This window comes from Ascaphus truei, chromosome 5 (assembly GCF_040206685.1).
Source record: "Ascaphus truei isolate aAscTru1 chromosome 5, aAscTru1.hap1, whole genome shotgun sequence".
Classification (NCBI taxonomy): domain Eukaryota; kingdom Metazoa; phylum Chordata; class Amphibia; order Anura; family Ascaphidae; genus Ascaphus; species Ascaphus truei.
The window spans coordinates 71,615,272-71,759,450 of NC_134487.1; the positions used below are offsets into that span (position 1 = coordinate 71,615,272).

The 144,179-nt window shown below is 43.1% G+C and overlaps 1 long non-coding RNA gene across 4 annotated transcripts; it reads right to left on the bottom strand.

The window, feature by feature from the left end:
- Positions 1 to 42,213: 42,213 nt before the first annotated feature.
- Positions 42,214 to 118,788, bottom strand: LOC142495069 (uncharacterized). 4 transcript variants are annotated; one of them, XR_012801656.1, is made up of 5 exons: positions 117,941 to 118,788; positions 114,752 to 114,861; positions 75,840 to 75,984; positions 43,881 to 44,118; positions 42,214 to 43,774 (listed from the first exon to the last, which is right to left on the bottom strand). It is a non-coding gene; the product is annotated as an uncharacterized LOC142495069 (long non-coding RNA). The 4 variants fall into 4 exon arrangements; XR_012801655.1 differs by lacking the exons at positions 42,214 to 43,774; positions 43,881 to 44,118 and adding exons at positions 52,271 to 52,369; positions 61,831 to 61,962 and having other exon boundaries at positions 117,941 to 118,781; XR_012801657.1 differs by lacking the exons at positions 42,214 to 43,774; positions 43,881 to 44,118 and adding an exon at positions 52,271 to 52,393 and having other exon boundaries at positions 117,941 to 118,775.
- Positions 118,789 to 144,179: the final 25,391 nt, after the last annotated feature.

Sequence of the window (144,179 nt, forward strand, 5' to 3'; positions counted from 1 at the left end):
GGCTGGTCTTAATGGCTAGCAGGTTTGAGACTAGACTAGGTAATCACCACTGTCATTAAGGTTATGGTGGGTAAAAAAAGTGACAAAAACCCTCCACAGTAAAGCATAAAGCAACTGTAAATATTACTGTATGTTCATTTGCATGTCTTAGACAGGTCTGCAACCCTGTCTTTCCCCATTGTCACCCAGCATACAGCGCTTCCACTGCAGCAAGGGATATATATATATATATATATGTAGCCCCGGTAAGATTTTGGGCTATATATCTTTCTCCTACTGGTGTAAGTTCTGCTAAGGGCAGGCCGCCAGTAGTTATCATGGGTTTCCCCCCGCTTCAAGCCCTGCCTTGATTGATGGAGGTAGGCCCCCTGACTCTGTGTGGAAGGCATGAGACACAGGGGAGGGGCCTGCTGACATCATGAGGGGTGGGGCTGACTAAACTTAGTGATGCCTGTTCCTGTAAGAGACAAGCAGTTCTGTCCTGGGTGCCGAAGTGTTGGAGTGACTGACCAAAGAGTCATGCTTAGAGTGATACCTGTGCTAGGAGGAGAAGCTAAGGCCCAGCCTGTTTAGAGCTGATAGCACTATAGTGAGGTGGACCAATGCCCCTCACCCTGCTCAGGGGGTGAGGGGGGAATCTAGCCTCACCCAGAGGGTATACCCTTGGGGTGGGTGTCGCACCGTTACTGCTAAGAGGATGAAGGCACATACCCCAGAAGCCTGTCTCTGTTGTCCCCTATACCATCGCGGGAGACTCAGGCCCTCCTGTTCCTCACAGGTACACACCACCATAGTACACATAGCCAGCCCTCACTACACCCTAGGGGTCCAGTCTGCGATCGGGAGGGAGGGGAACATGGGTTACATTTGGAGGCGACCTGCTGAGAACCAGAACAGGACAGGCTTTCAGCGAAGCAGAGCTGGAAGAGCTAAGTGCACCTTCCATGCAAGTGCTGTAGAGAGTAGGGCATATATGCATACCAGGGGTAGTCAAGGGAGCGTGGACTCTCGCACAGTACGCCCTGGGTGCCCTAAGAGGGTGATGTAAGATGGGTGTGTGGCTATAGCTGACCTAGTCCCTAGAGGCAGATAGTGTGAGGCAACTGGGGGGGTTAGCTTGTTAACTAGTCCAGGGACCGTGGCCCAGGGCCCGCACTATGAGTGGCCAAAAGTAGGAGACGCCCGTACTTAGGGAGATGCTCGGTACACTAGCCAGCACCCACATAAAACAAACCACAGAGTACTTGCAGGAACCGTCAGCGAGTGCGGTGCACAGAGAAAGAGTTCTGCCTAGCCTGGAGTATGCCACATCATATCAGTGGGCAAAGTATTCAGAGAGTATGCAGAGAGCATTCAGTGAACAGTGTGAGAACAGTCAGTGTCTAGGAATGAGTTCTGCACTAGACACTGAGAATAGTGAACTCATACATTTGGAGGGCTAATTAAAGATGGCGGCCGTCACTACATGTGCTCCGCTGAGCCAGAAAGAGTTAGAAATGGCGACAGCAGCGCCATCCATGGCCCAGCAGCTAGCAGCCGTCCCAAAATGGCAACTCCCGCCAATCCTGGATCGCGCACGTGAAGCGTGCAAAGAGACTGTTAGAGAAATGTGGCGGGAGATGTGCAGGGATTTGGCGCCAAACCCAGATCCCCTGCAAAAGGAGCGGAGCGGTGCGAAAGCCGAAAGCCCACCCACCTGTGCTGTGACTGGCCGACAGACAAGGCCACGTCACACTGAGCGAAGGAGTGCCCCTCCCCTTGTTTCCACCAGAGGGAGGGTGCACAAGGAGAGCCAATCAGAAGCGTCCACTCCAGAGAACGGAGGGACAGCAAGTGAAAGCGAGGAACTTAACTTTTGTCTGACATTCACAAAGAGAGGAGCTGAAACATTGAACTGTTCAACCCCTGCGTGCAATATGTCAGAACTAAACATGACCACCTTCCAGTTCCCAGGAGGCTTCCTGGTAGTGGAGCTCGACGGCTGAGAGTACCTCCGGTGCCTGTGCATACGCTGCAGGACACCCGGACCGGCCCCAAACACGAAGGCACGATGCCCTCAATGTGGCACATTCTACCTGTGGCCTACTGAGCCATGACCTATGATCAAGACCCCTCGGGGTGCCTCTCCGGGAACTCTAACGGAGGTGGCGGAGGCGGCAGACGAGGCTGCCCTAGTTCCCTGCATCACCGCTGAGGTGGGAACCAAGGCCCAGCCAACTACAGAGCCAAGCGATGTTCCGGCGGAGAAGAGCGCGACCATAGTGGAGGTACCGGAGCGGGCCCGTTTCGAACCACTACCCACTGGCGGTGCCGCAAAAGACCCAGGTGACTCCCTAGCGGAGGATCCGAGCAAGTCATCTTCGGAGGAAGAAGATGGCATTTCAACGGTGGCGATGCGCCTACCGGTGAACCACCCCAGCTGTAAGAAAGATGGCGGTCCACTTACCGGAGAGAGGGAGAAGACGAGTCCGGACACCCACCGACGGCGAGCGCTGGTGTGGCCTGAGGCCCGTAGAAGTCCCACGGCCGTAGTGACTCCCAGTGCGGCGGAGACGGGATCCGAGACGGCTCCGGAGGAACCAGAGATCATCAGCCGGCAGCGGAGTGGTAAGGAGACACCCCCACCCCCTTACTCCCACCAGGCGAAGAAGGAACTTGCAGAGAGCGAGAGAGAAAGGCTTGCGGCCTACCTGCCCGTCCGCGGACCGGATGATCCACCATCGCCCCTTCCGGTCCTCGACGCACTTCCGGTGCGAGACCACGGAGCGGATGGAGATTCCGCGGGCTCCCACGATGATGACACTTCCGGTTACGGCTGGCACGGAGGCCCGGCGGCCATATTTGTGGCCCGAGGAGCAGCCATGGCAGCTGCACTTGCCACCCTTGACCGCCACGGCGTTCACTGAGGAGCACGAAGCACGCCGGAGAGGGCAAGCAGGAAGGTGCCTATCGGTCGTGGCATTACCCGCTTGCTGGACATTGACACGGACATTGCCGATGCCCCAGTCCCAACCCCTAGCACCCTTGCCCTGGCCACTGCCCCTGCCCCATCACGCGTCATGACACCGGGACCTAGCGGGGATTAATTAAGCAAGAACCCCAAATATTCCAAGGATTGGAGGGATTGGGAATTGAGTGACGAGGGATCTGATGGGGAGGTACCCTATGACAATGTGATTCGTGTGTCTAATCCTATATCATTTTCTCCTGTGTCTAGAGGGAGGGCCCGAGGGTCCCACACTACTGCGGAGGCAGGGCCTATAAGTAAAGTGGTCCTCAAAATGAACCCCACCATCTACACCGATACAAGAGGTAGACGCAGAGGCTCGCACTCTACTGAGGCAGTCACGTCCGGTGTGTCATCACAAACAGAGTCAGAGACAGGTACTTCCAGTGCAGTGTCAGAGTACGAGCACCGTGACAAGTGGTCGGCACCCCTGTTTACAGGCTACCACAAGGGGATGGACCGTAGGAGGTTCCTGGTGATCAGGAACAACATAGTCGACCATTGGTGGGCCGTAGGCGCCTTTACTCCCCAGGAGGTGGCAGATGAGTTAGAGCACTGATACCAGGAGATAGAGCAGAATAACATCCTTCCCAAAGGGGCTGCTATATTGTACGATGATATTGCCCCAGCGGAACCTGAGTTTTGGGTACTGCCAAGCAGGGCAGGTAACTGGAAACTTACAAAATTGAGCCAAGCAGACAGGGCCATAGTGGCTAGGTATAGGCAATCGCACGGCTATGATTTCCCTTATGTGCCTGAGCCGATAATGAGTGAAATAGAGGAGCACAGAGATAGCTGGCTCAGGGAGGCAGTGATGGAGTACTTGCGAACGAGGTTCAGGAAGGCAGGCTATCACAATGAGGACAAGATAAGTGATGTAGTTCGGGCCTGGAGTGTGGGAAAATGTATATACATGCACAGTGTGGTGCATCGGACAGAATCTGGGTCGGTACAGCCATACTATATAACCGTGACAGATCATAATGGGCGGGAAGTACGAAAGCCTGACCCAAGACACTATTATTAGTTGGTTCTCCCTGTTGGGAGTAACTGTGTGCTGTTGTTTTACGCCATCTGGTGGATGGTCTGATGCATAATCCTAACATGCAATGTGTTTGTTTCTCAGATGTTCACCTGCAGGATGGTGCTGCTAAAGTTAGGTCCAAGTGGGGACCATTGGATTCCACCTGAGGGAGAGTGTAGCCCCGGTAAGATTATGAGCTATATATCTTTCTCCTACTGGTGTAAGTCCTGCTAAGGGCAGGCCGCCAGTAGTTATCATGGGTTTCCCCCCGCTTCAAGCCCTGCCTTGATTGAAGGAGGTAGGCCCCCTGACTCTGTGTGGAAGGCATGAGACACAGGGGAGGGGCCTGCTGACATCATGAGGGGTGGGGCTGACTAAACTTAGTGTTGCCTGTTCCTGTAAGAGACAAGAAGTTCTGTCCTGGGTGCAGAAGTGTTGGAGTGACTCACCAGAGAGTCATGCTTAGAGTGATACCTGTGCTAGGAGAAGCTAAGGCCCAGCCTGTTTAGAGCTGATAGCACTATAGTGGGGTGGACCAATGCCCCTCACCCTGCTCAGGGGTGAGGGGGAATCTAGCCCCACCCAGAGGGTATACCCTTGGGGTGGGTGTCGGGAGTAGTGGAGCTCCATACAACCCATCCTGCAGGGATACAGCCTGACGGAGAAGGAGAGGAGGACAAGATCCTGTACACTGTACCCGAGTGCTGCTGTGTATGAACAGCTGCTGCTATTGCTGCTGTAGAAAAAAGGACATTGATGCTTTTACTAAAGACTTGTGTGTGAGACTGAAATCTCTAGCCTTGAAGCAAAGGGCTCTCTGGAAGGATTTCACCCTACATCCTAAGGGCTTACCAGTGATGGAGGCGCTGCACCATTACTGCTAAGAAGATGAAGGCATATACCCCAGAAGCCTGTCCCAGTTGTCCCCTATACCATCGCAGGAAACTCAGGCCCTCCTGTTCCTCACAGGTACGCACCACCATAGTACACGTAGCCAGCCCTCACTACACCCTAGGGGCCCAGTCTGCGACCGGGGGAGGAACATGGGTTACATATATATATATATATATATATATATATGTAACCCATGTTCCTCCCCCGGTCGCAGACTGGGCCCCTAGGGTGTAGTGAGGGCTGGCTACGTGTACTATGGTGGTGCGTACCTGTGAGGAACAGGAGGGCCTGTTATATATATATATAATGGCTCTATATATAGCCTATTTTTATATATATAATATACTTTCTAAAGCCTAATCAAGTACCTCACAAAAGATAGCGCTTAGGTATCAATGCTGTCTTGAGTCAAAGTACTAGGATAGAATAGGCTACCACTGTTGCACACACAATTACTCAGAATTACATATATGTTTTATCAGTGTGTACTTAGTAGCAATGTATATCCCCAGTATGTACTTTATAGATATATTTAGAAACTTTGCATAATAGTATCCCTTTGTAAGTATATATTTACTCCAATAGAAGGATACATTCTGAGGGTATTTGAGATGTCTAAGTAGAATAAACAATTGGTATTATACCGAAAGACACACATTTATGTGATAAGTCTCTAAAAGCTGCAGTTCAGTCAATATCCTGCATGTGTGGTTTTTTTAATAAATCAGTTCTGTAGTAAGAAAAAATACTTTTTGCATTTTCTGTTTTTAAAAAAACAACTTTGAAAGACCAATTTTCTTGTATTCTATTTTAACAACCATTTACTAAGGCACTGCCCCTTCATGTCCTGTCACAAGCCCTGGCACACCCCTTTGTCAGCCCTGCCCTCCCTCTAGCACAGGCCTGCACAACTCGTAAAGCGAGAAGGGCCGAACTGCTCCAAGGAAAAAAAATTGGGCCGCACGGGTAAAATCATCATCATCATCATCATCATCATCATCATCTCTCCTCCAGCACCTCTCATCATCATCATCCTCATATCTCCCCCAGAACCCCTCACTATCAACCTTTGCGATACTCCCCATCTATCTCTCATACCCCGATCTCTCCCCCTCACCCACACACATAATACTCCCTCTCCACATCAAACACACAATACCCCCCTGCACACCACACACATCCCATCCCCCCTGCACCTCACATCCTTCTCCCCCCTGCAACTCACATCATTCTCCCAACCCTGCACCTCACATCACTCTCCCCCCCTGCACCTCACATCACTCTCCCCCCCTGCACCTCACATCACTCTCCCCCCCTGCACCTCACATCACTCTCCCCCCTGCACCTCACATCACTCTCCCCCCTTGCACCTCCAATCATCCCCCCTGCACCTCCAATCACCCCCCTGCACCTCCAACCACCCTCCCCTGCACCTCCAATGACCCCCCCTGCACCTCCAATGACCCCCCCTGCACCTCCAATGACCCCCCTTCCCCTCCAGTGACCCCCCTGCACCTCCAATTACCCCCCCCCAGACCTCCAATGACCCCCCCTGCACCTCCAATCACCCCCCCTGCACCTCCAATCACCTCCTATCACCCCCTGCACCTCCAATCACCCCCCTGCACCTCCAATCACCCCCCCTGCACCTCCAATCACCCCCTGAACCTCCAATCACCCCCCCTGCAACTCCAATCACCCCTGCACCTCACCCCCTGCACCTCACATCACCCCTCCTGCACCTCACCTCCCCTGTACCTCACCTCCCCCTGCACATCACCCCCCTGCACCTCACCTCAATGCACCTCACATCACCCCCGGGACCGCGGGGAATCGCCGCCATTTTTTTTTTAAAGTTTTTTTTTTTAAATCTCATTGCGGGCTGCACAGAGAGGCCGGGCGGGCCGCATGCAGCCCGCGGGCCATATGTTGTGCAGGCCTGCTCTAGCACATGTCAGTGCAGGAGTGCTCATGAATATTCATGAGCTTCCACTGAGTGACAGAAGCAGAAGAAAAACATATCTCTTCTCTATTGATGTCACCAAATTTCGTCGATCAATACATGGAGAACGAATTGACTGGCAGCTATACAGTTCTTTAGGTAATTAGAGATTGCCCACATGAAACTATTGAAGTAAAAAAATAAAAAGACTGAACTGCAGCTTTAAGGATATACGGTAAATCTAGTCTACTTTACTCCAATAGGGATTTTTAAACAATATACACTGTAAATAAATTGCACAGTCACAAATGAATTGATGTAATAAAGTTTTATTGTTTTTTATTTTTAATCTGGGTAGCTGATCAATTGATAGTCATTTGTGGAGCAAGAAATTCTGTTGGGACAATTTGTCCAAATTTATACAATACATGGTAACACAGAGTGCAATCTAGTGGAGGATTCTTTGTTTGGATCTTCTTTGATCATATCTTGTAATTATTGTGTTTATCCTCATGCACCATGTTACTTACCTAGAACAAAGAAAATAGAAAGATTACAAGGATGAGCGATTTAAAATGTTTTTTTTTTCTAATAACTAATATGTACTAACCACCAATACACAACCCACCTTCTTGTTACTCCCTTAACCGATGTTGGGCATCAGGATCTGTCCATTGAACCTCCTGCGGACTCTGTTGTCGATACCCCTGGGCTTACGCCAGTTACGCTTAATCTTGACATAGCGATCTGACTGGTGGCGGATGAACTTCTTTGTCCGCTTCTTGACGATCCTGAGGGCAGCCATGGTACCGGTAAAAATGTCTGCTGTCTGCCCTTGTGCCCCCCACATAAAAACATTTGTATTTTTTTGTGCACGGGATTGATGCCAGAGGCTGGCGGGTGTCCCTGGGTGGTCCCCGCGAGTGTCCGTGGGCCTCCAGGTGGTCCCTGCGGATGTTTGGGGGCCCCACAGGGGTCCCTGGGTGGTCCCCACAGGCCCCTGGGGGTCCTCGGTGGTCCTCGTGGGTCCCCGCTGGCTTGCGGTACCAATTCTGTTGCAAAAACAAAATGTGGAATACATTGCAATAAATACACCCCCACCCCCTCAACACATACTACATATATGGATAATAGCTCATTTGATCATTACAAAATCAAACATTAGCCAGTCAGCATATCTGGATAATAGTCATTTTTACCATTACTGTACTGTAGGTGTTAGGGGGAGATGTATTTATTGCAATGTTTTCCACTTTTTCTTTTCAACAGGAATGGTACTGCAGGCCAGTGGGGACCCACGAAGACAACCAGAGACCTGCAGGGACCATCTGGGGACCCCTGTGGGGCCCCCAGGACCACCTGGAGGCCCAAAGACACTCACGGGGACCACCAAGGGACCCCTGACGGCCTCTGGCATCAATCCTGTGCAGAAAAAAATAAAAATGTTTTTATGTGGAGGCACAGGGGGTGGGTTGTGTATTGGTGGGTAGTACATATTGTAATGTTTATTGGGGGCAGAGGGGGTGAGTGAAGGACCATGTAACCCCTTCACTCACCCCCTCTGCCCTCAATAAACCTGCTATTGTGCCTTAACCCCTTCATTGCCTTAGCAGCTATCCGCTAAGTTAAAGAAGCTGCTTTAATGTAATTTTTATTAATAGCGTGTGTGAGCAGGGGGTCTCCTGAGCTGAAGCGCTTTGATTTCTGCCTCAGGGAGCCCTGCTTCCCGAGTTACATGCCCTGGTATGGGGCATCGGGTGCCGGTATCACTGCCATTTTTAAATCATCTGCTTCACGTGACCGGGGGATTTAAATGAAAGAGATACCGGCACCCTATACCAGGGCCTGTAACTTGGGAAGAAGGTGGTCCCTGTTGCTGAAATCAATGCGGTTCATCTCAGCAGTCCCCCTGCTACCACACCCTACTAATAAAAATGACATTAAACCAGATTCATTACCATAGCAGATAGCCACTACGGTAACAAATTTGTTCAATTTTTTATTTGGGTTTAAATACTAGTGTATTGTAGCAGGGGGTCTCCGGAGCAGAACCGCATTGATTTGATGTACCGGACACCCTGATTCATGAGATACAGGCCCCGTTATGGGGTGCCGGTATCTCCTATGCATTTAAATGTCCCGCGTCACGTGACTGTGGGAATAAAATGCATAGGAGATACCGGCACCCCATAACGGGGCCTATATCTCGGCCAGCAGGGGATCCCCTGACCTCAAATCAACGAGGTTCTGCTCCGAAGACCCCTACAACAATACACTTGTATTACATTTTATATTAAAAACTTTTGATCTTTGATTTGCGCAAGGAGAAGTGTCTCTCTCTGTGCAGCAAAAAGAAATCGCTGGGTAAGCCCTTTTCAGAGGGGCGATCAGCACGTTGCCGGCTACTTGCCAGTTTTGTAAATGTTGATATCACAGGTATTCAGGGCTTTCTGCATACCGTGATAGTAATGCTGTCAAAACTGGCGATTTTAAAAAGTCCGGCGATTTTTTTTTTTTTGCGCTTAGTGTATAGGCCTCTTAGTGCCATTAGCCAAAATGGAAACATTGCTCTATGCCAACCGCAAGGTCATTACTAAAAAAGTTAAAAGCAGGTGTCCCATTACCAAACCTTGAGATACTTCACTTACAACTTTAGCCCAACCTGAAAAGGTTCCATTTATGACAACTCTCTGCTGTCTATCCTTCAACCAGTTTTTAATCCAGGTGCAAATATTATTACTGAGACCAATTTATTTTATTTTGTACACTAACCTATTGTGTGGAACCGTATCAAAAGCCTTTGTAAAATCTACATAGACCACATAAATTACATGCATTACCCTGGTCTAAATTCCTACTTACTGTCAGGAATCCACTCCTGGCTTTTCTCGTAGCCTTGCAGGATGCTGTTGTTCTCACTAATTCCCTCTTAGCCCAAACCGCTGCTGTTGATTGCAATCACTGCAACATAGCCTTGTACTCAGTCATTGGAGCAGTGCCCTCACACCCTCTTCCGGGGACTGGGCCACTGGCCTTTATATACTGCATTCCCACAATCCCTCTCTGCCGAGCATAATCCTTCTTGGATGTTATCTGTGTTTCGCCACAAGCCTTCTGGCTTGTTATCTCTCATAACTAATCTCTGTTGTTTATTCGTTGTACTCGTTCCTGTTTCCTCGTAAACGTGGAAATGGATTGGTAGTAGACTGCAACGTCCAAAAAAGCACCTTCAGCTCACCAGATAGGAAGTATTAAAAACATTTATTGAACTACATAAAAATGAAAAAAGGACAGACAAAGTACATAAACATACAACCTCCTACGCGTTTCAGGCTCTAAGAGCCCTTTCTCAAGGGGGATAGTGGGGACTGTGAGTTAATCTCCTTAATATAGCCCCTCCTGTGCACTTGACACGCAGCTGTAATGGATAATCATCAATGATAATTACATTGGTTAAAAAGTTTAGCACCACATACACCTAATACAAAGCATCATTAGAATAAAGAGATCTTGATAAAATATCAAAAGATACATGCAAAACATTTCATATTAGTTATAATAATTAATTAACTATAGAGATTCTATAAAAAACCTCAACAGAAAAAAATATGAAAAAGGGACAAAAAGGACCCTATCAGTTGGGAAAGTAACATACATGTATCATGAATTCAGTATATACTTCATTACGGTGAAAAGGCAGCAAATACAAAGAGGAACTATGCACAGTTAAAAAAAAGTAATAAGAGAATAACTAGAGGCATTTATATCCTGTATGAATGTTAGGCAACACATGACATCAATATACAGTGATCTATTTGTCAAACATTGTGTCCTCTAAACAGATAACATGAACTCACTGAACTCTTCATAGCATAGTTCTCCTTCTACAAATGATCAGGGATTACAGGAAGCTAAAAAATACACACATTAGCTCAATATATAATCTGAATAGGTCAATTGTTTCAAAGAAAATATTTCAGATCCCACTCCGTGTTTAACCCTTTAGGGATCAGTGTGTCCAGTGTAAAAATCCAGTGGGCCTCTCTGCGGTAGAGTATATTAACTCTATCACCGCCTCTATAATGTACAGGAACCTGCTCAATAGCAATGCATTTAAAATTTGTTGAGGGACCCATCCTGGCACACACTGAAATGTTTGGACACAAGGTGTATCTGATCTTTTTGAAGGATAAGTCGCATGTGTTCAAGTATCCTTAACTTAAACATACGTGTCGTGAGACCTATATATTTCCTTTGACACCCACAGATCAGCATGTAAATCACATATTCTGTCCTACAGTTTACAAACAGAGAGATGTTGTAAGATCTAGTGTTATCTATGTTGGTAAACACTTTAGACTTTAAAACATATTTGCAAATTTTGCATCTCCCACAATCCCTCTCTGCCGAGCATAATCCTTCTTGGATGTTATCTGTGTTTTGCCACAAGCCTCCTGGCTTGTTATCTCTCATAACTAATCTCTGTTGTTTATTGTTCCAGTTCGTTGTACTCGTTCCTGTTTCCTCATAGCCTGCAGCTACTTCGCTGAGGCCTGTGTTCCTCTCTTCTCAGAGAGCCTGGACCCTGCAACCTGCGAGCCTGGACCCTGCAACCTGCTGCATACTCCTCTTGCAGAGGTTGCTGTTTTGACCCCGTGGCCTGCTGCTCTTTCTCCCTTCGCAGAGGCCAGCTTAAACTTCCACGCTGAAGCACCCCAGAGACCTGCTGTGTGCTATCTCCCTGGAGCCCGCAACCTGCTGCTTCTACCCTTAGCAGAGGTTGCTGTTTGGACTCTGTGGCATGCTGCTCTTTCTCCCTTTGCAGAGGCCAGCTTGAATTCCTGCGCTGAAGCATTGGTTTTCCAGTGCTGCTTGGCGGTGTGCCTTCTCCGGTTAGCCTTCTCTCTGCTGAACTCTGGTCAGCCTTCTCCTCGCTGAGACCGGTACCATGGGCCGTGGACGCCACTCACGCAGACCCCGCTCCCGACCTGCAACTTCTATGCTGAAGCAGGAGGACCTGCTTGATTTCCTGTTGCCGATTCCTTACTGCGACTACCCAGATGTCTTCTATCCCGACCCTGGTTCGGCCATCGACTGTTCTGTCTTCTTCTACCCGGACTTTGGCTCGTCCAACGACTACGCTGACCTCTCCAGTCCTGAATCCGGCCTGTTTGATTATGAACTTCACACTTTGGACCAGTCTGTGCGGTCTAAGGTCGGTGATTTCATAACCCAACCTCAGCCCCGCGGTCCGGCCCCGGTTTGTGGTGAGCACAGGCGTAACACTTACCTCCTCAAAGACAAAAAGAAAGAGATACCGGCGCCTAATAAGTCCAATTAGGTGTTAGTCCTGGAAATCCAGGTGGAACAGTTCAAGTCCCAATGATGACAGCTTGTGCAATCTTGTAATCAAGGGGTGACCAGATATAACTTCCTCCGTATAGTGTGGAACATGGAATGAAAAGAACACATCATTTAGTGCAACACAGCTAACAAAAAATCACAGACATAGACTCACAAACCAGCACAGACAAGACACACAAACGCAAAGCTGAAAATAAAAATTGTTTAATATAACTATAAAATAATAAAATGTGGGACGATGGGACACTGAATGAGCCAGTCCGGTGGAGTAAAACTGGAACGCTACTCACAGGACGGCTCTAGAACACAAGCAATGAGCGCCGAATAGGCGGATGTAATCTGTCCTCCCTGGGCTGAGAAGTTGAAATGACCGCAACGTTCCTCCATACACCGTGCTCCTGGGGGTTAGTCACCCACAGTGTGTCCCACCACTTCCTCACACATCATAATCAAAATCCTAAGGGGTTAATGTGTCAGGCCATTGAGACCATTCAAGCCAGTACAAGAGGTGGGAATAGGCTGTAGAGATGCAGTATGCGTGAGGCATACTGGATCTATGAATTACAGACACTCTCTCTGAGAGGTCTTAATATTGACTTTGAGTTAGGAGCTTTTTTATAATATTATGACGTAATTGTGTCGAAGTAGATGCAAACATTTGTTCCGATACCATTATTTTTATATCATCTGTTTTATGGTTGTTTTATGTTGTCGTGTGTAGATAATTGTTGTATATTGTTTTTTGTTTATGCAAAGCTGTTCAAATGTCAGTGTTCTGTAAATCATGTGTCAAGTAGGTATCACTTTAAGAAATGTCTTAATTGATTGGCCAATCAGATCAGTTTTATACGGATATATACCAGGGCACCACTGACATGACTCATATTCCCTGAGGAAGTGTGCGCAAGGGCACAAAACGCGTAGGGTTCTTTCATTATTGTTGGACGATTTGACGTGAAGAGAGCTGAGTGTTGATCCCCTGGAGCAGAATCAAGAAGAATCTCCGCTCGAAAATCCCACCGAGAGTCCCGCCTACCTGTGACGGAGTATCCGGTATCCGGTGACGTCACTTCCGGTCTCGAGGAGCACAGTGTATGGAGGAACGTTGCGGTCATTTCAACTTCTCAGCCCAGGGAGGACAGATTACATCCGCCTATTCGGCGCTCATTGCTTGTGTTCTAGAGCCGACCTGTGAGTAGCGTTCCAGTTTTATTCTGTGATTTTTTGTTAGCTGTGTTGCACTAAATTCTGTGTTCTTTTCATTCCATGTTCCACAGTATACGGAGGAAGTTACATCTGGTCACCCCTTGATTACAAGATTGCACAAGCTGTCATCATTGGAACTTGAACTATTCCATCTGGATATACAGGACTAACACCTCATTGGATTTATTAGGCGCCGATATCTCTTTCTTTTTGTCTCTGTTTAATCTCTGATTGTACGATCAGTGTTCCACCAGGCTGCCTCAGACCCCATAGGGGTTGCTCTTATTTAGAGTTTATCAATTATCACCACATCATTAGCGCTATTCTACATCACCCTTATTTCTCTACTTACCTCCTCAAAGAAACTATTAAGGTTAGTTTGGCACGACCTATCCTTCATAAATCCATGCTGACTATTTTGTTAAACCCTTTGGCCAAAGCATTTGTAAGCTTGCATGCCACATCAAGGCTTCCCTGTAATGCAGGTACCTACACTATATATATATGTATGTATGTGTTTATATGTGTGTGTGTGTGTGTGTGTGTGTATGTGTGTATGTGTAATAATTGTCCCACGGACTGGTTAAAAAAGTGTGAAAGCCCTGAAGGGGTTAAATAAAGCATGAGCTTATGTGAGTAGTGCAATAAAAATCTGGCTAAAGCCAGTATCATAGTTACCTTTACTATGGAGGCAAACTGGGTGCACAAATTCCCTGGTGTGAATATAATAAAACTTACACATATATCTCTCTGTCAGCCTTATACATTCACCTACCATTCAATGGAGGGTGATGTCCAGACTGACACTGGGAGTATTATACCTGCACTAATTGGAAATTTGGTAGGGGCCAAGTAACTGCTACGTAAAGCAGATGAGCCAATAAACCTACCTCTATGACGTTTCAGAGGTACTATATTTAAAATGCCCTTTGGGAGTATGCAGCAAGGAAAAGGATTGCCTAATATTTGTGAGAAACTGTACATAATACCGCGCTCCTCCCTATAGACGTTTGCTGCAGGTAAAAAGATAGGCCTTACATATAGAAAAACAAAAAGAACGATTCCTGCGCTCCTACCAATTAGGCTAAAATAAAATAATAATTTCATGAAAAAGGTTATTTTGTTAAACCCTTAGGCCAAAGCATTTGTAAGCCTGCATGCCACGTCAAGGCATACCCGTAATATATATATATATATATATATATATATATATATATATATATATCAGGGGCTATGTTGACTGACACTCACTGTACTGCATGCTAAATGTGTACTGCATGTGACATGCTGACAAGGACTAGGTTGAGTGACACTCACTGTACTGCTTGCTGAATGTGTACTGCATGCAGGGCCGCCAACAGAAATTGTGGGGCCCAATACAAACATTTTAAGCAGGGCCCCCTCCATGTTGGCGGTATTGCGAGCCGCCCTCTTCCCCCCCCCCATTTCACACCTCACGAGTCCCTTCTCTTTCCACCCCCTCTTCCCATGTATTTCTCTCCATTCGATCTCACCCCCTCTCACCCTGATATATATATATAACAGAAAATGAACAAAAGGTGCAAATCAATGAACCAATAAATAATTAATATTAAAACTATAGAACGGAAGATGTCCAAGATGGTAACAAAGTTCCAAGTCCTTGAATCCTAAAGAGAATGAAGAGAAGCCACAATGGGGGTGTTATATGTATTAAATTTTTTTTATATCTATTGGGTAGATGGGTTTTTCTATGCATTTGGGAGGTGGAGGAGATTATATATATTTGGGGGGTGGGGATTTTGTTTGTATGTATTTGGGGGTGGGAAGTTTTTTGCATTGGGGGTGGGAAGTTTTTTGGTAGATATCTTGTGGGGGGAATTGTGTGAAGGGGTGAGTGAGCGTGGGGTAATTGACGGAGGGAGAGAGAGGGTGAGTGAGGAAAAGAGGGAGTAAGAGTGAGACGCAGGGGAGAGAAATACATGCGTGGCGTGAGAGTGAGAGGGGGTGAGACGGAAGGGAGAGAAATACATGGGAAGAGGGGGTGGAAAGAGAAGGGACTCGTGAGGTGTGAAATGGGGGGGGGGGAGAGGGCGGCTCGCAATACCGCCGACAAGGAGGGGGCCCTGCTTAAAATGTTTGTATTGGGCCCCACAATTTCTGTTGGCGGCCCTGCATGCAGTACACATTCAGCATGCAGTACAGTGAGTGTCACTCAACCTAGTCCTTGTCAGCATGTCACATGCAGTACACATTTAGCATGCAGTACAGTAAGTGTCAGTCAACATAGCCCCTGTCAACATGTAACATGCAGTACAGTGAGTGTCACTTAACCTAGTCCTTGTCAGCATGTAACATGCAGTACACACTCAACCAAGTCTTGTTTCGGAGGCTAATCCTACAGTATGGGTCGGTTGCAGGATTGTTGTTAATATTGCGCGTGCGTGCGAGGTATGCTGGGTTACAAACCTTACATTCAGATCTCTTAAGGAACAGGGGAGGGAGTTTGCCTGGCTGGCGATGGGGGTTTGTGGATGTCATTTAATTGTGTATACTGTATGCAGAGTAGTCAGAATAGGCACAAAGGGAGGAGAGACAGCGGAGGTTACAGTATGCACAGCGTGATCCATTAACACCCACTCGCAGTACAGTTATGTGAGGATAAATAAGCAGGAAACATTTTGTTATTAAGGTACTTGAAAAACTGTAGGGTTGATCTTACTTTCTATTGCAATCCTTTTTTCATTTTCAATGTTTGTTGATCTGATTGTTCATTTGCAAAGTTATATTTCTTATAATTCTGATATGATGCTCCCATCTGACTTTAACAATATAAATGCCTGCCTCTTCCTTTCCATTTCCTTCCCACCCTGTTTATTAAGCCACATTGGTTTAGACTTGTTTCGTTTATATTAATTACCCAAGGATGTATAGTGATAAGTGTACTTATCGAATAGTGTTTTAAAGACTGCTCATTTTTCTTCCATATTTTTCCTACAAAAATGTAATTCCAATCTATTCCTGTTAAATGATTCCTCAGTTTATTAAATTCTACCTTTCTAAAATGTTAAGTTTTTGTTGAACCCGTATAATATGTTTTTTGATCATTTATTTCAAATGAGACCATGTTATGTTCCCTGGCTGTAAATATTTGTTATTACTTCTTCATTGTTTGATGTTACCAATCTCCTGGTTGGTTCCTCAATAAATTGGGTCATGTAATTGTCTTTTAGTACCCCCATTTGTTGTAATGCTAATCTCATTGCTCCAGTCTATGAGGCCTATTCTAGTAGCTCTGAATTGTGACAAATCGCTTCTAAAGTACACTTTAGATGTGAACTTGCATGTTTTGATATTCTGTAAGCCCTTTTCACATGTCCAAACCATGCAAAAATGGCTTTTAAGAAGTGTTTTCATTCTGGCAGTGCAAATCCGGGCGGAATTACCAAAATTGCATTTTTTGCAAAATCACTGTGTTCTAGTAGCTCCGAAAAGTACGAAAGGCTAAATCGCTTCTAAACAACTCACATTTTTATCTCACAACCTCAAAGCAGGGTTTTTTTTTTTTTTTTTTTCCCGTAGCCCGGGTGGTGAAAAAGTGATTCCACCTCAAAAACCGTGCTAATGGTCCAGTGAGACCAGGTGCTCAAAACTTGTGACAAAGTCCTCTCCGGAGAGTAGGCCAGTCCGTGCCATAAGCAGTCCTCTCCAGCCGAAGCCTTGGAGTCCTGCTGTTACATTGACGTCGTCATCCGAGGAATCCGACGTCCATCCTGTTCCCTCCTAGTGCAGCTGACGCCGCAGGAGGGTCCAAGTCTTTAGGGTGTTCGGCTGACGCCTACTAACCCACCGCAATCTTCCCCCGAAGGGATGGCGACTACTAGCCAGCACTCAGTCTTTGCTCTCCGGAGAGAGGGGTGACGATAACCCAACAAACGAAACATCAAAAATCCATAGTGCAAGTGCTCCTGTGCGATGCAGTGCAGGAAGTGCTCTGACAGACGACACAAAAAAGTGTGCACGAGTGCACGCCCGGCCCTTTGCAAGGCCAGGCGGGTGAAAAACAATAGTTGGCTTGTCCCCTCAGCGGAAGGCAATAAGGGGGGCCAAGTGCGGGAAAAATAGGGGACGGTGCAAAATTATCTGTGCTGATCAAGTGCTCGTAAGTGGAGGCCGGACGCCCAAAACGACCAACCACAGTGCAGCAAGTGATACTCCACCAGGTTTTCCACGCCTGGTGGTGCAAGATTAAAAATGCCCGGGCTACTTTGCATCCGCCCTCTCAGCCCATGACCAGAGGACCAAGTGATGCAACTAGTGCCATCCTTCACAGGACAGACCCTACACTTGATCTTAGCCAAAAGGCCAAAGCAGGTGAGATAGTTATTGTGAGTTCTCTCCAAAGCAGGAAATAGGACTCTTGGGGGGGGGGGGGGAGAAGGAGGAAAAGTAGTTTGTCCCCTCAAACATCCCTCCTAATAAAATAGGGAGAGATGCCTGTGCTGAAAAAGGAACATGCCTGAGGTAACCTGGCAGATATGTTAATGTCTATACAAAGTATATTTAAATTAGTTACATATCTTAAAATATATCCTAAACACTAATCAGTCTAAAGCCCCTTGTGATAAACAACAAACTGTTTTTAAACACTGACAAGACTGTAACAATTGTATTTGGGACCAAGACTAAATTTTTAAAGCTTCCAGCGACTGAGCTCCTGATTAGAACCAACGCTAACACCACCCTAACTCCTGTTACTAGTTTTAAATACCTGGGCATATGGTTTGACTCCCACTTAACATTCAGGATGCACATTGATATCCTGACAACCAAGACCTATGCCAAACTAGGGGTACTTTACAGGAACAAATCCTCCCTAAGTCTCCTGGTCAGAAAATGTATCGCACAGCAGATGCTAATGCCAATTATTGACTATGGAGACATAGCACAGCACCTCAAACCCACCTTGGCAAACTTGACACCCTCTACAATTCAATTTGTCGTTTTGTTCTCCAATGCAACTATAACACACATCACTGCGAAATGCTCAAAGAACTAGATTGGTCATCACTCGAGTCTAGGCGCAAAGTTCACCTTTCCTGTCTTGCCTTCAAATTCTCTATGGGCAAGCTACCCAGCTACCTGAACAAGCTCCTCACCCCTACCACATGCAGCACCTATCACCTGAGATCAGACTCCAAAAGACTGTTCATGGTCCCAAGGCTCAACAAAGTATCCGGACGCTCCTCCTTCTCTTACCGTGCACCCCAAAACTGGAAAAACCTACCAGAGACTCTTACATCCACCACCAGTTTAAGTTCTTTCAAATCTAAGGCTGTCACACATTTTAATCTGGTCTGTAACTGTTTCATACGCCCATAATATATAGTATCTTTACTGTGCACGCAATGTCTTTTATATAATGTATACCCTGCTCATTTATGTAACTGTATTTGTAAACATGTATTATTTGTCTTAACTCTGTGCCCAGGACATACTTGAAAACGAGAGGTAACTCTCAATGTATTACTTCCTGGTAAAATATTTTATAAATAAATAAAGGAGGTACCAGTATCAGACCTCAGTTTTAGCACCCACAACGCTGCCATGCAGGGAAGCAGTTCAGGCATTGTACTAGCCCAGATGCTGGAAAATACTGCTGTCACAGCATAGTTTTGAGCTCCATTACTCACACCTGTAGCCCCCTAGCTTCGTTTAAAACAGAAAAACATGTGAAATCTTATGGTTTTTTTTTAAACAATTCTGTAGTATTAGATAATAGTGACGTTTTATTTTATACAGCTGTTAATGCCATTTTATCAGTTTTAAAGCTGCAGTTCAAGCAATACCCTACATGTGTTTTTTTTTTAATATAAATAAATCAGTTCTGTACTATGAGAAAATATTTGTAGCATTTAAAAAATGTACTGTATAATGTGCCTGCCTGGTCACATGTTCTTCCACACAGAACTTTGCATCTTGGGTAATCTTCTTCAACCCTAACAGTGATATAAAGAACCCCCGGGCCGAATCTTCAGCGATCGATTACAGGAGAACGTGTCGACCGGCAACTTAGCTAATCACTTGTCAGTGTGTAGATTGTATTAATGCACATATTGAATGGAAAAAAATATATATATATATTTAAAAAAAACGTAAATTTGAAATGCAGCTTTAAAGCATCCTTTCATTTCTATTGCAGGTTTTAACCCACCTCCCAACCAATGTAAGATCTTTGCAACAATTTCCTGTTTGTAATAATTGTTGCTAATATTCCCAGCAGTTTGAGCTGTAAACTTTAACAAATATATAATGTTACCTTAGTAACATAAGGATACATTGTAGCTGCTGAGTTAGGCCGCGTCCATAGTCAGTGCGACAGCATGCGCAATGCAAAAGGTCGTAAGTCAATGAAGGCCACATGGCGCGCGTGCACGAGAGAGATGGCACGGGACAAATGCGAGACAATGTTTTTTTATTTTGTTGCGTGATGGCCGGGTCACATGCACGGTTCTGCCAATAAGGGCGAACCACTCATGTGACGTCATGTCCCCACCTCCGGCACGCCTCCTCATCGCGCAATCCTACCGGCCACGAATCACTTCTCATACCGGCGCACGCATCGCCATGTGCTCCGTCGCACGCGCCTATACTATATCCTAGGCCTTACACTGACTGAAGGATTGATATAAACTGAAAAGGTGGCCATTAAGTTAGTACACTATTTCCACTTTCTGGTTGTCAGCTCAATGTTCCCTGTGCATAAAAATGAGCAGACCTGAGACATTTGCATCTCTCCCTAATTTATTTGGAAGGAGGTTTGAAGAAACATATAGACATCTGGAAATACTATTAGGTTAGGAACTTTCCCTTCTCCCACCACCCTCGGGTCATCTTGCCTCTAAAGCAAGTACAAATCAAATGATTTGTCACTTTCTATAAAAGTGATTTAGAAAATACAATTTGCAATAGAGAATACCATTTCTTCACACATTTCATTCTGCTTTTTGTGTACATGACACAACGTGCAATTTGGCAATAACAAATTCGGAGCAACTAGAATAAATCCCTATGTCCGCATAATTAAAAAAAAAAATTTGACCTGGTTTTGATGCCTTCTCCACTTGCTAAAGTATTTGGGCTTTCTCAATCTCACAGATATTTGGTGGTTTATAGCATATACTGTACTGTACATACAAACATTTGATTTGTACTTTTACCTCCACTGCTAATTTCCTATTCACAAGGTCTCTACATTTTCATAAATTCCTTCATAAACATCTTTCTCTTAAATACAGTAGGCTTTAAATCAGTACAAACTAGACTCCAATATATTTTTTTCATGCATTTTAATGAATGGATGCTACTGTAACTTGGTTGTTAAATATTAGTTACATTGGTAAAATACTGTACATAGTTTTGAAAATGTGTACATATAAATCTTGTACATTATTTTAAAAAAATAGTCACATTTCTTACAATTTTTTTCAGTTAATAAGGGACAAGAAGGGTGTACGATTTTGGTTGTTTTATGTGTGTATGAAACTCTAGTCAGTTCTGGCAAAACTTTAGAAATTATATTCTTTTGTCATGTAAAAACAGAAATGATAAACATTCAAAGTGAGATTGTTCTCATTTTAAAACCCAGTTAGTGCATATGCTTTATTGCATTTTTATTTTGTGTCACAGGAAGCATGTTTCTTAAGGTTTGAAAAAGACTGTATATAATTTATTACTTCGTTAGCAGTTGAATAGGACTCTTTTGTTGAATATGTCAATAGACTTTAACAATAGAAAACTAACAAAGGAACTATCATTTGTTTGTCACTAAAGAAATGTTTTTAGATTTTTTTAAAATTAATTAATAGAATAAGCAGTTTGAAACTTTACTGAGAAAATTATACTGGTATATTTATAAAAGAATGCTATAACAATTAGTGGAAACAAGGATTTCCCCCCCCATATATTTATGTGATACTGGTAGTTTCCTATATAGTCTAATTACAGTACCTCCAAAAAGTTTTGCCCATTTAAAAAAAAATCACAAAACAATTAGTATAAAAAAAATTCAGTTATAAATTTGTAAATATGCAAAACCATCAAAATTCAGTCAATTATACATATCAGACTGTCCATAAAGCAGCTACTGTAGTACTGGCTACTACAATATACAGTTTTTAGTCTCTATTCTCTAGGATCTAACCAGTTTAGCTCCATATCACTTGAACTGTTGTGGTTGTATTGTATTATATGTCTTTATTTATATAGCGCCATAAATATACATAGCGCTTCACAGTATTAATACATGTTGTAATCATATAAATAACAAATAATATAAATAACAGGTCATGGGAATAAGTGCGTGAGACATAAGAGTAACATTAAGGAAGAGGAGTACCTGCTCCGAGGAGCTTACAATCTAATTGGTAGGTAGAAGGTATAGAGACAGTAGGAGGGAGTTCTGGTAAGTGCGTCTGCAGGGGGCCAAGCTTTATGTATCACGTGTCCAGGATTATCCACAGTGCTATTCATATGCTTCTTTAAGCAAGTGTGTCTTAAGGTGGGACTTAAAGGTGGATAGAGAGGGTGCTAGTCGGGTATTGAGGGGAAGGGCATTCCAGAGGTGCGGGGCAGTCAGTGAGAAAGGTTTAAGGCGGGAGAGGGCTTTAGATACAAAGGGAGTAGAAAGAAGACATCCTTGAGAAGACCGCAAGAGTCGGGATGGTGCATAGCGAGAAATTAGGGCTGAGATGTAATGAGGGGCAGAGGAGTGTAAAGCTTTAAAAGTGAGGAGGAGAATTAAGTGTGAGATGCGGGATTTGATCGGAAGCCAGGAGAGGGATTTCAGCAGGGGAGACACGGAGACAGATTTTGGAAAGAGTAGAGTGATTCTGGCAGCAGCGTTTAATATAGATTGTAGGGGAACAGGTGAGAGGCAGGGAGGCCGGACAGCAGGAGGTTGCAGTAATCGAGACGGGAGAGAATGAGAGCCTGAGTCAGAGTTTTAGCAGATGAGTAACAGAGGAAAGGGCGTATCTTTGTGATATTGCGGAGGAAAAAGCGACACGTTTTAGAAACGTTTTGAATGTGAGAGAGGAATCGAGTGTGACCCCTAGGCAGCGTGCTTGGGCTGCTGGGTGAATGATCGTATTTCCAACAGTAATGTGGAAGGAGGTAGTAGGGCCAGGTTTGGGAGGAAGTATAAGGAGCTCTGTTTTTGCCATGTTAAGTTTCAGTCGACCGATGGCCATCCAGGATGATATTCCAGACAAACATTCAGAAACTTTGGTCTGTATAGCAGGTGTAAGGTCAGAGGTTGAAAGGTAAATTTGTGTGTCGTCAGCATAGAGGTGATATTTAAACCCAAAAGATGTGATTAGGTCACCTAGAGAGAGTGTGTAAAGAGAGAAGAGAATGGGTCCCAGGACAGAGCCCTGGGGTACCCCCACAAAGAGATCGATAGAGGAGGAGGTGTTAGCAAAAGAGACACTGAAAGTACGATGGAAGAGGTAAGAGGAGATCCAGGAACCCAGGTCAATTCTCTAGGGAAAGAGATATGGAGACTTCAGACTAAACATTTTATTTTACTGTTGACATGAAGCTTGGTTGGCATCACTAACGTTCAAAGTACTATAGCATGCTGGGAGATTCTCACTTGGCACTTGTGTGCTGGTTTTGAGTTTGCAATTTAGAGAAATGTGAATTTCATTGGGGGGGGAATCATAAAATCATGTTATTTGGAGCTGTTTTTTTGCTATTTACGTAAGAATATATGTAAATTACTATCTATTTAACAAAATAATAATTAAAATAATATGGTTGATGAAAACTAAGGGGGATATTGTAGTAGCTGAAAGTTCATTTTTGTAAAACCATACAGGTGTCTCTTTATATGTTATTTGGAGGGAGGTTTGGGCTCTCTCTCTCATCTGAGGATGCTTTGAACACTACGAGTGCCACTACAGTACCTCTCATTGCTTGCTTGCTTGCTTATTGTTGCAACAGCCAATGTCAGATAATAAAAAATAAAAAAAAGATGCACATGTTGTGGTCTTTGCAGTAATGTTCTTTAGGAAGCGTTAGAGCATAGGAGGGATGTCTATTAACATCCAATAAACAAACTATAATGTAATAGAAAATGTTTTCCAAAACGACAAATTACTATGGTTGGACCTTTTTCGGTAGTAATCCCTTAGCTGCAACCAACTCCTTCTCCCCGCTTCCCCCCACTACAAACACAGAAGTGGTCAACATGTTCAGTGCCAATGACGTACTTGGTCTACGTCCTGAGAGCCTCTGCTATGCTCCTGACTGAGTAATCTCCATCATCTCCATAGAAGTGTTTGTATTCAGTTGGCCTCCTTGTTTGATATGACTGGACAATTTCAACTTGCGTTGGAAAACTTGAAGGTGTTTAAATGATCTTCTGGTGCTGGGTATCTACACACAATTTGCAATGAGATTCAGTCGAATGGAACATGGGCAGTTTACTGGTGCAATATTACTAGATTTTGCAAAGGCTTTTGATAATGTTAACCACACTTCTACTACTCTGGTATTAGACCTCACTTATTGATCAGGTAAATCCCAATATGTAGGTATGTATGTCTTTATTTATATAGTGCCGTTAATGTACATAGCGCTTAACAGTAGTAATACACGTGGCAATCGTATAAATAACAGATTATGGGAATAAGTGCTTCAGACATAAAAATAAAATTTCAGAAGAGGAGTCCCTGCTCTGAAGGGCTTACAATATAATTGGTAGGTAGGAAGAACATACAGAGACAGTAAAAGGGCATTCTGGTAATTGTGTCAGTTGGGGGCCAAGCTTTATGTATCATGTGTATAGTATTAGACATGGTGCTACTCATATGCTTCTTTAATCAAGTGTGTCTTAAGGTGGGTCTTAAAGGTGGATAGAGAGGGTGCTAGTCGAGTATTAGGGGCATTCCAGAGGTCTGGGGTAGTCGTGAGAAAGATTTAAGGCGGGAGAAGGATTTAGATACAAAGGGGGTAGAGAGAAGACATCCTTGAGCAGAACGCAAGAGTTGGGATGGTGCATAGCGAGAAATTATGACTGAGATGTAAGGAGGGGCAGATGAGTGTAAAGCTTTAAAAGTGAGGAGAATTGAGTGCGAGTTGTGGGATTTGATAGGAAGCCAGGAGAGTGATTTAAGCAGAGGAGACCTTGAGACAGCTTTAGGAAAGAGTAGAGCAAATTCTGGCAGCAGCATTTAGGATAGATTGTAGGGAGACAGGTGAGAAGCAGGAAGACCGGACAGCAGGAGATTACAGTAATCAAGAAAGGAGAGAATGAGGGCCTGAGTCAGAGTTTTAGCAGTCGAGTAACAGAGGAAATGGCGTATCTTTGTAATATTGCATAGGAAAAAATGACAGGTTTTACCCACGTTTTGAATGTGAGAGAGGAGTCGAGTGTGACCCCTAGGCAGCATGCTTGGGCTACTGGGTGAATGATAGTACTTCCAACAGTAATGTGGAAGGAGGTAGTAGGGCCAGGTTTGGGAGTAAGTATGAGGAGCTCTGTTTTTGCCATGTTAAGTTTAAGTCAGTGGAGGACCATCCAGGATATCGCAGAAACATAAAATCTCTCCAACAGGAGACAAGAACGGAGCACAGCTGTAAAGAAGCAGCTTTACGGCTTTGCTCCGTCCTTGTCTCCTGTTGGAGAGATTTCCTGTACTTCATTGCCGGATAGTACGCCGGGCGGCTGCAGCGCTTTTGGATGACATCACCGCCGGTCATGTGACCGCCCTCCGCGACGGTGCAGTTGCGGGAGGGTTGGCGGTGCAACGCGGATCATTTGGAGGATCGAGACACAGTCTACAGAACAGTGAGTTGTACCGGAGCAATACATTTGATGCCCAAAGTTGGGCCAGTTGCAGAGAAAGAGTACATATATCCTTGATACTGTGTCGTCATTTACCTCGTGATAGCTATTACATATACGCAGCGGCCGCTATGCCATTTTCTGATGCACCTGACGGGTTAAACTTGCTTACCTGATATCGCAGAAAGACATTCAGAAACTTTGATGTGTACAGCAGGTGTAATAAATGTGTGCGTCGTCAGCATAGAGGTGATATTTAAACCCAAGAGATGTGATTAGGTTATCTAGAGAAAGTGTGCACAGAGAAAAGAGAAGGCAGGAGGGAGACAGTTCGATATTTAGAAAGACAGGTATGGTCAAGCTTGCTGTTTTTGAGTAATGGTATAACTGTTGCATGTTTGAAGGAGGAGGGAAAGGTACCAGAGTAGAGGGAGGAGTTAAAAATGTGTGTGCGCGTAAGGATTATAGTAGGAGCAAGAGGTTTTAGGAGATGGGAGGGAATGGGGTCAAGAGGTAGAGGGAGAAAAGGAGATCAGCAGTGACACATACTCCCCTGAGACAGCGGAAAAAGAGTCAAGGAAGGCAGGAGGAGAGTTAGGAAGTGGTGTAGGATGGGAGGAGGAAACAGAGGGGATGTTTTGACGTATGGATTCCACCTTTTCCTTAAAACAGTCAGCAAAGTCCTGAGGTGAGATGGAGGAAGAAGAAGAGGCAGCTGAGGGTAGTTCGAGTAGAGAGTCAAAAACAGAGAAGAGTCGGAGTGGGTAAGACTTGTGCGTGTTGATTAGTGAAGAAAAGTAGGTTTGTTTACACAGAGAGGGCAAAGTTGAAACAGGATAGCATACATTTGTAGTGAAGAAAGTCTGAGAAAGTGTGAGATTTCCTCCAGAGGCATTCAGAGGAACGAGTGGAGGAATGCAGCATGCACGTGTGGGAGTTTATCCAGGGTCCTGATTTTGAAGGGCAAGGACAGCAGAGAGAAAGCGGGGCATGTAGATCAAGAGAGGATAAGGCAGAGTTATAGTTCCTGATCAGGTTGTCAGGGTCTGGAGCAGAACTGAGAGAGAGGGAGGAGCATAAAGTGGAATTAAAGGCAGGTAGGTTAATAGAGTGCAGAAACGAGGGGTGGATGGAGATGGAGAAGGGAAGAAGCGAGAGAGAGAAAATGAGATGAGGTGATGGTCACAGAGAGGAAAGGGGGAAAAGAAGAAATCAGAGAGAGAAAAGTTTTTAGTGAAAACCAGGTCTAGGTAGTGGCCATCCTTGTGGGTGCTGGCTGCAGTCCACTGTTGAAGGCCTATAAAGAAGGTCTTCTTTGTAGTGGGGAGCACAGAATCATCACATATAAAAAAGAAAAAAAGAGTACATTGTGCAATATTGCAAGGAAAATTAAGTTATAATCGAGACTTAGAATCTTGAGGTGCCACAACTCACATGGCCACAATTCAAAATAGGCATTGGTGTATAATCAGGAATGACTGCAATGGGGTAACAGACCTATCTGACCGATCACGCAAGCCTCGCCTCTCCCAGAATAGAAGATGACACACGTGTAGATAGTAAGATTTAGTTTATAGTAACAAAAAATGTAAAAATGTGAACACACACATAAAAAAATTGTTAAGATCAGCATGAGGGAAAAAGAGCTCCTGGCCCGGACGCCGCAGCATCTCTGGAAATATAGTAACAGTTGTGCGATGCCGGTCCTGAAGCCGTCTCTCACTCGTTCTCGAAATCGCATCCACCAGGTTTCGTGATGAAGCATCCAGAGGCTGACTCCTCTCTCACTGCTCTGTGCTGCAAACGAATCAAGGCTCTACGCATTTCGCTTCCACTTCGTCAGGAGCCATGTGAAGTATTTCTAACAATTTAAATAGCTTATGCCACTGATTTAGGCAATCACTTAGAACTAATCAGAAACTGATAAACACCTGGTATTTAATCGGCAGAGACAATCACATTAATCAATAATAAAGTGGAGCAAGCAAAATGATTAACAGCTTCTCCAAATTATACACATACATCATGAGGTTTACTGCAATGGTCAAAGATGGACACATAGGCTGCCAAATTGTACTAAAAGACAGTAGAATAAAGGGATGCAAGGCTAGTCTATCTGTACAATTGGCATAGTAGACATATATTAGTGATAAAGGAATGCAAGAATACTGTATGCAAAGTCTCAAATAGTATATGCTTGGTGTAACCACCTAATGTACAAGCAAGAAACGGGAGTTCAAAATGAATTAAAAAACACCCACCCATAAAAAAGGATAAGAAGGGGCTGGAGTAGGGACGTCACAGGTGCGGCAAAATGCAGTAATTGGCCAAAATAACAGCCATAACAGAGACAAAATCAAAAAGTATGGCATCGTGACTACAATATAAATAAACATCATAATAATAGCAGGTTTTCAACTCGGCATATCTGAATGCAGCATTATGGTAAAAGAACATAGTGATGTACTAACATGAGAAATATGTAATATCACACAGCAAAACATCTATCTACATAACAATAGAAAGGATTATGCATCTAAATTAATAATAAAACATATACAATGTAATAGTAAACATCTAAACTGATGTATGGTGGAACTGTGGAAGACAGAAAGGCAAAATCAGGGTAAGTATTAAGTAAGTATTAAGATACAAAATAAAACACTGATAAATGTCCCAGGGATGCAGCCAAGGACACATCAGAACTAGAACAGGTGAGGTGGGACTGATACTAAGTGATAAAATCACCAATGTCGGTGTCTATATCAATTTTTAGGCCCTCTGGAATCAGTGTTTTCAAACTGAATAGCCAGTACGTTTCTCTTTGGGCAAGTCTAAGAAGTCTATCCCAACCTCTCCAATTGCAATCGATATAGCCTTAAATGAATGGCCTGTAGCATCCCCATTGTGGACTGTATGAAAGTGTTTAGAAACACTGTGCGTAAGAACGCGCTTCTTGATGTCCCATATGTGCTCCAGTATGCGGACACACACAGGTCTGGTTGTACGTCTTACATGCTGTAGCCCACAGGGACACACCAATAGATAAACCACAAAGGTAATTTTGCAGTTCAGATATTGCCTCACTAAATTTGCCACTCGTGATGTGAGATGTGAAATTGCACCTATCAGTAGAACCAGAAGTGCAAGCCTTACACATCACACATTTAAAGAAACCTTTCGGTTTCTGTAACCAATTGTCACTGACGTCTGTTTTGGATGTTTTGAATACAATAGGTGCTAGTTTGTTTTTTTAAATTGGATGCTTTCTTAAAAATTACCCATGGGCGATCAGGGATAATTACTCCTAAAATGGGGTCTCTTTTTAAAATATGCCAGTGTTTGGCAATGGTGTTCCTGATCCTTGAAGCGTCCCTGTTATATTGGGTGATAAACGTAGCATAAAAATCAGTGGAATAAAAAACAATAGGTAGCGCTAACAGTAAAATGAATCCTAACAGAACCTGTGCTCTAAATATAATAAATAATTAAAACAGAAAAGGGGTGTAGCAGCCTAGATACACTTCTGACCCCTGGTCAGACAAGAGTAATGGTACTAAATGGGTATCAATGGCGCTCAACATATAACCAAATGTATAAAAAATGAATGAGTAATTAAATATACAACCAGATGGGATGAAGAGATGATCTCAGCCGGCGTGATTCAAATATGAAAAAAGAAAAAGAAATACATAGTGTAATACTTTTAGGACATACATCAAACAAACAGACAAACAACAAATAGCAATGTTGCTGAACCACACACTGAACTAAAATAATAAATTTAATACATATATAAAATACAGTGCATTATAGCACAAATGGACAAAGTATAGGACCCGTTCGATATCCAGCTGAATTGCCCGCTTACCGGAGCCAAGATGTAATTTCGCAGTGGATACTTAAAGAGAGTATCCTCTCTCACAGCTGCAGGCACAGCTCCCACCTCAACCGGTCGATTCCCGGTGTTTGCCACGTGTATAGATGTAGTATTGGAGGCACACGTTCGTCCACGCTGTAGCAGGGGCAGGGAATCACTGTCTGTGAGTTGAGCATGCGCAGTGGTGCCCGACTCAGTGTGGATGGTGTCTCCAAATCCCCTGCTTCTCGCGGTCGCGTACACTCCCAAGGCGGCAAATTCAAAAGTTATAAGTAAATGAAAACATATACACAAATGTGTTTCTATTTGTGTATATGTTTTCATTTACTTATAACTTTTTGTGTTTATGAGGTTACTATGTATCTGCTAACCAATAGGTTTTAGCATTTTCCGTGATGTTGCTGACACATGCAGCAGTATTGAATTTGTACTACTGCGCATGACCGGGACTCTATTATGGCACATGTACCTTTAAATTCATCCCATAAATAAACGGACACACAGGGACTTCTTTATTCAATTTACCCCTGAGGAAGGAGGCAGCAGCATCCGAAACGCGTTGGGTGGTCCCCAATATCCCTGCGTTGCCAGCAGCTGCCGTTACCTATTGCCAGCCCTGCCGTGTGGCTCTGTGACTAAAAAGCACTTTTGAATTTGCCGCCTTGGGAGTGTACGCGACCGCGAGAAGCAGGGGATTTGGAGACACCATCCACACTGAGTCGGGCACCACTGCGCATGCTCAACTCACAGACAGTGATTCCCTGCCCCTGCTACAGCGTGGACGAACGTGTGCCTCCAATACTACATCTATACACGTGGCAAACACCGGGAATCGACCGGTTGAGGTGGGAGCTGTGCCTGCAGCTGTGAGAGAGGATACTCTCTTTAAGTATCCACTGCGAAATTACATCTTGGCTCCGGTAAGCGGGCAATTCAGCTGGATATCGAACGGGTCCTATACTTTGTCCATTTGTGCTATAATGCACTGTATTTTATATATGTATTAAATTTATTATTTTAGTTCAGTGTGTGGTTCAGCAACATTGCTATTTGTTGTTTGTCTGTTTGTTTGATGTATGTCCTAAAAGTATTACACTATGTATTTCTTTTTCTTTTTTCATATTTGAATCACGCCGGCTGAGATCATCTCTTCATCCCATCTGGTTGTATATTTAATTACTCATTCATTTTTTATACATTTGGTTATATGTTGAGCGCCATTGATACCCATTTAGTACCATAAAAATCAGTGGGAGATGATTTTTGTTTGCGGACTAAGATTTCCTCCCTTTTCAATAAATTGGTTGTTTCAATGGCTCGATCTATAAAATCAAAGTAATAGGGGCCTATGCTAGCAGCCTTCATAAAAAAATCGCTCGGCCATTTAAATCGCCATTTTTTTTAGGGTTGCTATCACGGTATCACATGAAAACAAGAGGGTTGTGATGCTCTCAATTGTAACCAGTCCTGTATTGAACATCCAATATTGTTTAAATCCACAATGGGTTAATCTGTATAACGATAGAGTGCCCCCAATAAAGTTGATTCACAACTGGTGGGACAGACGTGGAGTCAGCCAGACCCTCACTAGATTACAGTGTTTCAAACCCAACCAGTGTTATAGAAATGAGTGGTCAATGACCATGGTAAGCAGGAATAAATGAAAGGCACTATGGCTCTTTACCTGTACTACCAGGGGGGCACTCGTGTCGTTGGCGGCGTGCGATCCATCCTTTGAAGATCCAGAAGAGTAGAGAGCGTTGATAGCGCACTGCTAGAGAGTCCTGAGAGTATAAATCAGGAACAAGAAACAGCCAGGCCACTCCAAAAGTGAAAAAATATTGTCAGGTTTATTGCATGCTGGAAATACACACAGGAAACGGACAGGTAAACGCACCTACGCGTTTCGTACTAAGTGTACTTTATCAAGGTGACCATAGTGCTTTAATACCGCTGTTTTATACTTACCCAGACTGATTCCAAACCAATAGCAAGCCGCGTCACCTTCCCGCGTCTCGCAGAGTACAGGTGGCTAATCCAGTCGCCTGTATGTGCGAAATCTCGCGAGAATGGTGCGCGCGCATCTACAGAGTGGGCAGCATGGGCAAAGTATGACCAGACATAGCAGTACTTTCGACTTCAGTCCACCGGGTGACGTCACAGCCGTGCGCCATATGAAATGGACCATTTCAGCTATGGCGTTTCCCTCCCCGGGTCTTCCCGTGGTTGTGGATCCTCGTCTCCTGGCTCCCAACCGTTATGCAGGGGATCCCCACGAGTGCAGAGGGTTTCTTAATCAGTGCGAGATGCAATCTGAATTATCTCCTTCATGCTTCCCCACTGCTCTTTCAAAGGTGGCCTATATTATGTCTCTCTTGAACGGAAAGGGCCTACCCTGGGCATCCCCCATCTGGGAGTGGGAGCCTGCCATGACCCATAACTATTCTCGCTTTCTTCGAGAATTCAGGCAAGTATTCGATACGCCTGGTCGTCAAATTACGGCAGATTCTTCTCTCTTCCATATTTCCCAGGGTAATCGTCGTGTCGCCGAGTATGCTTTGGACTTCCGGACCATCGCAACAGAGACCTAATGGAATGATGGCTCACTATCAGCAGCCTTTTGGCAGGGTCTGTCGGATGCCATCAAGGACCAGCTGGCTACTATGGAGAGACCCACCAGATTGGAGGATCTCATTGCGGTCTGCATCCGCGTGGACCAGTGGCTACGAGGAGACTTGAACGCGCTCTTCCTCGTACCTACTCCTCCCGGTCTTCCAGCCGCAGTCTCGTCCATTACGTTCCCCAACTCATGGATGAGCCCGAACCGATGCAGCTCGGAGGTCATCGGCTATCCGTGTCTGAGAGACAGCGCCGATGAGAAGGTGGACTGTGCCATTACTGCGGTCATCTGCTGGTAAGCGGTTCTCTGCGACCGGGAAACACCAGGACCCAATAAGGTATGAGAGGGTCTCGTTGGGTGTAATCTCTTCTCCTCTTTCTTCTTCTAGAGTACTTCCCAATCGTATAATGCTGCCTATTTCTCTGGCCTGGAATAACTCCCTGATCCCCGCTTCTGCATTTATAGATTCTGGGTCTCAGGGGAACTTTATTGATCAGAGTTTTGCCTATAGGAATGGGATTCCCTTTCGATCTAAGGCTGTTCCAGTTGATCTGGAGGCCATAGACGGGCGTCCACTCCAACCAGCCTTTATTTCCCTGGAGACTTGTTCTCTATCCCTCTCCACGGAGGACGGTCACCAAGAGAAGATTATCTTGGACGTGATCCACACTCCATCGGTAGATGTAATTCTGGGACTCCCCTGGATGCAACTTCATAACCCACAATTAGATTGGGTTGGTAAGGAGCCCATACGATGGAGCCTCCAGTGCCTTAAGACCTGTCTTCCCCCCAAACGGATATTAGCCAGAGTGGAATTACCCACAGAGTATAAAACTTCCCTTCCAAAGGTCTACTGGGACCTGGCGGACGTTTTTGATAAGGTACGTTCTGAGGTGTTACCCCCCCCCCCCCCCCCCCATAGAGACTTTGACTGTCCTATTGAGCTCCTTCCCGGTGCTACCTTGCCCAAGAGCCGTTCTTACCCCCTATCCATACCCGAGACCAAGGCCATGACCGAGTATATCCAGGATAATTTGAGGAAGGGTTTCAGTCGCAATTCTTCATCTCCAGCTGGAGCTGGATTTTTTTTGTTAAGAAAAAGGATGGTTCCTTGCACCCCTGTATGGACTACAGAGGTCTTAACAAAATTACGATCAAGAACCGTTACCCTCTGCCACTTATTTCCGAACTTTTCGATCGTTTACAGGGGGCAACAATTTACAGGGGGCAACAATTTTTTCCAAACTTGATCTCCGCGGAGCCTATAACCATGTCCGCATCCGTCAGGGAGACGAATGGAAGACCGCCTTTAACACCCAGGATGGGCATTATGAATATCTAGTCATGCCTTTTGGCCTGTGCAATGCCCCGGCAGTCTTCCAGGAGTTTGTCAACGAGATCTTCCGTGATCTCCTCGACAGCTTCGTTATCGTATACCTTGACGATATCCTTATTTTTTCCAAATCCCTCTCTGACCACATTCAACATACCAAATCTCTATGCTAAGCTAGAGAAATGTTCTTTTCATCTTTCTTCCATTCCCTTTCTTGGATATATCATTTCTAGCACTGGCTTCTCTATGGACCCAGTCAAACTCAAGGCTGTCTTAGAATGGCCACAACCCACTTCCCTGAAAGGCATACAGCGATTCTTGGGATTTGCGAATTACTATCGTAAATTCATCAAGAATTTTTCTTCTACCATGGCCCCCATTACTGCCCTCACCAAAAAGGGAGCTAACACAGCAGTCTGGTCTCCTGTAGCTCTCCAAGCTTTCGACTCCCTCAAAAAATCTTTTGCTTCTGCTCCTATTTTGCATCACCCCGATCCCGGGCTTCCCTTTACCCTAGAGGTAGACACATCCGACGTCGGTGCTGGCGCCATTCTCTCTCAGAGACAGTCCCCACAGGCCAAACTTCATCCCTGTGGGTTCTTTTCAAAAAAAAATTCTTCGGCAGAACGGAACTATGACGTCGGAAACAGAGAGCTCCTGGCTATTAAACTCGCCCTTCAGGAATGGAGACATCTCCTGGAGGGAACAGAGACCCCCATTTAGATCTTTACTGATCATAAAAACTTACTTTACATTGAGAGTGCACGTCGCCTTGGGGCCCGTCAGGCTCGATGGTCTCTTTTTTCCCCGAGATTATCTCATATCTTACATTCCTGGCTCAAAGAATCAAAAGGCAGACGCACTTTCACGTCAATTCTTGTTTGAGGACAATTCCGAGGTAATCTCCGAAACAATCTTACCCTCCAAATATATTGTTTCGGCCAACTCTTGATATCCTGGATCAGGTCATGGCTGCACAGTCTAATCTACCGAGGGGCCTTAAGGTGCCGTTCGGCCGTCTGTATGCAGCTCCACGCTTCCTTAAGAAGATTCTTGAGTGGGGTCATTCTTCTAGGTCAGCCGGTCATCCAGGCATTAGCAGGACTTCCGACCTCATTGGTCGTACCTTTTGGTGGACAACCATGTTGCAGGACATTTCAGAATACGTAAAAACTTGTCCAATTTGCGGCCAGGTTAAGACTGCTCGTAAAAAAACATATGGCCTTCTACAACCCCTCCCTATACCAGAACGCCCATGGAGTCATCTGTCCATGGACTTTGTGGTGGAACTTCCAACCTCTAAAGGGATGAACACCATTTTGGTTATCGTGGATCGTTTTTCCAAACAGGCCCATTTCATTCCTCTCAAAGGCCTACCCAATTCCCCTACCCTGGCAGACATCTTTGTGAAAGAAATATTCCGCATTCATGGAGTTCCTCTTTCCATCGTATCTGATCGAGGTACACAGGATGGATATCACCCTCCATTTTTCGTCCGGGTATCATCCCCAAACTAATGGGCAAACCGAGAGAACGAACCAGACTCTAGAGCAATACCTCTGATGCTTCATTGCAGACAGCCAAGACAATTGGGTAGATGTACTTCTGTGGGCAGAGTTCTCCCATAACTCTTTAAAGAACAGCTCCACGTTGAAATCCCCTTTTTTCATTCATTATGGTTTTCACCCTGGTCAGCTGCCCATCACCTCAGTTCCTTCCGGGGTTCCAGCGACCGATGACCGAATCAGGGATATTCAGGAATCCTGGAAAAGGATCCAAGAGGCTTTGAGAAACGCAAACATAGACAAAAGACACAGGCAGATCGTCACCGTCACCAGTCTTCAAACCAGGGGATAAGGTCTGGCTCTCCTCCAAGAACATTACACTGAAGACTCCAAGCCACAAGCTGGCTCCCAGGTTCTTGGGTCCCTTCTCAGTAATAGAACGGATCAATCCTGTGGCATATCGTCTGGAACTTCCTCCATCCATGAGGATACCCTCTGTGTTCCACGTGTCACTGCTGAAACCTGTGTCCCAGAGTCCACGGTTCCATAGGACACCGACTGACACTAAATCAGTCATAGTTCAGGGGCAGGAAGAGTTCGAAGTTCAGTCTATTCTGGATTCCAGGAGGACGAGGGGTTCGGTACAATACCTGGTTCACTGGAAGGGCTTTGGTCCAGAGGAAAGATCTTGGGTACCCTACCATCAAATACATGCCCCCAGACTGTTGAGACTCTTTCACTCCAAATTTCCCCAAAAGCCATATTGGAGTCGTCCTGAGGCCGCTCCTCAAGGGGCGGTACTGTAAGGTCCGGGGGAACACCTCTCTCTAAAGGGGTTCCTCCCGCGACTTTGCTTACCCCCACTCCAGCTCTGCCTCCTCACCGCCGCGGGCGAGATCTTCCTGTTCCTCCACTTCCCGCGGCGGCTACTGATCTTGCGCATGCGCGCGCACGGCCAAGGACCTTTATGTCCTCCCTCAGGAGGAGTTCCCGCCCCCAGCTGAGGTCGCGCGCGCCTCTCCCACGCAGCGCACACGCCTGATGCGCATGCACCACTCACAAGCTGCACATCTAGCACAGCTGTGGTAAGTTTCTCCCTACCAATCCCTATCTTTCCTGGGGCCGCTCCCTCGTTACTCCCTCTCTCCCTATTGGTCCTTCCTCCTACTTATACCTTGCTCAGCCATTCATTCTTTGGCTGAGCATAGCTTTGTATGACCTGTGTTAACCACGGTCGTGCCTGCCTCAGTTCCTGTCTCTTTGTCTCCTTAGTGATCCCTTGCGTACCGATCCGGCCTGGCTGTGGACTCACTCTGGTCTTCTACCCTTGGTTTGTATCCTGACCTCCTGGACTCCCCAACCCCTTTACCTCGGTTTGTGGATTCCGACCTACCTCCCGGCTCTGGACCCCAGGCTCTCGGTACCACCTATCTTCTGGAACCTCCCTTCTCGTCTGGCGAGTATCTTACTTTATCTTACACTCCCAGACGCCTATTTTCCACTTTCCAGGCGTGTCCCCGTAGCTGTGGATGCAGTTTGTTACCCATCTCACTTCAGTTTCTGGGTCCCTCCTTGTCCGTGGTGAGCACAGCGTAACACATCCATACGAACACCCATATTCTCCATGGCTGCCAAAAGATGCTCCATCTTGGCCTCCATTCGGTCCCTGTATGGCTCTGTAGAGTTGTCAGTGATGTTGACACCACTGAAAGCATTCAGCATGCGGGCGAACGAGCTGGATCTGGGGCAAGGAGTGCTGGGTGCTGGAGCAGGTGAGCTGGGTTATCCAATCTAGCATCGGCGTTGATGGGTGCTGGAGCAGGTGAGCTGGGGTTTTCCAGATGAGCATCGGCATTGATGGGTGCTGGAGCAGGTAAGCTGGGGTTTTCCGGATGAGCATCGGCATTGATGGGTGCTGTAGCAGGTAAGCTGGGGTTTTCCGGATGAGCATCGGGGCACTTACCTGTATGGAGCCCGTCCAAACAGGTTTTGTGAATTTGATTTTGGCCCTTTTCTTCTTCACCTAATAAAGGACCAGGGTTCTTTGCCTTTGGAGTCTTCGGAACATTTTCTTTATTCTCCATTGGCTTTCGCTTGGAAACAGCTTCAGCCTTTCGCTTTCTCGTGGTCGGCACGGCAGAAGAAAACATGTTCCTGCGTCTGTAGAATCGGGGTAGATCCATGGAAGCAGATGGAAGAATGTACAATGCAGTATCTGGTCAAGAGCAAATTCAGATAGAGATCAGCATGTGGGAGGCTATGCAATTTGTGTCCCCTTTTATGCACTGAGCTCCCATTTTAATTTTTTGTCAGGCATGGACACGAGCTTCAGGTGTTAAAAGTGGGCGTACAGTGCCTAACCTATTGAGCAAGGTCCATCTCATTGTATAAATACACCATTATGTATGCATAATGCATGATTCAATGCACATTCGAATACACATCGAATATACATTCCTCTGTGCTTGATTTATTTTCTAAAGCAGTGATGCCGAGGAAATTTGTTTCAAAGGATCTCAGCATGAGAATACAGAACATGTACAAGAAAGGACACAGAATTTTACAGATCCAACGCTGGTTACATAATTCGGGCCTCATTTTAGCAAAAAGCACTTTCAGTTATCATGCCCATGGTAATGCAAAAGGTGTAAAGCGGAGTCCCACAGTCACAACAGAGTAAGTATTTTTGTTTTCATTACTGTAAGTAATTACTGTATTAATTGTATTAGCTTATTTGTAGAAGAAAATATAAAATGTATTTTTGAGCTCTAGGTGCTTATAAAAGAATGTACTGTAGTGTACTGTATTACTCTAAAAATGTCTTGACTATCAAAATGCATTGATCTGTTTACTTTTTTCCTTGCAATTATTGTAGAATACTGTATACAGTACTGTACAGTATGTCATGTATTTGTGATGACTTAATTTTGGGACTACTCTAACAAATTGTTATTTTTTCCTTTACACTGTAGGACAACAAAGCGTCTGGTGGACGAAATCAGCGAGGCAAATGATGAGCAATGTGCAGCAAGAGTCAAGACTGTTCTAGAGAACACTCATAATATCTCAGCATCTGAGACCAGCATCAGGCAGATGAGATGCCAATTGCGATGAAAATATGGACATGTAAGGTAAATGTCTTGCTGTAACAAAGTACAGTACTGTACATTGCATATAGTACTAAAAGGACAGTATACAGTAGCAATAACCCCACGAATAATTTATAGTACAGTATAGTCAAGTAGTTCAGTATATTGCAATAGTACTGTATGGAGAGTGCTGTGCCATAACAGTAGTTACAGTAGGACAGTACAGGTACATTTTTGTACAGTACAGTTACGTAAGGCAGTGCTTGTGCCGGTGCTGGCGCTGTTGCCGGCGCTGGCACATTGCTGGATTGGGATAGACGAATCTTATATGGATTAAACCCGACCTTTCTCCTTTTGAAGTTGCCATGATCAAACATACTGTAAAAATTGGGGATCACACACCAATAGATACAGAGGAGGATATAGCAGAACAGTATTGCCTATCAGAGTAGAATAGTGCAGTACCAGTAAGACTAAACACTGTCAGCACTGGCTCACAATTACGTCATTGGATCTATAACAATAAATGGTTTACAGATCTACCTTTTATGTTTATTTCTATTATTTGATACATCAATAAAGTTTTACAATTTTAACAGCTATCCATTTCTGCATCACCAGACCTATATATAATATAACTAGATAGGTCTGTTGTGCACCATTAACAGGGTCTTTTCTACATGGGAAGTATTTTTCACACCAATACCCTCCTATATCTCTGGGAGTAGGGGCAATGCGAAAAAAAACAATGATCGTTAGTTAAGGTTTGTCTTACCAAATGCTTCCACCCATGAACGTCAGGTGAAAATTTGTAAAAAAAAAAAAAAAACATAGTTTGAAATGAAATATTCATATATTTCTGATAAAGTCACCATCTTATCAGTTGCAGCATTAATTGCAGAACATATTAAAAATGCATAACTACAGTCCGTTTTTTTTATACGTGTACAGTGTACACATAGTGTCCGGTTCAGTCAGCAATTGGGCAAGGATAATAATGTAGAAAAAAGCATACAGCATTGATTTTTAGAGGTTTTTATTATGAAACGCCTAAATTTGATAACGTCTTCAGCATCTTCAAGGACCAAGGTTGATTCACAATGGACCACTGTGGTACTGTAGACTTGTTTTAATCTGGTTTTTAAACACCTGCAAATTGACACAGTAGCACATTACAATTCATTCATTTCTGCCACCTGGCGGATACATGAAGAATTGCACCACCCAAATAAATCAGAATCCAGGTAATTCAAAGAAATCAACAGCGGTAAATACAGGTGTGACTGGTATGATTGGTGGCATTCACGGCAGTGTTCAAAGTAGAATAACGCGTGAATCTCGCGTGGAATACACCAGAGTTCACGAAAACGGCTCCGTTAAATGTTTGGATAATGGCCGCTGTATCTGTATGTAACAGATACAGACCAGATTAAAATGTGAGACAGCTTTAGTTTTGAAAGAACTTAGACTGGTGGTGGCTGTGAATGTATCCGGAAGATTTTTCCAGTTGTGAACTGCACGGTAAGACAAGGAGGCATGACTGCATGCTTTGTTGAACCTTGGGACCATGAACAGTCTTTTGGAGTCAGATCTCACATGATAAGTGCTGCATGTGGTAGGGGTGAGGAGCTTGTTCAGATAGACAGGTAGATTGCCCAAAAATTATTATTTGAAGGCAAAACAGGAAAGATTAACTTTGCGACTATACTCAAGTGATGACCAATCTAGTTCTTTGAGCATTTCGCAGTGATGTGTGTTGTAGTTGCATTGGAGGACAAAACTCGTGGAATTGTAGAGGGTATCAAGTTTCCTAAGGTGGGTTTGGGGTTTGGGGTGCCGTCCCCATTGTCTAAAATTGGCATTAGCATCTGCTTTGCGATACGCTTTCTGACAAGCCGACTTAGCGAGGATTTGTTCCTATAAAGTACACCTGGTTTGGCATTGGTTTTGGATGTTAGGGTATCAATGTGCAACCCAAATATTAAATGGGAGTCAAACCATATGCCCCAAGTATTTAAAACTAGTAACAGGGGCTAGGATAGTATTAGTGTTGTTTCTTATCTGGAGCTAATTCATTGAAAGCTTTAAAAATGTAGCCTTGATCCCAAAAAAACATTGTTACAGTCTTGTCAGTGTTTAAAAACTGTTTGTTTTGGGAAATACAATTTCCAAGTCTCAAAGTCAGATTGAAGTACAGTATGTGTTCAAGGTCGGAGAGGCTAGGGTAGTGTGCATATAAGATTGTGTCATCTGCATACATGTGTATTGAGGCTCCCTTACAAGCTGTAGGAAGATTATTGATGAACACTGAGAAGAGACTTGCGGGACACCGCAGGTGATATCCAAGGGGTTGGAGTTAGTGTCTGAGATAGACACTTGTTGGGACCTACATGATAGGTAGGAATGAAACCATTTTAAAGCATGCTTCCCTATTCCAGAGCACTGGAGTTTGTTTAGCAAGATAACATGATCAACAGTTTCAAGAAGGACATATAAGGGTATATAAGATGGGCACATGCAAAAAGATGGACTGTGAAGATTTATCTTAAAATAAGGGATCTAAATTAAGATATGATCCTAACTGAAGTTTATTACATTTATGCATCTCCTCTAAGGATCCCAAGTCTTATGAAATTTTGAGCAAGAGTCATTAAATAACGCTGTCATTTTTTCAATTTGCATAATGTTCCATATTTTAGCTTTGATTTGAGGCAAAGAGGGAACAGATTGTCTGTTCTAGGAAGCTGCAATTAGTATCCTTGTGGATATATATATATATATATATATATATATGCAAATATATATATATATAAAAACACAGAAAAAACAGGCGCACTCATAGCGTAAAATTGTATAACAATAAATTTATGGAGTAAGGGATAAAAATGCACAATCACAAACAAAGCTGAAAAAAATGCGTTTTTGAGTACAACTCAGCCCGTTCAGACGCAGGAACCAAGGAGGAGGACTTCGGTGTGATGTCCGTGGTGTGTCTTGCCACAATAGCCCCTCTAGGTCCTGGCAGGGACCGAAAGCCACGAGGGACGCCGCCTTCCCCTCTCTCCGGTGCTACACAGAGCATACACTGAATAGAGTCTCGCATGAACTCGATGATGTCAGCGAGGTTTCAGCCTGGGAGAGTTCAGTGTAAACAGGAACTCAAATGTCTGAATAGCTGGTAGCAAAATGCTAGCAAAGCAGCAGGAGTGCAATAATGTAGAGGAGTGCAAATAAAATATATAAACTGGACAGTAGGCTCCACAGCAATCTCTACGCGTTTCGTCTCAAGCGAGACTTCATCCTCCTCCTGATGAAGTCTCGCTTGAGACGAAATGCGTAGAGATTGCTGTGGAGCCTACTGTCCAGTTTATATATTTTATTTGCACTCATCTACATTATTGCACTCCTGCTGCTTTGCTAGCATTTTGCTACCAGCCATTCAGACATTTGAGTTCCTGTTTACACTGTGAACTCTCCCAGGCTGAAACCTCGCTGACATCATCGAGTTCACGCGAGACTCTATTCAGTGTATGCTCTGTGTAGCACCGGAGAGAGGGGAAGGCGGCGTCCCTCGTGGCTTTCGGTCCCTGCCAGGACCTAGAGGGGCTATTGTGGCAAGACACACCGCGGACATCACACCGAAGTCCTCCTCCTTGGGTTCCTGCGTCTGAACGGGCTGAGTTGTACTCAAAAACGCATTTTTTTCAGCTTTGTTTGTGAGTGTGCATTTTTATCCCTTCCTCCATAAATTTATTGTTATACAATTTTACGCTATGAGTGCGCCTGTTTTTTCTGTGTTTTTGTAGATATCCTAAGGAAGTGGTGTTCCCTTCATTCGGGCTGCAGAGACTCTTTTGGATAGCAATTGGAACATTTTGGGATTTGTATATATTTTACATATATTTATCTGGACATTTTCTTTTTTGATATTTTATTATGTATTTTATTGGTTCATTATTTTAATTTTTTTTACTACATCCACTGTGCTTAGCATAGGTTTTTTACTTTTATTTGTAATAACATTTTCCATTTCACTTTTATTTATATTTTTACTCTATAGAGATTTTATATAGTGATAGGTTGGCGCTAATATATTTCTTTTTTTGTTGTGATATATATATATATATATATATATATATATATATACAGTGTTCGACAAACCTATACATTTGCTCACCCCGGCCGAGAGGATTTAACCCCCGGGCGAGTAAATATTAGCCCAAGCAGCACACGTTTGGTACTAGGTGGCGAGTAGATTTTTTTGTGTGGTGAGTAGATTTTTTGGTGATTTGTCAACCACTATATATATATATATATATATATATAATAGTTACCAGTCTACGAACCAGTAAAGGAGACAGCATACAGCAGGGAGTAATCCAAAAAGCAATTGTATTGAAATTAAACAGTTACACGAAAGCCAACGTTTCGTCCCACAGGGAGACCTTCCTCAGGGCCGTGCAAACACCAAATGTGAGTGACCCACATAAATACCCCCACCCAGAGTGCACCACAAGCATAATATATATATTATATATATATATACACACACATATTTGAGTGATCAATTTATTTTCATACTCCTTCAGGGGGCTTACTCTATGCAGATCAAGGAACCAATGGCGTGGTAGTATTCAGAATATTGTTAATTACATTTTGTTTATTGGTCCACAGTGCAGACATTTTGCAACAGCTCCACCACATGTGGATAGTTACCTCTTTGGCTTCAACCTCTTGGAATGAGAGGAGATAGTCAAACAAACATTTTAGAAAGTTTGATAGGTGTTAGTAGCTTATATGTATAGCTTGGGTTCCCCGTTGGTCCCTCTTACCTCCAATAGGCTGCAGTTGTCAGGGAGGCTGCAGAGAGGAGTGTGGGCAGTGTAGGGAGCGCTTCAGTGCTCTGGAGGCTCCGCGGCGCACCCGGCTAGCGGGGGCAGCCCTGTTGGGGTTGGCACATGCGCTATGAAGAGTCGCGCATTCGCAGAGATGCCCCAAAGTGCGGCGGTCATTACGGAGGCACGCGCATGCGCAGTAGAAACAGAGGGAGCGGCGGCCATTACAGTTTAGCTTTGCAAAGGAACTACAATCCCCAGCAGCCCCAGGGGCTGCTAGTCAGATGGTGCACAACAGCCTATAGGGCTGCGGATATCCCCTGCTACCAAAGAGATATATTTGGCGCGCTGGGACCACGTGCTCAGTCGTGAGGGGGAGAACATAGCAGGTAGTGTCCAGGGAGCTGTGCTTCCCTGGACTAGGCCTAGTTTTCCCCCCTTAAGCCCCGAGTCTCCAATAAGCTTGTGGGTGCTACAGGGAAAGGCCCATCAGATAGGACATTAACCCTGTAGTTGTATAGTGTCAGGGACACAGCAAGATGCCACACAGTATTAGCAGCCGGTGCTCTGGGACCAGACCACCGCCGCGAGATACAGTGACTACCTTCATGGTGGGACACTCCAGCGGGAGTCCACCCCATGCAGAGATGGACGCTGTCGCAGATGACGACTACGTGGGATCTGACTGATCCCTTCTACAGCCGGTGGTACCCGAGTGCTGGGGAACCCGCCAGGTATTACATTTATCAAGTGCACCAACGGTTAACACACGGTCTGTGGGTTATGGATCCTGTGGACACCGGGTGGTTAGGTGCCCAGGGCACCTCAATACTTTGGGGGAAACCTCACTAGGGTGTGGACACGGTGGTATGGTGTGGGTACGGCCGTGCGAGACTTGTAATAGTACTGTGGTTACAAGGTACATGTTCAGTAAACTGATATATATATATATATATATATATCAAAAACAACACAAAAATTATGTAGCGCTTAGGAGGATATATAGTGACACTAATAGCAATAAATAATAAAATTATAATAACATATTAGAAAAAAATAATACTTTACCACAATTTCAAACTAATTAAATCTACAAACCATAACGTGATAGTGATATGGAAAATGTCCAAAATAAATGTTCCACTCAGAAAAAAGAATAAATCCAGAAAGATGACAGTCCCAGCTAAAGATCCAGGGAGCGTCTTTACAGCTTTGAAGAGAGTGGTATAGCCAACCACTTTGGATCTATGGACAAAAAACAAACAAAAGCGCAAGCTCCATAGTACGTAACTATTTAAAAATAAGGGTACATTTATTTAAAAATTCAGCAACCCATAAGAAATGCACTTACAGGATTTCAAACAGAACCATTCTTGGGAGAGAAATCTCTAATGTGGTCATCTGCGAGGGTAAGGGGAGTCCCAGGTTGGCAGAGTAGATAAACACAGCCTGCAGCCACCGCAAGCTCCTGTCACGAGTTGGCGGCAAAATAGAGGGGCTTTCAATGCCTTCACGTCCTCTGCACCTGCATAAGATGGTTGCCAGCCCTCAAAAGTGCAGCCAACTGAAGCGCAGGGACGTCCAGACCACTGTGTACACAGACCCAAACGCGATGACGTCATCGTCATATATATATATGCAATAAATACACACGCAGTATATATATATATATATATATATATATAAATAACGGGTATTCCTTCTACCCCAAGCAGATATAGTGTGTGTGGGTGGAAACCTATGTGTTACCAGGTGTGGTGCATATACCTGTAGGTTCACAAGAGGTCTGAGCCTCCGCTTGTTGGGAATCTGGGGTGTCTTTCAGCTCGATCTGGTTTGCAGCGCCTCCACCTGTGTAGGGTTCTAGGAATGTAGAAGGTTGCCTACACAGGACCACATATACAATAAGTACATACACGGAGATGTAAATAACCAGTTATATATATATATATATATATATATATATACAGGAATAATCACACACTTTACCTGCTTATCACACTTTTCAGTAATGACTACTGTGTACTTGTAATAATACTCCCCCTAGGGGGTAACTCCACACTATGTACCGTAGTACCAAATGTCATTCACTCCACTTGGAGTGTACCTTGCACCCACCACCGTGTATCCTCACACCGTGTCCACAGTTAACCCCTTTGTCCCGTGGTTAGCGCTGCCACTATGTGAGAATATATATGATTTGTTGGTGCACTTATACAGGTACCTGCCGAGTGCTCCTGCACTCGTGCCTGCAAGCAACTTCAAAAAGGATCTGTCGCTTGGTGATCCTGTCTGTAATCCGGTGCTTCCTTGCACGAGGGTCCGCCAGGGGCGATCCCACCCTGGAGATAGTCTTTGTCTCTTTGGGTGTTGGCTTGAGCCCAAGCCTCTTCTCGGGGAGCGCAGCATCCGCTGTGTCCCTATCTAACACTGGTACTAATGTGACAGGGTCCCTAACCTAGGGCCTGTCACTGTAGCACCACAAGCTGTGAGGGGCTCAGGACCTAACTGGGGCCTAGGGGGCTGCTGGCCTAATGTAGTGGGTCACAGACCCCTGCACTCACCTCCTTCCCCTAGCTCTTCCTGGTCCTGACTAACGTGGGCTCCTTCAGCGCGCGAAATGTATCAAAATCTCCTCAGCAGGGAGATTCTAAGCCCTATTGGCTCCCTGGCGTCACGTGGGGTCCCCTAAGGCTCATGGGACTCGTAGTTCCGTCCAAGAGCCTTCCCTGGTAGGCTAGGGTTTTGCGGGCTGCCACTGCGCATGCACAAACTCATTCAAGATGGTGGCGCCATGCACGGGAGCGGGAATCTCCGGGATGCCGAAGCGCTCCCTGCATGGCCCCCACCCTCCAGAAATGCCGGCGGGTCTATCGAGGGACAGAGGGGACCTGGCTACATATACATATATACTTACTTACTTACCTGCATACATACATACATACATACATACATATATATATACTGCAGAAAAAAAACCTCTAGGGAGGAAAGTGGAGCACTGCGCAGGGACAAAATGCAGGAACCGGCACACCAATAGTAAAAACTGGTTTATTGAGCGACTAGGTGAGACACCAACAACATAGCAACCACCCACTCTGACGCATTTCGGGCTAAGACCTTTGTCAAAGAGTATTACCCCCATGATAAAACACACAACGTAAATACACATCTTACCTAATTGATCGGATCCATAACCGGAAGTGACGTATGCGGAAGAGACCGGGAGTCTCATGAGATTAACCAGTGATTAACGAGATGTGAGTATTTATTGCATTGGGTCCTGTGAAGGGGTTATCCGGCACTGCCAGGATCCCTCACAGGTGGAGGCGCTGTCACTGAAACAAATCAGGTGCACCCCAGGCTCCCTACAGCGGAGGATCAGGCCTCCTGTGAGCCATCAGGTAAAGCATTGCATGTAGTCACCTTAGACACTGGGGAAAGAGGGCTACATATGGATTGTCTTTTAACACTTTACAAATTGAGCACTCATAAATAGCTTCAACAATGTCATTCCACTCCTCCAGGTCTTAGAAATCCTCAAGATCCATTGTGTTATAAACTTAAATGTATTGCTCAAACTGGAGATATATAAGATTTGTAAAATATGGAGATTATACCCTTCTGGTTTGGGTAGCATTGATACAGTTAAAAAAAAATTAGGGGAAGTATCTGTTTTCAGGGAGAGAACAACATTCCTTAACTATAAATAACAATACATTTCACAAATTGGTATACCTTTTCCCCTAGCTAGATCATTAAAAGATTGTACTTTGTAAAAATATAAAAGATCTCTAGCACTAATGATATTCTTCGAATACTAGATTTTAAAGTCCTGTTGGAACAGACCCGAGCCAAAATCAGGGTTTCTGTAGAGAGGTCTTAACACACTTTTTTTTTAAACCCTTTGAGTGTCCCAAGACGTTGGGGCAATGTTATATTAATTGGTATTCTGGTGGCCTTATGACATTTCCCAAACTTCATGGGTATTTTTCCTGTTTCTAGTAGAGATTGCAATTAAAAAGCAAGAAGAGGACTACCTGTTCTGCTTCCGATGTCAGGGTGGATTGGGATAATGTGATTGATACAATAGCAATCACATGATTCCAGAGCCTGAAAGTCACACAAAGGGTTAACTACAGTATAAACCATGGAAACTATAGCCATCAACATGTCTAATAATGTACCAGATAACAATACAATTTACTTAAAGTGTTTTATCTTTCCCTGCTACTTAAAAAATTATGGTACACTTTGTGGCTTGGTTACATAAAGTAAAAATTCTTTAGACCTAACAGTTGTAATTTATAGTTTACCAAAGAAAATGGACACTTTTGCATTAATGTGGATAATTAAACTGTACGAGCTTCCCAGTCGGAAATATAATGCAGCCTTTTATCAAAAGCAGCCATTCTATCAGTTTGACAGTTAACAGCATATGATCTAGTAAACAAATACTTTCACACACTACAAAAGTGCTGTTAAGGGCCAAAACTGTCAACACAAATTCCATTCTTGCAACAGAAAAAAAAAATACAAACTGTTGATCACCTCTAGTTGCCTTAACCAGAATGGAAGTTGTCATGGAAACATATGCCAAGTTCACAGTGATGAAACACAAACAGTTCCAGTTTAATTGCTATTAGGTTTAGAATGCCACAGTTTATTTATACTCAAAACACATTATAATAAAGTGAAGTACAAAGTAAATGCAAGTAACTCCAGCAGAACAAAACACGGGTTGTAAGAATATACACACACTCCACCAAACACACTATAGATTTTTTTTTTTATTCAGACTGAAGAAAACAAGTCATGATCAAAAAGACTCCATATTCAAGTTTTCTCCTCCGACATGTTTTTCTGGGGTTTTTTTTTAAAGCTAAGAGGTTTTTTTTAAAATACATTTTCTAATTTTAGAACACACTGTATCTGATAACAGTTACAGTACTCATAATAATAATGGGTAACAACAATTAGACATGGAAGTAGCATCTAACAGTGGTGTGAATCATAGGCTTTAGTCGCAATTTTCTATTTAACATGAAAAACCATGCCGAACCAGCCATAACACCCCATAATATTAATAAATCTTAATAAAGACAAATAAATACTTTATGGTGGAAAAGTCCAACACATTTATTAGGTATATAACCAATTAAATACAAACCTTAAGTAACATATGTTAAAAAAAAAACACGCTTGGTCAACCATAAAGTTAATTGACTTTTATAACTGTATGTATGTATATATGTATGTCTTTATTTATATAGTGCCATTAATGTACACATATAACAAATAATACAAATAACAAATAACACATAATTGGAAGAAGTGAGAGTGGCTCAGTGAGTAAAAACACTGACTGGCACTGAGAGTTTGAAGCAGGGGAACCAGGTTCAATTCCCGGTGTCGGCTCCTTGTGACCAAACACATAGATTGTAACCTCCACGGGGTAGGGACCTGTGCCTGCAATATGTCTCTGTAAAGCGCTACGTAAAACTAGCTACGCTATACAAGAACATGCATTAAAAAAAAAGGGCTTCAGACATAAAAGTGACATTTAGGAAAAGGAGTCCCTGCTCCGAAGAGCTTACCAGCTAATTGGTAGGTAGGAAGAACGTACATAGACAGTAGGAGGGTGTCCTGGTAAGTGCATCTGCAAGGGACCAAGGTTATGTATGAGGTGTAAATTATCAGCCATGGAGCTACTCATATGCTTCGTTAAGCAGGTGTATTTTAAGGTTTGTCTCAAAGGTGGATATTGAGGGGAAGGGCATTACAGAGGTGTGTGGCAGTCAGTGAGAAAGGCTTTGGATGCAAAAGGGGAAGAGAGAAGACATCCTTGAGCAGAACGCAAGAGTTGGGATGTATAGCGAGAAATTAGGGCTGAGATGTAAGATGTAGCAGAAGAGTGTAAAGCTTTAAAAGTGAGGAGGAGAGTTGAGTGTGTGTGATACAGTATTTGATAGGAAGGCAGGAGATAGATTTTGGAAAGAGTACAGTGATTCTGGCAGCAGCATTTAGGACAGATTATAGGGAAGACAGGTGACCGGCGGAAGGCCTCCATAGTTACGTACCAATAGTAACTGCCTCAAGTCACATCCAAGCTCCTGCACTAACACCTAAAGACCCCAACCACGGGGCAACAAAATTTCAACCATATTTCAACATACCACTGGCAGGCATGCTGTGACGACAACCACAACGTGTTTTGTTCCTATTGTTTTTTTTCTATTACATTTTCCTCATATCTTATACACATAATAAAATAGCTTATACAACAGCAAAAGATTATCGATAATGATAAAAATTAGAAAAAAGAAAAGGCAAATTAAAAAATGGGAGGGTTGGTGAAAGTCCGGTACCACAAAAACCTGAGGGATGCCAAGTCCCACCGAGGTAATCTGGCTTATAAAACCCTTCTTTAACAGAAACCTGCAAAAAAAAAAAACCAAATAAGAACCTCAGCCCTTTGCTCCTAACACTATGGGAAGCGATTGCTTCTACCAGCCAACAAGAAACACCAATCAAATCGCTCCAAGTGGACCGAAGGCCTACCGAAGGAGGGGAATGACCCATAGATCAAGACGCCCTTCTGACAAATTGGGCTCAGAGCTACCAAACCCACCTCTTCTCATGCATGCAAACTAAGAAATGAACTCAGTGATATGTGATGTTGGCAGCATAGGGCTAAACACCAGAATCACTGTAGGGCTTAAGATGTGTAAATGTGTATACAAAAAAAACACATACTGTAAACAGCACTAAATTTGCTTAAGACCTTCCGTTTCCAATACCGCCTAATTGAAAAATGGTTAACCAACTATAATGTTTAGAAGTTAATTTGTTCCTCACCAATAGGAAGTAGGCAACATTACACTATTCTTATGGCACAAAAGTTAATAGGAAATACTTACCATAATAATAAATAATAATAATAATAAAAAGGAGTGGTTGACCAAAGGAAGCACAACAGGGTTTAATAGTTTAGTATTACCGCCTTTTTTTGTTCAATGTGTTTGTTTATTCATTATATTACAGTTCAGCTACAAGAAAAATGATACTTTTCTAAAAAAAATGCCAATATCTGCAATATGAAGAGGAGGTTTCCACTGACCAGTATAGCGACTCCCCTCTTTTTCTCCATGGACGATGAGTAATACATTTGTGGAAACCTCCTGTCCATGTAGATGGGTGTGGAGTTTTTACTGAAATGGGTCTCTTGCAAGAGGTGGATGTCCCCCATCCTTCTGTATTCCATGAAAGCCACTTTACGTTTTTTGGGACTATTTAGACCCTTCACATTGTGTGAAATAATTTTATATGACATGTATCTGTATGTGGTTTATGTATATTACATTAGTGTGATAATAAAGAGTTAACTTACTTTTGTGCTGTCTTTATTTCCATATCGCCATGTTGCATGCACTCTATTGTTTTGCACTGCCTTTTTCGAACCACCTGTGCTGTTAGGCTAACCGAGTAAAAGGAAGATAGAATCCATCGTGTTTTGGATTAACCCATTGTGGACTTATACATTTGGATACTCAATTTACAGGACTGGTCACAATTTTAGAGCATCACATCTACCTTGTTCCCTGTAACCGAGTAAAAGGAAGGGAATGAGGATGGAAGGGGACCAAAAAAGGTGGACAGCAGAATAAGGGGGAGACCCGGACTCTATTATCTGCCAGATCTCTTTAACCGGCCCACATGGAATTAAGAAAAAACAAGAGAGGGTGTGGCTTCCTGCTGTGGGAGGGAATATGCTTGAGCTACTGGCTGTAAGGCAGCCGTTGCCCTAGGAATTTTGAACTCTGCCATTTTAACTTTCCTGTCTTCACTATTCTTCTGTGGCGAATTAGACTATGTACTGTAGCTAGCTTATGCCTTTGGCTTTCTAACTTCCTAAACCGTTACATCTTATACTTCATACATCAATTTTTTTTTTTAAAGTAAACAAGTATCTCTAGATAATCTGTAAACTGTGTTGAACTAATTACCAACTCTTTCTATACCACTCGTTGAGTGGGTGTCTCTCCCGACGAACTCTCAGGTCTTACTGTCCATATTTGTAGTATTCTCATTTTCCGGGCACCCGAGTCAGAGAGATCTGCCTTAGCTCAACCCCGCCTAAAGGTAAAGTTTTTATTTTGAATGTCTCTTTCCTGGGGGCTATTATTATCACCTCTGGTGAAATATGGATGTCATGCGCCGTTTCAATGCTTCGCCACCTTGTTCCAGGACTTCTGTATGGTTGGGGTTCGTTGTTCTCTAAGCGGGATGCCCTTCGCGTCTGCAGGCCCAACTTCTCCAGGAACCTCTCTGTTAGGACCAATATGTCAGGCCAGAATCTGCACTCATGTTAAGCTTCCATTTTGTATGGTCATAACTAGTTAAGATTCTGTAGTCAGCCTTTTGCTGAAATATAATTCCTAAATGCACTCAGTTTCTGCTTAATTGCATTTCCTTTCTTCCTGGTCAGGATATTACTACGATACTTTTGTGTTGTCAATTTCCTGATGTTTTAGTTAGAATATAATAGAATGGTTCTAACCAAGAAGCAAAATAGTGTAATATAGTTGCTAAAGATTCAAGGTCTCTTTTGATAACAGACAATGAATAAGCTATGTATTCAGACATTGCTTGTATTGGAAAGACACGTCCCAAGAATCACGCCACTAATATGTCCTGCCCCTAAATCACGCCTCTAATCAAAGCTACGCCCAAGACACACCTAGGATACGCCTATGTCACGCCTATGTTACGCCTCTAACCAATATCTTCTTTTTTTTGTATAAAAGTCATTACTCTATGAGTTAAAATTGAGACAAAGGATTTGAAACCTGGCTTGCGTTACGTTTCATTTCGTTCGTCTACCAGGCCTGAAAAGTTCATCAAAAATCGAAGATAACAGTGGCAGGGCGTGAAAGCTTCTCCGGGGAAGTCTGCTGCAAATGGTGCAGATTGTGTATCCAGTCACAAGGCTTCAGTTTTTCTTGGCAGAGGAAAGGCTCCTCTCAGTTCTGAAGCATAGGCGAGGAAATTAGGTCTTCCTTCACTCTCTCACTCTGCCAGTGTTCTGGCCTGGTGCTGCTGTCCATTATGCTGTACGATCTGGCTGAAGGGGAAGCCCCATTTGTATTTTATATTTTTCCGTCTCAATTTCTCTAACTGGCTTTATTTCCCTTCTGCGCGCCAGCGTTGTTGGTGAGAGATCTGGGAAAATCATTAGGGTAATCTCTTCAAAAGCTAGTGTTTTCATCCTTCTCATCGCTCACAGCAGATCTTCCTTTACTTTAAAATAATGGTGCTTTAGGATCCCATCCCTTGGGTTCTCCCCTGCTCTTGGTCTTGGACATAGTACTCTGTGTGCTCTGTCCAGATGCAAAATTTCTTGTTCTGTATTTGTTCTTAGGAAGAGGAACATTCTATGTAGATATGAGTCCAAATCCTCCACCCCCTCTGGAATACCTCACATTGTTCTTTCTGGATCTATTGTCTAGGTCGTCTTCTTTTTGTTTTAACTACCCAATGAGGTCTTTTGCCGCTTGCAGTTCTCATTGCATGGCAATCTGTACCTCTACTATGGAATCTTCTTTAGTCTCTAGGGAGTCTGCACGTTCTCCTAGTGCCTTACTTCCCTGTTAACTTCCTCAGTACTTCTTTCAGCTGTCTGGATGAGTGTTTTAATGTTCAGGTACATTTCCTGTATTTCTGCAGATCTCGTGGGTTATACCTCTGTTGTTGCCTGGGCCTGCTCCATTTCCTGGTCTTGCAGAGCACTGCCATTTTCTCCTTCTCCCTGCTCTCCCCGCTTCTTAAAGAAGTCCACCGCTGAGAATATGGAACAGAAGCTCACTGTTAAGAAACAAAGGGAATAACATAGAAACAACCAATGGATCTCTAACTACACAATCCAAATACTAATTAAATACCCTAACTGTGGATCTTAATGCTGCTAGAAAATATTTTGTACAATGTGTACCATCTATAGTGTGATGTTCCCTTTGTAAAGTAAAGATGAGAATGTTTAAAAAAAATACAATGAAAAAGATTGGGGGACAAAAAAAAAAAAAGAAGTCCGCAGTTTCGGTTATCGCGTGATGCGTTTTGCTTTTTGGGGGCATGTAGATGGTTGTTGCTTGTTCCGTTTGTTGTTGGTTAGCTTTTTCACTGCAATTAGTGCTGTGACGGTTTTTTTTCTTTCTTATTTATTTGGCATTCATGCCGCGGAGCCGCTCTCTTACACGGCTGCTAAAATTTGCATCACGCATGCGCACCCCACATGTACACTTTTCACTCGAGCTTTTCTTAGTAAAGATATGTAAACGTCGCTGGTATCTCTCTCCCCTATCCCCCCACTCCCCATCTAAAGAAGCGGACACAGAATACAGGTAAGTGGCCCTGAGAGAGGGAGGAGGGAGACTCGGAGGGAGACTCAGTCTCTCTCTCTCTCTGACACACACACTCTCTGACACTCTCTCACTGACACTGACACACACACACTCTCTCTCTCTCTCTCTCTCTCTCTCTCACATACACACTCTCTGACACAAACTCTGACTCTTCCTTTCTCCCCCATTTCATCCTCTCTTCCCCCACCATCGCAATACACACACATATAATCCCCCCACAAGACACACCCAATACTCCCCTCCCCCACAATACACACAAGCACTGCCCCCTTCCATTGCAATACAAATAATCCCCCTCCCCACAATACCCCTCCCTCTCCCACAAAACCACCTCTCCCACAATAGCCCCAGAAAACCTTCTCCTCCACAATACCTCCATGTCCCAGCTCTCCTCACTGGTTCGAGCACAGTGTCTGTCTGCCGATCGGCCGGTGGGCATGGCAACATATTGTGGGCCACATGCAGCCCCCAGACTGCGTGTTTGGCAGCCCTGCTGTAGAACATATTTATCAAAATAGAATTAGGTGACCTAAAACCTACACCTATAACAGAATCTATCAGTATGACTATATAATTCATTACCTTTACAGAGTAAACTTCTAGGAAAAGGTAATTGGCCATAAATGTATGAACCGTTCGTTTTCCGCTGTCAGCTTCAGCACCTTGTGCTGCGTCTCCATATTGTGGCTCTTGGCCTTGTCCCGTCTCTTCCGCAACGCAATGTTGTTGCGCTCCCTCTGTACCTTGTACTTGTCGTTCTGCTTATCCAGCAAGTTCTTCCCCTGCTTCTTCCTCCCACCACCACCACCTCCTCCCCCCAACTGGTGAGGGGTGCCGGACAGGCTGGACGATGACTAGGCAGCGGACAAGTTCCTGCTGCTGCCCATCGACTGGTAACCCAGGTAACAGCGCATGGCGGCTGGCTGCATCCCTCCCCCAACCTCCTTCCCGGCCTCCCTTGTAAGTGACACCCTCCTCCAGCAACTCGAACACCGGCTCCACCAGATGCGCATACCCAAGCAGCCCTTCCCACTGTGGCGGCTCCAGCTTCCTGCCTGGCCTGTGCTCCAGCAGTGCCCGCTTGCACCCTCATTTTTTTCAAATACATCGATTCTAAGATTCCTCCCGATTTTAGACGTGTTAAAATTTGAAAAAAAGGTGTGTCTTAGAATCGAGGAAATACGGTAGTTGCACCTTTAGATCAAAAAACAATTAAGCCTGTTAACCCTGTCAAGGCAAACTCCATTTTAGCAAGTACCTATACTAAATGAATATTTCTTATTTTCTTGTGAACTAAACACTTAATTAATTTAACCTGTTTCACATATTTCACAAGATAATGAATTATACTGTATAGTGATACTGATAAATTCAGTTATAGGGGTAGGTCTGAGCTCATCTAATTCTGTTCTACTAAATAATTTTTGGGGGGAGGTGTTTGGCCCCTCATTTTAGGTTTAGACTATAATTCATTACCTTGTGAACTAAGCATCCCAAGAGCAGTACAAACGACACAGGGTTATCCCTTAAGGTTGGAGGAAAGAAAATTTCACCAGCAACAAAGGAAAAGGTTTTTTTTTCCAGTAAGGGCAGTTAAAATGTGAAATTCATTATCCATGGAGACTGTGATGGCAGATAAAATAGATATCTGCAAAAAAAGGAAAGGTAGATACAGTAATATACCAAATAAGTAAACATAAGAAGGATGTTGAAGCCTTTGCTGTGTGTATTATATAGTATACTAGCTGAGAGCCCCGGCGTTGCCCGGGATGTTTGTGGTGTGGGGGTGGCATTTGGGTGGGAGTGGTCCACGCAGCCCATGGCGGTGTGCGGTGGTACTGCTGCTGTGGCTGTACTGATGGTGATTGTATCGGTGTGCTGATTTGGGAGGGTTTGTTGCTGATGTGGGTAGGCCGATGGGGGAGGAGAAGGTGCCAATGTGTGGGTGCTGATGGTGTTGATGGGGGCTGGGAATGGTGGGGAGCCGAGAATGCCAGTGTGCTGGGGTGGCATGGGATACCGGTGTGCTGATGTGGTGGTGCTGGGGATAGTGTGTGTGTGTGTGTGTGTATACACACGTGTGTGTGTGTGTATACATGTTTGTATACATGTTTGTGTGTGTATATACATGTTTGTGTGTATACATTGTATGTGTGTGTGTGTGTGCATACATGTGTGTGTATGTCTACGTTTGTGTGTGTACATTTGTGTGTGTATACATGTGTGTGTATACATGTGTGTGTATACATGTTTGTGTGTGTATACATGTGTGTGTGTATACACGTGTGTGTGTGTACATTTGTGTGTGTGTATACATGTGTGTGTATACATGTGTGTGTGTATACATGTGTGTGTGTATACATGTGTGTGTGTAGACATGTGTGTGTGTATACATGTGTGTGTGTATACATGATGTGTATGTATACGTGTGTGTGTGTGTGTGTGTATATGTGTGTGTGTGTATGTGTACATGTGTGTGTGTATGACTCCATGTGTGTGTGTACGTGTACATGTGTGTGAGTATATGTGTACGTGTGTGTGCACGGGTCTGCGTGTACGTGTGTGTCTACGTGCGTGTGTGTCTACGTGCGTGTGTCTACGTGCGTGTGTGTGTGTGTCTACGTGCGTGTGTGTGTCTACGTGTGTTTGTGTCTACGTGTGTGTGTGTGTCTACGTGTGTGTGTGTCTACGTGTGTGTGTGTGTCTACGTGTGTCTGCGTGTGTACGTGTGTCTGCGTGTGTACGTGTGTCTGCGTGTGTACGTGTGTCTGCGTGTGTACGTGTGTCTGCGTGTCTACGTGTGTCTGCGTGTTTACGTGTCTACGTGTGTGTGCGTGTCTACGTGTGCCTGCGTGTCTACGTGTATACGTGTGTCTGCGTGTCTACGTGTGTCAACGTGTGCCTGTGTGTATACGTGTGTCTACGTGTGTCTGTATACGTGTGTGTATACGTGTGTGTGTCTACGTGTGTGTCTACATGTGTGTGTGTACGTGTGTATACGTGTGTGTGTGTGTATATACGTGTGTGTGTATACGTGTGTCTGTGTGTATACGTGTGTCTGTGTGTATACGTGTGTCTGTGTGTATACATGTGTCTGTGTGTATACATGTGTCTGTGTGTATACGTGTGTCTGTATAGGTGTCTGTATAGGTGTGTGTGTCTACGTGTGTGTGTGTGTCTACGTGTGTGTGTGTGTGTCTGTGTACGTGTGTGTGTGTGTGCCTACATGTGTGTGTACATCTGTGTGTCTACATGTGTGTGTGTGTGTACATGTGTGTGTGTGTGTGTGTGTGCCTACATGTGTGTGTGTGTGTGTGTGCCTACATGTGTGTGTGTGTGTGTGCCTACATGTGTGTGTGTGTGTGTGTGTGTGTGTGTGTCTACATGTGTGTGTGTGTGTGTGTACGTGTACGTGTGTCTCTGTGTATGTGTATGTATGTATATATATATATATATATATATATATATATATTTATTTATGTATAGAGATATATATAGTGTGTGTGTGTGTGTGTGTCTTATGTATAGAGATATATATAGTGTGTGTGTGTGTGTGTGTGTGTGTGTGTGTACGGAGGGATCAGGCTGGAGATGAAGGAATGTGTGTGGGGGGGGGGGGGGAGCTGCTTACCTTGCAGTCGGCAGCATCTCCCTCGTGCAGGCCGGGAGACGGACCCTGCAGTCATCTGGTACGGAGGGGCGGGGATCGGACGGGAGCCGGACAGAGGGCATGTGGAGGGGGGGGAAGCTGCAGGGAGAGTAGCACGGGGCATGTGGAGGGGGGAGAGCAGCACGGGGCATGTGGAGGGGGGGAGAGCAGTATGGGGCATGTGGAGGGGGGGTGAGCAGCACGGGGCATGTGGAGGGGGGGTGAGCAGCACGGGGCATGTGGAGGGGGGGTGAGCAGCACGGGGCATGCGGAGTGGGAGTGAGCATCACGGGGCATGTGGAGGGGGGAGGGGGAGTGAGCAGCACGGGGCATGTGGAGGGGGAGTGAGCAGCACGGGGCATGTGGAGGGGGAGGGGGAGTGAGCAGCACGGGGCATGTGGAGGGGGAGTGAGCAGCACGGGGCATGTGGAGGGGGGAGGGGGAGTGAGCAGCACGGGGCATGTGGAGGGGGAGTGAGCAGCACGGGGCATGTGGAGGGGGGAGGGGGAGTGAGCAGCACGGGGCATGTGGAGGGGGGAGGGGGAGTGAGCAGCACGGGGCATGTGGAGAGGGAGTGAGCAGCACTGGGCATGTGGAGGGGGGAGGGGGAGTGAGCAGCACGGGGCATGTGGAGGGGGAGTGAGCAGCACGGGGCATGTGGAGGGGGGAGGGGGAGTGAGCAGCACGGGGCATGTGGAGGGGGGAGGGGGGTGAGCAGCACGGGGCATGTGGAGGGGGAGTGAGCAGCACGGGGCATGTGTGGGGTCCCTCCTGCAAGGCTGGCGGGAGCCCCCCCGCTGGGCTCCGCCGCGAGGTGAGGCGGTGCCGAGGAGCATTGCAGGCGGCGCCGGGTAGGCTGGGCTTTGCTGTGAGGGGGGGTGGGAGAGGTGAGGCGGTGCCGAGGAGCGTGCGGCGAGGCCCGTGGGTATGCTGCCTCACCCATCCGGCCGCTCCCACGTGGATGTGAGGCGGGAGGCAGCGTGTTGTGGCCGCTCCCCCGCTGTGTCCCGGGCGCTCGCTCCGCTCCCCCGCTATGTCCCGGGCGCTCGCTCCGCTCCCCCGCTGACTGTAGCGGCGCTTGGGTGTGAGCTTGGGGGGGGGGGGTTGTGAGCTTGGGGGGGTGAGGTGTGTGTGTGTGTGTGACACTGTGTGTGTGTGTGTGTTTTTTGGACCTTTGGCCCGTCACTCCGCCTCAGGCCAATGAGAGGTGTGGGGGGCGGGCCAAGGGGGTGGTGTGAGTGTGTGAGGTCAATGAGAGGTGTGCAGGGGCGGGCGGCCCAAGGGACCAATGAGATTGCCGCTAGGGACACAGGCCATGCAGACAAACATACAGTGCTTTCACAAATATATAGTAGATGCAAGTGATCCAATGCAGGTAAAAAACATATTTGAATGCTGTTTTCTGTCTACCCCTAATCAAATTAAGTGTTGCCACCTAGGCAGGGAACACCCTGTGTAGAAAACCATTTGTTTGAATGTGCCTCAGATGTGCTAATTAAGCAGACAGAACCACACTGTTAGGTGAATTTTTAGGCCTATATAAACCCAGTCAGAACAGCTAGTCTGCTTGCAGCCCATATCCAAGTGGCCCATTATAAGTGGCATGACTACTGAACAACTGAAGTTTAAAAGGAAGTTCAAAAGAAGTGAAGAAGAAGTGAACACCCCAACTGGCCCTGATTCCTGCATTTGAACTACGCTGGAAAGGAGGATATCATCAATACCACACTGCATCATTACTGCTGTGATGCTGCCTTTACCATTTATATTTGCAGTGACTTCACTTCTTCTCAAATTATGCACTTCTTTTTACCAGCCTCAGTATGTCTCTAACTCCATTCATATATCTCCATCTCTCCTTCCTTCACCACTTCTCTGTTCACATGAACTCCTTTCTTACCTGCGTCCTCTCACACCACACAGCTATATCCCCTGCACTAAAACACACCCCTACAAATCATCCTCACACATCATCTTTCTTTCCATGCTTCTCCTTCTTGCTTCTGGGGATATCTCTCCCAATCCTGGTCCCTGTCTTATTCCTACATGCGCTCGTCCTCGCCTGCCAACTGCAAACTCTACTCCTTCTGGTGTCAACCCCTCCAACCTCACACCCATCCCCTGCCACCCTCCCTCCTCTCTCCCTTTCTCCTGTGCCCTTTGGAATGCTCGCTCCCTCTCTAACAAGTTCCTCTCTGTGCATGACTTCTTTCTCTCTCACTCCCTGCTTCTCTTTGCTATAACTGAGACCTGGCTCACTCAGTCTGACTCTGCTCTGGAAGCTGCCCTCTCCTACGGTGGCCTTTCCTTCTCACACACTCCGCGCACTGATGGCAGGGGTGGAGGCGTGGGGCTCCTGCTCTCCTCTCTCTGTCGTTACCGAACCCTTTCTATTCCTCCATCTCTTGCTTTTCCCTCCTTTGAGGCTCACACTGTCCAGATTTTCTCTCCTCTCCCTGTTCATGTGGCGGTCATCTATCGCCCGCTTACCTCTACTCATCCCCCTTCTGCCTTTCTCTCTCACTTTGAATCCTGGCTCTCTTTCTTCCTCTCCTCAGACTCCCCTGTTCTTCTCCTTGGGGACTTCAATTGCCACATTGATAACCCCTCTATCCCTTGGGCTTCCCGCTTTCTTTCTCTAACCTCTTCTTTTGGCCTTCAACAGTGGACTGCAGCCAGCACCAACAAGGATGGCCACTACTTAGACCTGGTTTTCACTAAGAACTTCTCTCTCTCCGATTTCTTCATTTCCCATTTTCCTCTCTCTGACCATCATCTCATCTCATTCTCTCTATCTCGCTTCTCCCATTCTCCACCTCCATCTACACCCCGGTTCTGCAGAAACCTGCGCTCTATTCACTTACCTGACTTTGAGTCCACTTTACGCTCCTCCCTCTCCTCTCTCAGCTCTGCTACAGACCCCGACAACCTGGTCAGGAACTACAACTCTGTCTTGTCCTCCTCTCTTGATCTACATGCCCCACTTTCTCTCTGCCGCACTCGCCCTTCTAACCCTAGACCCTGGCTAAATTCCCACACACGCATGCTGCGTTCCTCCACTCGTTCCTCTGAACGCCTCTGGAGGAAGTCTCACACTCTCGCAGACTTCCTTCACTACAAATTTATGCTATCCTGTTTCAACTCTGCCCTCTCGCAAGCTAAACAAGCCTACTTTTCTGCACTAATCAACATGCACAAGTCTAACCCACGCCGACTATTCTCTGTCTTTGATACTCTACTCAAACCACCCTCAGCTGCCTCTCCTTCCTCCATCTCCGCTCAGGACTTTGCTGACTATTTTAAGGAAAATGTGGAATCCATACGTCAGAACATCCCCTCTGTTTATTCTTCCCATCCTACACCTCTTCCTAACTCTCCTCCTGCCTTCCTTGACTCTTTTTCCACTGTCTCAGAGGAGGATGTGTCGCTGTTGATCGCCACTTCTCCCTCTACCATTTGCCCTCTTGATCCCATTCCCTCACATCTCCTAAAACCTCTTGCTCCTACTATAATCCCTACGCTCACACACATTTTTAACTCCTCCCTCTGCTCTGGAACCTTTCCATCCTCCTTCAAACATGCAACAGTCATACCATTACTCAAAAACAGCAAGCTTGACCCTACCTGTCTTTCTAACTATCGACCTGTCTCCCTCCTGCCTTTTGCCTCAAAACTCCTTGAACGTCTTGTATTCTCTTGCTTGCTCCATTTTCTCAACACCTATTCTCTCCTAGACCCTCTACAATCTGGCTTCCGCACTGCTCACTCCACAGAAACAGCCCTCACTAAAATAACTGACGACCTCCATGCTGCCAAAGACAGAGGTCATTACACTCTGCTCAAATTACTCGACCTCTCTGCAGCATTTGACACCGTGGACCACCCTCTTCTCCTTTACATTCTCCATACTCTTGGTATTCGGAACAAAGCTCTATCCTGGATCTCATCCTACCTCTCCCATCGTACTTTCAGTGTCTCTTCTGCTAACACCTCCTCCTCCTCTATTGATCTCTCTGTGGGCGTACCCCAGGGCTCTGTCTTGGGACCTCTTCTCTTTTCTCTGTACACACTCTCTCTAGGTGACCTAATAACATCTTTTGGGTTTTAATATCACCTCTATGCTGACGACACACAAATATACTTTTCAACACCTGACCTTACACCTGCTATACAGACCAAAGTTTCTGAATGTCTCTCTGCTATATCATCCTGGATGGCCCTCCGTCGCCTTAAACTCAACATGGCTAAAACAGAGCTCCTCATACTTCCTCCCAAACCTGGCCCTACTACCTCCTTCCACATTACTGTTGGAACTACGATCATCCACCCAGTAGCCCAAGCACGCTGCCTAGGGGTCACACTCGACTCCTCTATCACATTCGCCCCTCACATTCAAAACATTTCTAAAACTTGTCGCTTTTTCCTCTGCAATATAACAAAGATACGCCCTTTCCTCAGTTGCTCGACTGCTAAAATTCTGACTCAGGCCTTCATTCTCTCCCGTCTTGATTACTGTAACCTCCTGCTGTCCGGCCTTCCTGCCTCTCACCTGTCTCCCCTACAATCTATCCTAAATGCTGCTGCCAGAATCACTCTACTCTTTCCTAGATCTGTCTCAGCATCTCCCCTCCTGAAATCCCTCTCCTGGCTTCCAATCAAATCTCGCATCTCACACTCCATTCTTCTCCTCACTTTTAAAGCTTTACACTCTTCTGCCACTCCTTACATCTCAGCCCTAATTTCTCGCTATGCACCACCCCGACTCTTGCGTTCTGCTCAAGGATGTCTTCTTTCTACCCCCTTTTTATCTAAAGCCCTCTCCCGCCTTAAACCTTTTTCACTGACTGCCCCACACCTCTGGAATGCCCTTCCCCTCAGTACCCGACTAGCAGCCTCTCTATCCACCTTTAAGACCCACCTTAAGACACACTTGCTTAAAGAAGCATACGAATAGCACTGTGAACATTCTGAACACATGATACATAAGGCTTGGCCCCCTGCAGACGCACTTACCAGAACTCCCTCCTACTGTCTCTGTACGTTCTCCCTACCTACCAATTAGATTGTAAGCTCCTCGGGGCAGGGACTCCTCTTCCTTAATGTTATGTTTGTCTAAAGCACTTATTCCCATGATCTGTTATTTATATTATCTGTTATTTATTCGATTACCACATGTATTACTACTGTGAAGCGCTATGTACATTAATGGCGCTATATAAATAAAGACATACAATACAATACAATGTTGATCCAGGGAGAAATCTAATTGCCATTACAGGAGCCAGGAAGGAATGTATGTTTTCCAATATTAGACATCATAGGATGATATTTTACTGGGGTTTTCTGTTTGCCTTCATCTGGATCTATAAATACATATATAGAATAAGTATCTGTTGTCTAAATTTAACATAGGATGAACTCGATGGACATATGTGTTTTTTCAACCTCAACTACTATGTAACTATGCAACTGTGTAATAACTGTATGTTTGAAATATTAAGAAAGGGCAAAATATCAATAAAATAATTAAGCTAAAGCATTTAAATCAGTGGAACACATGTTTTTCTTATATTTTTTGCCATGTTCAATTTTCTGCATGTCATTGCTTTCCATCTGTCACTTCTTGTGATGTCATTTATCACTCTACCAGTTACAGGGACCATTTGGCACCAGCAGGAGGGAGTATTTGAACGCAGTGTGATTTTAATATGAAGTTTTCTTTCCAGATTAGATTGAATTACTTGAGTAATGATATATCACTAGTGTCAGAGGCATTTATGCTGGTATATACAGTAGTCACATTGTATCCTTCTATTATCTACAAAAAGTTGAATGTTATGTTCAATTACATTGGTGTTTGTCTGCAACTTTTGCACAACTATTGTCCTTAATGTCACTAGGAATTGTTTGCTGTTCTTCACAATATTAATCCTCCAAGTTATTTTTTAACAAGATCACGATACAATTCTTACAACTTTGCATTTTGCTAAAGGGAACTGCAGTATATATATATATATAAATGAACAACAAAAAGAAATATCAAATACGAATAAATTAAAGTAAAAATATACTTGCCTGAACAGCCATATTACAGAAATTAAAGTTTTTAACAACAGTTTTAGAATGTAATAGAAACTGTCAGTGTTATGGGTTTTTCTAATAATCATTTAACATACAAGATGTTTGTAAAAGAAAAATGTGCACTGTAAGAGTAAACTTGTCAGCCTCTTAAACGTTTTTTCCCCCAAGTACAACACCCAACAACCCACTGAGAATTAAGGCTGAAAGATAAACCAATATTTCTGTCTTTGGACATAAATAGGCTAATACAAGATGAACCCTGCTACTGCTAAATACTGGATATGTATATAGAGTAAGGTGCTGTGGGTAATAAGGTAGGTAGGACAGCAAAGAGGCAAGAACCCAGCTAAAGCACTCAATACTTTAATAGTGATGTGACAATATTAAAATAAAATCGTTAATGTTATACTGATTAAAATAATGAGGTTTAAAATCCAAAAAAAAGCACACACATATACAGTATTAAACCTAAATTGAGTGCATACGACACTCCGGGTTCTGAAAGGATATGAACAGATGAGGAGATTAGATCAAGTGTTCAAAAATGGGGAACTGGTATGCAGTATTCCCTAGGTATGAGTTCTTAGGTAAGAGCAGAGATGAGGAGGTGATGGAGGACTGGAGTTCACCACACCTGAAGTAGAGTTGGAAGCCAATAATGCTACTGCCATGTCTAAGTTGACATTGTTGACAACATTGCCAGCACAAATTTCAAATACGGTTTTAATAAATTATACTTTATTTTAAAATGTCACCAATCACTAAAACGTATCAGTTCATATATACAGTATAATTCATTTTTTCCATCGGCACCTTTCACCAAAATCCCTAGAGATGTGCAAGTTTTAGCACGCCTATGCAAAATTCACCCTTTCTAGTTTGGCAAAAAACTTTGCTTGGATTCAAAAGTTTGCCTAATGTTAAAAAGTTAATTGGCATTGCATGTTCGATTAAGTTTGATTCGTTTTGCAAGTCGCTCAAGCTTAAAATAGAAGCAAAAAAGGAGTGGGAGGTCCGCTCGACCTAGAGAGTAAATAGATAGCAGATAGGTACACTAGGAAAAAAGCATATTAGCTGTTATCACCCTTGGTGATAATATATTATTCACCAGCCACCATACGCTACTCAGCCAACCCATGATTGATTTGACTCTAAGGCCTCGGTCCCGCTGCGCTCGTTGGCGCGGGCGGCAATGTAGCGAGTTCCCCACCAGCAGGGGAATCCTCGCGAGCTGATCCCGGTCCCCACTGGCTGCACAGCTGACTACACGCTGTCGCGCGTCAGCCGCTGGAGACACCACAGAATGGTGTTTCCTAGCTTCGACGCGTGACGTGTGTGGCTGTGAGCCAATGGGGAGGGGAGGCTTCGGGAGGAGGAGAGGCTTCGGGGAGCGGGGAGGAGTGTGGAGTGAAAGCAGGTGAGTGCCTTTCTCTGTGTGTGTGCCTGTCTGTGTGTGTGTGTCTGAGTGCGTGCGTGCCTGTCTGTGTGTGTATGTGTGTGCCCGAGTGCGTGAGTGCCTGCCTCTGTCTGTGTGTGTACCTGTCTGTATGTGTGTCTGAGTGCGTGCGTGCCTGTCTGTGTGTGTATGTGTGTGCCCGAGTGCGTGAGTGCCTGCCTCTGTCTGTGTGTGTGTGTGTGTGTATGAATGAGTGCCTGCGTGTGTGTGTTTAAACTTACTTTCCAGCTCCAGCCCGAGTCCGTGGAGGGAGGGGGGGGGGAGAGTAGCGGGTCCCTCCGCTCAAGCCACGCCCCCCCTCCCTGTCAAACCGCCCACCACCCGCCCACCTCCCGCTCCGGCTCCCTACAGACCGCATATCGCGGTCTGTGTATCTCAGCGCACCGCCTGTCAGCAGTGCGGGTGCGCTGACTCTGGGAGCGGGGCCTTAGCCTAAGGCTGAGTCCATAGAGACTTCAGCCATGCGGAGGCGTGTGGAGGCTGAGGGAAAGCAAGTGCTTTCCCTGGCCTTAGTCCGCGCGCTGTCTGGGGACGGACCAGTGATGTCACGGAGATGGTTCGTCCTCATTGGGCAAACCGCTCACGTGACCGGCCCTCCGCTCCCATCAGCGCGCAAACTAAAAATGTATTGTCTGCTATGCCTCCGCAAGCATGCGGATGCGTGTGCGAGCCCCTGCTAAAGCCGCTCTCATTGCGGCTGAAGGGGCTCACTGACAAGCGTCAGCGCGCCTCAGCGGATAAGCGATGACCATGGACTCAGCCTTAATATACTGAAATTTGAGCGGTATGAGTGCACGCTACTCTCATATTCCCATCCTAGGGGAGCATCTGCTGACAGGATCACTCTCTTTTCCATTAAAATAGAAGCCAAGTAACTTTTTGAAATGTTTTTTTTTGCCACGTTAACAAAAACACAAACATTGAAATTTAAACAAATTGGGCTGTTTCACCACAAAAGTTCTAGCAAATTTTTGCCTGCTGTTGTGAAGTTTTGGAAAGTTTGCGCAATTTGAGGAAAAGCCAATCTAGAAAGATTTGCATATCTCTAAAAAGCACACAATTTACATCCTTAAATTTGCAGTTCCAATTATTCTGTCCCAATTGTTTAAAATTGCCCTTACTGTCATTCTCTACTCCTTATTCATATGATTTGTGATGCAATCAGTAGTTTTCAATATTGGAGAAAAATTGAAATACAAATATTTTTGTAACTACCTAAAAATTGCTTTATTACTTAGCTCTGTTTACTTCAGTTTTGGAATTCCATTAAATCTCTACACAATCCAAATGCTATTAACAAGAGGTAGAAATGATCCTACATTTCTGAGGTTTTTAACTTTATTGCAATACTATGATATGATGGCAATTTACTTTTCAAAAGCTTTAAAAAATATTATTAGTTATCTTACTAAAAAGAGTATGCCTGCAACTAAAATATTAATATATTTCATCAATATTTGTTACTAGACTAGCAAAGCTACCATGTATCCTAACTCAACATAACATGAGAAATACTCATTCCTGCAATATTTCTTCAATATATGTGATATGATTTCTGAATATTGGGATACCTAATTACAGAGGTACACTATATTTATATTTCATAATGAGACATATAAATCCTTTCCCCCAATTGAGTCCTGAATTCAATTTAAAGTTTCATGAATTTATATTCCCATGTTTTTCTTTCTCTCTGAGTTTTGAAATTCTCCCTTTCTACAGTAATTGTAACTTTCATGTTCTTGATATTATGATTGGGGCTGCAAAAGTGTTCCCCCAGTGCATCTGCGTTTGTTTGTTTTTTAAATCATTAATGGTGTGGCAATGCATGATCATTATTTTTGTTACTGATTGTACTGTTTCACTTACATAAAATCCACCATTAGGACATTGTGTGCATGTTATCTGGTATACAACATTGGATGAGGCACAAATAAAGAAATATAGAATGTCCTACACGTGTGTGGTATAGGTATCCTGTCTGTGGGTAGAATATGTGCCCAGGTCACATCTTTTGTGTTGATAGGGGAATGTGCCATGATTCATGGGCTTTGATAAGGAGCTCCTTATGATAAGTTGTCTGAGGTTTGATTGTCTGTAGGCCAGTAGGAGTGGTTCTGGAAAGATTTCTTTCAATCTGTTATCTGTATGGAGCAGGTAATTATTATCTGTTGCTTACTATGTTAACTCGGCTCCAAGATCTTTCTGATTCCATCATAAATCATAATATAAACAATGCTTTGTGCTGTAAAAGGTTCAATCACATGTAGCCAGCCACAAAACAAGCCCATAAGGTAATGAAGGGGTTAACCCTTCCCGCTACCACCGTTAGGCCTAAATATCCATCCTTGTGGCTTCTACCCATTTCAACCAATCCCTCTACCCCCAATAAAGAAAAATAAACACAACAAACCTACTACCCACTTCCTCTACGCCTAACAACCCCCCCCCCCCCACCACCACCAATACCAATACGTACAGTGATGGGCAAAATTACTATTATCCAGATATGTATAATAGCTCATTTGCCAATTCTAAAGCAAACGTAAGCCATCAAACATAAATAAAGTAAATAAAATGTTCTACTTACCCCTGCCATCACGAAGGGCATCCTCATAAGCATACACTAGGTCCATGTCCTCCATTGGCAGCAATCCTACAATAAAAAATACAATCTAATGGCCCCACACCCCTTAAATCACCTTAGCGTTAATAACCGCTATAGTAATTAAGGGGTTAACTCCTGTGCTCTGCTACCCACCCTGGAGGCATAATCACCCAGCCTGGCCCCACTATACCCACCCTCTATCCACTGATTAGCACAGTGGTACATCATGCCACTATAATATGGGCATAATAAGCCACTATAGCAGTCAATGGGTCAACCTAATAAAATTCATTAAGGCCAAAAATACACAATAATAAAAGAAATACACAAGCACCTAAACACCCCAACAATAAAAAAAACTAAAAAGCCGAAAGTACACATTAATAACATTAATCTAGCATTAAAACAGCAAAATAATTAAAATTATGTTATTCCAAAACATAAGAATACAATTAAACAAACACCTATCCAACAAATCAATTAAAGACATAAAACCACTCGCCAACACATCAATTAAAGAAATCATACAGCTAACCACCAAAACAATTAAATACATAAAACCCCTAACCAATCCTAAAATGTACTAAAAACAAGCCATCCAAATACCAAACAATTTAGTGAAAATAATAAACAGAAATAGAAAAAATAAAAATCAATTGTAAACAAGCATTTGCCAAAAAATGCATTGCCTGTTACTGTATTTCTCTGTACCCCACAGATGAATACATTAGCAGTCAATGGGCAATAAAAAAAACTTTAAAAGAAATAAATACAATAAAAGACCTGAAAAAAAACAAAACATTTACATCCATCCAATATTTATCTTACCTTTAGAAGACTTCACCCTCCGAATCCCAGCGTTTCAGGAAGCTCTCGACCCGCGACGTCATGAACTGCAATCCTACTCCATCCTCCTTGAAGATCATCATCAGGTACGAAGATCTTCTTTCTTCCATCTTCTTTCTCCTTCTATTTTCTTCTGTCATTCTTTTCTTCTATGTTCTTTTCTTTCAATCCAAACCCCATGGTAAATCCAAAACGGATGTTGACTTGTCTACATATTCAGCTAAAATGAGACAGAACAGGCTTAGATAGGGCCTGTGACGTCACATTTTAGGGTCAGATGGTACAGCTCAAATACGATTGTACGCTGTATAAGGCGGAGTCCCTGCTGGCGCTGAGCACGCTCATGCATAGAGCATGAGCGCCGGGTATCCTGCAACTTGCGGACGCGCGCGCGGGGGGGGGGACGCAATTGCGGGCTATCTGAGCAAGCAGGAAAGTATAAAAAATGTATTTACAAAAGCACCGAGCGTGTGTGCCTGTTCGCGCATCGCGTGAGCCGGAACACACACACACACACATATATATTTGAAACAAATTTCAGCTTGAACTCAATGTACTAAAAAACGTCAACAGGTGCCAGTCTCTAATAATAATAGAACAACATTACCATTCTCACGTCCGGTAAAGGAAGACTGCACTCAGATCAGTATAGGCAAAAAAGTCTGTATTAGGCAACAATACAAAATGAACCTTCTTGAGAAAAGATCCACTCGGAACCGAAACGTCGGATTGGGCGGCCTGTTCATTTTGTATTGATGCCCAATACAGACTTTTTTTGCCTATACTGATCTGAGTGCAGTCTTCCTTTACCGGACGTGAGAATGGTAATGATAGATAGATATACACACACACACACATATATATATATATATATACATACATATATATACACACACACAAGTTACTACACCAAGTGCCGCCCGCTCAGCGCCAGTGGGGACTCAGCGTTATGTGACCATCTTTTTTTTTTTCTTTTTTAAGGATGTGACGTCATTTCCAAGGGAGGTACGTCACATCCTTAAAACCCCATGGCTCATATCATATGGTATTACAGTAAACGTGATTGAAAACAATCCCATTGGTTCATGTACCATCTGATATGTACACAGGATGGATGGAGTTGGATTGCAGTGGATAATTCCGTGGGTCGAGAGCTTCCTGAAACGCCAGGATTTGGAGGGTGAAGATAAATATTGAATGTATGTAAATGTCTTTTTTCAGATATATATATATATATATATATATATATATATAGAGAGAGAGAGATAGAGAGAGAGAGAGAGAGAGAGAGAGAGAGAGAGAGAGAGAGAGAGAGAGAGAACGAGGCAGCACCGTCCTAGAACACATCAGTTGTTCGATAGCCCATCCGGTTCACCTCCAGCAGTTTTTGGACGATTGGAAACAGTGTCTCTTTGCTTGAATGCGATTTGGAGTTTTCAGCCTCAGATCAGCTCCATGCGCTCTCCGGCCGTAAAGCGCACACTGCGTGATGACGTAGTGTCGTGGTAGCGTGCTCTGATGCGTTTCGTCACGACAGTGACTTTTTCAAAGGGGAACACCTTTTTTTATATTTATAGTTTTTAGATTGTTAGATTGTTAATTTTATTATAATTTTTTATTTTACACAATATTTGTATTATTCTAAATCACCTTGTTTCATGAGTGGCGCTACTGAAATCTCTCTCTCTCTCTCTCTCTCTCTCTCTCTCTCTCTCTCTACATATACACATATATAAAACATTATATATATATATATATATATATATTGTTTTTGAAAGTCCATTGACTGCTAATGTATTAATCTGTGCCCTTTGGTACAGATAAATACAGTGACAGGCAATGCATTTTTTTTGGCAAATGCTTGTTTACAATTGATTGTTATTTTTTCAACTTTTGTTTATTGTTTTCACTTAATTGTTTGGTATTTAGATGGCTTGTTTATAGTACATTTTAGGATTGGCTAGCGGTTTTATTTCTTGATTTATTTTGTTGGTTAGGTTTTCTTTAATTGTATTCTATTATTTTGGTATAACAATTCTTATTCTTTTGCGGTTTTGGTGTTAGAATAATTTTATTTATGTGTAGTTGAGGCTTTTTAGTTCATTTATTCTTGTGGTGTTTAGGTGCTTGTTTATTTTTTATTGTTGTGCTTGATTGTTTTAATAGGTTGGCCATTGACTGCTATAGTGGCTTATGCCCATATTATATGGGTATAAGGTAGCACTGTGCTAATGAATTGGTAGAATGGGAGGGTACTTGTACCCGGGTGGGTGGTTAGGCCTCCTGGGTAGGTAGCGGTTGTGGGTGGGTAGCGGGTGAAGGTGGGTTAACCCCTTAATTACTATAGCGGTTATTAATTGCTAAGGTGATTAAGGGGTTAGGGTCAAATAGAAAAAACAATACAGACCGGCGCCTTAGAGTCCAAATAGTGGGATAAATAAAAGTCCAATGGATGGCTCAAGATATCCAATAGATGACAATCAAGTCCAGTGGACAGCAGGTTCCTCAGCAGCAAACAATGAATGATATGCAGGGGAGACAAAAGAACAAGATCATAGTGTACCAAAATATGGTTAGAACATGTAACACGTAGACAAACAGGCACATACAACAATAAACATGTAGGCTGACTAATATCAATTAATTTTAATGAACACAATAAAATTCAGCAACTGATGGCGAGCAGATTCAGGATCCGGTTGTGCAAAATCGGAATCCTACTTACAGCCAGTCCTCAGGATATGCGCAGATATAGGGACGAAACGCGTTGGGCCTTTGAGTATCATTCATCAGCTTTTACTGACAGAAGAGCAGATCGCTATAGCAGTCCCTGGAATAGCAGCATATTTGGATCAACATTGACAGCGAGACCCGGCGAGGTTGGGAGATTCGGAGCGGTGTCCTGCCCCCTGTGACGTACATCCGGGCTGTGACGCAGTTCCGGCCGCGAGCGGAGGGCGCCTCGTGGAGCGGAAGGCAAGTCTGCCTACACTTGCTGAGGAGTCACCTGCGGGGAATCATATACAGGCACGCATCCAGTATCACCCACCGCCGGATCATCTTTAATCCCTATATCTGTGCATATCCTGAGGACTGGCTGTAAGTAGGATTCCGATTTTGCACAACCGGATCCTGAATCTGCTCGCCATCAGTTGCTGAATTTTATTGTGTTCATTAAAATTAATTGATATTAGTCAGCCTACATGTTTATTGTTGTATGTGCCTGTTTGTCTACGTGTTACATGTTCTAACCATATTTTGGTACACTATGATCTTGTTCTTTTGTCTCCCCTGCATATCATTCATTGTTTGCTGCTGAGGAACCTGCTGTCCACTGGACTTGATTGTCATCTATTGGATATCTTGAGCCATCCATTGGACTTTTATTTATCCCACTATTTGGACTCTAAGGCGCCGGTCTGTATTGTTTTTTCTTGTGTTTCACTAACTGTGTTTGGGTTAGTTATTCCTGGCAGCCTTGCCGATTTAATTATATTTACATACTATATATCACACTGTATTACTATTTATTGTGTTCACATATTTTTAGCGCTATATACACCAATCTCTCTTTTAGTTAGGGTCAAATAGATTGTATTTTTTCTTGCACTCTTGCTGCCAACGGAGGGAGGACATGGACTTGGAGTATGGTGACAGGGGTAAGTAGAATGTTTTATTTACTTTATTTCTGCTGGCTGGCTAATGTGTGCTTAATAATGGGCAAATGAGCTATTATCCATATCTGGATAATAGTAATTTTGCCCATTACTGTATGTGTAGGGGTGTGGGGTTGTTGGGGGTAGAGGAGGTGGGTAAGTAGGTTTGTTGTGTTTATTTTTGTTTACTGGGGGTAGAGGGATTGGGTGAAGGGGATGGTAGCCCCAAGGGTGGTTGTTTAGGCTTTCCGGGGGGGGGGTAGCGGGACTGGTTAACCCCTTCATTACCATAGCGGTTCCCCCCGCTATAGTATTGAAGGGGTTAACTCCTCCTTAAACCTTCCCGGCAGGCCTAATCACCCACCCTGGGGCTAGTGCCCCCTTCATCCACCCCCTTTGCCCCCAATAAACAGGCTATTGCAGTTGAACCTCTTCATTGCCTTAGCTACTAGCTGCTAAAGTAATGAAGCTGTTTTAATAAAATTTTTAATACAAGTGCACGTGAGCAGGGGGTCTCCGGAGCAGAACCACGCTGATTTCATGTCCCCATTTTCCGAGATACAGGCCCCGTTATGGGGTGCCGATATCTCCTATGCATTTAAATCCCATGTACATGTGATGCAAGACATTTCAATGAAGAAATACCGGCACCTCATAGAAACTGGATGGTTTTCTGGGAAACTTTTGTTTGCAATGTTTGTGATTTTTCCATTGTTCTTTAAAGTGACTGTTTTTTTTTGTGGTGGTTCCAGTAGTCTGTAAGTGAGTGGGTGTCTGATAAGAAAAAAAAATGGTAATAATGTATGTATATATTTTTTTATATATCAAAAATTAATAGACAATACCATTCTGTGGCTAACTAAATGCTTTTATTTGTGCAAGCTTTCAAGATACACTGATCTCTGCTTCCGGCGATTTTACAATGAATAAAGCAAGCAAAGGGTTTACTTAAAAACAGTGTCTCTTGGAATGTTATCTGTGCTTGTCCCTCCCGTGTGTAGATGTGATTTATGGCTAGTGTATGTGTGTGTGTGTGTGTGTGTGTGTGTGTGTGTGTGTGTATGTAAATATAAATGAATGAAGAGCCCACAGTGTATGGAGCGCTTTACAAAAAGGTGTGTTTGGAGTGGGAGTGTATATCAATGGTGTGGGTAGGTGTGGAAATGTGAGAGTGTTGCATTACTAAAAGTGTGTGTAGATACTATGTGGTCCCTATTGATATATAGAGATGGAATAACATGGAGTAATTGTATGTGTAAGAGACAGCTGTGTGTGCATACATATAGCACAGTATGTATAGACATGGCCTTTACCACTAATGGAAAAGGAGTGCACTTGTGTCAGCAACGACTCATAAAACTTCTGTCTCTGTTTAGACCACCGCTAAGTGTCCCGAACCGAGTGTATCTCGACAGCTTTCACAAATAAAAGCATTTTGTTAGCCACAGAACGGTATCGTCTATTCATTTTTGATTATTGAAGCTCAGCTAACACGGTACTGATACCTCTACATACATACATACATACATATATATAAACACGTTGTGCTGTATTATTATATAGTACTGTATTATAATCTAATATCACGATACAGCCATGCAAGCGTTCAATTGTATGAGCCATATTGCAACCAATGGGTTAATGTTCTTTTTCAAAAGAACACATTTTCTGTTAAGAGTTACCAGATCCTGGTTATGGCTGCATGCCTTTTATTAGGGCAATACAATAATAAAAAACATTATAAGAGAGCCATGCTTACATGGAGCTTACCTATGACATTTGGCAGAATGATTTTACCTGACAGAGACAGGCTTCAAAGAAACCTCTACATTCCTGAAAACTTTTCTGTTCTGCAGACCCACAAGATGACAGAAAAGATGCACCATTCCCTAACATTAAAGAGTCACATTCTGGGTGATAATTCATATCTGGTGCAAACCCAAATAAAATAAATAAATATGTTATGGGCAGGAGTACTCTTGTGGAATGATATCAAATGTGTGAGGGTCTCTGTGTTGCAAATGTCACAATTAGAAGTGGGGCTATTAAAAGAGAAGTCTATGCCTGCAGCAAGATCATCTGAACGCAATTATGTGGGTAACAATATTATAGTGCTTGCAGGGAGAGTTATGGGATATTTTATACTCTCAGATTCATTTAGGTTTAAAATCACCTCTCTCTCTCTCCCAGCCTTAAAACATCAAGGAAAGATTGATGAGTAGGCAATAATACACACCCACAAAAGGTTGGCCCTTTTATCTGTATCGTGGACATAGCTGTTTTGGAGAAAAAAGCCCTACTGCTACTATAGTATTTTTATGCACATAGGACATTGGAATTCTGCTAACACATTATGCATTTCAAATGGTTATGCTGTTCTTAAAAAAGTGGAAATTCTCATATGCATACATTTGCATTTATCAAAGCACTTTCTTACTCCCTCATCACTTTGTCCTATCTTCACTGTAATTTAGCAAGTACAAATCTCCTATATATGAAGAGAAGAGAGCAGCACTCCACAGGACTAATGAAAAATTACAACATTTATTGAAGACAGATTGCCTTCACTAAATGTTGTAATTTGTCATTAGTCCTCTGGAGTGCTGCTCTCCTCTTGATATATATCGGAGATTTGTACTTACAACTATTCATGCCGGTTGGCGTTGGGCGTGCATCCGAGGCATTTTTTACAAGAAAGTGTCCAGAAAGTGCACGTTTTATCTACCGTCATCTACTACATTTCACTATATTTTAGCCATCTAATTCCAATGTTGAATACAGTGAAGCTATTTTAGTGATAAAGCGCACTTCCTTTGGACTTTATTGAATCTGATCCTACAGCATATCGTGATTTTTAATCTTTTGCTATACCCATCCATGCAAACTCCACTCTGCACAAGCATGCCTCCTCTTCACTGCACACATTTCAAGTGCTGTTCCTTCTGCAATCATGCTCTTTTGCCGCATTCTGAAATGACTTGCCAATCTCTATGCACTAAGACTTTCCCTATCTTCAGAACTCAACTAAAAACTCAACCTCTAAAGAAAGCCTGTAATAAGAAATGCCTCCATTTAACATCTCCCAAGTCTATATTCATATACTGCAATCTCTCCATCTTTTTTTTTATTGACAATTATTAACTCATCCTACAGCGGCAGTCTGTCTTTAATTGCATGCACTTATACTGTTACAATAGTATATAAAGGTGCACATGGTGTATCTGTTTGTCTTAAACTACACTACTTAGAATGTAAGACCTTTGGGGCAGACTACCTATCACATTGTTTCCATTTAGCTCACCCTTGCATTGACCATGTACAGTCTTGTTCAGTTAATATGTATCTCATTTTGTACTGCACTAAGTACATGTTCGGTGTTATTAGAAGGTAACATTATGTTTTCTTCTATAAGTGTTCAAAAATGTATAAAACACTCTTTGAAACATCACTTTCCTGAAAATATTATTAATTTGCAATATGAAGTGCCTTTTGAATTATGGATTGTGTTGGTTTGGCCACTAAACATCTAACAATTTCTTTGTCTATATATTGTGGGATATTTATCAAGTGTTGCAAACTGGTGCATTATGGCACAACCTGGGTGACTGTGTCAATTTATCAAGTGGCATTTCTCCATTTATTTCCACTTGCACCATGAACATTCTGGGAAGTGGCTACAGGAGCAGTCAGGGGAAGTGACAGTTAAAAATTAGTAGATTAATCAAAAGTTTCGACTATAACTGGTGCAGATTTCCTCTTTTTGCATCACATAAATCTACCAAGATTAGGTGGCGTTAGCCTTTGCTCCAGAGATATACACTAAATGTACGAAGCAAGATTCATATATATGTTGTTGGCACTAATTGATGTATAGCTGCAGCGGCCGTTATTCTAGAACTTCGCCCGGTGTACAGCTCAGAATACCCATGTAATGGCGCGTGATGTTTTCCAACCGTACCGCCATTGACTCGGGTTTCTATCGGGTGCAGAAAATTGCATTTTAGTGTTGTCTGCAATACCGTTTAGAAACTTAAGTGTGTAATCGCGAGCTGTTGTCTTAAAAATCCAATAGCGATTTTTATTACGAAACGCCTAAAATTGATAACTTCTTCAGGGTAATCAAGTACCAAGGTCAATTCATAATGGACCACTGTGGTAGACATGGTTTTTATACACCTGCAAGTCGACACAGTAGCACAAGCACTGTACACATTACAATTCATGAATTTCTGCCACCTGGCAGATACGCAAAGAATTGCACCCAATTAAATCCGAAACCATTAAATTAAACAGACCGACCGTGGGTGCTGGGTGGCATGAATCCGGCATGAACGCGGGAATGCAAAATGAACACTGCGTGAAATACAGCAGATCCAACGACAATGGCGCTGTGATTTTTTAGAATAACTGCCGCAACAGCTGTAGATGCAAATATTTGCTCTGTGTTTTGGAGCACATGGCAACTATTGTGTATTTTAGTACTGTGCATCTAAAATAGACCAACAAACCATTATCTTAACATTGATGCATATGTTTAGTATAGAAATTGGAATGTTTAAGGTAAGTTTAACATTTAATACTTGTAATGCTTACTTGCGTTTATAAATCACTGAAAGTGCATAAGTATTCACAAGTTTTCATGGCACAACCTCCAAATCTCTGAATCTTTGGAGATGCTGTCGGCAATGTAAAGATTTAACATTTCCAATCCAATTATCCTCTTATTCACTTGAATCAACTAGACATAAAAATAGGAAAGAAAAGAAGGCATCATAAGAAAATGCAATAATGGGCATCAGGAATACCTTTATAGAACATAAAAATCTATCGGATGGATTTATATTTTCTGCCACTGCATTGCATACGGTTCATTGCAGGCAGTTCATTGCTCAATAGTTGGGGTGATTATGACTTCCTATCACACAGCGCTGTGGGTGATTCTGCCATACACGTTACCCGTATGCATGTGTTTGTTTGTGAGTGTGTGTGAGAAAAGGGTTAACAATAACTCTGCCCCCAAAACTGTGTTACTACACCCCAATTACAATGCCACCACCAGGATTAATTTGAGAGTTTAATCCTCCAGAATTATAATAATAAATAATATACAAATTAAACAAAAACCTTGTAGATTCGGGAGTTTCCATTGCCCATTATTGGCTGAACCGCTTCACATGACGCTGATGTCACGCGGCGGCCACACACCAACACAAAATTCACTGAATTTAGCGATTTTGGTCGCTATGTCGCTGCGCACCCGCAACAGACTTCATGCTTTTGTTATGGCGCTGTGTGCCGTCAAGTCATGTCGACGCTACTATAAGCGCAGACTAAAGCCCACACAGCACACCGACAGAGACACACACAGCAAACTGACAGACACCGAATCACAAATAGCACACCGACAAAGCAAACTTTAACTGACAAATTTACACAAACACACAGCATACTGACACACTGACAGACTGAAAAACGCACAACAAACTGACACAAACACACAGCAAATTGACACACAAATACACACATCACACCTTCCCACAGCAGCGCATAGCTACTACTCCCCCTGAAGTTATGGAGAACAGGGGCGGGCTGAGCTCTGCAGCTCTCTGCCTCAGTTCCACCCCCAGCCTCTGCTGCCTGCTCTCTGCAATCCTACCAACCCTCCCTCCTCGCAGCTCACAGCTCACGATCCAGCTTTGATGTTGTGCTATGAGCACAAGTCACTGCCAGGACTGCCAGTAAGTTGCTGTTAAGGGGACTGGAGGAGGAAGGGGGCCACGACTTCTGTGGTCGTCAGCTAAACTGCTGGGCCAAATATCCCGGCTCTCCCCCCTGTCGGCAGGCCCCCCAAGAGCACGCCCTGATCCACACCCATACTGTGCATCATTAACCAGATCTGACTGTTGAGTTTGCGATACAAGCTGTTATAGTAACAATCTCTTTCATCTGTGAGAAAAAAACCAGGTGTCTGACAAGTCTGGTTTGATGTGGCATATCCCCCATTTGTCACCTTCTCCTTTAAGAGACCCTTTTACTACCAGATGCTTTAGATTTATTTAATTTCAAATTCAAGCAGAGTATAAAATAAATAATTTTCTCCCGAAAATAACTGAATAATAGCCACTACATCCTTGCATTCAGGGGAATTGTGATGAATGCATACGTATCACAGGCAACAGTCTTCTTTACACCTTTGAGCGAGAAATCATGTATGAAATGCTTATGAACACTATGGGGCCTATGCGCTATGCGTTCATAAGCCACTTATCGAGCACTTATCAGCCAAAATACCTACTACGATTCTGTAACCATCAATAAGTAGGCGATAAAACACCAAATCACCAACATTTTGAGCCTTAAAAAAAAAAAAAAGCTGAATGAGCAGAAATTCTAGTAGCCTCGATTAGCTTATCAAGGCCTATTGTGGCTCTAGAATGGCAAAATTCTCCCACAATCTTCACACCAGGAAAAGTTGATGTGACGGTGGTGAAAACCTGCTGAGAAGCGGTGAGACTGGACTTAGCAAAAAAAAATCTTTTTTTCTACATCAGATTGATGCCGAGAGTCTCCGGAGCTGATATCCATTAATATAAGCACCGGAGACCCCTGGCATTAATCCCATGCAATAAAAATGGATTTGCAGGCAACTTAATTACCGCAGCGGCTACCGGCTAAGGCAATGAATGTGTTAACCCCTCCCGCTACCCTCCAATGGTCAAATACCCCTTCACCCACCCCCGCTACACACAAAAAAAACGAATACCACCTTATCTACGGCCACATGATTGATAGCAGCAGCTGCGGGAGTCCGGGGGTTTCAGGTGGTCCCCACGGGTGTCTGTGGGCCCTCGGATGGTCCTTGTGGGTGTCCGGGGGTCTTCAGGTGGTCCCCGCGGGTGTCTGTGGGCCTTGCGGGTGTCTGAGGATCTTGGGTGGTCTTGCTAACATTTAAATAAATGCACCCCCGCCCCAACACATACAGTAAAGTAATGGACAACATAACTATTATCCAGATATGGATAATAGCTCTTTTGCCCATTATAAAATCAAACATTAGTCAGCCAGCATAAATAAAACTTTCTACTTACCCCTGCCATCATGAAGGGCGTCCTTATCAGTATACTCTAGGTCCACGTCCCCTGTTGCCAGAAAGAATACAAGAAAAAATACAATCTAATGGCCCCTAACCCCTTAATCACCTTAGCGGTTAATAACCGCTACACAGTAGTAATTAAGGGGTTAACCCACTGCTGAAATCAGTATACTGTTGAAATGAATATATTACTGAAATGGACTGAGGGGGAGGGGGGGTGGAGTCCTCGGGAGAAAGATTGAAGGCGATGTTCTGTTTCCATTTTGTTTGTTCTGTTAGTATCCATGTTGTGCGTAAAATGTGTGTGTGGTATGAATGAGAGAGTTTCGCTCACAGTAGATTTACACCCATATTCCTGGTGTAAGGGTGTACCTGGTTTCTATAGAGAACTGTTTTAATCTGGTATTAACCAGGTTTTAATGATCTGTAAAATGATTGGTTTAAGAACTAAGGAGTTGTTAGTATAATCTGCCTGGTAACCTAATTTGAACAAAGGAATCAACAATGTATAAAAAGCCTGCATGGTCACTCTTTTGGCAGAGAGTCTTATAGACTTTTGAATGTGTATGATCATACTATGCAATAAACTTCTCATTATAAACAAACTCGTATTTGTTAGTTTGCAAACAACGACACCACCCTCCCCCGCTACCCACCAGGGAGGCCTAACCACCCACCCCGGGACCACTATACCCACCCTGTACACATTGATTGGTGTAGTGGTACGTCATACCCATATAATATGGGCATGATAAGCCACTATAGCAGTCAATGGTCACCCTTATAAAAAAGGATATAAGCAAAAAAATACACAAAAAAAGATATACATAAGCACCTAAACACCCAAATAAACACCCAAATTAAATAAATGAAAGCACTAGCAACCAATTCAATAAATAAAAGCACTAGCCAACCAATCAATTAAATAAATGCACAAACAAAACAATTAATTTTAAACACTAGCCAGCAAAACAATCAATTAATAAAATCAATAGACAACGCATCAATTAAAACCAGTAGCCAACAAAATAAATAATTAAATAAAAAGCCTAAACAAATCGGAAAATTACATAAAAATAAGCCATCCAAATTATAAACAATTTAAGCCAAACAATAAAGAGAAAAAACAACAATCAATAGAAAAAAAGCATTTGCCAAAAAATGCATTGGCTTTCACAGTATTTATCGGTACCCTAAACAGGCACAACTTAATACACTTACAGTCAATGGGCAATAAAAATCACAAAAATAAAAAAATATAATAAAAAAACGTAAAAACAAGACATTTACATACATTCAATATTTTTCTTACTTTTAGAAGCGTTGACCCCCCGAATACCGGCGTTTCTTCAAGCTCTCGTATCGCGACGTCATCAAAGTCAATCGAACGCCATCCACCTTGAAGATCCGGAACAGGTAACAAAATGATTCTCTCTTATCTTCTATCACCTTCTTCTATCTTCTTCTGTCATTATTTTTACATTTTCTTTAATGTTCTATCTTCTTTTTTCATGTCAATCCAACCCCATGGTAAGTCCCAAAGGATATTGTCTCGTCATCTTCTTCCTGTTAAATGAGGCATCCAGGCCTTATATATGGCCTGTGATGTCACATTTGCAGGAGAGATGGTGCATCCCCAATCTGATTGGATGCTGTATCGTGCCCGTCTCTTCTTTTTTTTTCTCATCTCCAAGGTAGGTACGTCCCATCCTTAAAACCACATGGCTATATTACATGGTATTACAGCCAATGGGATTGAAGACAATCCCATTAGTTGCTGTACCATGTGATAGGTTACATTAGTTCAAAAGGATGTGGCAAAACTTTAAGAGAGAACTTCTCACCACCATCACATGATTCTGGCGTCTCCGGTGATCTCTCTACGTTACTTCCCGATAGGCAGGTACACGGTCGTTTCTCCAATTACGTCCTCAAAAACCAAAGCATTTCGCTTAAAGCAACAGACAAATAACCAAAAAGCACTAAAAGATGCATATAAATTCACGACAACAATTTAAACAAAACACATACAACAGATCATACTAGTGTGTTATCAAAAATTTCATTAAAAGGGGGATGAAAGGTCCATTAGTAGTGGGTGTTTCTCTTATTAGAGTATTTCCAACTCTATAGCAAAGGTAAAACCAATTTTGTGTGGGGCTAGAAGAGCCACACACCACTATAGTAATGCAGATTGCACCACTAGACAATGGGCTCTGCACATCGTTGTCACCATGCATCCTTGCATCTTGTCGGAAAACTCTGTACCTTTTAACTGTGTAAACATTTTCTAGTAGCAAGGGGTTGGACTCACCTCGATTTTTCTGTACTGGGTCACTCAGGCGTAAGTGCACTTAGTTTTGATCTACAGTTAATTATGTCCCGTGTACACTTAAAATTTTCTCAAGGATGCCATTTTTACTCTGCAGTAGGCTAGTACCCTTCGTGCAGACTGTCGCCATTTTGAATGTACCACTCTTCTATTCAGACTTGATGCAATTTTAACTTTCCTATATCGGGAAAGCTTTGCAACACAAAGTTCACATAAAATAAACTCTTCACCCTAAAAGTTCCAAAATGGGCAAAACACAAACATCCTCTTGCTTCCCCAGTCCCACATTGGGTGCCAAAATTTAACCCTCCCTGCCCGGTGTGATATGTATATGGTTACTCTGCATGTTTACCTTGACTCAGGGTGCTGGAATTCAGGCAGCTGGGTGATGAGGCAGCAAGGTTGTATAAAAATGGGAGCCAGGAACTTTAATTTATTCGTGTCCTCAAGCACTCATTCACATATTGACAACGTTGTACTGTAGTTTATATCAGACATACATGGATATGGTTCTTCCATAAGTGCCCACTCTTAACACTCAAATGGAGGTACATATTCTGTTTCTTCACTGTGATAAGACTCGGGCCCCCCTCCTCATTGGTTTGCGACATATCTACTCATTACCTCGGTAATACTAGGCCATATGGGGATCCTAGCAGGTCCTGTATACGTAACTCAATACCTTGGCCTTAATGGTAACTGCCACTTCCACTTGAGTGGAATGTTGATGCAGATCCACGGTTAGAGCTGATCCACCGGCATACAGGAATCCTTGCTACTGAGGCCCTCTGTCGCATGCCGTTTCCCTTAGCAACTATGCTAGATTTCCTTAGTCTTTTCTAGAGATGATAACTTACAAGGTTACTATCCCTGACAATAACATAATAAAGTAGGGGGACCTGGTCTATACTATTACATTAAGAACAGTGGTGAGTACTCTCCCCGAGGCTTATCTCCTCTTGTTCTTCTAGAACCTAAACTTCTATTACAGTCCCTCCTCTTTTCATTTTATTCATTTTTGAATAACATGAAACAATATAAATGCAATTCATGAAAAAAAATTTTTATATCAATAACAACTATACCTCTACACTCCCACATTCCCCCCAAATGTATTTTAGAGCAAGGCCACCATATATGAAAAAAAGAACCTTCCATGGAACAGTTACGCCAACATCTGTCTTAGGCTATAGAATATATTTGTTTGAATCTGGAAGGTACAAAATACCAACTTAAAAGAACCTTATAGGAATTTTCCGTATGAAGAGTACAAATGGAGGATGAAGATGCTCTAAACCATATTTCAGACCATTGAGTATCAGAAATTGTATGCCACACATCTCTTTCCCAAGCTGAAAAGTACTTAGGTTGTATGTCACTATAGATGCAAATAAGTATATTGTAGATCGATGATATAAGACCTGAAGTAGATGTAGAAAAAGTAATTATATCCTCAAAAAATGTAGTTTCTTGTATTGCAGGTTTCTTAATATTTGGTTGTAATATCCAATGTCTGATTTTAAAGTATTGAAATCTACTATTTTCTTACAAATCAAAATCAGATTTGCATTGTGAAAAAGATTTAATCTGATTCTGGTAATAAAAATTGGCCACTTTATGGCACACTCCAGACTTGCATGGGTCATACAAATCTGAGGCCAATGTAGGAGTACATTCTGGGATTTTGCAATATTGGAGTCAGAGATAGAAAAGAAGATCATTTGAATTTCCTGAATGTTGAGTCCCAGTCTCTATATATAGAGTAAAGCCGATTATAGGATGTTTATATAATTCCTTGGGTCTATGTTTTTTAGGTAACCAAATAATCTTATGTAAGGGAATTTTAGTGATGCCATACTCTATATCTACTAATTGTTTTATACCAGCACATGCATAACAATCTCTAAGAGTTCTTAAATGGGATGCTAAATAATATTTATGCATATTTGGACAACCTAATCCTCCCTCCCCTTTTTTCCGAGGAGGTTTATGATCCCATATAGACGTCATTATTTTGGATTGAACCAAATCTAGGATGCTTTTTGGAATAGTCACAGATAAAACTTGAAAAAGATATAACAGTCTTGGTAAAATATTCCTTTTTGTACCTATAAAGGTCCTGCTGAAAGGACTTTCATTTTCACCTATGGCCAATTTTAATTGCTGTCAGTGCGTAAAAGAAACCAATTCATTTGCCAGGAAGTTATTACTGCATAAACCAGTGGTTCCCAAACTTTTTCGGTTCAAGGCTCCCTAAGGCAATCAGGATTTTTTCAAGGCTCCCCAAGGTGATCAGGATTTTTCCACAGTGCCCAAAGTGAAAACAAAGTTGTATATACATACCTAACAGTTGGAGTGCGCAGTTGGTATGTCTCTCACACACTCTCTGTCTCTCTCTCACACACTCTCGGTCTCTCTCTCTCTCACACACACACAGTCTCTCTCTCACACACACGGTCTCTCTCTCTCACACACGGTCTCTCTCTCTCACACACGGTCTCTCTCTCACACACACGGTCTCTCTCTCACACACACTCTCTGCCTCTCTCTATCACACACTTTCTGTCTCTCTCTCTCACCATCAGGCACTCACATACACACAGGGGAAATCAGAACGGGGGGGGGGGGGAAATCGGAGCAGGGGGGCAAGGGGGAACCAAGAAAGGCATGGAGCAGTACTCACCTCGAGCTCCATGCAGGAAGAGGCGGGCCTCGCTTTGCAAGCTCGTAAAGAGCTTGCTGCGGGCCCAAAAAAAATCCTGGCAGCGTGCCAACATGCTGCCTGGCGCATCGCGAGCGCGCTAAATCCTGTCAGCCCACGGTGACGGGGTGACGGGATTTATCGAGGTGCACGGCCGCACAGGGGCCCCGGGCCCCCTGACTACAGGGCCCAGGGCGCCAGTAGCCCCTGCCGCCAACAGAAATCGCGGGGCCCGGGACAAACATTTTAAGCAGCCCCCCCCGTGTCAGCGGTATTGCCCGCCGCCACCCCCCCATTTCACACCTCACGAGCCCCCATCCCATGTATTTCTCTCCTTTCCGTCTCACCCTCCCGCCTCGCATGTATTTCTCTCCCCTTCTTCTCACTCTTACTCCCTGTTTTCCTCACTCACCCCCTCTCTCCTCTCCCTTCATCAATTACCCCACGCTCACTCATTCCGTCTTCCCCCCCACAAGATATATACCAAAAAACTTCCCACCCCGAATACATACAAAAAAATCCCCACCCCCAAATATATACAACCTCCCCCCCAAATGCATACAGAAAACCCACCTAATTTTTATATATATGCACATACACACACATATATATATATATATATATATATATATATATACATATACACACACACACACACACACATATATATTTATATATATACATACACACACACATATATATATATACATACACACAATCACACACACACACATATATACATATAAAAATCAGACCGGTGGCTTGCGGGGGGGGGGGGGGGGGGGGCGTGCCAGTGATGCAGGGGGGAGTGGCTGAACGGCACGGTCCCTGCATGGGGGAGGTCAGTGCTGCGGGTGCCGGTGCCACGTGGGGGGGGGGCGTTGAGCTGCGGAGGGGGGAGGGCTGCAGCGCTGCTGGGAGACATGACATCTGTCTCCCGGTGCTGCTCCTCCAGCGCACGCGCCGGGCCTCCCTCTTGCTTACTTCCGGCGCTGCTAGCATGGTGACGCTGCCAGCAGGGTGACCCGGCACCGGGTTCAGAGTTTTTTTTTTTTTTTTTTTTTTTAATTAACTAGCAGCCCTTGTTTCCCACTGCTGGCGGCCCTGATCGCGGCGCCCCTCTAGCCAAGCCACGGCGCACCAGGGCGCCGCGGCGCAGTTTGGGAACCACTGGCATAAACTATACATCAACAAATTAAGGTTAGAGTTGAAGAATTCACCATTCAGCACTTTAGAAACAGCTGACTATCTGCACCTCCAAGATGCTATTTCACTGTTGGAAGATACTGAAAGGAGCACAGAAATTGCACCATTTACTAGTTTTAGACCCCAGTCTACTTTTACTCACCCATTCGAACTCAGTGGAAATATTGAAGTATTTGTCGATTTAGTGACAAACAATCTACAGAACATTTCCTCGCGTCCACTGGGCAATAACCTTACCTGTAAAGAACAAATGGCTCTGTTTGAGCTACAAAAAAAATAAAACATATAGCTCAACCCTGTTATAGCACGATACGCTACAACGCGGTCTGAGTGTGGCTCCCGATTTATAAACATCTCCAAGATTTATTTTAAAAATAACATTCAATGCTTTATTGACTTACCCAGCATCGGCAGCTCTCTCCTCTCCCTGCTTCATCAGACTGTGTCCACGTGCGCGGCTTTCAATTTGACTTTCGAGCACAGAGGAGGGTCACATGACTCTTCTCTGACCTATAACAGCCAAACAGTGAATACATTTTATATAATACACATGCAGGAATCGAACCCATGACCCTTCATATGTTAGTAGCAATTCTACTACTTAAAATCTGCTGCACAATGCAATCCAATAGATGTTAAGTATGTTTATAGAGTCAGATTCATCACACCAAACCCGTGGAGTCGCAGTTAGAGAATTGCTACCAGCATATGAAGCGTCATGGGTTCGATGCCTGCATCTGTATTATATAAAATATATTCACTGTTATTTATTTATAAAATATTTTACCAGGAAGTAATACATTGAGAGTTACCTCGCGGACAGCACAGGACTTCGTACTGACGAGCAGCAGTTTGCAGGATTTGTATTGCCTTTCCTTTCCTCCCACATTCACTTCAGTTCAGGCATCTCTGTATAGTGTTTCTTTGTGCAACTATATGGTCCAATATGAGAGAGAAGGCTCTTAAACTAATAGAATATTAGTGTCAGTTCTTCAAGGGTGCCTAGATATATGTGCACTCTCCTGAGATTTATGTTTCACTTGATTACTTTACTCTAAGGTGTAATTGTTATAAGTTTTTTACTCTAGTTATACGTTTACTGCTTGAGAGGTGTTTGGGTGGAGGTACATGATTAAGGGAAGTACCACAGACTATTCCAATCTGTAGGAGCGGGCCTGAAGAAGGGGCGCAGTAGTCCCCGAAACGTTGCCCCCCTATAATTTATTACCTTTACCTAAACGTGTGATATACGTTGTCCTTGTTTTCCCCTTTCTTTCCATTTCCCCCCCCTCAGTTATTTTTCCCTTTGTATTTCCCCCATCTCTCTCCCTGTCTAGACCTGCAACGTATTGTTTAGCCCTTGTTTCCATATAAAATTCCTTCCAAACCCCGAATAGGGTTGGCTTGTTTAGTGCTATATTCGTGAATATATTGTTATTTTTCTACTGACGCCTTGTCTGTTTTTTCATGAGTGCTGGGAACCATTAGATTTATTAGTATTGTATTGAGGGGGCCAGGGTCCCTCTCTATTTCCGTGCACCATATCAGAATTGTATTAACTTTCATTTAGTGTGGTGGCGTGCTACCTAACACACTTTTTTAGGGTATACATTATATACTGTTCAAGACATTGCATACAGTTAAAGAAAATATATATTATAGGCGTATGTAACAGTTACAGACCAGATTAAAATGTGAGAGCCTTAGATTTGAAAGAACTTAAACTGCTGGTGGATGTGAGAGTCTCCGGTAGGTTGTTCCAGTTTTGGGGTGCACGGTAAGAGAAGGAAGAGTGGACGGATACTTTGTTGAGCTTTGGAACCATGAACAGTCTTTTGGAATCTGATCTCAGATGATAAGTGCTGCATGTGGTAGGGGTATTGTATTGTATGTCTTTATTTATATAGCGCCATTAATGTACATAGCGCTTCACAGTAGTAATACATGTGGTAATCAAATAAATAACAGATAATATAAATAACAGATCATGGGAATAAGTGCTTTAGACATAAAAGTAACATTAAGGAAGAGGAGTCCCTGCCCCGAGGAGCTTACAGTCTAATTGGTAGGTAGAACGTACAGAGACAGTAGGAGGGAGTACTGGTAAGTGCGTCTGCAGGGGGCCAAGCTTTATGTATCATGTGTTCAGAATATCCACAGTGCTATTCATATGCTTCTTTAAGCAAGTGTGTCTTAAGGTGGGTCTTAAAGGTGGATAGAGAGGGTGCTAGTCGGGTAATGAGGGGCAGGGCATTCCAGAGGTGTGGGGCAGTCAGTGAAAAAGGTTTAAGGCGGGAGAGGGCTTTAGATACAAATAGGGTAGAAAGAAGACATCCTTGTGAAGAACGCAAGAGTCTGGTTGGTGCATAACGAGAAATTAGGGCTGAGATGTAAGGAGGGGCAGAAGAGTGTAAAGCTTTAAAAGTGAGGAGAAGAATGGAGTGTGAGATGCGGGATTTGATCGGAAGCCAGGAGAGGGATTTCATGAGGGGAGATGCTGAGACAGATCTAGGAAAGAGTAGAGTGATTCTGGCAGCAGCATTTAGGATAGATTGTAGGGGAGACAGGTGAGAGGCAGGAAGGCCGGACAGCAGGAGGTTACAGTAATCAAGACGGGAGAGAATGAGGGCTTGAGTCAGAGTTTTAGCAGTCGAGCAACAGAGGAAAGGACGTATCTTTGTTATATTGCGGAGGAAAAAGCAACAAGTTTTAGAAATGTTTTGAATGTGAAAGGCGAATGTGAGAGGAGTTGAGTGTGATCCCTAGGCAGCGTGCTTGGGCTACTGGGTGAATGATTGTAGTTCCAACAGTAATGTGGAAGGAGGTAGTAGGGCCAGGTTTGGGAGGAAGTATGAGGAGCTCCGTTTTAGCCATGTTGAGTTTAAGGCGTCGGAGGGCCATCCAGGATGATATAGTAAAGAGACATTGAGAAACTTTGGTTTGTACAGCAGGTGCAAGGTCAGGTGTTGAAAAGTATATTTGTGTGTCGTCGGCATAGAGGTGATAATTAAACCTAAAAGATGTTATTAGGTCACCTAGAGAGAGTGTGTACAGAGAAAAGATAAAAGGTCCCAGGACAGAGCCCTGGGGTACCCCCACAGAGAGATCCATAGAGGAGGAGGTGTTAGCAGAAGAGACACTGAAAGTACGATGGGAGAGGTAAGAAGAGATCCTGGATAGTTTTGTTCCGAATACCAAGAGTATGGAGAATGTGGAGGAGAAGAGGGTGGTCCACTGTGTCAAATGCTGCAGAGAGGTCGAGTAATATGAGCAGAGTGTAATGACCTCTGTCTTTGGCAGCATGGAAGTCGTCAGTTATTTTAGTGAGGGCTGTTTCCGTGGAGTGAGTAGTGCGGAAGCCAGATTGTAGAGGGTCTAGGAGAGAATAGGTGTTGAGAAAATGGAGCAAGCGAGAGAATACAAGACGTTCAAGGAGTTTTGAGACAAAAGGCAGGAGGGAGACAGGTCGATAGTTGGAAAGACAGGTAGGGTCAAGCTTGCTGTTTTTGAGTAATAGTATGACTGTTGCATGTTTGAAGGAGGATGGAAAGGTTCCAGAGCAGAGGGAGGAGTTAAAAATGTGTGTGAGCGTAGGGATTATAGTAGGAGCAAGAGGTTTTAGGAGATGGGAGGGAATGGGGTCAAGAGGGCAAGGGTAGAGGGAGAAGAGGCGATCAACAGCGACACATCCTCCTCTGAGACAGCGGAAAAAGAGTCAAGGAAGGCAGGAGGAGAGTTAGGAAGAAGTGTAGGATGGGAGGGAGAAACAGAGGGGATGTTCTGCTGTATGGATTACACCTTTTCCTTAAAATAGTCAGCAAAGTCCTGAGCGGATATGGAGGAAGGAGAGGCAGCTGAGGGTGGTTTGAGTAGAGTATCAAAGACAGAGAACAGTCGGCGTGGGTTAGACTTGTGCATGTTGATTAGTGAAGAAAAGTAGGCTTGTGAGCTTGCGAGAGGGCAAAGTTGAAACAGGATAGCATAAATTTGTAGTGAAGGAAGTCTGCGAGAGTGTGAGACTTCCTCCAGAGGCGTTCAGAGGAACGAGTGGGAATTTCGCCAGGGTCAAGGGTTAGAAGGGCGAGTGCGGCAGAGAGAAATCGGGGCATGTAGATCAAGAGAGGAGGACAAGACAGAGTTGTAGTTCCTGACCAGGTTGTCAGGGTCTGTCGCAGAGCTGAGAGAGGAGAGGGAGGAGCGCAAAGTGGACTCAAAGTCAGGTAAGTGAATAGAGCGCAGGTTTCTGCAGAACCGGGGGGTAGATGGAGGTGGAGAAGGGGAGAAGCAAGATAGAGAGAATGAGATGAGATGATGGTCAGAGAGAGGAAAAGTGGAAATGGAGAAATTGGAGAGAGAGAGAAGTTTTTAGTGAAAACCAGGTCTAAGTAGTGAACAACCTTGTGGGTGCTGGCTGCAGTCCACTGTTTAAGGCCAAAAGAAGAGGTTAGAGAAAGAAAGTGGGAAGCCCAGGGGAGAGAGGGGTCATCAATGTGGCAATTGAAGTCTCCAAGGAGAAGAACAGGGGAGTCTGAGGAGAGAAAGAAAGAGAGCCAGGATTCAAAGTGAGAAAGGCAGAAGGGGGATGAGTAGAGGTAAGCGGGCGATAGATGACAGCCACATGGACAGGGAGACGAGAGAAGATCTGGACAGTGTGAGCCTCAAAGGAGGGAAAAGCAAGAGGTGGAGGAATAGGATGGGTGTGGTAACGGCAGAGGGGGGGAGAGCAGGAGCCCCACGCCTCCACCCCTGCCATCAGTGCGCAGAGTGTGGGAGAAGGAAAGGCCACCATAGGAGAGGGCAGCTTCCAGAGCAGTGTCATACTGAGTGAGCCAGGTCTCAGTTATAGCAAATAGAAGCAGAGAGTGAGAGAGAAAAAAGTCATGTACAGAGAGGAACTTGTTAGAAAGGGAGCGAGCATTCCAAAGGGCACAGGAGAAAGGGAGAGAGGAGGGAGGGTGGCAGGGGATGGGTATGAGGTTGGAGGGGTTGACACCAGAGGGAGTAGAGTTTGCAATTGGCAGGCGAGGACGAGCGCATGTATGAATAAGGCAGGGACCAGGATTGGGAGATATCCCCAGAAGCAAGGAGCAGAAGCATGGATAGAAAGAGGATGTGTGAGGATGATTTGTAGGGGTGTTTTTTAGTGCAGGGGATATAGCTGTGTGGAGTGAGAGGACGCAGGTAAGAAAGGAGTTCATGTGAACGGAGAAGTGGGGAAGGAAGGAGAGATGGAGATATATGAATAGAGTTAGAGACATACTGAGGCTGGTAAAAAGAAGTGGTACTGAAATGGTATCAATGGCGCTAAACAAATATGTATAAATAAATAAATAAATATACAACCGGATGATGATAGGATAATTCAATGATGATCTCAGCAGACGGTGATCAAGGATAAAATAAGAAAAAGAAAAACATAGTACAATACTGTTTAACACTAAAACAACAAACAAACAAAGACTAACAATGTTGCTGAAACACACAGTAGACTAAAAAGATATATTTAATATATTATAAAAACATACATGACAATTATGACAAGGTAAAGGTTCCAAACGATATCTGGCCGAATTGCCCGCTTACCGGAGCCAAGATGGTATACAACAGTGGATATTTAGAGAGTATCCCCTCTCATAGTAGCTGGCACAGCTCCCACACCTTTCTCCAGCGTCTGCCACGTTTTAGAGTTGTCAGCTATGGAGGAAGCATTCATCCACGCAGTCGCAGGGGCAGGGAACGCTGACTGAATGTCCTGCTTCTGTCCTTAGCAGTTCGTACATGCGCAGAAGCGCCCGGCACAGGACAGATGGAGCTGCAGATTCGCCTGCTCCTCGCGGTCGCGTGTAGTCCAATGGCGGCAAATTCAAAAGATGCTTTTAGGGGAGCAGCCGCACGACAGGGTTAGCAGTGGGTAACGGCAGCAGATGGCAACGCAGGGATATCAGGGACCACCCAACACGTTTCGGAAGATCCGCCTCCTTCCTCAGGGGTAAAATTTAATTTCAATTTTACCCCTGATGAAGGAGGCAGAAGCTTCTAGTACACCTAGTTTGGCATAGGTTTTGGATGTCAGGGTATCAATGTGCATCCCGAATGTTAAGTGGGAGTCAAACCATATGCCCAGGTATTTAAAACTAGTAACAGGAGTTAGGGTGGTGTTAGCGTTGGTTCTGATCAGGAGCTCAGTCACTGGAAGCTTGAAAATTTGGTCTTGGTTCCAAATACCATTGTTACAGTCTTGTTAGTGTTTAAAAACAGTTTGTTTTGGGAAATCCAGCTTTCAAGTCTCAAAAAGTCAGACTGAAGTATGTGTTCAAGGTCGGAGAGGCTATGGCTTTGTGCATATAGGATTGTGTCTTCTGCATACATGTGTATTGAAGCTTCCTTACAAGCTGTGGGAAGATCATTGATGAAAACTGGGAAGAGTAGGGGCCCCAGAACAGAGCCTTGCAGGACACCACAGGTGATATCGAGGGGGTTGCCGTTAGAGCCAGAGATGGACACATGTTAGGATCTACCTGATAGGTAGGACTGAAACCAGTTTAAAAGCATGCTTCCCTATTCCAGAGCTCTGGAGTTTGTTAAGCAGGATAGCATGATCAACAGTATCTAAAGCCGTTGCAAAATCAAGGAATATTGCACCAGTGAGTTGTCCCCATTCCATTCCACACTGGGTTTCATTGCAAACTGTTAACGCCGGTGCTGCCCGCAGACCAGACCCGTCCCTTCTACTGAGGTGAGGAACGTATATGGGCACGCACCCGCAGAAAAAGGAGCGTGTCCGGAGTGTGGTGATTTAGGCGTTGCCAGGCCAGGTGATGTTTAGCTAGCAATACTTGCCGGTACCGGTGTAGAAGTGCCGTCGTCGTTGCCGTTTAGCCAAGGTCAGGGATTGGAAAATTCTGGAAGGTCGTTGTCCAAGCAGGGGTCAAGAGCCAGAGATAGACTTCCGCCAAGCCAAGTCGTAACCTGAGAGAATGAGAGAGAGAATGCCAAAGTAGTGTCCTAGTGGAAACTATGTCGAGCAATGAGTGAGAGAATGGACAGGCATTATAAAGTGTGGCTGACCAATCAGAGGTGGAGGCAGGCCTGGAGGAATGCGTGGAGCCATCCTGGATAGGTCCCTTTGATTGGCAGGCAGGTGAGGACTCTTGTTTTGGCAGGAGGTCCTATTAGTGTGCTGGAGGCGGGTTTTCACTGAAAGAGCAGTGAATAAATTATCTTCACCCGGCGCGCGCTGTTCAGGCGCGCGGCCGGAAAACATGGCGACCTCGTGAGAGCATGAAGATCCCGCATGAGCCCGAGGACGAAGAGGACGGTGGGGAACCACCAGAGCCACCGGAGGTGAGTGACGCCAGCGAGGAGCGCGCGCCACGGCAGCGGGGATTAACGCAGGTGAAGAGGCACCAGGGCGCGGACGCCGCGATCCCTGAATCCTCACACAAACTTTTAGCAGGGTAGGTACGGTGGAGTGTTTGGGGTGAAAGCCAGATTGGAATTGGCTAGGGAAATTTGTTTTGGTATAGTAATTGCTTAATTGGGAGTGGACACATTTTCCTATGACTTTGGATAGTATTGGGAGAAGAGAGATTGGCCTGTAGTTTGAGACAGTGTTTTTGTCCCCACTTTTGAAGATTGGAACAACTCTGGCAGTTTTCCAGATCTTAGGGATATGGCCTGCAGACAGGATAGAGTTAACTATGGAAGCAATTGGTTTGGCAATGGCTGGGGCACCAAGTTATAGAAACTTAGATTGTAGTAGGTCAGGTCCACATTGGTTGCTTAGTTTTAATTTGAGGATCGCTTGTGTAATCTCCTCTTTTGATACAGGGCCAAATTCAAAATTGTGGGCAGTGTTTGGAGAGGGTGGGGCTATAGGGCTACTCCCAGGATTAGATTCATATTTGTGGTTTGGATTGCGTTTCGCTAATAAGTTAGTAGCACACTCCACAATGTAATCATTGAATACATTTGCAATGTCAGTGGGGTTTGTCAAAGTAATATCCCCCTTAGTGATATTACTTGGTTGTTGATGGTTAGAAGGCTGGAATATATTGTCGATAACCTTCCAGAAGTTAGCTGGGTTTGATGTATTCTGGAGATTGTCAGAGTAATATTGTGCTTTTGCATGCCATGCGCACATGTTCCGCAGGTATCTGTAGTGGTTGAGATCCTTGGTAGTGCCAGTTACATTGTAGCTTTTCCACAAGACATCCCTCTTGGGCTGTCCTTGGTCAGAGAAGGGTCATGTGACCCTCCTCTGCGCACAAAAGTCAAATTGAAAGCCGCGCACGTGGATGCAGCAGTGAGAAGAGAGATCTGCAGATGCCGGGTAAGTCCTTGCTGATTGTGGCGGCAATTTCACGATCCCGGTTATAACGTGGTCTCATTACACTGGCGACACGTTTTATTGAAGTGCGGCCGGTTCCGCAAGCCGGGAGATTTCCCGGCTTGCTAGTGGCATCCCCTCGGCGTGCCGCGCGTCACCGATGCGCGGCCACGCGTCATCGGGTGCCTGCACCCCCTGCACGCGCGTCCAGGGCTCCCCCGCGATGTGGGGGATGGCGGCAGGGGGTTCCGGGGGACCCGGCAGCGGGAGGAAGAAAGCCCCGATCGGAGGGCACTCCTCCGCTGCTTCGGCGCGCGCCCGGCACCCTCCGGCGCGCGCCAGGTTACTGCTGCGGCCGAGAACGGGCAAATGCTCGAATAAACTCGGCCGCAGCAGTATGTGGACCCCGAGCACCGCGTTATAACGTGGTCTCATTATGTGGACCCCGAGCACCGCGTTATAACGGGGGATCAGCTGTATCATCATAAAACCGTTGGATAAGGGGGGTAATACGGTGATCCTAAAACGTGAGGATTGTGTTAGAGACGACCCACGAAACCTTCAATCCAACTGGACAACTATCCCCTATATCCAGGTGAGTTTATTTGAACAAACACCCTTGCCGCAGGTCTACTACCTGTCCCAGTAAGTTCAGAAACAATTCCATGTCACCTAAATCACAGAGTGAGCCTGTTCCTGTTCGCCTGCAGGTCTCTCCTGAAGCGGTAGATACTGTAAGGGTTCGGTCCTGGCTTTGGCTGGAACTCTCCCTTACAGGGCTATAGAGCTTCCAGGCAAAGCCCTCCCTGTACTCTGCAATTGGAATCACCTGGTTCTGAACTTACACTGCAGTCTGCTTCATGCAGCCTGCTATGCAGTTCTGTCCCTATTGGCTGCCCGTGCTATTAAGGTTCAGCCCTTCCATCAGGAAGTGGAGGAACATAATTCTGGAATCAGTGTTTCCTGGTAACCTGTGCTTGCTACAAACATCTTTGCCTGGCCTACCTTGGTAGGCTCCTGTGCTGAAGCGCTACATCCCCAGCACCAAAGCTTCAGTGTTTCTGTGGCTACCTGTCCTTTAAATGCTCAGTCAGCCCTGCTGCAAACTCGCTGAGCATAAATCTGTTTGTGTACTAGTTTGCCTGAAACACCTTGCTTCCCTGCTGCTGTCTTGCTTATCCTGTTCTTGCTTGTATCTGGACCTCCGCCTCTCTGACCCTTGACCTCGGCGAGCATTTGGACTTCTACCTTCTATACCCCTGGATCCCGGCACTCTCCAATTATAGACCACGGCAAGTACCTGACTTCTCCTACCCTGACCCAGCTACACGACTACCACTCTGCACTCCGGACGTGGCTGCCCAGCTGTAGGTCGGTGGTTACCAACATCCCCACCTTAGCCTTGCAGTCCCGTCTTGGTTGTGGTGAGCACTCTTTAAAAAAAACAAAAAAACAAAACACATTCACAATGTGTATGTATTAATAAATGTTTTAATCAGCACTACACTAGGTACTTTTAATGTAATTTTCTTTTGGGTAATACCGCATTGTTGGAGACTTTGGATGTGAATACGGATCCGGTCAAGTGCAAGGGAGATTAAAAGATATTCATTTTGTGCCAGTGATCCACTCCACTCCTGCAAGTAGGCACCTGTTGGGGTGTAGCAGGCATCTCAACAAAGGTACTGCACAATTATCTGTTCCTTTTATATCCACAGAAAACAATGTTTGGAGGAGAGGAAAGTTTAAAGCCATCAACGTGAATAACAGGACTGATTTTCACACTTATACGGGACTGATATCGTACTGTTCTTTTTGCGCCTATGATTTGATCTGTGTGTTCAAGTTCTACTGTCTGAGACATGGAATTATGACCTTTAAACCCCCTAAGGACTCTGTATTCAATTATGTGCTCCTCTCACAATCAGGTAAACATTGTGCCTATATCCGAGTCGTGCCTGACTTGAGCAAGAATAATCAGACTGAAAAAAAACCCACTATCTCCCAATCGGCTGTGTTACTGACTGGATTATACCTAGCCAATGAGGTAAGCCCAAACAAACGAGCCCCCACAGTGACGTCATCTCTAACATGCCGATTTCCTATTGGATGATATCTGGCCAGGCTCTCTCTATGAGACAGCTTAAAAAAATAAGGTATCCAAAGCCAGGGTGTCCAGCGCACAGCAGTAATGAAAAGAGCAGGTCTTGCAAAAAATAAGTCCTTTATTGAAAATTCATAGTGATGTGGGACAGCAGCAACCTTCAAAAATAAGGTAGGTAAGGGAAACTTCCTAATTGGGTGCTCCTAATACTTTTTTAGTGGTGCTGTGAAGCAATCAATAGCATGATATGAGCAGGGTTCCAGTCCCCTTTGGTATAATAAGCAGTCTTAAACATCTCAGGTGTCCCTACACTTATGAATAAAGAAAATGTGTGGTAGCGAGCTCCAACATATCAGGGAAAGAGCCTTCTAACCTGTCTGGTGAGCTTCTACTCTATCCGGCGGTCCCTCTCTGGGCGGGCTTCCAAATTCTCCTGTGGCTCCACGTATCCTCCACACTTCAGAACATCCTATGTATAAAGTGTATACTTACACTACCGGCTCACCCTCTGGTGTTGCTTGTTGGGGGTGGACCCTGCTCCATGGCATGCATCCGTCCCAGTCGTAAGATCATAGGTAAGGCCACTTCGAAGTAGCGCTAGCTACGAAACGCATAGGACAAACGTTTCTAATGCTACGACTTTAACCCCTGCATTTGGTGGAAGTACCACTGATTTTTAGCCGTTCTCGCGTTGCTTTTGTGAGATCGGGACTCTATTCCTGTTTTGGACTGAACCGCATAATACTAACGCGGAAGAGACTATCATCTTTGGCGCTGTGACGTCATCCGACGGCGACTAGCATCTGTGGCACTGTGACGGCATCTGACAATGACGCGATCTCACAACGTGTCTGCACTTGCCGGCTTCCTGGAGGAGAGTACTCCCTTGTTGACCGACATCACCGGACCAACGAGGCTTCAGCAGTTCCCGCCAATAAGGACTTGCAGCTATTTCCATGAATTGTTCCAACTGAGACCGCCAGCGTTCCTTGATACCTCTTCAGTGTGGTAGCCAGTTGTGCTATATGCACTCAATGCGAATGTTCTTTATACCTGATGTACGCTGAATACTCACCTTTTATACCAAACAAAAATATTTTGATATACTTCACATGTGCTTTTGCGCTGTTTTTGTTTCTTGTCTATTCTAGTGTCTGTCGGAGTGTTGAGCCACCCTGACCCCTTACAGCTGCAGCTGCCTCACTGTATACACGGTTATTGTATGTTTTTACCCTCTTAAGTTGAGGTTAATATTTCAATTCACTTGATATTTAATAGTAGATTTAATATTGTTCAACAATTAGCTGCGCACTTTTTTTCTTTTCATTGTTGTATATAATAGCCTGTCCATAATTATTTATGGTGAAAATTACAATGGGGGATCAATGCTCCTGGTAGCTGCTGTCATGTGGACACCTGTTAACATGGGTTGTGCACTGTATTGCAGCTTTACAGGATCCTGTTGACCAGGAGCCCCTTTAACCATTTATGCTCACCATTTACAGGGCAGCGCTAAAGAAATTGTTTATGAATATCATAGCCTGCATTCAAGTCTCCTATATTACTGGATAGTGAAAAAGAATAACTGCGCAACCCAAAAAACAACTTAATTGTGTTAAAAAACAGTGTAAATCAGTGAAACAACAATATTGTCAACCCCTATATTGTATTGGACTATGCAAACGATATTGGACTATGCAAACGATATTGGACACAACCCTATTGTGAAGAGATAGTGAAAAAATATATAAATATATGAAACCATACAAAACTGTAGGTAAATTGGCGTATGCTGCTATGATTAAAGAGTGGCTCGGCACTCCCACGAACTAGAGATAAAAGACAAGAAAAAAGCGCAAAACACAAATAGTGAAGTAAATTCAAAAACGTGTTTTAGTATAAAAAAGGGGGTAAGTATTCTGCGTACATCAATATAAAAGAACATTCCCATATACGTGTAACATTACACAGCTGGCATCAGGGTGGGCAGTAGAAGGAGGTCCCTCTGGTGAGTAGTCCTCTACAGTTTCCAGATGTCATCTGGGTCTCTCACGGTGACTGCAGCTTGTAGCAAGCATCCAGGTCGCCTGGGGATCACATGTAGAGGGCACTCCGTTGTCGTCTGGATCTCACACACGGCGTTGATATAAAGAGTCCTCGGTCGAGTTAAACACACTATGTGTGTAATGCAGGAAAGTCTCTATAATCATACGCCAATGCGTCGTTAGCAGGGGGAACACAGGGAAGTGTTCGCGTCTCAGGCCAAGATGGCCGGCGGCTAGAGATGACGATTCACCACTCAAAGTGTCCGCGCATCCATGTGACGTCACACTGAGGGCGTGACTACCACAGTATACACCCGAGCGGTGTCGCGTGAGAATAAAATGCACAGAATATTACTGGTCTGATAACTACCTTGTGGGGTTGTTACAGGACTGTTAAGGAAATATAAAAGGTACCAATAAAAACAAAAAAACAAAGAATAATCCTACGCGTTTTGTAGCAATGAGGTGCTACTTCTTAAGGGATAAATTCATTGTCATTACCCAGGGGCACTATACACACGCACATCCTCCCACATTGGCTCCAGGTCTTAATTAGCTGACCAATTAGATGTGCCTCAATAGTCACTGGGGCATGATAGCGAATTAAACAGATAAACACATAATATAAACAATACAACTTTAATATAATACATTCATAATCTGTAAAAAGAAAAAAAAAACAAGAGAAAAAACAAGTAGTTAGAGAATACATCATAATATCAAATTACATCAATAGATTTATGCTTGTTCAATGGAGCCAAGTCATTAGGAGAGCTAGAGATTGCACAATACAACAGATAGCAAATGGCTTAATAAAAAGCCCAGACATCTAGGTCTTCATTTAACCCTTTGGGGGCCATACAGTCTAATTTGTGAATCCAATAGGATTCTTGGGCGGATAAAGCCTTAAGTCTATCCCCTCCCCTCCTATTGCATGATACACGTTTAATGCCCTTAAAAGTTAGAAAAGAAGAGTCTTTTTGGTTCTGTAATAGGAAGTGCCGCGATACACTATGTTTTTCAAACCCATTCTTAATATTTCGGATGTGTTCTTGTATACGAATTTTTAGATTGCGTTTGGTCCTACCAACATAATAGAGCCCACAGGTACATTCAAGAAGATAGAAAATAAACACAGAATTGTACGTAATGAAGTCCTCATTAGTGAAGACCTCCTTAGATAGTTGAGAAACAAATGTTTTACGATTCGGATGCATGAACTTACAGATAGAACATTTTCCACAAATAAAGTTACCCATTGATTTTGTACCAAACCACCTGTTATTATTTAATGAACAAATTTGTTGACCGATGTCACTTGGAGCTAGGGTATTCTTTAGGTTACTAGCTTTTCTATATATGAATCTTGGGGGCTTATGCAGAGAGGATAGAGAAGGGAAATAGCGCCATCTTTTGGCGAATATACGCACCAGAGAAGCTTGTCCTGCATAGAACATGGAGAGATTCATAAAATTCGCCACAGCAGGTTTCTTTACTTTAAAAATTGCCAAACACGTGGCGACATTGGTAAATTCGCCATGTTAAAATAGTGTGGTATGCAGGTAGCATAGATGCACTGCAACTCGCCATTCTGCCCTATATTATAGCGAGTTCAATGTAGCCAGAAAAACTTGGCAATTTTGAATCTTATCAGAAAAAAGAGGTAACGCAGCTTTCAGCATACGCCCATAACTTACTCCAATTCTGTGGCTATTTTCCTGCCGTTTTCACATTAAATAACGTTCCTCTCTGCATAAGCCCCTAAGTTGGTTAACTGGGTTGTTACTCAAAATTGGGTCATTACATAGAATGGCCCAATGTTTAGAGACAATCCGTTCTATGCTTTTATGCACTGAATTATAAATTAGTGACAAAGGCCACGTCCACCTTTTTCGTGTCTTTCTTACATATTTTCTTATCTCTCTGAATTTAAAGTTCACTTCTATCCATAAGTTGAACTCTTTCTAATTCCCTCCTTAAATGTTCAGGGTTATAACCCCTTTCTACAAAGCGACTGAAAAGCTTATCAGCTTGTCTGACAAAGGTCTCATAACAACTGCAGTTTCTCTTCAACCTCATGAATTAGCCACCTGAAATATTTCTTATCCATGAATTTTTATGGTTAGTCGTGGCCATCAATAAGTTGTTAGTGTCTACTTCTATGAAAAATGTCTCAGTTAACACTTCACCTTCAGGTGTAGAAAACAATCTAAGATCCAAGTAGTCAATAGCTATAGTAACAATATGATGTGTGAAAATTAAATTGTGTTCATTGTTGTTGATAAAGGACATAAATTGGTTGACTGATTCAAGGTCCCCATCCCACACACATAGATGATGTCCTATGTAGCGTCGCCACATGATGATGTTACTGATAAACAGGTTATTAGCCCAAATGTATTTATTCTCCCAGTCTCCCACATACAGGTTTGCGAAACTAGGGGCAAACAGAGTACCCATAGCTGTTCCGCAAACCTGTATGTAGAAGTCTGCGAGAAACATAAAGTAGTTATGTTTTAGTATAAATTCACTTGATTTGAGAATAAATTCCCTATTAAGGGAATGTAATGTTGGATCCAGTTTCATACAGGAGTTGACAGCATCTAAACCTTGTGTGGGGGATGCATGTATAATGCCTGTATATCGCAGGTCAACCATCTATAGCTACTTTTCCATTCGAAGGATTGAAAAAGGGTCCGCACTGCAGTAGAATCTTTAAAGTAAGAAGGTGGTTGGACTACATAAAATTGGAGAAAAAAAAGTCGACATATTGGGACACATTGGCGGTTAAAGACTGAATCCCTGACCCAATGGATCTTCCTGGGGGGTCAACAATGGATTTATGCATTTTTGGTAAATGATAGAATATGGGTATTCTGGGGAAATCTGAATAAAGAAATAACAATTCAACATTCGTAATAACAGATAGGGAGACAGCTTCCTCTAAGAGCACTTTTAGCAGAGCTAGAAACTCCAAAGTGGGGTCCTTACTCAATTTTTTGTAGGAGGTATCCTGTAATAATCTGTGGGCCTCCTTCTCATAGTCACTGCGATTCTGCAGTACAACTCCTCCCCCTTTATCTGCTTGCCTAATGATCAATTCTTTATTATCTCTAAGCATTTTAAGCGCTAGATTTTCTTTCATATTTAGATTTTGTCTGATTTTACCCATATTGAAGTCTTGTGCTAGGAGTATTAAATTCATTATTAACTATTGTGCAAAACGTGTCTATGTAATGGCCTTTAGATTGGGCTGGATAGAATTTGGACTGTGCCTTAAACAGCATATGTCTTATGGTAGGTCCATTAACTAAATCTGAAGGGATAACTGATGTACTCTGGGCATCTAAAACAACGGGAGCAGATTCCATCTCACATTTAAGAAAGTGTCTTTTGAGTGTTAAGTTACACGTAAACTTATGCAGGTCCTTGAATAATTGAAAGGAATTTGGTCCACATGACCGTGAAAAGGTTAAACCTCTACCAAGCACATTAATCTGGTCTCGTGTTAGAATGTTGGATGAGAGATTAAAGATTCTCTTTTTTATTGGGGAGATGCTTCTCGATAACTCTCTTTTCTTTTTGAGACTGGCCCCACCTCTTGTTCCTCGTCTGACAGAGATCTTTTTTTCTGTCTGACTTGAGGAAGATCTTGGGCAGTATCCCTCAATTTCACTTCCTCTTCTAATGGGGGTGCTAATCTCGTTTTCACCAATTCTAAAAAAGAAGGGGATGAACGAGCTGGAGAACGGGAGTAAATATTATGTTTTCACGTTTGTAACCCCAATTATAGAGGTAAAAACTATATCAGGGATTATAAACCTAACTTTAGATCCAATCCCTATCCACCTAAAAATACAAAAGAATACACCACTACGAGGACAGAGTCTTACTCACATTCTCCCAAGGTTTCATCCTCAGATTTACTCCCGTTCTCCAGATCGTTCATCCCCTTCTTTTTTAGAATTAGTCAAAACGAGATTAGCACCCCCATTAGAAAAGGAAGTGAAATTGAAGGATACTGCCCAAGATCTTCCTCAAGTCAGACAGAAAAAGAGATCTCTGTCAGACGAGGAACAAGAGGTGGGGCCAGTCCCAAAAAGAAAAGAGTTATCGAGAAGGATCTCCCCAATAAAAAAGGGAATCTTTAATCTCTCATCCAACATTCTAACACGAGACCAGATTAATGTGCTTGGTAGAGGTGTAACCTTTTCACGGTCATGTGGACCGAATTCCTTTCAATTATTCAAGGACCTGCATAAGTTTACGCGTAACTTAACACTCAAAAGACACTTTCTTAAATGTGAGTTGGAATCTGCTCCCGTTGTTTTAGATGCCCTGACTACATCAGTTATCCCTTCCGATTTAGTTAATGGACCTACCATAAGACATACGCCGTTTAAGGCACAGTCCAAATTCTATCCAGCCCAATCTAAAGGCCATCACAGACACGTTTTTCACAATAGTTAATAATGAATTTAATACTCTAGCACAAGACTTCAATATGGGTAAAATCAGACAAAATCTAAATATGAAAGAAAACCTGGCGCTTAAAATGCTTAAAGATAATAAAGAATTGATCATTAGGCAAGCAGATAAAGGGGGAGGAGTTGTACTGCAGAATCGCAGTGACTATGAGAAGGAGGCCCACAGATTATTACAGGATACCTCTTTCTACAAAAAAATTGAGTAAGGACCGCACTTTGGAGTTTCTAGTTCTGCTAAAAGTGCTCTTAGAGGAAGCTGTCTCCCTATCTGTTACTACGAATGTTGAATTCTTATTTCTTTATTCAGATTTCTCCAGAATACCCATATTCTATCATTTACCAAAAATGCATAAATCCATTGTTGACCCCCCAGGAATACCCAATGTGTCAGGGATTCAGTCTTTAACCGCCAATGTGTCCCAATATGTCGACTTTTTTTTCTCCAATCTTATGTAGTCCAACTACATACTTACCTTAAAGATTCTACTGCAGTGCTGACCCTTTCTCAATCCTTCGAATGGAAAAGTAGCTATAGATGGTTGACCTGCGATATACAGGCATTATACATGCATCCCCCACACAAGGTTTAGATGCTGTCAACTCCTGTATGAAACTGGATCCAACATTACATTCCCTTAATAGGGAATTTATTCTCAAATCAATTGAATTTATACTAAAACATAACTACTTTATGTTTCTCGCAGACTTCTACATACAGGTTTGCGGAACAGCTTTGGGTACTCGTTTTGCCCCTAGTTTCGCAAACCTGTATGTAGGAGACTGGGAGAATAAATACATTTGGGCTAATAACCCGTTTATCAGTAACATCATCATGTGGCGACGCTACATAGGACATCATCTGTGTGTGGGATGGGGACCTTGAATCAGTCAACCAATTTATGTCCTTTATCAAAAACAATGAACACAATTTAATTTTCACACATCTTACTGATACTATAGCTATTGACTACTTGGATCTTAGATTATTTTCTACACCTGAAGGTGAAGTGTTAACTGAGACATTTTTCAAAGAAGTAGACACTAACAACTTATTGATGGCCACGAGTAACCATAAAAATTCATGGATAAGAAATATTCCAGGTGGCCAATTCATGAGGTTGAAGAGAAACTGCAGTTGTAATGAGACCTTTGTCAGACAAGCTGATAAGCTTTTCAGTCGCTTTGTAGAAAGGGGTTATAACCCTGAACATTTAAGGAGGGAATTAGAAGGAGTTCAACTTATGGATAGAAGCGAACTTTTAATTCAGAAATAAGAAAATATGTAAGAAAGACACGAAAAAGGTGGACGTGGCCTTTGTCACTAATTTATAATTCAGTGCATAAAAGCATAGAACGGATTGTCTCTAAACATTTGGCCATTCTATGTAATGACCCAATTTTGAGTAACAACCTAGTTAACAAACCAAGATTCATATATAGAAAAGCTAGTAACCTAAAGAATACCCTAGCTCCAAGTGACATCGGTCAACAAATTTGTTCATTAAATAATAACAGATGGTTTGGTACAAAACCAATGGGTAACTTTATTTGTGGAAAATGTTCTATCTGTAAGTTCATGCATCCGAATCGTAAAACATTTGTTTCTCAACTATCTAAGGAGGTCTTCACTAATGAGGACTTCATTACGTACAATTCTGTGTTTATTTTCTATCTTCTTGAATGTACCTGTGGGCTCTATTATGTTGGTAGGACCAAACGCAATCTAAAAATTCGTATACAAGAACACATCCGAAATATTAAGAATGGGTTTGAAAACCATAGTGTATCGCAGCACTTCCTATTACAGAACCAAAAAGACCCTTCTTTTCTAACTTTTAAGGGCATTAAACATGTATCATACAATAGGAGGGGAGGGGATAGACTTAAGGCTTTATCCGCCCAAGAATCCTATTGGATTCACAAATTAGACTGTATGGCCCCCAAAGGGTTAAATGAAGACCTAGATGTCTGGGCTTTTTATTAAGCCATTTGCTATCTGTTGTATTGTGCAATCTCTATCTCTTAATGTCTTAGCTCCATTGCACAAGCATAAATCTATTGATGTAATTTGATATTATGATGTATTCTCTAAGTACTTGTTTTTTCTTGTCTTTCTTTTGTTTTTACAGATTATGAATGTATTATATTAAAGTTGTATTGTTTATATTATGTGTTTATCTGTTTAATTCGCTATCATGCCCCAGTGACTATTGCGGCACATCTAATTGGCTCCAGGTCTTAATTAGCTGACCAATGTGGGAGGATGTGCGTGTATATAGTGCCCCTGTGTAATGACAATGAATTTATCCCTGAAAAAGTAGCACCTCATAGCTACGAAATGCGTAGAATAATTGTTTTTTGGTTTTATTGGTACCTTTTATACTTCCTTAACAGTCATGTAACAACCCCACATGGTAGTTATCAGACCTGTAATATTCTGTGCATTTTATTCTCACGCGACACCGCTCAGGTGTATACTGTGGTAGTCACGCCCTCAGTGTGACGTCACATGGATGCACAGACACTTTGAGAGGTGAATCGTCATCTCTAGCCGCCGGCCATCTTGGCTTGAGACGCGAACACTTCCCTGTGTTCCACCTGCTAACGACGCATTGGCGTATGATTATAGAGACTTTCCTGCATTACACACATAGTGTGTTTAACTCGACCGAGGACTCTTTATATCAACGCCGTGTGCAAGATCCAGACGACAACGGAGTGCCCTCTACATGTAATCCCCAGGCGACCTGGATGCTTGCTACAAGCTGCAGTCACCGTGAGAGACCCAGATGACATCTGGAAACTGTAGAGGACTACTCACCAGAGGGACCTCCTTCTACTGCCCACCCTGATGCCAGCTGTGTGGTAAAATCGTGTAATGTTACACGTATATGCGAATGTTCTTTTATATTGATGTACGCAGAATACTTACCCCCTTTTTATACTAAACACGTTTTTTGAATTTACTTCACTATTTGCGTTTTGCGCTTTTTTTCTGGTCTTTTACTCCTATATTACTGACCTGCATAGGAGGATTACCAGGGAGAGTCAGAAAAAAGGGAAGGGGAAACACAAATTGGATGTGCCCCCTAAAAGAATTCACTTAAATGCACACCACCCAGGTGTAAAAATTAACTTTTAATAAATCCTTAAAACATATATTACCAAAGTAACGTGTGATGTGGATTAAAAATGTATTAAATCATAGCTATCAAGCAACCGTGTCATTGGTTATTCATGATATCCCAATACCAATAAATATGGTGGGATGTAGAAGACAGGGAATGCTATGAGTAGGGTATATACCCCTCTGGGGCAACGATGAGACCAAATGTAGAGTTGAATATAAATATATTCAGGTAGGTGGCCACAGGATTGAATATCCTATTGCTGCTAAATATAGCTCCCCTGCACATTTACATAGAGATTAGTCTAAATAATAATGCTGGCATGTGATGGTATAGTAGCTGTACCATAGAACTTACAAACACAGCAGTGCTGGCTTGAATACACAGCGATGCGATGTGAAGACGCCTCACATAAAGTGCAAGGATAGCAGGCACACTAACCATGAATTGAATTATTAAATAGTTAACTCATATGGTCTTCACAGTTACACCCAGGATACTGCAAACACTACATTAAAAACAGCTCCAAGTAGGAGACTGACAACATTGCGCGTCCAACGCGCGTTTCCCTCCAGCAAAGGAGCTTCTTCAGGGACGTATATGCGAATGTTCTTTTATATTGATGTACGCAGAATACTTACCCCCTTTTTATACTAAACACGTTTTTTGAATTTACTTCACTATTTGCGTTTTGCGCTTTTTTTCTTGTCTTTTACTCCTATATTACTGACCTGCATAGGAGGATTACCAGGGAGAGTGCCAAGTATATATGGCTCTCGCACATTACATTGTTTCAGGCAATGAGTGGGCGTGGCGGAGGCATGGCTATGACATCACCGAGCTGGTTCACCGTGATTGGCTGAACCGCTCACGTGATGCGCCGCCGCTGCAAAGATAATTTTTTTGTCTTTTCAAAACGCAGTCGCGCCATTGCGCTGTTGTGCGCACACGTACTAGGAGCAGCCTGTAAGGGATCCTGCCATTTGTGCTTGGTGCGCGCGCACACACGCACATGCAAGAGCCATCGCACACAGTATAAGCTCAGCCTTTCCAATCCCAAGCATTGCAACTGTTGCCAGCACACCCCTAAGCTCTTTAAACATCCTTGGATGTACTGTATCCCATCCAGCCCCATTGACTTGTTCACTCTTAGTTTAGACAGTTCCAGTAGGAGTTTTCCCTATTGCTTGTGTCCATCTCCTTTCAATTGATATCCCGGTTCCCAAGCTATGGTCCCTTCCCTTCACCTGTATAGATTGAACATTAATTAAAATGGTCTGCTATACTGATGTCTCCTTCAACAGATATCTTCTTCTGTCTTTAGCCTCACTATTTCTGCTTTTGTTTTTCTCCATTCACTTATATGGCTAAAAAAATTAAAAAAATTGTTCTCCTTCTTTGATAATGGGCTATTTTGTCTTGTATCTGAGCTTTTGCACATCAGATTACTTGCTTAGCCTCCTTCAGCCTAAAATGATTCATTTCTCGATCTTCATTCATCTGAGTCTGTCAATATCTGTATTTTTTTTTTTTAAAGCCATCTTTTTAGCCTTTACAATATTTGCCACCTCTTTGGAGAACCTCATCAGCTTTCTTTTCCTTGCCTGACATAATTTTACCCTCCTAATATCTAAAACCTTGGTTTTGTTTGAGCCACGTTTACAAGTATTAAGTCCAGTGTTGCTTCCTTGAGAGTTGGCTCCCTCACCAATTGCTTCATTGATGCCCCTTGCAAGGAATCCAGAATGCCCCTGTTCCTGGTTGGACCTGCAACAGAGAAATACCAGACCACATCTGGCATATTGAAATCTCCCATAATAATTACCTCTCCTTTACTTGTAATCGTATTAATGTATTTTATTAACTCCCTATCCAATTCCTCATCCTGTTCTGGAGGTCTGCAGACCAGTCTTTTTTTAAACTTTACCTTGCATTAAAGTAGCCTTTGAATTGTTCTTTTATAAAGGGTAACTCCTTCTCCCTTCCTACGCTGTCCTTTCTAAATATAGTGTTTCCTGTTTACAGGTATCTCTGCATGTTCACTATAAGTGAGTCTATTTGGAGGTAAACAATGAAAGTAAAAAATTGCAGATCACAGCACCGAACGAAAGCAGCCAGACTTGACTAGATAAAAATATTATTTAATAGGCTAATGCCATAAGTAAAAAAGGACAATGAATCCCTGGACGTGTTTCTTACCATACACGGGTGCTTTGTCAACGAGGGGTTGACCTATTTGGAGGTATATAAGTAAACGGGCCCACCACTAAATAGGTCTGGTCTCTCGAGCACTCTGATTGGTGGAGTACTACATGAATCTGTACTGATAATGTTGCTTTTAGTATCTTTTCTAGCCACAATACAGATGATCAGACAGGGAAAGTATGCCAAGGAAGGCAAACAAAATTATAATTTAGGTAGATTATATGAATGGTCAAGAGCGGCAACTATAACTAAAAGCAAAGAAGTTCAAAATCCTGCCCTTAGGCCACAAAAACCCAAAGGCAGAATACAGGACTACTGGCACTATATAGTGTAAACCAATTCTAAAGAAAGCAGGGCTGCAGACAGTGAGGAGAGCCGGGACATGTGTTCTGGCTTCCGCGCTCCTCCGTGAGCCGGCATCGCGCTTGAAATACAAACTTGTTTGTAATGCAATGCACTGCTCTCCCTGTAGTGTATATGCACGCGCTCACGCACTATGCGCATATGCATTGGCGTCCTAGTGTTGGTTTCCTCGCGCCATATCCTGCACTATGGATGCGGCCTTACAAGGGACAAAAGGGAAGCATATTTCAGTGCAACAGAAGTAATAGAAAGGGATGGATAAAATCATGCAGGAAATAGATTTGATATAATTGTATAATATTATGTACTCACTTACATGTGGCGGAAGCTAACTATTCTCAGAATCTATGATGCCCTCTACAACATAGGTGACCTTTGGCAAAAATGATCTAATTCAAAAGGTAGGTTATTTGACAAAGATTACCTACAGTTTCCCTGTCGCTTGAATTTTCTCTCAGCACATTTCTGTTGCCCGATTCTTCATGTCTGACTATTTCTTTTTAATCACTTCGGCGTTTCAAAAACTTTGTAGAAGGAAGATTTTTTTTTTTTTAAATCTGCTTGCAAAACAATTTCATACAAATGTATAGTCCCCAGCAAACATCTAAACTTTAAAGCTGCACACCACGCACTATAATACATTTGTTTTTTTTTTTTTTTTTAATAAATCAGTTCTGTACTATGAGAAAACACTTGTAGCATTGTCAACTCTGAATGACATTTTTAATGTATTAAAATGTAACAAGTACTTTTGTTTTTATAGCAACCATTTACAAAGTGACATACCCTTCCTCTTCTGAAACAGGCTCTGGCACATCCCTTTTTGAGCCCTGCCCTCTCTAGCAGTGCACCAATTGTATCTAGTGACTGCCTGGTCAAGTAATCTTCCCCACAGAACTTTGCATCTTTGGTCCTCTTCTGCTGCACTGAAAACCATTTTGTGAACCCCCAAGCCAAATCTCCACCGAACGATCACAGGAGAACGTATCGATTGGCAACTAAGCTAATTACCTATCATTGTGTGAATTGTATTGATGCACATATTAAAGGGGAAAAAAAATACAAATAAACGGCAGCTTGGACTGCTGCTTTAACAATGGTTAATGTGATACACACCCTGTGAAACTTTTTCTGTGGTAAACATAGCCATTGGTAAATACAAACAACTTAAGACACTTAAAGCAGCAGTTCAAGCTGCCATTCAATACGTGCATTAATACAATCTACACCTGACAAGTGATTAGCTAAGTTGCCGTTCGATCCGTTCTCCTGTGATTGATCGGCGAATATTCGGCCCGGAGGTTCATTAAATGGCTGTTAGTGCAGCAGAAGAGGATCCAAGATGCAACATTCTGTGGGGAAGATAATGTGACCAGGCAGTCACTAGATATAATTAGTGCACTGCTAGAGAGGGCAAGGCTCAAAAAGGCGTGTGCCAGAGCCTGTTTCAGAAGAGGAAGGGGATGTGACTTTGTAAATGGTTGCTATAGGAATAAAAAAGTGTGTGTTACGTTATAATACATAAAAAATGTCTTATTTAAAAAAAAATTGCTACAAGTATTTTCTCATAGTAGAGAACAGATTTATTTATTTTTAAAAAAAACACACATATGACATATAGGATATTGCTTGAACTTCATCTTTAAAGCTCAGAAAATGTTTAAGAAAGCTTTGGAAAACAAACTTGCCAAAACAATTTTGATAAAAATGAGAGTAGCGGGCAGATTTTGATAAATAAGCCCCTATTTCTGAAAGTCTCCTAGCTGTAAAACTAGTGCATGAAAAGAGTACCAGATTTACGGAAGTAAAATATTCCCATTTCTTTCAATGAGACATAATTTCTTTCTTAATTCTGGGGCTATTTTCTGAACAATTTTTATACATTTTTGCAGCAGTAAGACTGATAGAAATGAGTGAGCGAGTGAATAGTGGATGTCTGCTATAAACTGGTTAGCATTAAAGCAATTACAATTATGTGATTACCCATTATAACGGTTACTGCGCCGAGCACTGATGCAGGGCAAATAATTATTTGACACACAAAACCAATGCTTTTATAAAAAAAATATTATACATATGCGATACTGTGTGGCGACGAATATCAGAAGCAGCACTTCAAATGGTTGTCAAAAGAATATATTGTATTAACAAGACATCATTCCAACGTTTTGGTCCGCATGTGGGACCTTTATCAAGGTGATGCGGACCGAAACGTTGGAATGATGTCTTGTTAATACAATATATTCTTTTGACAACCATTTGGAGTGCTGCCTCTGATATTCGTCGCCACACGGTATCGTATTGCCTATTTGTACCATATAGGATTTGCACCCACCTTATTGATTTCCCAGACGGAGTGCCTGCTGTTCTTTGTTATATGAGATAGATATAGATAGATATATATACATATATATATATATATATAAATAAAGCAGAAAATAGCCGTGTTAGTCCAGTTGCGATAGTGCAGAATAAATGAGTTCTTCAGTATTAGGTGATACCTTTTTTATTGGACTATCACCTAATACTGAAGAACTCATTTATTCTGCACTATATATATATATATATATATATATATATATATATATATATATATATATATATATATATATATATATATCTTATTATATATTAGTGAAAGTACTGTATGCCTGTCTGCATCTTCCTGTGTCCCTAGGGGAAATCTCATTGGTCCCTTGGGCCGCCCGCCCCCGCACCTCTCATTGGCCTGAGGCGGAGTGACCACACACACACACACACACACACACACACACACACACACACACACACACACACACACACACCCTCCAAGTCATCGTGACCCGCGCGCACCTCCTCCTCTCCCCGTGTCTCCCTGTTTCCCCCGCTTTCATCCCCCCCCCCGGCGCCGCTACAGTCAGCGGGGGAGCGGAGCGAGCGCCCGGGACACCCCCCACGGCTCTCAAGCACGCGCCGCGCACCCCCGCGCTCTCCTCCTCTCCCCGTGTCAGCTCCCCCCCGGTGCTCCGCTCACCTCCCCCCCGGTGCTCCGACAGGCAGTGGACACGCGGCGCCTAAGATGGCGGCGCCCGGAAGGACCCCCTTCCTCCCTCGCGGAGTAAGATGGCGGCGGACGGAAGGAGAGGTGACGTGTGTGTGTGTGTCACTGTGTGGGGGGGGCAGTAATGTGAGGTGCAAGGAGGGGGGAAGAGTCATGTGAGGTGCAAGGGGCGGAGAGTGATGTGATGTGCAAGGCGGGGGACACTGATGTGGGGGCCAGGAGGGGTGGAGAATGATGTGGGGTGCAGGGAGGGGAGACCGCAGATGTGAAGAGGGGGGGGGGGCGGAGCTGTGAAGGGGAACGGAGTTGTGAACGTGGGGGCCAGCCAGCTGTGAAGGGGGGTAAATCACGGGCAACGCCGGGTATATCAGCTAGTATATATATATATATATATATATATATATATATATATATATAAAAATGTGGGGAAAAAAAGAGAAAAAAGCGCAAGGCCATAGAGTAGTATAGTCAAGTTTATGAGTGATCAAATACGGTTAAAAACACTTACAACAGTGTAGTTGGTACAGGCATATCGGTACTGGTATACAGACCGCAGGAACAGAGATGCTTTATTCGTCTGCTTGTCAGGGGTCTCAGAGTCCTGGCCCTTCTCCTCCTCACGATCGGCAAACTTCACTTCCGTGTCAGATGACTCGTGTTTTTAACCGTATTTGATCACTCATAAACTTGACTATACTACTCTATGGGCCTTGCGCTTTTTTCTCTTTTTTTCCCCTTGTCTACAGTTTCTTCTGGTTCCGAGGTTGGTTCCAGGAGCAAAGAAGTAGCATACCCATATTTCTTGTGAACGGACTTCATATGTTGGGACACACATTTTTTGGAATTCTTCTAATTTAAGTATTGATTCATTTTTATTTTTTTCATCCATTTTTTATAAGTAACTGTTTAGTAGTGTGTTATTCCCTTTCATTTTATGCGACAAATGTATGTATATGTTTAATTATAATGTTAGTTAGAGCGCTGGTAGACACAGTGGGTGAAAGAGGGGTTAACACCCATCTAGACCCTGTCTGTGTTTAACTTATTCACACCATATCCATATATAAAAATGTAAATATATATATATATATATATATATATATATAAAAATGTAACTATATATATATATATATATATATATATATATATATATATATATATATATATAAATGTAAATTATATATATATATATATATATATATATATATATATATATATTATATATATATATATATATATATATATATATATATGCAAATACAACTGTATGCTCATCTGCATGTCTTAGGCAGGTCTGCAATCCCACCTTTCACCATTATCACCCAGCATACAGCACTTCCACTGCAGCAAGGGATTCTGGGAAATGACATGCAAACGAGCACACAGTGCCACTTTTTGCCTCAAAAACCATTTTTAACATGGTTCCCTATAGGCTTAAGCTTGCTGCATGGTCACATTTATATATATAAATGTAAATATATATATATATATATATATATATATATATATATATATATATATATATATATATATATCAGAGAGACAGCACACAGCAAATTGTACTTCAAAATTGTGTATTGAGAATACAGGGCACCGCAACCAACGTTTCGGTCCAGACAGAGGGACCTTCCTCAGGGTAGTGCGATAAGTGACTGATCGTGACACCTATAAATACCCACACCAATGTGCAAATCACCACCTGAACCAATAGTAAAATAAAAAAAAATTGTCTAGCTGGTATACAGTAAGTCAGCTAAGCCATTTTTATTCATCACTGCTAGAGAAAAATATAATGGAAATACTGAAGCTACAATTTTCCCCAGAACAACTTATTATGAGGTTGATTAACAAAATAAAAGAACACAAAAACCGAATATCAGCTCCTAATGCAGAGTGGTGGTTAAACAAAGATGACAATCTGTATTAATAATAGCAATGTCCAGTATATATAGAGATAGATAGCGGGGAGAGGGGAGACAAACCATGGGGTTAAGCAAGGATTAAGAAGCGGGGTACTTACTGAGAGGCTGGAATTCCCACCAGGCTGTGTGACCCCCTGTGAAGTTTCTCCTTATCCCCGTCTCCTCCGAGTGCTGTGGTGTGGAGCCGTGCGCTCTCAATGTGTCACCTCTAATCTGCTCCTCCTGCAACACTGGTTAAGCCGGTGGTGATCCATGAAGTACCAGAAACAAAAAGATGATTGATTGGGCTACCGCTTGCTGTAGGACAAAGTTGGGGAACTCACCAGTGGAAAAGATTAAAAGTTTTTATTGGAACTGCATAAAATAGACAAAACTCCTCCATTGTCTATTTTATGTAGTTCCAATAAAGACTTTTAATCTTTTCCACTGGTGAGTTCCCCAACTTTGTCCTGCAGCAAGCAGTAGCCCAATCGATCATCTTTTTGTTTCTGATTAACAAAATATACTGCCCTAGTTTAAACAAGTGCGCATTTGTTTAGAATCTAACCGCTTCATAAAGCAGTGTACATAGTTTTGCTTACGTTATCTCCATTTAAATAAGTGGCTGCTTAATAAATTTGGCTAAAAAGGTGGCAACTTTTATCTAATTTTGATTCCATTTTATTGATCAAAGATAAGCATCTAAAAATGCAAAGCTACTGTAGATCCATCTGTACCATGGATGTGCAATAAAAGGTGTTGGATTTTCTGAAAAGAAATTGTTCATTCTCTAACTGCATTTTATCTTATGAATACAGTAAGTACTGTAGGTCATACACATGTATACAGATATTAACCCCTTCATTGCTAGAGGGCCCCAAACTCTGTGGCCACAGACCATCCTGCACTAGCGATCCCGTGACTGCTCACGTGATTGATTCCAGAGTGGTAAACAAAAGGGGAGAGGGTTCCCTCTTTCCATTTAGTTTGCAGTTGCGCTGATCGTGAACGTGCCTCGAAAACAAGCAAAAGTCCATGACGTACAGCGTACATCATAAGGGCCGCAAGGTGCCACCCTTCATGACGTACACTGTACGTCTACATGGCACTGCAGGGCTTAAGCATCCCATTGATCCTCTGGCTCTGATAACGGCATTGTCTGAGCCTTAAATGATCAAAGAAAGACATTAATTTACTTCATTTTTTAAAAAGTAATTGAAGAAATTATGCTTTCCCTCAATTGTGATCAACAATGTAAATACCGAGGTATGGGTCTTACACCAGCTTAATTTTATTCTATCCCACGATAACAAAATAAGAGACATTCTTATACAGTACCATCAACTATTTTTGTGTTAAACGTAATTGTATCCATATTGGCAGTGGTCGACAAATCACCCAAAAATCTACTCGCCGAACAAAAAATCTACTCGCCACCTAGCCCCGCCCCCAGACCCGCTTAAAAAAAATAAATGAATAAATTCCTAGTAAGAAAAACATTTGTTTTTGACATTAGTTTATTTATTGTATTACATTATACTACAATTAGTCCTTGTTACGTGTGTGTGTGTAAATGTTTGATTTAGAAAAAAAAGCCAGATGTGAATGACTAGTTTCCTGAAACCCATAACTAGTTCCTGGGCGCCCCCGCGTCACAATAGCTAAAGCAGCAATCCCACCTGGGATCTTACCTGATCCGCAGTGCCTCTATGTCCAGGTACCCTCATTCCCGCAATGTTATATGTTGGAGGGGAGGTGTTCTCTACCTGTCTTCTGGGTTAGGGGGGATTCCGATGTCTTCCGTGTGAAGCTCGAGAGTTAGATCTGGAAGAAAGCAGTATTGGTTATTTCAGTGTAGGTATAGGGCAGTTAAGATATATAGGGTAAATAAGAGATCCAGAGTGTGAGAGAGAGTGTGGGTGAGAGCGATAGAGAGACAGAGAGACACAGACAGAGGCACACACACAGATACAGAGAGAGACACAGAGACACACACACACACACACAGAGACAGAGAAAGAGAGAGAAAACACACACAGAGAGAGAATGAGAGACAAAGACAGAGAGAGGGCGGCCCTCTTCCCCGCGTCAACCAAATCAGGGAGGGGGATTATTTATTAAAAATAAATTTGACGCGAGCAGCGGCCTAAATCCACTCACCACGGGCGTGTGGTTATGCCTATTTGTCGAACACGGCATATTTGTCCTGGAGAAGTATAGCTTGTGAGGTTGTGATGCCACTCGGGGGACCAACATGATCATTGAGTACACTGTAAGGACACTTGAAGAAGACTCCTGTGAGATCTCATGCTGGTAAAAGGTATCACAAAGTACTATGTGCCCAATTCTATAAAGTGAAATAGCGCAGATGTGCTTCTACTGCTGCATTGAAACCTGTATTGAAGTAATTGGGGGGTTTCATGCAGAAGCGCTAAATAGGTGCTATCGCACTTTTTAGAATAAGGTCCTATGAATCTACAGTTGTGTTCATGTATATTTACCTACATTTATATAAAATCCCCATTTCCTTTCTTCCCAACATAACTGAATTGCGGCAACTATAAAAATCACCTTGTGTGAATTTTGCTACTGGCTTCTGTTTGCCTCTGATCTCCCCTCTCTCACAGCAACACTGGGCTTAGAAGCTACAAGGTATGGGTACCACTGGATATTAAGGAAATCTGGAATACACATGACAAGAAGAGGATGTGTTAATGTTATGTTTAGACACAAATATAAATTTGTCATAATGGATATTTCCATTGATAAATATGGCGATTATTTTCATGGCAGTTCAAATTTGAACAAAAAAACCTTGATAAATCCTCAAGTGTTTTCTGATATATATTTTTTTTAACGTTTGTGTAATCACAACACTACTTGTTTTGGGTAGAAAAAAAAATGGAGCTACAAAAGGTAAAATAACCCCAGGAGGTGACATCAAAACCATTAGTGACAGCATCATCTGTTTCTCTTGGGGAGGGCTTACGGGCACAACCCCACAAATACAGTTAGTTCTATGTCCCCTTTACTTATGTACCCAACTATGTAAGGCTATGGTGATTGTTGCAGTGTCCAACAAACTGCACTCAATTATGCAAAATCCACTTGATTATTTTAAAACAGAAATGTAATGCGTTTGGATATTTGAATAGCATGGCAGACTTAAGCAGCAATGACTGATAACAAAAACAACAATACAATGACTACAATACTTTATTTACATGCTATTTTTGTTATATGGTAGTAGGATTTTGTTAAACTGAGAAAATATTTGCAACGATAAATAACAAAGGCACAATACACCAAAAGAAAAAAAAATATTATTACTTGTAGAGTATGTTAAAAACACGGAGGAAAAATCAATAGAAAATTGAACCTTTTCATTTTGATTTAAAACAAAGTACCATTATTTTTATACTTTTTTTCATACAAAATGATAAGTAGGATCTGTGGAAATTCAAATAAATGGGTGTGTGTGTACGCGCGCACACAGTATATACATATTTTTATGGAGAGAGTGAGAGAGAGGCAGAAAGATGTAGGTAACATAGGAGTTGTATGATAAGGGTACTGCGACTACATTGGAGACGTGAGAGGATAAATGCATAGCACATGACACGTTTACGAGGAACACTGGCACTGAATAGGACAGGTGAAAAGAGTAACCACAAAGGACAAGTATTAGAGTATCACTGAACAAGACACGTTAGAGGTTACCAACTGCCACAGCATGAGAAACATGTCATATGGTGACAGACGCAGCATGTGACACATCAGAGGGTGACTGCCACTAGGAAGCTTGTCAGTGAATAAATGCCACTGTGTGGGTAAAGCACTGCACCGGGAATGCATTGTGAAGTTATTGCACAAGTTCTGCACAGTAACAATTCCTCTTTAATGCATGTACAGTGAGTAACAGTGACCCACTGACAGGTTCCATGCAGCGACAGCAACTGTAACACACTCGGACACTTTACTTATGTGCTGTGCAGTAGCAGATGTCCCATGTCTTAGTGATGGTAACCCTTGGATAAATCCCATGGCAAGATAGTAGACCCCTAACATGACACTTTACACAAGAGAAAGACACAACACCACAGACAAATGAAAGGGCTATTTAGCTCACATAAAAGTGAAAAATATTACCGCAATGAATGGAAATGCATGATTAATTTATATACCAAAACGAAGCCTCGGCCTGATGACACCTTGTGCCCCCACTGCGCTACACAATTTTTCTGATTTTTTACTTGATTTGATCATGAGTTTTAATTAATTGCAGTGATATATTGTACTATGCTCACTTAATAACATAGATGGCCAAAATAACCCTCTATTCGTTATTGGGTTCTTGATAGGTAGCAGTGATATATCGAACCCACAGTATTATTATTTGTGTTACTTTTTATGCAATTAATGGGAAAAGAAAGATAATTAGGTATTATTTTTTTTAACCACGCACTTTGATTGATTTAGTGTTCATAAACTTTTAGTGCCACTAAGGACCAAAGTGAACTAATGGAATTGGCATATTAAAAAGGTAATGAAGTTCAAATTTCAACCTCGCTGATCAAATTACCTATGTGTGCCAGCATAACCAACTCATAATGACTCCCCCGTCACTATAAAAATGGTGCTATGTGCAGAAATACTGTATGTAGGTGCATGATGTTTCGGGAACAAACACTACCGTTCAATGTGTTGCACCTGGCAAGGAGATGTGTTCTTCCATCCTGAAATACTGCACATCTGTCCTTCAGTCAATATGCCACAATAAATCAGCATTGCGTTGTGAAATGACAGATTCAATCCTTATGTTCTTGTGTGCAGCCACCTATCTCTTCAAATAGTTATGTTAAATGTACAGTAGGTGCAATTAGCCCATTAAAAAAAAACAAAAAAAAAAACAAGCATTTATATGTGTAATGTCTACATTGTAACCAAATGCTTTGGAGGGTTTGTGATAATTATTTAATCTCTCTTATGACTGATTACAGATCCAAGAATATACAAGTAAATTGATAAATCACCAAGATTTATACTTGCACTTTGTGTAGTAATTTGCCAAACTGTATCTGATAAGCAGAATTTCACAGAACTATACATACTAAAAAAGTATTGATTTTTAACAAGATTTACATGTTTTACTTCCTTCTAGCTAAAAATGAATCTTAAGGAACACACTGGCAGAAATACAGTTTATCCCCCCCCCCCCCCCCACCCCCCCCCCCATTAGCCAACTTATATGTGGAAAAATATATATATATATATATATATAGTAACTCCTGATACCTCCATGCAAAGTTAGTAACACTGGGACATATCAATGCAGTAAAACATGTCCCATGAAGGGAGGGTAACCCTTTGATACATGCCCCTTGTAGTTATGGTAACTAGCTGACATATTCCTCTGCCAGTGACATTAATCCTCTGACATATTACCTCTTGCGGTGACAGTATCTAGTACTCCATTGACAAGTCCCATGCATTGACAAGACCAATTGAAAAACAACAGGTGAGTTGAACCTGTTATGTGCACGTGGTATTTGTAGCGACCCTCCGACAGGTCACGTGATGCTAGCATTAACCCTGACAGGTCCCGTCACGTGACCCAAGTAATAGCCCTGGCCGATCACGTGATCCTAGCTTTAACCCTCGGACACGTGGCGGTCCTCCTCTCCGCTGAACTTTCTGCCAGGGAGAGGATGGAGCACATAGTCAATGGACCAAGTCAATTCGGCGACTGTTGAAACTTACAAAGTGACAGAAGGCCGGCTTCGTCCTGGATGGGAGGAGGCAGACGAAACCTTAAAAACCTCTTCCAAGCCCGACTGTGCCTGGACCGGAGCCGAGATCCTCCTCTGCCGGGGCCAAAAGAAGGGGCACAGACGGCGGCCTTGGAAGATGCGAGTGAGCAGAGGGTTGGAGGGGGCGGATAATGAAGGGAAAGCAGGAAGAGGTTGTCATGAGCCGGACGAGCAGTGCCGGCTGCACGGGGACTGGAGATGATTTCTCTGCCAGCAGCAGAGTGATTGTGTAGGAAGGAGGAGGGGGTGTGAGGCTTTGCGCGGGCGGAGGCCTCGGTGTGCGGCACGCGCCGAATAACCGCCCCTCTGGGACCGTTGACTGTCTCGCGCTCCAATTTAACTGTCACCGTCCCGGACGCTTACCGGGACTAGCGAGTTTGTGTCTACTCTGTGAAAAGGGGGAGGGGGGGTATATGTACACTGAGAAAAGGAGGGGGAGAGTATATTCATGTCCAGGGTGGATTCAACTGGTGTTACTATCCTGGCCACCGTTCTGTGTGCGTCACTGATGCGAGTGTGTGCCAGTGTCTGTAGCTAGAGGCTGGTGAGGCGGGGAGGGACGAAGTGTCGCGCTGACGTCACGGCCACCTGCTCTGTCCGCAGTTGTACCCGTGTGCACCTCACAGTTAATACCCTTCACACCCCCGCGGCAACTACCAGAGCGGGCTGGGGAGTCATTAAAAAATAAACTCACACCTCCCCTGCCTCTTCCCGCAACGCCATGCTTTGGTGCTTGTAAACAACGAGTGGCTGCGCGGCCGGTTTCATGGCAGCCTCCTGGCAGACAGCGCCTCTGGCAGGAAACCAGAGGGAATTCCTCTCTGGGCGCAGGAGAGAGCAAGTACATCTTCCGTATCCTGCGGGGAGGAGGATTACACAGTACTATATATATTATTTATTATTTTTTTTACACGCACATCAATGTCTGCCGTCTTCAAAAGTTTTTGCTACCTCCCCTCGTTGAAATGCGGATGATAGTTTATATTTGGGCATCGCTCACACACCTGATATCCCTGCTTTTGAACTTGGGGTTAATAGCGATCTTTTAGAAAACCCCAATGTCAATGGCGGAGAAGCAAGTAACGCATTGTATGTATATTTTATACACACTGTCAGGGCGGTGCAATGCGCTGCTGGCATCTAGTGTCATTAAACAATGGTTTCTCGTCCCTTTGTCTACTCAAAAGGCATATAGTTTCCGGGCTATCACATTATACAAATAACACGTTTTATTACTCACCCTCCCCACATAAGAGATTTTTTTTCTCATTCCCTGGTCTGGCCTCTGACCTTCCCGTCTGTAAATTTGTGACTGACTAAAGTAGTTATTCAGTCTTCCCTGTAAAAAAAATAATATATATATATTATTTTTTCCAGCGCACAAATAACATTTTTATATATCACTATAGAGCACATTCACATGTCTATGGCTGAGCTCAGACAGAACGCGATGTGACGTGTGCGCGCACGTCCATCGCAAATTTGGGTTGTGCGGTGGGAGTTTTCAAACTGAAAACTCCACTGGCGGAAAAGTGCAGCGTTGTCGCTGAAATTTGGGGCTACAGTCGCCTGACGCGATCTGGTTCAGCCAATAAAGGCGAACCAGCTCCGTGATGTGTGCGTTACATGCCCCCAAACGCCGCGACCGGATTCCTGCAGTTTGAGCAGAGATCGCTGGGCTGCAGGGGCGTGAACGTAGCAAGCAGACGCAGTGCCCTGTCTGAGCTAGCACTAAGGCTACGCTTATAGTGCCGGCGATGTCAGGCTGCGGTTGCTGTAAAAATCAAATTGAGATGATTTCCAGCGATCGCGAGCAAGCCGTCGCGCTTACTATAAGCGCACGCGACGGCGGCAATGTATTTGTTTTGACATCGCTGTCGCCGTCACTATAAGAGTAGCCTTAGTCTGAGCTCACTCTGCCTACTACTCGACTTTGCGTCCGCGGATACGTGCCTCTGTCTGCTGGACGATGTGTGAACATCCCCAGCAGACTGAATGAACCGACAGTAATCAGGACAGTGGAAGTCATCCTCTTTTTAGAAAAATTATGGCACTTTCATTCATTGGCTGGCGAAGTACACGTGATGCTGCTGCCGCACGAAATCACAAATTCAGTTATCTCCCTGATCTGTGCCCAGGCTGCAGGAGTTGGGTCGCGGCGTTTGGAGGCGGGGCGAACATGTCACGGAGCTGGTTACCAGCTCGTGACGCGACTGCCGTCCCAAATATAATTTCGGGTTGTAGCGGCAAAGTGTAGCAGCATCAACGCTGCACTTTGCTGCCGGTTGAGTTTTCAGTTTGAACACTCCCACCGAATCACCTGAACTTGCGAAGGACGTGCGCGCGCACATCACGTAGCAGCCACCCTGAACTCGGCCTTAGACAAGTCTGCAACCCTGCCTTTCAACCTTTATCACCTAGCATACAGTGCTTCCACTGCAGCAAGGGATTCTGGGAAATTACTCGCAAATGAGCACACAATGTGTCACATTTTGCCTGAAATCCATTTTTACATGAAACCCATAGAAGCAAATGCTCTGCTGTTCACACAGCTTTTAAGGACAGCTTGGGATTAGATGCAAAGCCAGTCAAACCTTAATGGGTCTCAACAATGGTTGTACTGGCTTTGCAATGTTCAAGGCTGGGTAGGTTTACCATACACATTTTAAATTATGGTGGGTGAAACAGGTGAGCGGTTTTTTTTTACGCCCACCATAATTTAAAGTGTGTGTGTGTGTGTATACACACACACACACACATATATATATTGCTTAAGGCTGAGCTCAGACAGAAGGCGATGCGGCATGCGCACGCACGTCTATCGCAAATTTGGGTTATGCGGTGGGAGTTTTCAAACTGAAAACTCCACCAGCGGTAACGTGCAGCGTTGTCGCTGCGACATTTTGCCAACACAACCCAAATTGTAATTTGGGGCTACAGTCGCGTGACGCGAGCTGGTTCAGCCAAAAGGCGAACCAGCTCCGTGACGCGTTCGTTACACGCTCCCAATCGCCGCGATTTGAGCACAGATCGCTGTGCTGCAGGAGCACGCGGCAGGGGCGCGAACGCTAGCAAGCTGCTGTAGCAGCCTGTCTGAGCAAGCCCTAAGACAGGCACTTGTGCAGTTGTTCATACACTGGTACGTGTTGCAGGTATCCCTGATTTCCATTCCATCACATCCCAGCATTGAAGTCCTCATGTGTCAATGAATATCCCAGCCATGGGAAATGGTTTAGAAAGATGACATGACTGATATCATTTGTTTGGGTCACAAACATGCATTATTTGCTTACATTGGTCAGCTGTTTGCTCATCTAATAAAGCTAATTTGTTGACTGTTTTTTTTGTGTGTGATTGAAGAATAATATTTGGTCACAAAACAATCGTGTGTGTACATTTGCGTATGGAAATGTGTTTTTTACCCCAGTGTTGCCACGTTATATGTTGTGCATCTAAAACTAGTTTTTACTACAATTCTGCCACGTTAATCATCAGGCACGTTGCCTTGTTTCTATAATTGAATAGAAGTAAACAGCTCAATGTATAAATGCTAAACTCCAAACTAATTTATATGATCCCAATGTTTTGAATCTCGAGGCAACCTCTTACAAGTTGGTACATACAGTATAACGGATATAAAAATGCAAAGTGACATTTTCACAGGCACCAGCCCTGGCAGGTTCAATATAGGATACATAGTGCTTTCCAGCATGAATTAGGATGTAGTTTATTTACTGTAGAAATCATACAGAAAACCGTTCTAAACACCTATTCACACCACTTTCGTCTTCGGATGAAGTAACATAAATATTAAGAAATGTCGTATTTTTAACAAAACATGAAATATATTTCTATTTCGTTGTTGATTTACATGCATGCCATTCCCTAAAATGCTAGGGTTATTTCCGAGTGCTACTAAGTAGCACGGAGACTATACACAGGAGTGGATCAAGAAGCAAGCAATTTATTTTTTTGTTAATATATGTGCGACACGAAAAACTACTCTGCGCTTTATTTAATTATTAAATGCGGCACAGGTGCTTTGTAAAGTAGCAACAGAGGATCACTCGCAAAGAAAACGCGGGAAAAACAACCGAGCTTCCTTTAAATGTTTTGTGTTTGCCAGATACAGTTATTTCCCAGTTCCCAATCCCAACTATACCAGATAAACCTGACTCATTTCTGATTCGAAGCTTTTACATCTGCATTATTTTTAGCATCGCGTTGCTATCTCTTAACGTGGTTATTCAGTGAGAAGGAGCAGAAGGTGACGAGTGGGGTTCAGTTAGCGGCAATGTGTCTGCTGATGAGTGTCAGTGACTCTCCTGCAGCTCTGCTCTCCTGGTATTGTTGAACTTGCAGCCAATGAGACGGGAGCGGGTTCGAGAGGTGGAAGTTCAGCCCCGGGGCACGCACACTCATAGTGACTGACACTGTCATTCTGCTGCTGCTGCAGAGCTGGGTGGTCATCACAGGGAATAAAGGCTTTTATTTGGTATTTGCTATACCTGTCCCTGGGCCTCTTTCATGAAACCCCCTTCAGTGCCAAAGGCAGAAAAGCCACTTTAGCACTGAAAGGGCTGGTCTATTACAAAAGCCCAATACAATATAAGTATTTGCAATTTTTATTTTAGCTAGAGGGGTATTTCAAATATCATGTAATTAGTACACTTACCACGTCTCACTTTGCAAAGATTCTGTAAAGTAATACAAATGTTTCATATTGCTAATGCGTTTCAAACGGCCACAGCACACATTTGAATTTCATTTTTTGGTCATTGTATTTGTATCCTGCAAACTTAAGAAATACACCGGATTTGAACAATAAAGTATTGCCATGGGGAAGGCAGTTTTAATGCGCTGTGTAGACGCTGTACCTGAGGTATGAAATCAAACAAAGATTAAACTAATATACATAGTTACTGAGTAGCAAAGAAAGTTTTGTTGTTACGAGTGTGTGTTGATCATTTTGTGTATTTATTTAAAAACGGAAATTATTATTAAGAGTACAGGTCACGCGCTTTGTGCCAGTTTTACCTTTTCGCTCCGAATACAATGTGGCAATTCCCTAGTACAAATTGTTTTAAACAAATCCCTGGATGCCTGCATAACATAAAGTGGAAAGTCTGTCTACAAAGAACAAATATTGCAACGTAGAAATATACGGGATTCAAGACTACATCGTGACAGACACAAAGTGGAAACGCCCAGGTTCCCCGCTCTGCAAACTTGTACTTGAGTTTCCCTTTGAATGACTTCTCCGGTCTCCCGCCTAACCGGGGGCTTTGTCTCGTACTTGAGAGAAGGGGAAGGGAGGGGGAAGCCCCACACCTTTTACTAAAAATATACATTTTAGACACCAGCAACTTTCTACTAATGATTAATATAGGTAATATTTGTCCTGACATTTCACACGAAGTTGATTTGGAGAGATAAAAAAAACGTCTTTTGAGATCCATTTTTTTTAAAAACCTATTGTATTTATTAAACACACAGATACAGGTATTTATTGTTTGATATATATATATATATATATATATATATATATATATATATATATATATATATATATATATATAATATTCTTTTTCACATCTTGTTGCTATGCACAGTGAAACAGTGAAAGAATCGTTGGAAATGTTCGCTATTAATAAGTTTAAATACATGTGTAGCATAGCAAAATCCAGGTTCCATTGATGGAACTGTAGCGCCATCTGATGTTACATTTCGGTATTATAAAGTTTGCGATACCTGGACTCTTTTTTTTTTTTTTTAACATCCAAATCATAGGATGGATGGTGAAGGGTCCAAATTACTAAAACTGTGTGGTTCTTGTACCAAAATTATCATACATTCAGAAAAATTCTGAATTCAATTAGTAAAAATCCATTGATTTCGGTGCTAGGAGAATGTTACTGAGTTTGTGTGTGTGTGTGTTTGGAATTAAGATGTATTCTGTAAATATCAGCTAGTTCTTTTTTTAAAACATTTATATATAGTACAAATAGCACCGTTTCAGATCTTGCTTTATTGAAGAAGTTATAGATATATAATTATGCAGATGATCTCTCACAAATGCATACAACAATTTTTGTTGTTGAAAAGTCAGTGATACTGAGGTCTTTTTTTTGTTTCTTCTTAGTAATTTATGATGTCATATTTATCAAAGTTTGTTACCTAGTTAAAAATAGACAAACTGTGCATTAAAAGAAAAATGAAACATTGAAAGTAATTGGATTCTTTGGTTTGAGTAGTCCAATGCTGTTATTTTTCATTGCCCCAGTTAAGTTGTCAGGAGACTGATCGATAACCTACATTTCTTACATTGATATACTTAATTAGGCTATGGGGCCTATGCACTAAGCGCCGATAAGCCACTTATCGAGGCCTTTTCGCCAAAAAGGTCTACTGCTATTCAGTAAGTCCCGATAAGTCACCAATAAAAGGACTTTTTTTTTTCCCCAGAAAAAAGAAAATCGCGAAACGAGTGGCGAGAAGTCACTTATCGGCAGGTTTTCAAACTTGTGCAATTCTAGTAGCCCCGATTAGCTAATCGCGGCTCTAGAATAGAGATTTCCTCTCAAAATCCTCCTGCCAGGAAAAGTTGGCAGGAAGGTGGTGAGAAGCAGGCGAGAGGGGATTTAGGGGGGGAAATGCATTTTCCTGCATTAATATCAGCACCGGAGCCCCCCGGCATGAATCTTATGCAATAAAAATGCATTTACAGGCAACTTCATTACCTTACCGTCTAACCGTTAAGGCAATGAAGGGGTTAAGGAACAACAGCAGCTTTATTTGGGGCAGTGGGGGTGAGTGAAGTGAGTACTTGGCCCTTCACTCACCCCCTCTCCCCCCAATAAACATGACAATATGTACTAACCACCAATACACATCCCACCCACCCCCTGTGCCCCCACATAAAATAATTTTTTATTTTTTTTAGACACAGGATTGATACCAGAGGCCGGCGGGGGTCCCCGCGAGTGTCCGTGGGCCTCCAGGTGGTCCCCACAGGTGTCTGGGGGCCCTCAGATGGTCCCCACAGGTGTCTGGGGCCCTTGGGTGGTCCCCGCGGGTCCCCGCTGGCCTGTGGTTCCAATCCTGTGTCCAACATTTTTTTTTCAATACATTTAAATAAATACCCCCCCCCCCATCACATACAGTACTGTAATGGGTAAAATAACTATTATCCAGATATGGATAATAGCTAATTTGCCCATTATTAAATAAAACATTAGCCGGCATAAATAAACCTTTCTACTTACCCCTGCCATCATGAAGGGTGTCCTCGTCAGCATACTGCAGGTCCATGTCCTCTGATGCCAGCAAGAATACATTAAAAAACACAATTTAATGGCCCCTAACCCCTTAATCACTGTAGCGGTTAATAACCGCTATAGTAATTAAGGGGTTAACCCACCCTCTCCCGCTACCCACCCGGAGGCCTAACCACCCACCCACCCAGGGACCACTATACCCACCCTGTACCCATTGATTGGCATAGTGGTACATCATTACCCATATAATATGGGCATGATAAGCCACTATAGCAGCCAATGATCACCCTTATAAAAAAAGCATATAGGCCAAAAATACACAATAATAAAAGATATACACAAGCACCTAAACACCCCAATTAAATAAATGAAAGCACTAGCCAAAAATTCAATAAATAAAAGCACTAGCCAACCAATCAATTAAATAAAAGCACTAACCAATAAAACAATTCATTTTAAACACTAGCCAACAAAACAATGAATGAATTTAAACCACTAACCAACAAAACAATTCATTTTAAACACTAGCCAACAAAACAATTAATGAATTTAAACCACTAGCCAACAAATCAATTAATTAATAAAAACACTAGCCAACACATCAATTTAAACCAGTAGCCAACAAAGGAAATAATTAATTACAAATGCTAAAACAATTGGAAAATGAAATAAAAACAAGCCATCCAAATTACAAACAATTTAAGCCAAACAATAAACAGAAAAAGAAAAAACAACAATCAATAGAAAAAAATTCATTTGCCAAAAAATGCATTGACTGTCACTGTATTTATCTGATCCTAACATGGCACAGATTACCTATGTAAACAAAATGTTATTTATTTTAGCAAACCCCTCTCCCTTTTCTCTATTTTATAAGCATGCATATTGTATCATCTTTGTAAATATTGAAAAAGATAAAGAAAGTGTTTTCAGCGCTAATGCTACAATAAAATAGTGAGTAATTCTATTACTAACAGTGATTACTAAAACTTTAGCTATCAAGTTAGGCAGCCTAGGTTTGTTTGTTAGTTTTTGTTGATTTGTGTTAATTTGTTAATCTTTGTAAATATGGTAATTTAGGGTCTTTTGAAGTCAGACACGTTCCACTACATTTTTTTCAATCTACTCCATCCACTGATAAAATTACCAAATGTGTTTGTTTTGACAAATGTAATCACTATTTATTTGGAAGAATGCGAGAGAATTTTGTGTTAATAACCACTCTGGAAAACAACTGTAATATGCATTTTTATTAAACTAATAAAATCAGTAGATGATGTACACTGTTTCAGAAAAATGCTGCTGCAATTGTGATTCTTTACATTCATAGTTTTGCAAATGTGTTATTTACTGGTAATAAAAAAAATATTCTTACAAATTTGGTAGCTTTTAGGCTTTTGCTCCAATTCAAAATTATAATAAACTTTTAATACACCATCTTGAATTGCATTACAGCTAAAGTTCAATGTATTCCCCTGTCATTTAAAGACTTCTACATTTTTACTCTGCATTTTGTAGGTTTTTTTTATTATCCTAATTACATATTTCATAAATATCTAGTGCATGTCTATATTGGCAGAATATTGAACTCCTAAAAAAGGCAAACATCTCTCTGTTATAACAAAAAAAGGGTGACCGGCGCCAAATGAGATAATTTCAAACCAATTGGGGTGTAAAAGTCCAAGTGAAGTCCTTGGGATGATGGGATGTGATGATTCTCGCCTCGAACGAAATATATGTGGAAAAAGATGCTGGCAGGGTAAAGGCAGCGAGCTGGATGCATACAGCTGGGCTCACAAAGATGGCGACCGGAGCACTCTGATCAACGTCCACACGTAACCGGAATGGGAGGCAGGTCGCTCGAATGACGGGGTCTCTAGGCGGACGTGACGTCACCTCCGCTGTGGTCCCACCTCAGGCAAGCTCTCTCCATTCCTCAGCAACCGTGATCCCGCAAAACGGTTTAGGCACTTGGAAACTGCAGATTTCTCCTCTTGGGACTGCAGATTTCCACCACAGTAAAAACACTTCTAAAACACGAAACTTCCCGACCGGTTTCGTACGCGTGCGCGTACTTCTTCAAGGGATGACCTTGAATAAGTACGCGCACGCGTACGAAACCGGTCGGGAAGTTTCGTGTTTTAGAAGTGTTTTTACTGTGGTGGAAATCTGCAGTCCCAAGAGGAGAAATCTGCAGTTTCCAAGTGCCTAAACCGTTTTGCGGGATCACGGTTGCTGAGGACTGGAGAGAGCTTGCCTGAGGTGGGACCACAGCGGAGGTGACGTCACGTCCGCCTAGAGACCCCGTCATTCGAGCGACCTGCCTCCCATTCCGGTCACGTGTGGACGTTGATCAGAGTGCTCCGGTCGCCATCTTTGTGAGCCCAGCTGTATGCATCCAGCTCGCTGCCTTTACCCTGCCAGCATCTTTTTCCACATATATTTCGTTCGAGGCGAGAATCATCACATCCCATCATCCCAAGGACTTCACTTGGACTTTTACACCCCAATTGGTTTGAAATTATCTCATTTGGCGCCGGTCACCCTTTTTTTGTTATGCCATTCTGACTGGTTGTACCACCAGTCATTCACCTGGCTGCCTGTGTTACACATTAATATTTAATTTGTAATATTAGCGCTGTTCTGCACCTAATCTTTTTTCTGTATCTCTCTGTTATACTCACTAACTATGTCATTGACTAGGCTTTTTCTTCTGAATTCCGTGCTATTGGCCTTTGACGCAAATGCTATATGTATTATATGTGTAGCCAAGTCCCCCTACCCTGTCTCCGGTGCGGGGGATCTGTTTAGTGGTTCCACGGAGCGCCGCGTGATCGGGAGTGGCCATTTTGCGAGTTTCTCAATACGGTGAGGCGCGCATGCGCAGTGGAGGAGGTGGTGGCCATCGTAGTGTACTGTAGCTCCGCAGATGCAGCAGCGGAACTAAAAGTCCCGAATCCCTAGAGGGTGGGACTGTACCACATGGGACCGCCCAGCCAATAGGATTATAGCAAGGGGGAAAACAGGATATCCGCACGTGAGTCGGTCCTTACGGAGGAACCAAAGGAGAAGGTAGAGTCCAGGGAGCAGTGCTTCCTGGGCTAGATCTAGACCTTGCCCCTAAGCCCTGAGACACCAGTAGAGGAGTGTTGCAAGGAGGGCCCCAGATAGGGACTCTTCCCCTTATTGTTATTTCTGCACCGGTTACCAGACAGCCACGTGGTGCCCTGCAGCCTGGGACTAGGTCACAGGATCCAGAGACATTGTGTGAGACCCTCCGGCTGGAGCTCACATTGTGAGGAGGATCAGGACCCTTTAGGCGAGAGGGGATTTGTGTTGTAGGCCCCGCTATGTGGGACCCACTCCAACTCACCACACCAAGCAGCATCTGGTTACTGGAGTACCCAGGCAGGTACCCAATGTGCACCTACAGCTACAGGGCATAGCGCTACCTCACACTTGTGTGGGAAATGCTGGGACAGGGTGCATGGGGTATTGGTGCCACGGCACCCTCAGTACTTTGCGTGAAGCACCACATGTTGGGTCATTGGGTGTACACTGTGGGTACAGTTATTGTATGTGGTATTAGGTGTATACAGTAAACTTAGTTACATACATTGTGTGGTGTATTATTCTTTACTGTGTATTGGTTCCTGTGAGGTGTTATCCCGCCAATGCTGGGATCCCTCATAGGTGGAAGCACTACGTGCGAAACGCGTAGAGGTCACGTGTGGCAGTTCCTGTGGAGTTTTGCAGCCGGTGGGAGGGGTCTTCACGTCTCTAACAGGGTATGTACTCGGATTGGTCCGGACCCTCTCTGCAGTGCTAGTTAGATTCGGTGTTGACCCGGTGTTATCCCCCGTTTATACTGGTGATTACTGGTTACTTAACCAGTCATTTTAACAAACATAATTTTACTTTCGTTTTGGTTTCTCTGTATCAGTGGAGGCAGTTTGCCCACTGTCTTGTTTTTCATTAAAGTGTTTTTATTAAAGTGTTCATTATCCCTTAGTGCGCCTGTCTGCCATTTGTTTCTATACAGTAAACTTAGTTACATACATTGGGTGGTGTATTATTCTTTACTGTGTATTGGTTCCTGTGAGGGGTTATCCCGCCAATGCTGGGATCCCTCATAGGTGGAGGCGCTGCACTGCAAGGAGAAAGAGCTCACCCCAGGCTCCCAGAGGCCTAGGCTTAGGCCTCTTGTGAGCAAACAGGTATAGCAGCCCACGTAGTTCCCTTAGGCATAGGGAAAGGGGGCTACATATGTATACAGTACTTGATGACAATTGTTATTGTACGGCTGTTTTAACCTTATTAGAACTCCCGTGCACATTTCTAAGGAAATACACCTTTAAACAACCTTGTTTTGAAGGGTGGGAAAGTATGCTGTTATAACAAAGAGTCATTATTAACATCAGTACATCTGATCCAAATTTGCAGCCACGCTACTGTAGCAGCTCTTTGGTCTTCAAATGAGCCCTATTGTATTCTTCATTAGATTTTCATTGCCTTCAGTGATGATGCCATTAAATGTACAAGAAAGCTTGTTTGAAGTGGTTAGTCAACATTGCTAATAAATATCAGGATGTGGATGGAAGGGGTTACTCAAAATTGCTAATATCAATGTGTAAACAATATTATTAGTTTTTTTGTTTTCTGTTAAGGTTAGTACATGGGTTGCAGTAAATGGGTTGTGGGGGGGAATCAATATTTCAATGTTTATTTACCGCAATCTTAGGGGATTATTGACTAAGAGGCGGTAGTCGTTTCTACAGCTGTAAATGTTTTTTTTTGCATTTGTAATGGACCTGTTTTGTCTTATCTGTAAATCGATTTCATGTTTGCAAAATAGTAACACTGCAATACAATATTATCCTACAAATAAATGTATTTAAAATATTTTTTAACCTGTCTAAAATTTAAACGGGCTGAATGCCACAATAATATGATAGTTATGTAGAACATTTATTCCAGTTGTGAAAGTCACCAAAACCTTGAGATAGGCATATTTACCCAGTGGACACTTTCCTTATGATGATTTCCATTGCATCCATCAATAAAACAAAAATTACAAGAGACAGCAAGCTTGCTGCTCTATTTCAATGAGAAAGCACAACATCTCCTGTCAGTTTGATTTAAGTTCCTTAGCACTTAAGGTGTTGCATTAATGTTAATGCCAGCTCACTCAAAACTACTTTACTTATTGTACTAAATCCTTTCCGTTTGTTGTATCTATAGATTGCAAGAATAATTCAAAAACATCTGCTGCCACACCTAATTTTATCCTTTTAATATTGAGTAAGGCCCATACAAGTGTGTATGTGTGTATGTATATATATATGTATATATATATATTGCATTGTTTTATTTTTGTTACTAATTGTAAGCTGTATTATGTCTTTTTTGACCAGTACCATGTTTTTCCTTTTTCTTGTAATTCTACTCAAATAAAATGTATATTTTGATAAAATCACATACATGCTGTTTGTTTTCTATGCCTTATTTTAAGGCTAGATTCCTGCTCTTTAAAATTGATATATGAATCTAATGTGTTTTTGCTGTTAAAATATGTAATACATAGAAACAAATATATTCATGCTTTCTATCGTTCTTATTCTCCACTCTGTACCCGTTACTCATCACTTTTTGTATTGTATTGTATGTCTTTATTGATATAGTGCCATTAATGTACATAGCGCGTCATAGTAGTAATACACGTGACAATCATATAAATAACAAATAATATAAATAACGGGTCATGGGAATAAGTGCTTCAGACATAAACGTAACATTTAGGAAGAGGAGTCCCTGCTCTGAGGAGCTTACAATCTAATTGGATACAGATACACTAACATATATAAGTCCAAAGAGTCATTTTATAGCTAGCAATTATCCATCTTTGACAACCATTTATTTGAATAGTCACTAATGATTGATAATGGCTATCGCATTGTAGTGATTAGACCCTTAGACTACGTCCCCGGTGCCTGCTGCAGCGCGCTATGGCGTGCGTTGCAGGGTCAAGAACTGCCCCTCAATGGGGCCAGGCCCACTAGCTCCCTTGGCCACCGCGTTGCACAACCAGTTTTTTCTGACGGTAAAATTGTCTTCGGTACTAGCGACGAGCGCGGTGGCCACGCCCCCGGTTGTTCAGCCAGTGAGAGCGAACCTGCCGGGTGACGTCATGGCGACGCTCCCATCTTTCCCCCTGCGGCTCTGCACAGACCGGGGAACACAGCTGCACGTGCCGCCAGCCTGCAGGCGTGCGTGCAGCGCCGACACCGTGGGCCGTAGCCTTAAGTCTTTCCTATCCCTCCCAAATACCACCTGCTGTGGTTGGCTTAATACCCATGGTAGTGCAAAAGGGAATCCTTACAATTTACAATGCATTTTTACACTATTTGAACAAGTAGCTAAGAGTGTATGGGATTTATTCTATATACCCCAAAGCAAATCCCCATCGACTTGAATGGGATTTCTGCAATTGGCCACTTCTGGGCATATAGACTGAGCACCTATTTGATTTTGAAGATGATATTACGGATGTTTGTAAGTTTTTGTTTTTGAGTAACCACTTTTTAATTAGTATAATTTTTGAGAAAATGTAAACAAAATTCTGTTATGCAGAGGTGAGGCATTTAAGATAGGGAAAGAAGGAATTTGCAAGTCAGTTCTCAACACTGATGGTTGGTCTATGCCATCAGTGTTGGGACACTAATCTGTTACACAAATGTCGAAGGTCTACAATATGTTGAGCAGAGTTCACTAGAACTATGGAGAAGAATAATGTAAGTTCCTGAACAATGAAGGAATTGTTAGAATTAAAACTGGTTTCAATGAAAAGCTAAGAAAATGGTCTATCTAGAGCAGGGGGGCGTTACCATGGCAACGTGATGTCACATGACCCCACGCGTCATTTGACGCCAGGGCCGAGCAGGGGGGGTGGGGGTGGCACGAGGCGCTGAGGAGAGCAGGCAGCGGTGCGCACAGGGAAAAATTTGCGCACCCCTGATCTAGAGTGTCCAACACAATCTTAAAACCAGTGACTGTTTTTGTTGCTATATTTTGTATAAATAGAGAAGAATTTACAATGCATTTGATTTCAGACGCTCTGTTAGAGTGGGTTGGGGTTCCTTACAATGCCTCTCATCACAGACGTGCTATTAGAGAGGGTTGGGGTTCTGCAGAATTTCACAATATAATTACAGGGTTCCTATAACCAAAAAAAAGGTGAAAAACACTGATGTAGCAGATTAAGCAGCACAAGGCTTTGAGGGATATGTATCAAGTGTCGCAAACTGGAGCGTTGCTCCACACCTACCTTCATTTTTCACTCTGCGGCAATGTATCAGGCTGCTTTGCTCCCTTTTGTGCCCCAATTTGCTCCGCTTCTGCTATGAGCATTATGGGCAGTGGTTTTAGGGGAAATTAGGGTAGGAAAGAGTCTCATTATAATGAGATGTATCAAAAGTTGCACCTATATTTGGAGCAGTTTTCATCTCTTTGCATCAAAGGTTTAGGTGGCAGTAACCTCTGCTGCAACGATATCTGACAAATGTAAGAAGCAAGATATTGATGATTCACTATTGGCAAAATGACCCAGATGCTCCATTAGCTCAGTATTTTGTGCAAATAGTCCCATTTTTGATATACATCCCCCCAAGTATTACATTTCTTCCCTGACAATGTAAGAAGCATATCTTAGGTTATAGTTTGCAATATAGGTTTTGACATTATGAACGCTTAATTGAGTGCACTATTGAGATTAGCAAACAGTAAGACTTCATGCCAGCACTTAACTTTTAGCTTGATAAAGGCCTAAAATGAAATGCTATAGTTGATTGCATTTCTCTGTTCTTCATTTTAATAGATACAATACATATACATTCATGCAATCGTAATTGAATAATGCATATTACAATGATTTTATAGAAAAAAAATTTTTTAGTACACTCACTTCCACCATAACGTTAAACACTGCCATTTGCATGAATATATAATGCAATGCTTATATTCTTGATTACATTTCAGAGTATTTTATGTATCTTTTCAAATGGCTATCCCTGTGGGGAGCAGTTCCAGAGTATAATTATACTATTCCATACAGTGACTGTTATTATTTATAAATCTAATTTGTGACGGAGTTCTTTATACTCCTTGCAAAAGCGTTGAATACTTATATGGAAAATGTTGCATGCAAACAAAAACACATCTGAAAATAATCTCAATCTAGAAATTTTATGTAGCCAGGGTCCCTCTGGTCCCCCTGTTTGCAGGTTTCTTTCCCCCTTGCGTGTGTGCTGCTGCGGGGGCGAGCGCATTCCCGGGGGCTCCTGGTGGCAGCTGCGGCAGGACGCCGCCATGTTTAATGTGTTCGCGCATGTGCAGAGGCTTGCGCGTAAGCAGAGCAATCGCGGCGGCCATGTTGAAGTTGGCGCGGGAGTTCGTGCCTGTGCCGTGCAATGCACAGAGGTTGGCAAGCATAGAGGTGGCCATTACATGTGTGCAAGAGCTCTTGGAAGTTACGCATGCTCAGTTAAATGTAGCGGCGGCCATTACAGCTTCAGACATGCGCAGTAAAGATCGCGCACGCGGTCCCCATAGGAAAGAGCTGTACCAAGAACTACAATTCCCAGCAGCCTCTGGGGATTGCACTTTCACCCTGGTCACAGGCAGCATTGAAGCCAATAGAGCTGGCAGCTTCTCCTGCAGCAAAGTTGCAACAATGTTGTGTGCAGACAGGGTTTTGTCAGTTGGATCCAGGAAGCGATTGGGGAAGGTAGTGTACACAGCTGCAGTGCTCTGCTGTACTAGGCCCCAGACACCCCAGGCCAAGGTAGGCCCCACTCCCCACTAGGTTAGTGGGTAAGTTCATAGGGAAGGCCCCTTAGGTAGGGACCCTGCCCTCATCTGAGTCTTGTCAGTGACACAGCTGCAGTGCTGTGGGCTTTGACAAGAAGAGACAGTGTGGCTTGCAGTGCAGCCACAGCAGTTAGTTTGGCAGTTTCAGGGAAGGCCCCTTTCAGTGCAAGGGGGGTTGCTTTCTATAATACCCAGTTCTATGTGATATCACCGGTGCCAGTTGCACTCAGTGATCGCGGCCTGCGTCTGGACTCAGACAGGCTCTGCAGCAAGAGACTTTCCAAAGGTGGATCACTCCATGCGGGAGTCACCCACCGCCAGGCAGAGTTGCCGGACGTCACAGAGGAGATCGCAGAGCGGCGGATCCTTTGTGAAGAATCTGCAGCCTCAGGTGCTGGAGCACTGGGTAGGTACAGTCAGTCATCAAGTGCACCAACTTTACCAACAGTCACTTACTTGGGGTATTGTGGGACATTTGGGACTATTGATATAACGTGTGGGGTACAAAGCCCTGCGTGGTGACCGGGTAGTTGTGCCTATTAGTGTTATAGAGGGACACTGTCAATGTCATATTGTTGAAGTATGTTATGTTGTGTTATTTGCCATATAGTAAACCCTTTTAGCCATAACCTTTGGTGTGGGCTGGTTACTTTATGGATGTTCCTATGTGAGGGCCACTCTACACTCCTAGAATCTCACATAGGTGGAGGCGCTGACAAGAAACGTTCCAGAGATTCACCCCAGGCTCTCACTAGCGGAGGCTCAGACCTCCTGTGGGCCTGACAGGTATAACGCACCACACCTGGTAACATATAGGTTCCCCCTCACATACGCCATATATGCGATTGGGTGGGGGAATACCCGTTACAGTTATTTTGCCATTGACTTGCATGGCAGTTAATACCGGATCTGGGTGTGATACATTGCATTGACCCTTAAGCCTCGTCCATAGTGCAAGATAAGGAGCGAGCTACATAGCTTGTGTTATAAACAAACGTGTGTATTCCAAAGCGCATGGCCATAGTGAGCGCGAGCTTGCACTTGCACATGAGATACAAGGATACCAAAAGCAGGAGGAAACAAACTTGTTTGCTATTGCAGCGGGACAGCCTGGTCATATGAGCAGATAACAGACAATGAAAATGTAATAAGCTATTCTGCCTGGATACTGTTCAAATGACTTTTTGTCAGTTGAGTTGTGCTTGCTGTGAGAATATGGACAACTCAACTATTGAAAATTAGATTCAGGTTTACAAACATGAACCTTTAATTCATACCATGACAGAAATATCAATGATAATTCATGGAGAAAATTTTTGGATATACAGTATTGTCCATTACTTGTATATAATTGTTAAAAAAAAATTGTAGTGTACAATGCTTATTTCAATGCAGCACATTTTATATGTTTTCAAGCATGACATTGTATATATATTTCTGCAAACTCCTTGTGTTATTGCATGGCATTATGCATTTTATTATTTACTAAAGGCGTGTTCTCATGCATGACACTTCCTTGACACGCCCACCCCCACACATCATGACCGTGCCCACCCCTCACTCGCTTTCCAAAAACCTACAGTACACACATCACCGGAGAGGAAAGCTTTGTGCGAGGCAAGTAGCATTGTAGCGCTTGCTTTCACTATAGACAAAGGGGGTATTGAAGAACTGCTCACCTAATTAACCAATTGTCCTTAAAAAGTAGGTGCAAGGGGTGGGTTATAATGCAAACAGGATTTGAACAGAGCAGTTCAAGAAATACCCCTATAACTGCACTCTAAACTGTATGTAAATGTTTCAGAAGTAGTAGGGTAAAATATCCCCCATACCAGAAACTAAAAGGCGAAAGCGGCGCAAAAAATAAAAAAGTTTTATTACATAATTCAATAATAGACACTCAAATAGATAAAAATGGGTATGAACTGGACCCCTAAAAGGAGCGAATGGAGTCCTAATGGAGGTGCTTATAGTACTATTAAACCTTTATAATTGCAGGGTGCACCCCATAGGCTCCTGCAAACTTAGGGACACATATAGCCACTGAGTCTGGGTATATAGGAGTGGTATTCCTACTGGTGTATATACTCCTAGAACTGTGTTGCAATAACCAGGGTGTGGACCCTATAGCGTGTGTAGCTGGAGTACTGCAGTCTGTGTGATTGGCTGGGAATGGGTAAGTGACAGAGTATTCCTAGGTTGGTAAATATTAGCACTATGTGCTACGTGTAGGGTAAACCAAGGATATATATACTGTGGATAATGCAGTCCTATATGCGACAGTATAATCACAGACCCCAAGAGGGTAATGGCATATCCGTCTCGCAATTCACACCTCTGCCAAGTTAGCTCACAAAGCTAGAAACTCCTTAAACACAGATGGCTGCCGTTACAGCCGCAACAAAGCCCGTGGTTGGCGAATTACCAAAGCCCACAAGGAGGGAGGTATAATAAGTCCCAGCTTCAGGGAGCTGAAAACCGGCTAGCCTATACCAGGAGAATAAAGGAATACAACCCGTTTCAGATGGCTGAGAGTGTCTTTGCAGTCGCTCCTACAGTGATGTCGCCGTCATGACGTCAGCAAACACCCGACACGTGTTTCGCGTGGATGACGCGCTTCATCAGGGGGAGGAGTCTGCCCTTCCGTCTAGGTGACTGGTATATATAGGGGGATCTGTGTTCCTATTGGTCCCTATTATAATTGGTAATATTAGCATAGAAACATAGCGTAAATGACCCTGTCAGACCGGGTTAAGTCAAAAAACGAATCGTTCAGGACTTCTAATATTCGTAACTTTAGTAAAGGTTTGCACATTCAGTGTACTGTTGGTTATCCTTATGCACAGGTGTCTTGATACTGTGGTGCACTCATTGTGGTAAGTGCAGTACCAGATAACTTTATGAGGCTGGTGGGAGACTCAAAAAGGTAGGTAAGAGGACTTGTGTGATGATAAGGCTATCTCATTTATCAAGTGTAAATAGGGTAAGTAACCAGTGGCATATGGGTATAGCCCTCTATAGTACATACTGGCGTATAGATGTATATATCTCACTAACGTGAGAGTGAGGACTACATAAATATACTGAATGCCATTGTAAACGTAGGTTACTCTTGCAAAGGGTAGATAAACGCGTACAGTAGTAGAGGTGTAGGAGTGTGCGCCCACTTAGGTGATCCGCCCCTAAGGTCAATACGGATCTAGACTTTCTTTACATGCTGTATACCATGATCCCAAAAAGATGTCTCATTATTCAACTATATGTTAAGTAAAACAATGGCATAGATGTATATAAATGTAGCTCACTATACTAGCATGTAGATGTATATACGTGTTGACTTTCTATCATGGGGGTGAGGGCTACATTGATGAACTGGATGCCATAATAGTGGTGTCTCTTGAAAAGATAAGTAAGCAAGGGGATGTGTAGTGTCCTTGCTTAATATTAACACTAGCGTAGAAATGAGGAATACATGAAACCCTCGTTAAGTCCCGAGGGGGCCTGTGTCTGAAGGAGATAAATCCATCGACATTCATGTTGGAGGAGGATTTTATCCCAGTCGCCTCCTCTCGGTCTTGGAGGAACATGTTCAATTGCAGAGAACATCATTGTTTTGGGGTTACCCTGATGATGCTCGGCAACATGTCTAGCAATGGGGGTATCCGTAAGATTCCTTACAAACCTTTACTAAAGTTACGAATATAAGAAGTCCTGAACGATTCGTTTTTTGACTTAACCCGGTCTGACAGGGTCATTTACGCTATGTTTCTATGCTAATATTACCAATTATAATAGGGACCAATAGGAACACAGATCCCCCTATATATACCAGTCACCTAGACGGAAGGGCAGACTCCTCCCCCTGATGAAGCGCGTCATCCGCGCGAAACACGTGTCGGGTGTTTGCTGACGTCATGACGGCGACGTCACTGTAGGAGCGACTGCAAAGACACTCTCAGCCATCTGAAACGGGTTGTATTCCTTTATTCTCCTGGTATAGGCTAGCCGGTTTTCAGCTCCCTGAAGCTGGGACTTATTATACCTCCCTCCTTGTGGGCTTTGGCAATTCGCCAACCACGGGCTTTGTTGCGGCTGTAACGGCAGCCATCTGTGTTTAAGGAGTTTCTAGCTTTGTGAGCTAACTTGGCAGAGGTGTGAATTGCGAGACGGATATGCCATTACCCTCTTGGGGTCTGTGATTATACTGTCGCATATAGGACTGCATTATCCACAGTATATATATCCTTGGTTTACCCTACACGTAGCACATAGTGCTGATATTTACCAACCTAGGAATACTCTGTCACTTACCCATTCCCAGCCAATCACACAGACTGCAGTACTCCAGCTACACACGCTATAGGGTCCACACCCTGGTTATTGCAACACAGTTCTAGGAGTATATACACCAGTAGGAATACCACTCCTATATACCCAGACTCAGTGGCTATATGTGTCCCTAAGTTTGCAGGAGCCTATGGGGTGCACCCTGCAATTATAAAGGTTTAATAGTACTATAAGCACCTCCATTAGGACTCCATTCGCTCCTTTTAGGGGTCCAGTTCATACCCATTTTTATCTATTTGAGTGTCTATTATTGAATTATGTAATAAAACTTTTTTATTTTTTGCGCCGCTTTCGCCTTTTAGTTTCTGGTATGGGGGATATTTTACCCTACTACTTCTGAAACATTTACATACAGTTTAGAGTGCAGTTATAGGGGTATTTCTTGAACTTCTCTGTTCAAATCCTGTTTGCACTATAGACAAAGGCTAAGGTCCCGCTGGAGGCTGCTGCATTCGCGCCTGGAGTTCTTGCGGCGCGTGTACAGCTTAAAACCGCGATCTGCGGTCTGTTAGCAGCGACTGGTGGTGCGGGGGCGTGGCCTAAATGGGGCAGGGCCATGACAACCACAAAGCACAGCCCACCAGGTCTCAGCACTGCAGCAGCCCCACAGGCACAGCACCCAAAATGGCGCACTCCAAACCAAAATTAAAGAAATAAAAGCAATTATCAATGTTACTGCTGATGGACAGTGTGTGCATCAAATCAATTTTATTGGATGAGCGAGAAACCAACGTCCATGAAATAAATCGCCAGCGAGCATCACATGGTGAATTTTCAACCTTGTACCCGGTACTGCGTTAGTATGAAAGAACATTTTTTTGAATATATAAGAATGACAATAACGACATTTGATTTTATTTTTGGAAAGATACATGACAAAATCACCCATATCTAAGCACATTTTTGTCACACAATTCGGGGAGAACAAAGGCTCATGTTCACCCTGAGGTAAGTTCTACTACTATTATTTGGCCATTAATATCATACTACCATAATATCTTATTAAAGTCAACGGTTTGTGTGTGTGTGTGTGTATATATATATAATATATGTGTGTGTGTCAGAAACAGGGCACGCACAAAACAATATAAAAAATAAGGGTAAAAGAAGGGTGCATACTGTCCAAAAAGATACAGAAAAAGGAAAAAAGGGTCAGGCACTCCTATATGCTAAAAAGTGAAATGTATTGACTCAACATTTCTGTCCGTGTGTGTGTGTATATGTGTATATAATATATATACACTGGCGACACACTTTATTCGAGCTCGGCTAGTCCCACGAATTCGGGTATACCCGGGTGTATTGAGGTTTGTGACTGTTTTCTGCCCGAGTGCATTGAGGTATTTTTCAGTCAGGGATTGAAGCATTTTATTCCCGCTGGCTGCAATACTGCACAGTATATATATATATATACTGCATTACAATTCATGAATTTATGCCATCTGGTAGACACGCGAAGCATTGCAGCCTATTAAATCCTAATCATTATCATTTAACAGATCAGCCGCCCGTCAGCCAGGCATGAACCCAGGCTGGGAAGGCAAACGCAACGGGGCTTGTCAGAGGTGAGGAGCGGCGCATTCCAGGTATCTGCCAGGTACATACTGGGCATTTGCTCGAATAAAGTGTGTCGGTGCAGTATATATCCCTGCATGTACGATTTTAGAATACAAAATATTATATTGATGTGTTTATTTCTTATTGAAAAGATTTTGTTTCCTTTTTCTCCTACAGATTTCTCTCGACCGGAGCACCGCTTCGTGGCTTTGCATTCTCATTTCAGATGGGGAAAACTACAGTAGAAAGAATTGTCTATGAGACATGCGATGCTATATACTTTACTTTCAGGGGTGTTCAAAAGCCTTTTCCAAGCGTTGAAAGCTTGAGTATGGTGGCAAGTGAATTTTACAGCAAATGGAATTTTCCAAATTGAATTGTCTCTATTGATGGAAAACATATCTGTATGAAGCAACCCAAAAATTCAGGAACCATGTATTTCAATTATAAACATTACCATTCCATTGTTTTGCAAGGTGTTGCAGACGCAAATTGTAAATTTATTGCTGTTGACATTGGAGCATTTGGAAAGCAAAGCGATGGCGGGGTCTTTAAAGCCTCATCGCTTTATCGTCTTATAGAAGAAAATACATTTCCCTTGCCTTTGGAGATAAGTTTACCATTGAAGCCGAAATACCCAGACGTTACCTCATGTAATTTTAGCAGATGAGGCCTATCCGTTGCTCCAATAACTCATGAAGCCGTACAGTCGGCAAGGACTAACAAAAGAGAAATATTTAATTATAGACTTTCCAGAGCAAGACGCGAGTGTGCCTTTGGGATTATGACAGCGAAATGGAGATTGCTTTTAAAATCTATAGAAAAGTCTGTGCCATATGCAAATCGTATTGTTAAATGTGTAAGTGTATTACATATTGTAATAGATTTGGAAGGCACTTGTGACATATCATCATTGGATGTGGCGCCTATCCCCACTACACAGCTGGCGAAAAGTCGGGCATATAGTTCAACTGGGAACATGGCAAAAAAACATTCGTGACTCATGCAGGGATTACTTTAATGGTGACGGAGCTATCCCTTGGCAAAATATTGTGTAGTCCCTTGTACTTCATTTTTAAGTTGTTACGTTGATAACATGTCTTTTATCAACGCTCATATTCTTTTATTAATATTATCACACACAATGTTACTATCATGTATTACCTCAGTTTATATACGTATGTACCCCTATCCTGAAAAGCTCAATAAAAACTTTGTGATTTTAAATATTGTCCTTTATAAATCATAATAACGGCGACATGTTGCAAAACAAAAATAAACTTTATTAAACATAGGGCAGGGGGTGGTTGGTCACAGATTTGGGATATACGGTATATACATACATAGTAAAATGTTCAAGTTGCGTGCACTACAGTTATGAAATCTGTTTATAATTAAAAATCTAATTATTTTTCTTGAACGTCATTCAGCACCACCAAGTGTATTTTATGCCTCAAAGCCAATTTCTTTATAGGATCTAAAGTCTTCATTACTGACAGTAGACTTTAAAAAATATATAAAAATAAGTTTTCATCAGGATCTTCGGTTGGTGCAATTTCTTTGAATGCATTTGCTATCAAGAACATTTTTTTTTCTTCTAGAGAAATGAATTGTTTTCTAAATTCAGTTTGGGGCTTCCTTTATTTGGATGTGGGATCTAATGAGGCGTGTTAAGTTTGGAGGAGGATCACGTTTATATATCTAAGAAATGAGCTGTTCTATGCTTCAACTATCCATCATGAATAAATAATAAATACATAATAAAAGAAAATAAAGTAAGCAGCAAGCAACCAACAAGCTGCAGGGTTAAAGCACAAAGTGGGTCATGCACTTAGCTCCTTTAAGTCACTTTTAGAGCGCAAAGTGCTCTTAGAAAGTGATGTTGCGCTGAACACGATGCACTAAGCAACGCAAACAGGCACTTTGCGCTCTAAAACGGACTTTTTTCAGGAATTTTTTCTAAGTCCAACTTTGCTCGTTCGTTACCCTGTTTGCGTTAAATTGTATTGTATTGTACACTGGCGACACACTTTATTCGAGCTTGGCTAGTCCCACGAATTCGGGTATACCCGGGTGTATTGAGGTTTGTGACTGTTTTCTGCCCGAGTGCATTGAGGTATTTTCCAAGCAGGGATTGAAGCATTTTATTCCCGCTGGCTGCAATACTGCACAGTATATATATATATATACTGCATTACAATTCATGAATTTATGCCATCTGGTAGACACGCGAAGCATTGCAGCCTATTAAATCCTAATCATTATCATTTAACAGATCAGCCGCCCATCAGCCAGGCATGAACCCAGGCTGGGAAGGCAAATGCAACGGGGCTTGTCAGAGGTGAGGAGCGGCGCATTCCAGGTATCTGCCAGGTACATACTGGGTATTTGCTCGAATAAAGTGTGTCGGTGCAGTATGTCTTTATTTATATAGCGCCATTAATGTACATAGCGCTTCACAGTAGTAATACATGTGGTAATCAAATAAATAACATATAATATAAATAACAGATCATGGGAATAAGTGCTTTAGACATAAAAGTAACATTTCGGAAGAGGAGTCCCTGCCCCGAGGAGCTTACAGTCTAATTCTGCCCTTAAGCGGGATGCACTAAGCAACGCAACCTTAGCGTACGTGAAAGTTGCGTTGATCAGAACACGTCAGCTCAAGGTAGACGCAAAAAAAGCTGGACATAGAAAAAATTATTGCTTTACATTTTTGCATGCGCAAAACCCATACAACAGGCCGGCGGGGTACCCGCGGGCCTGCGGTACCAATGTTGCGCCTCCAAAAATAATAAACAATATTTATAACTAAATACACCCCCCTAACACACACAAAACAGTAATGGGCAAAGTTATGGATAATAATGCATTTGCCCATTTTAAATACATATAGCTTTCAATAAATACAGTAAAAACATATTACACTTACCTTTTACAGGCACCGACGATGAAGGCCGTCTTCATCCTCATCTTCGTTCTGCCCATGCCCCCTCCGATGCTGCAAAACATACACAAGAATAAAAACAGCCAATGTAATGTCCCCTAACCCCTTAATCACCATAGCGGTTATTAACCGCTACAGTCATTAAGGGGTTAACCCACCCTCACCCACAACTCAGGAGGCCTACATACCCTCCCCCACTAACCCCCCACTTCGTGAGGCCTAACCACCCTCACTCCATCCCAATTCTGATTGGCTGAAGCAAAGCCTCTGTCACATGGTCTACTTGAGCCAATCAGAGTTGGGATGGAGTTCCCACGCTCTGATTGGCTACCGTACCATGTCTCCCCGGCCATCTTTGTTTTGATGACGTCATCTTAAAGGCAATTGAAACTCAGCCATTCTGATTGGCTGGCGTCATTGCCTTTAAATCATCATTTTTTTTTTTTTTTTTACAATTCACATGTTTTTCACGGCCCAATCAGGACCGTGGGAAACATTTGACCAAAATGTGACGTCATAGGCCTATAAAAGCCTATGTCGCCTCATTTTGAAGACAGACGCCGAGGAGGGAACACCTCCCCTCCTAAGAAGAAAAGAAGGGCGTGGCAAAAGAAGATGGAAGAAGACGGAGAAGACCCCAAAGAAGAAAAGAAGACCCCAAGACTGACGGGAAGGATTACAAATAGAAGAAAGAAGACACCGTTATGGATTGTAAGGGTATATTTTTTTATGGTTACCTGTGGATTGGTTCCAGTGCTTCCGGGTCGCCTGGATTTCGGTGAGTGGGCATCTAATGGTAAGTAAACAAAAGAAAAGTGTATTATTTTTACTTTTACAGGTTTTTTTATTTTTGATTCATGTCTTTTATTTTTTCTGTCCCATTTAATGCCCGTGAATGTATCTATGTACCTATGTATATACATACATTCACGGACACTGAATGGGTGTATTCTATGTGATTTTGGGATGTAAATGCATTGTTTTTTATGCTCTATTATTTGCCCCTGTATGTTATGTACAGGCATACCCCGGTTTAAGGACACTCACTTTAAGTACACTCGCGAGTAAGTACATATCGCTCAATAGGCAAACGGCAGCTCATGCATGCGCCTGTCAGCACGTCCAGAGCAGCAATACTGGCTCCCTACCTATACTGAAGCTGTGCGCAAGCGGGGAGACAATAGAGCCTGTTA